Source organism: Glycine max, chromosome 9 (genome assembly GCF_000004515.6).
Source record: "Glycine max cultivar Williams 82 chromosome 9, Glycine_max_v4.0, whole genome shotgun sequence".
Lineage (NCBI taxonomy): Eukaryota > Viridiplantae > Streptophyta > Magnoliopsida > Fabales > Fabaceae > Glycine > Glycine max.
In genome coordinates, this window is record NC_038245.2 from 4,247,550 (window position 1) to 4,391,165 (window position 143,616).

A 143,616-nucleotide genomic window follows, 5' to 3' on the forward strand; every position below is an offset into this window, starting at 1 on the left:
TCGTTACCAAAGCTGGATTTGTTAGACATAATAAATGATCAATGAGAAACAGCAAAATGGGATTGCTGTTCAAGGTGGTACAAGCAAACAGCAGGCCGAAATTGCTGGATCATGAACACACGGAAGCAGCGCTGTGAACCGCAACACGTATTTGCTGGTTCTAGTTTTTTTTAAATGTTTATTTTTAATTTTTTATATACTTTATTGTTATTATAGAATTTACTTATTTATAATATGTGTATTGTTTAATATTTTATATTTTTTGTTATTATAGAACTTGAAGATGTGCAAATAAACTTTTTTTTTTTACATCAATTATAATTAGAACCAATACTGCATCAACTTTTACATCTATTGTAAAATATCTGATGTAAAAATCTGGCATAAAATGTTATTTTTGTAGTAGTGGAAATCCCACACTATATAAATAGAAATCATCCTAAGTAAGCTAAGTGTTGACCAATGATGCATCCCACAGTATTCCATGCCCTGCATTACGCCGACTTGCTATCCTTCCTACATTCCTATTCAATCTGCCAACTACAAACTTCAAAAATATGAATCCCCATGAATCAAAAATTAATTTTAGGGTGTGTACCTTCCATGATATGATCACCATATGAACTGCTTTAAGTTTCAAACGTGCTCTTAGCAGCTTTCGGGCACCTCCTTAAAGTTTTCGGCACGGTCCTAGTATTTTTCAACTACCTTCTTGAAGGTTAACTTTGGCGTCGCATAATGAACTTCTCTTACTTTCTTATGTTTATTCTCATGTCTTCCATTATGTTTATGTTTATTTTGACTGCACTAATTTGTTTATAAACCTCAAAGGGTGCGTTGTGAATGGCTAAGACCATGTGTGGTTGCGACTGAAACTACGCACACAAGCAGTGAACCATTGTTCCTACACTATACTGAAAACTCTCAATTAGCTTGGTAACATATGTTTCACTGGAGGCTTGCCACGCGGAGGAATTCAGATATATATATCATGTGAGATTCCCTTAACTCAGTACCATGCACGATTCAACTTAGTTATCATGTAACCCCTTAGTTAACTCGGTAACCTAGCTAGGTCCATACCCAATTTAGTACCATGGTCTGGCTCAAATTTAAGCCTCTTCGCTTTATTAAGCTTGAGGTTAAAAGATTGTGTACCTTTTTAACTTGGTATCTGAGGTTCATATTTGACCTTGGTATGAGGTTCATACTTTAACTTTGAGAGTTGCTTAAGTAGTTTTAAGGTTGCGTTAATGTACTAAGTCAAAGCATGAAAACTTGCTTGGATACCACCCTCACATTTGCGTTCGTTGAAATAGCCATCGAGAATTAATCCCTTTTAAAGATGTAATTTTTCACTTTTGGGATTTCACATTACTTATCACGCATCTCCCCCTAAATTGGGAGGAACCAGTACACACACAATTGGATAAAAATTACCTCCATAGAGTGTGGAAGGGGTTGAGAACACACCGTGGGCAATATAACGAAGGCAACACAACCATAAAAAATACTTTTAACATCGTTTGTCTTAAAAATGATGTAAAAAAAAAAAACACGATGACAAGTTAGTTTTTTAAAAATCGATACTGAAATTAGTTTTTCAACATCTTTTTATTGTAAAAGGGTTGTTGAGCTAGATTATAAACCTTTTCATTTTCTTCCTGTCTTTTGAATTTCTTGTGGTTCGGTCCATTTTGGAGTGACATTGCTCGCTAGGCTTAGATTCTCGTGTGGCATCACGAGAAACAATTTGAATCTCCATATTCTTCCTGTCTTTTGAATTTCTTATGGTTAGCGTGTTGTAAATGAAGAATTTTGAGGTGTCATGGAATGTGACTATCTTTGGGGAGAACGATCACGGTTTTTTCCTATACATAAATTCCAATGATCTAGAGGAAATAGGATACGGCAATTTTTTTTAATCGATGTTAAAGGAGTTTTTCTTTTAGAAGTACCAGAAACCTAAAAAGAGATTGATGGGCTTCTGTCACACCCTAAATCAGTCCCGAAGGAAAAGAGTAAAAAAAATTAACAAAAAGAAAAAAAACATAAACACAAAAAAAAGAAAAAAAAAAGAAACAAAAGAGAGAGAAAACGTGAAAAAAAACAAAAGAACAATATAAAGAAGAAGAAGAAGAAATATATTGTGTGATCTATTGGGCTCTTAAAGAGAACCCATTAGGTGAAGAGACAACAATGTGCATACAAATTAAAAAAAGGAAGGTCTTTGGAATTAAAGCACAAAGGAGCATAGATCTTGGGAAAAGAAAACGAATCAATCCGACGACGTCATTTGACAAGCTTTGTCATAGAAGAGAGAGTGATCATCAGTTAATCCATCATTTCCTCACTCTCTCATGCTTTCTTCTCACATTTCCTTTCTTCTTCTTCTACTATGTTTTCCTATTCTTTTGTTTCTTTTTTTACCAAATTTGAAAAATGTTTATATTCCAAAGAGAAAGGATAGACAAAATGTTTAGGACAAATACTAGATCTCTATGAAGAATTTGTGCGAAGATGGGACTCGAGCTTCTTGTTGCGGTTGTTAGTGAGTTGCATGATGCCATAGCTTGTGATGCCCGGAATGACGATGCATGCGGTGGCGAATGCAAGGAAGAAGGGTTTAGATTCCTGGGTCCTTCGCACGATCTGATTTTATCCCATTACCATCTTTCTCTTTCCCTTGCCACCCTTCACCTTCGCTGTTATTTACACCCTGTATTTTAATACATGCATCCCATTTTATGTTTTGGGCCTAGCCCATTTTTGTACAAATTTGAAAAAAAATTTGAAATTACTATTTACACTGTCTTTTCTTACAAATGCACTTTTTATTTTGGGCCTAGCCCATTTTAGTAAAGTGTGAAATAAAATGAACACCACTATTTACATCCTTTTTTCAACACATGCACTTTTTTCATTTTGGGCCCAACCCATTTTCTTTAAGTCCGAGATAAAATGAAACTAATGAATACACCCCTTCTCTATATATGCACCCCTGCCACTTAGGATGGTGGTTAGACCGGTATGTCAGCACTCCGTCAGTGTTGATTAAGTCAATGTCAACCTTTTGATTTTGAAAAAAATTAAAAAATAGATAAATAAAAACAATTTTGCATATTAGTGAATGACTCTTTATTTTATTGTATTTTTTTTATTGTCTTTATCGTTTATTCTTCAATGAGATTTTATTGTTATCATTGTCTAACTAATTAGTTTAATTAATAATGTATTGTAAATATCTCGTTATTCATCTTATTTCCCCCATGTTTTTATCCTGCATCCTTAATTATTAAGTGTACTTCACACTACTAGTCTATCTCTTTCTATTCCCATTCTATGTATCTGATTTCATGACACTATGTCAATTATTTATTTATTTTTATAAATCCACATTAACATTCTTTAGTACACCCTTACATTATGTGCACTCCATGCTAGATCTCCGACTTGCTTGGTGGTGTTTCAATAATGTGAGTAAATTTTTGAACATCATGTTGAGTCTCCAACTTGCATGAGTTCACAAAGGTTATCACAAACCTAAATTTTTTTTTGAAAAATATAAAATTCTCAAATAAATGATCACTCAATTCTCCTTTTTCATGTTCCTCGCATTTCATGTTGAATTTCCGACTTGCTTGACAGTGTTTCAATAAAGTGTGAGTAAATTTTGTGAATGTCATGATGGGTCTCTGACTTGTTTGACTTCACAAAGTTTACCACAAAATCAAAATCTTTAAGTAATAATAATAATAATAATAAAATCAATCCAACACACAAGCTATTTTTCTACAAAGAACTACATAAGTTTGATTTTCTCATTATACTTGAAGATAATAAGAGCAAGGACAAACACCTTGTCAACCTAAAAAAGTTAAAAAAAAAACATAAAATTTCTTCTTTTTTTCCAAAAAAATAAAAATAAAAATATTATTTTCTTTATTTTCTAAATAAACAAAAAAAATACAACAAATATAATGCATGTCTTCAAGGGAAAATAAATAATTAAGAACTCATTTTATTTTTAGCACACTCAATTAAAGACTATCGTTTTCATGACCGACGTGTGAGGTGTTAACATCTTTCCGGTGTGTAAATGACTCTCAATTTTTTTTTCTCAAATCGTAGACCATTCATTATTTTATTTTTATTTTCTAGATGTTTTTCTTAAATAAATGGTTGTGATGATTCCCTAAATAAGTTTTCCATTTTTTTTTTGGAAACATTTTGTTTATCTAATTTTTTATTTCGGTGTCACGTCGCGACCGGACAACTTCAATGTTTTGATGCTTAGTTATCTTAAGTATCGATCTAGAGGTGACTTATGACCGGAACATATTCTTTTTCTTGTTTGTAATTTTTTGTCAGGAAATGAATTAAGCAACAGAAAAAGAAAAATATGTTACTTTCAGTACTGTTTCCTTAAAAAGTTGAAATAAAAAACCAAATTGTCGATGACGTTATTTTAACTAAATATAAAAAAAAGAACTTCCTTTTGTTATAATTTTATATTTGTTAAAAAAATGTTTTGTGAAAAAAAAAAGATTCGGGAAATATAATAATTATATATGACAGTGCGGCGGAGTTTGATTATTTGAAGATTCAAATTAAGGATAAGGATAAAATTAGAGTAATATAATTTAATTATACTAAATTATTAATTATATGGTTAAATTATTTTATTATATAGTCTTATTTAATATTTAATACTAATTTTTTTATAATATAATAATACTGTAAAAAATTCTTATATTAATATTTATAGAATTTTATATTATTCAATTTATTATATAATTATAATTTATTAATTAAATTAATCAAAATAATTTTATATAAAATTGTTGATGATATAGAAGTTTAGTGTAAGTGTAAGTTATAATTTGTTATCTCTTTATGCCAAATACCCAGGAAAAGTATGAATACTTTCGAATTTCAATGCGATAGCTGTTCTTCTACTCCTTATTATTATTTATTTATTTATCTTTTTGACTGCATGATAAAGAAAATTATTATTTATTTTTAACTTTTGAGACACCACGAGTCTTTGACTTTGAATTTGAACCATTCACGACGAAAGAATACCCACCAATGTGTTAGGGGTTTGGTTTATTTATTGATTTATTTTGAATATAAAGTTACTTAAATTCAACATGATAAATATTATATACAATTAAGTTGAATTCAATTTTTAAAGTAGGAATCAATAATCAAATTTAATACTAATAACTTATTGATTCAAATAATATTGAACTTTTTTTTAAGTAAAGTTTAAAATTCGAGTATTATGAATAAAGAAAATATGATTAGGAGGGAGAACCCTACTTAAAATAATCAGGAAAATTTCAACAAAAATTAATCATCAGTAAAATCGGTAGATATTTCATACAAATAGCATAATTAAAAAAAAATCAAACTTAATTTATTACTTTTTATTTGTTTGAAAATTTAAAATAATTTAATTTGGTTTTGAAGACATTTCTCCCCAACTTTACTGAATGTGTGAGGAGAAAATTATAAGATAAAATAATAACTATACTAAAACAATAATATGACAGTATCATAAAAATATTAAAAATATATAAGTTATGATAATTAAAATAACATAGAGAAATAAAATTTTAATAAAAATATATATATAATTTAATAGTTATATTATGAATTTTAAATTATTATTCAACCATAAATCATCATTAATATTAATATGATGGGTTTTAATTTTAACGGCATATAAAAAAACATTTTTTTTGAACTATATAGTATCCACTTTGTGATTATTAGGCCTCATCAGAACTGTCTATTAATATTATCTGTCAAGACATGTTCTTGTATATATATAAAAATATAAGACCAGCTGATACTGTATAAGTATATTAATAGTCTAAGGGGGCTGCTAATAGTAGTACGACTGGACAAAAGTTGAGTAAATATTGACTGTTTGAGGCCACATGGTTGTCATTCATGAGTTTTTGTTAATTTAAAATTCCACCATACATTATGACAAAGTGTTATATAAAGGTCACTTCGCATGCTACATATTGCACCACTCAAATATCATAAACACTAATCACTAGTAATAGTGATTAATTTCCCAGTAAGTAATAACATCACATCACAGTATAGTCTTTGGTGCAACAATCAAGTACTCATCAGCATGGGAATGTTGTTGTTGTTGTTGTCTTACTCTCTCCTTTTCCTGGTTCTATTCCTTACACTGAAATCCCTTTTCCAAAGAAGAAAATTGAGAAACCTACCACCAGGTCCTCCTCCTCTTCCCATAATAGGTAACCTTAACCTCCTCGAACAACCTATTCACCGTTTCTTCCAACGCATGTCCAAAGAATATGGAAACATCGTTTCCCTTTGGTTCGGTTCACGTCTCGCCGTTGTCATTTCCTCACCAACAGCATACCAAGAATGCTTCACCAAACACGACGTTGCCTTGGCCAACCGGCTACCTTCTCTCTCGGGAAAATACATATTCTACAACAACACCACCGTAGGGTCCTGCTCCCACGGGGAGCACTGGCGGAACCTCCGCCGCATCACCGCCCTGGACGTCCTCTCCACGCAGCGAGTCCACTCTTTCTCCGGAATCCGAAGCGACGAGACGAAAAGGTTGGTACAGAGGTTGCTGGCCAAGAACTCCAAGGAGGGTTTTGCGCGCGTGGAGATAAGCTCCATGTTCAATGACTTGACCTACAACAACATCATGAGGATGATATCAGGGAAGAGGTTTTACGGAGAGGAGAGTGAGTTGAAGAACGTTGAGAAAGCGAGGGAGTTCAGAGAGACAGTGACAGAGATGCTAGAACTCATGGGGGTGGCTAATAAGGGAGATCACTTGCCATTCCTAAGGTGGTTCGATTTTCAGAATGTGGAGAAGAGGTTGAAGAGTATTAGTAAAAGGTATGATACCATCTTGAATGAGATCATTGATGAGAACCGTAGCAAGAAGGACCGTGAGAATTCCATGATTGATCATCTCCTCAAACTGCAAGAGACTCAGCCTGAGTACTACACTGACCAAATCATCAAAGGCCTTGCTTTGGTAATTATTTTATTTCATTATCATGAAAATTATTTTGTTAATTTGCTAGTAATTTCTTGTGTTATATATCTGATCACCTAGTGAAAAATTAAGAGAGAAAGCATGGCAAGGTGTTTTATAACATGTCTATATAAGAGCTTGATTGTTTTTTAAAATAAAATTGTACTGAATCAAATACAGGTATAGCTAGAATAGAAGCAATATATTCTTGCGGTTTTAATTATTGTTCAGCAGATAGGGACCACATTCTTGGTGACAACATTCAGTTGTATTCTTGGAGTTCGTTGAAGTCAAAACTATTTTCTAATTGTTGCTTTTCATGACTGGTGTTGCAATCTGTTATATTATATTAATATGCATGTGGTTGTTTTATTTGACTTCATGCATGACTGTATTTGGGTTAGATTTTTCCTTATAGTCCCTTTAATATTTTCTTTTGCGGCTAATATTAATAAAAATGAAGTATGATAAAAATCCATGAGAAATTAATGATTTGAAAGTATAATAATTTCAATAATTTTGATTTTTCCAACCTTAATATTTTAAATTCATAATAATTGATTTAGTACTTTTATCACTTTCCTCCTCTTCCCAACTTATTTATTTTTCTTCCAAAAGAGAGTGGTTTTATTTCATTGTAATTTAATTTAAAATGACATGATATGCTCTACCAATGTATTTTTTAACACTTCATATGGGATTTTGGATTGCAGGCCATGCTTTTTGGCGGAACTGACTCGTCAACTGGAACTTTAGAGTGGTCATTATCTAATTTATTGAATTATCCAGAGGTGTTGAAGAAAGCAAAAGACGAATTGGACACACAAGTAGGGCAAGACCGCTTGTTAAATGAGTCAGACCTGCCAAAACTTCCTTATCTTAGAAAGATCATCCTTGAGACACTTAGGTTGTATCCCCCAGCTCCAATTCTAATACCTCATGTTTCTTCAGAAGATATTACTATTGAAGGATTCAATGTCCCACGAGACACAATTGTGATCATTAATGGTTGGGGCATGCAGAGAGATCCTCAGTTATGGAATGATGCTACATGCTTTAAACCTGAGAGGTTTGATGTGGAGGGAGAGGAGAAAAAGTTGGTAGCATTTGGGATGGGAAGAAGGGCTTGTCCAGGAGAACCCATGGCTATGCAAAGCGTCAGCTTTACTTTAGGATTGTTGATTCAATGTTTTGACTGGAAAAGAGTTAGTGAGGAAAAACTTGATATGACAGAGAATAATTGGATCACCTTATCAAGGTTGATTCCGTTGGAGGCCATGTGCAAAGCTCGCCCACTTGCCACTAAAATTTGAAGTTTGTAATATATAGTATTTTTATTTGGTAAACTTGGGTGATCGAGAATCTAATTACTTATAGTTACAGTGTGTAAGTGATTGTCTTATACGTGTTAAAATTAAAAAATATTTATTGTATGTCGGCAAGGCCAATTGTAGAATTGGGTGTGCATTATATCAATATTGTATGCATCCATAATTTCTTGAATAAATTTCCTTACGTTTTATTCAATATGATGATTCATAGTACTTATGAAAAAGAGATTTTTCCTTTGCTTTCTCTCAGTATTGGTGTTGCTTGGATGAATTAAGAACCGATTATGATGTTAGCTATTAAAGAGTTGTCTAAGTTTGAACGAATAAGTCAAAGCCTCGCATATGGCAACAGATCATAGGATCGAAAAAAAATGAGTTTCTTGAGTTGCCTTTAAAGATGAGGATCTCCATTTCAAGAGCTTTTCCTGTATCAGTTTTAAAATTGCAATTTTTATGACTCGATTTCTTTTGTATCGAGTCAAGAGTTCCTTCATGAATTTGACATAGATAGACATTTGCTCCAATCTTATCTTTGCGGTTGTCATTTTTTTTTTCGCCTTAGATCACAAAGCCATCTTCAAAAGTGTTTTCCCTATTTCCAAACATTTAGCTAGAGGGACTAAATTAGCTCTTGCAGTCATTGTTTGATCAAGAGTTTATAGATATTGGAGTTTACTGACAAAATTGTCATAAGGTTTGATTACTTTTCTTATTTTTCAAACACAACTAAACTGTTAATCTACACAACATTTAATTTCAAAAGAGAGCAATGGTTCTAGAACGGGGAATGCGAATTGGAATTCAATTAGTTGTGGTAAAAGCTATTTGGGTTGAGTTGGTGGATTGAGTACGGGAACTTGCAGTGTTAGCCATAGTTGACATCAGTTTCGTTGGTCATAGTCCGAAACTATAACATTAGTTTAGCATTTGTTAAGTGGACGCTAAACATGGTGCCAATAGGTGGCATTTACCAAAAACATAGACACACTACTACTTAGCTTCTGGCTTTTAAGCATTGAATCAAAGGCAGATGTAAAGTGGATGCTAGTGTCTATTTAGTGTTTGTTTTTATGTGTTAACACAAGCTTTTAGCCAATAACAGAAAATCATTTTAAAAACTTGTCTATAAATACTAAAAAATCTAGTATTAACAATGTGCATGTTGTACATATTTTCTTAGTAAATTAATATATTTTTTAGTTATACCTATAAAACTAAAACAAGGTTTAAAGAAACAATTAATATTCCAAAACAGAGTCAGCAAGTGTGTATTTTTGTTCTACAATTTTGAATGTGTAAACCCTAGACAATAATGTAACAAATAAAAACCCATTGTGAAAAATATAAAGATAAACTTTAAATCTGAATAATAACTCTCTTTAATTAATTATCCTTTTTTCTAAATTAGAATTAAATAGACTATGTTTCATTGAGAATTGGACGTTTAATTAAATTAAGAATTGATACTTTTGTTGTTTTTGCTCTCATGTTATCAGAGAAAAAGAATACAAAAAATATAATATATTTACTGGTAATCTTAGATTTTTAGTTTTTAAGAAAAAACATAAAAAGAGAAAACTAACAAATTAAGCCTATAAAAAAAATAACAAATTAAAATTTTTAATCCACTAACTAATATTTTTTGGGAAAGATCTTCCAACTTATATAAGTTGACTTAATAATTAAGAAATGATGAAGAGAGAAGGAACGAGAGAAAAATTACGAATTCAAATTTTTAGTAAAATTAATAAATTACCATTATTGATAAAAAAAAACATAAAAAATGTTAAAATAATTCAAATCCATTGCAAAAACATATATCCAACATGGTCCAGTTTAAAATATCACTATATATGACTATGAACATCATCTACCAAGACTGAACCCTCTAGAGAGTCAATGATAACTGATAAGACTAATTAAATAACATCTAGAATGATGCCCTATCTTCCCTTTGAATATTGGTATACGATTTCCCTTTTGACCAATGGGATACCTTGTCCAAAGACCAAGAGTTTCGGGTTCAGCTTTCTGAGTAAAAAAGCGGCAACATGTTCATGTACTATACTTGATGCATTGAACATTATGGCCTTCTGCACGTACCCCAACCACCGCAGCCATATTTGTAAACATTTAACAACAATCACTTTCATAGAGAGAGAGTACATTCTGGGCTTCTTTGGTAAATATTTTAATTAAATAAATATTTATTACATAGGTCTTTATGTACGTACTACTATAAGTTATTTTTCTAACTGAATAAGCATTTTCATATATACATATATACAAATACTAATGTTATAAAATAAGTTCAAATAAATTGTAAATGAAGATTTTAAAACATAACTTTAGTACTTGATTTTAAATTTTTGTAATGGAATTAATCAAAAGAAAATAATTTTTTTTCTATTTTTACTCATTCCTCAAAAAGTTTAAATAAAAAAATAAAGCATGTTATTTGTGTAATTATGGTTGAAATTATTTTAACTGAAAATAAATAATAAAAAACGACTTCCTTTTGTAGTTAATTTATATTTCATAAAGTGAATTTTTGGATACCAAAACACAAGAGAAATATGAAAATTAATAACATCTAAAATTTTATAACTGTATATTTGAATTTAAATTTATTTGATAGACAAATATGTTATATTTATTGTGGTCTGTGGATAGTTTTGACTGATAATAAGCGATGAATTTGAATGGGATTCCCTTCCCAACTCTCCGATCCGAAGATAGTTTTGACTGATAAGCGATGAACTTGAACGGGATTCCCATCTCTGAATCGTACGTAGAACTAGAAATAATAATGGTGGCCCTTTCAGGATTATAGTCAATTTTTTTTCACTAAATAAAGTATAATTTAATTGTTTACGTAACGTAGAACAGCTCGGTGGCGTTTGATTATTTGAACATCAAAACATCAAAATTGACTCGAGATCTAAGTTAAGAAAAGTAAGATTTTGTTGAGGTATATATAAAAGAAATATCAATATATATAAAAATAATATGCTATTCAGTTTGCTTAATTTCTTGAATTTTCAGCCCTTATTTAATTTGCTTTTCATTTTTATTTATCGACATCAAAATTTAATACGGTTTCATCGTAATAATTGAAAACAAACCACATTAAAAAAAAGAGAGTATAAAAGTGCATGATAATTGATAATAAAAAAGGGCTGCTATTCTGCTAGACAAAAGTTGAGTAAAATAATCTAAATCTATACGAATATTATAAAAAAGGGCTGCTAAACATTAGAATGAGAAGTGGACAAAATTCAAGTCAAATATTGTACTAAAAAAACACTGCGGGTTTGACGGCACGTTATGCCTCAAGTATTATATAAAGCTCGTTCGCATGCAACATATTGCAATCCTCATAACTGCACTATCACACACATAGTTCTCTTATCTGGTGCAAGTGCAACAATCAAGTACTCATCAGCATGGGAATGTTGTTGTTGTTGTTGTCTTATTCTCTCCTTTTCCTGGTTCTATTCCTTACACTGAAATCCCTTTTCCAAAGCAGAAAATTGAGAAACCTACCACCAGGTCCTCCTCCTCTTCCCATAATAGGTAACCTTAACCTCCTCGAACAACCTATTCACCGTTTCTTCCAACGCATGTCCAAAGAATATGGAAACATCGTTTCCCTTTGGTTCGGTTCACGTCTCGCCGTTGTCATTTCCTCACCAACTGCATACCAAGAATGCTTCACCAAACACGACGTTGCCTTGGCCAACCGGCTACCTTCTCTCTCGGGAAAATACATATTCTACAACAACACCACCGTAGGGTCCTGCTCCCACGGCCAGCACTGGCGGAACCTCCGCCGAATCACCGCCCTGGACGTCCTCTCCACGCAGCGAGTCCACTCTTTCTCCGGAATCCGAAGCGACGAGACGAAAAGGTTGGTACAGAGGTTGCTGGCCAAGAACTCCAAGGAGGGTTTTGCTCGCGTGGAGATAAGCTCCATGTTCAATGACTTGACCTACAACAACATCATGAGGATGATATCAGGGAAGAGGTTTTACGGAGAGGAGAGTGAGTTGAAGAACGTTGAGAAAGCGAGGGAGTTCAGAGAGACAGTGACAGAGATGCTAGAACTCATGGGGGTGGCTAATAAGGGAGATCACTTACCTTTCCTAAGATGGTTCGATTTTCAGAATGTGGAGAAGCGTTTGAAGAGTATTAGTAAAAGGTATGATACCATCTTGAATGAGATCATTGATGAGAACCGTAGCAAGAAGGACCGCGAGAATTCCATGATTGATCATCTTCTCAAACTGCAAGAGACTCAGCCTGAGTACTACACTGACCAAATCATCAAAGGCCTTGCTTTGGTAATGATTTTAAATCCATCTTATGCATCTTTCCTTTTCTCATCACATGATTCATTAGTTTTGTCACTTTCTTCTTTTTTTAAAACAAATTTTAAAATCATATGTTACAGCGGGATTAGATTTTGTTGTTTTTGTAAAATTGCATGCTATGCTCTCCACAATATGCATGCTTTTCTCACTTCATATGGTGGATTTTGGATTGCAGGCCATGCTTTTTGGCGGAACTGACTCATCAACGGGAACCTTAGAGTGGTCGCTATCTAATTTATTGAATCACCCAGAGGTGTTGAAGAAAGCAAAAGAAGAATTGGACACTCAAGTAGGACAAGACCGCTTGTTAAATGAGTCAGACCTTCCAAAACTTCCTTATCTTAGAAAGATCATTCTTGAGACACTTAGGTTGTATCCTCCAGCTCCAATTCTAATACCTCATGTGTCTTCAGAAGATATCACTATTGAAGGATTCAATGTCCCACGAGACACAATTGTGATCATTAATGGTTGGGGCATGCAGAGAGATCCTCATTTGTGGAATGATGCCACATGCTTTAAACCTGAGAGGTTTGATGTGGAAGGAGAGGAGAAAAAGTTGGTAGCATTTGGAATGGGAAGAAGGGCTTGCCCAGGAGAACCCATGGCTATGCAAAGTGTCAGCTTTACTTTGGGATTATTGATTCAATGTTTTGACTGGAAACGAGTAAGTGAGGAAAAGCTTGATATGACAGAGAATAATTGGATTACCTTGTCAAGGTTAATTCCATTGGAAGCCATGTGCAAGGCTCGTCCACTCGCCACTAAAATTGGAGTTTAATTATTAATAGTTTTTTTATTTGGTAAAGTTGGGTCAACATCTAATACTTATAATTTCAGTGTGCATGTGGTGGTTATACATGTTAAACATAATAGTATTTGTTTGTATGTTTACAAGGCCAGTTGTAGAATTGGTGTGCATTAGGATATATTAATATTGTATGCATCCCCAACTTCTCAAATAAATTTTTTACTTTTTAATCATTATGATTCACAACATATACTTATGATAAATGATATTTTTTCTTTGCTCTCTTAATTATCATTATTGTTTTGCTTGGATGAATAAAACAAAACCATCATGTATATTAAGAATACCAACATGATTTTTGTGATTATTCGAGCAAAGTGTGGATAATTATGAATCTATTATGATGCTATAAAAGTGTTGTCTAAGTTTGAACGAATAAATCCATGCTTCGCCCTTGACAAGAAATAGAAATGTTATAAAAGTGTTGGGTTTGTCTTCCAAAAAAGAAGAGCTCCTTGAGTTGTTAATGTGTAAAGGCAGTGTTGCATAAGGACAAATGTACTATATGCAATAGTAATAATGGATTAAAAATTTAGATATTAAACCCAACAAACCAATTGTTCTCAAATAATTTGAGTTTTAACCAATTTGAGAAAGAGTTATGTTCTATAGAGCATCCTATGATTGTGACTTGCATCTATCATTTCCCCCAATTCCAATTGCAATAAAATTTCTCAAACAATTTCAATTGTCCATGCCTCTTAAATTTGCAGTTAACAATTGGCCATAGTTAACAACATTGTTTCCCATAATTTAATTCTCAATTTATTGTAGGTGAATTAATCTAGGGAAAATGATAATTGCAGACAGGTTGATTAAACTAATTTAACTCACTAAAAATACATATAAAAAGTTTGATCATGCAATTTGTATGAATTTAATCGCTTCTCATTTTAGTTAATTACAAGCAATGGAGTGTTATCAAGCACAAACTAAATTTAGAGTGATTGAGTCTAAAAGGCATTAGGAGCAAATAAGAAATTCAATTTACTAGATAACATCAAGGGATTACATTAAAATCAAAAGAGGGGTATAGAATACAACTACGTCATAATCCCCATACTAGGGTAGCTAGTTGTTGATGGTGATGATAAGATTAGAAATCTAAAATAGGAACATATATAGAAATTACAATAGGGAAAGAAACTTTACTAGAAGTGATCCATTGATGCTTCCTAAGTCCCTCTTCAGCTAAATATCTCCCACACAATCTTTTTCTCACTCAGAACCGTGAAAAACTTAAACAGAACAAAAGCTACCAAGTTTCTATCTAATCCCGCTATTTATATGGACTTAATTAAGTGACAAATGACGCGGCAGACCACGAGCAAGGTCCTTGAGCAGACTGCATTGTGGCAATGACCACAGTTGTCCCGAAACCCCCACGATCATGGTAAAGTTTGTAAGCGTTGATCCTAAATTTGTAGTCAACTAGCCATGGTCATTTTGACCACGATCGAGGTGGCCAGAATCGTGATTCCTCCTTCAGTGCTCCAATTGCTCCAAATTTACATGTTATTCAACCCTTTTTCCACATAGAAGCTCCAGAACACCTATCTATCACAAACTAGTACAAAATTGTGAGTTTTGCCAAGAAAAGCATGTCAAAATACATGATTATGACATGAAAAATCACTTTTAAACAACATCAAAGTTGGGTTTATTAGTTGCCTTTAAAGATGATGATCTCCATTTCAAGAGCTTTTGTTCTCTATCTTTATGCTTTGATAAAAAAAAATTAAGACTTAATGGTGTTTTTAATGGGTGCTTTTGACCTATTACTTTTTCTCTTTAAATATTTTATATCTTGATCTTTATAATTGTTAAAGTCACAATTTTTTTTTGTCATTTTTCCTTGTGTATAACATCTCAAATCTTTGTTTTTCCTTAAATAATTAGAGGTTTCAAAATATTTGAGAAAGAGAAAAGGAAATTTACCAATGATGGAAAAGTTTAAGGTAATTTTCTTAAGAGTGCAAAAAACCTAGGCATCTCAAAACAAAATGCCCAAACCTAAAGAAGGATAAAGGACGACATATAAAGTGTTGTATAGCATTATTAGGAAACAGTTGCATACAAAGAATTAGGTAAAATAAAAATAAAAACATATATATTGTTGCCAGCATATATAAAATTGTAGTCTATTTTATGTTTAGGCAACAATTTTCTAACTATATGTTGGTGTGTTTGACGTAGACTAAAGTGTAAAATGCTGCAAATAAGGATATATTGACTACATGGAAAGACTTTAAATATAGCTCATCTAACAATAATGAAGAAGTATATGATGTTGAACATATGATATCTATATATCTTAATTATGATAAATATATAGAACCAAAATTAGATTTAGGTGATGAATAAATTGAGATAATTTCAAAACTCACTAATTAAACTTTAAAAAAAAAAAGCACAAGCTACTTTTTGTTGTGTTTGACATCCTGATGTGTAAAACGCTCACCTGCAGACTTCTTTTGAATGATTTTAATGTTTTACGCAATGAAATCTTGTGGTTTAAGAAGAAGAATAAAGATATTCCACAAGATCTAGAGCTAACTAATGTGTAAAATGCTCACAGACTTCTTTTTGTTGTCTTTGTGGTTTTCTCAGGTGAGATTTTTTACTACGTACGTACCCTTCCTAATCCTTTACCTCCATGGTTTATGTCATTTTCGTTGCCAATTTTATTAAGGTTATATATGATTTATATGGAGATCACCAATTTATGAAGTTTGTGAGTTAATTCTCTATTAAATTGTACCCATAGATGTAAGCTAACTAATGCCTTTGTTTCACTTAAAATCAATGTTTCTATAACTCAAGATATGGTTATATTAGTAAAAATTTATACACAATAGACAGCCAAACTAGGTTTTGAGGTGAATATATAAGTTATAAATAATCTTCTTATTATGTGTACAGTGGAACATAATTATTAGTTAAGTCCATAGAATAGTTTATTTAATGTTTATCTTAAATGTCCATAGTGAAATATTATTGTCTAAATGAATATATTCCCTCCGTCTTAAAATAACGGTTGGCTTTAGGATATTTTATAATAAAAAAAATTAATAAAAAAATAATAATTTTATAAAATTAATCTTATATTATAATTAATTAATTTATAGATTTTTTTATCCATCATTAATATTAGAAGGAAGATATATGTGAAAAAAAATAATTAATATTATATTAAAAAATTAAAATAATAATTATCTTGAAACAATTTTTTTAACTTATAATGGGATGAAAAAAATAATAACGTCCAACGTATAACTCAAAAAACAAGTTTAAAAGTAATTAACACCCCAGACATCATAAACTCCCACTGCGAACATAAACATAATTAAAAGAAATAGAGTGGATATATAAAGAAAATAAAAGATTAAACCATTTTCTTTGTTTAATTTCCAAACAAGAACATAAATTCTAAAAGAGCCTTTACCAATTAATCTGTTCTAGAATTTCATACTACTCCATTTGGACTGCAATTACAAGCAATCACTTAACAATTGTACCTCAATCTTCCCAATACCTCGATCTCATTTATGGAAACATACGCTAGTTCATGATCAGCACAACCCTGTCTAAAACAATATATTCTCATACGCGCGCGCATATATATATAGAGAGAGTGAGACAAACACAGATTACAGTGCAGTGCAAAGAGAAGAAAAAGAAAAGAAGAAAGGAACGTTGAGTAGTTCTAAACAAATGCATGAGTGGGCTTTCTGCGGCGACATGGCCGTGTCTAGATACATCATTAGTGTGTAAGACAATTTCTAAAGAAAAATTAATGAAATATTAATTATTAATTTTTATATTAATCTTCTAATTTTTTAGCTATAAAATCATTTATCAATGTTTTATGATCAAGTAATTCTAATATTTTAGTTTCAATAGATAAAATATTTAACTCATTCAATCTATTTTGTAACATTATTGATCTTAAATAGGATTTAAACAATTTTAATTTTAAAAAACTTATTTTGCTGTGGCCATGTTATCAAACTCTCGAGTTAACTCGCTAATTCTTACGAATTTACGAATCCATTTATCCTCTGCGAGTTGACTCTTAAATAAACTCTTTTTTTAGTAGACTCTCGGTAAACTTTATAAACTATAAGTAAACTCGGTAGACTTTCGAGTTTACCACGAGTCAATGAGTTAGCAAGTTAAAAAAAATATACCAAAATGTAAGTCATTTTTTATTATTTTCTATATGTTTAGCATTCAACATACCTTCATTTAGCGTGTTATTCTCAAATACAAAATTATCACCTTTAATAATATCAAACTCTTGTTCTCTAATAACATCAAACCCTCAATGAGAATGATCTACCACTACTATAACCTTTACAAGTTATTGTCTAGTGATGATGTATTATTACTAGATTTGATTATTTAAATATTTTGAATTTTATGATTTATTATTTTGCTTTATTATATTGTTGAAATGTTTAATTAATATGTTATTTATAGACATTTTGCTATTATTTTTATATGAAGTAAACTTTTACGAGTCTACCAGTTGAATCTACAAGTCGAGTCTATGAAACTTTTACGAGTCTGTGTAAACTCTCGAGTTTGATAACCTTGACTGTGACCGATATTATTAATAATATTCTATAAGTAATGCATACATTTTTAAAAGAATCTAATCCTTTTATATAATTTAATACTTCTATTGGAGTGTAACTTCTTCTTTTAATATTTCTCTCAATACTTTTAATTCTAAAAATAAATTAAGACCATCAATAGTTGAATGTTCACCGATCTTAACTTTTTTTAAAGATTAGTACAATATTTTTTCAATTCATCGTTGCTTAAAATTTTAAATTTTTTCAATTCTACTCTCTTATTGAGTTGGAGATAATGATTTAATAGAAAATTTGTATACATTATCTTGCAAAATTTTCCATTGTTTAGTGGATGAAGCAAATAAAGAATAAATACATTGCAAAACTCCAAAAAGAAAAAAGAAATAGCTCTAGGAGATAAATTAGCCAAATCACATAAAACTAATTAAATTTAAATATGACATCCACATGACATATAAAATGTTCTAGAATTTATATCTAATAATATTTTTTTGCACTCCTTAATTTTTACCTTTATGTTAGATCTATTATCATAACACTGACCCCTTGTATCATTAATATCAAGCACATATTTTTTTTTCAAAACATTAATAAGCTCATCAAAAAAACTTTTTCCTGATGTATCATAAAATTTTAAAAATTTTATAAAGTACTTTTCTATTTTTATTGGAAAATTTAATGTATCAACGCATTTCAAAATAAGAGTCATTTGTTCTTGATGACACTGGGTGTATAATAAAAAATAACAGAAAAATATTTTGCATCTTTAACTTTCTTTATTTTGATTTTTTTATTAGGAAGGCTAGGAATTCTATAAGTTTGTTTTGTATAGTATTACTTAAGTAATGAGCATGAATTTCACTATTTTTTATGCGCCTAACATGTTCTTTCATAATTGGATCAAATTCTACAAACATTTCAATCAAACTCAAAAAGTTACCATTATTTATTTTCATATATCTTCTCATTTGTCCTACTAAAAGTAAGATTATTTTTAGAATGATATTTAACTATAGCTATAATCCTAAGTAAAACTTTTAATTTTCTCAATGTTCCTTTTCTTTATTAATTTGTTCTTGTAAATTTTTTATCTATAGTCTTTTTTTTTTCTTTTCAATATTTTTTCTAGTTCAATCCATATGGCCATATTACTAATATGTTCATGACTTGTCTCATGACTTTTGAGTTTTGAACTAAGACTTTTTTAATCTCTAGTCTCTTCATTTACTAAATGACTAATGCCAGTTAAACAAAATAATAAACAACACACTTTATCTAAATCTTTAGGATAAACTAGTCATTTTTTATCATATTTTTCTCCATTTGGATTTGGTGATATCCTTTGATAAAAAAGATGAATTAAAATGTCTATTATTTTTATCTTTGGGAAATTATAAATCGATATGTCTAATTGAACATTTTTTCTATTATTAAATCTCTAAATTTTTCATCAATAGTTTTCCAATTTCCTAGATCATACATATTTTCAAGAACTTCACTCGGGGTGTTACTATGTTCATTATTTTCTTCTAATAAAGTATTCATCTATAAATCTTTTTGTTCTTGATTGGAATTTAGACTATTAGTATTTTCAATGTTATCTATGGGTAATTGTTCTATAACTTTATCATCAATTGTACTTATTCCTATATCTTTTTTATGAACAATAACAAATTTATCAAGAGCATCATGTTGAGATTGACTTGAATTTTCAATTTTTTTTAATTTTTCAAAATCAGATTCATATTTCTTATTTTATATTATCACAATTCCAAGAAGAAAATAAAATGAAAAGACAACAATAGAATTTATAAATAGAAATTTTATAAAGTAAAAAAGAGAAAACGGTAAAACAATAAAACCTGAAAATTGAGAAAATCACACGTTAATATTTTCTACTACAACAATTTGATACCGGTTGTCTACTCCAACAATTCCCTTCAAGTCTTAGAAAAATAATAGAAAGATGAGAAAAAGAAGAAAAAAAATATTAAGAATGAAATAGTGAAGAGAATGATGTAAAAGTACTAATTCTTATAAAGTATATATAGAGATAAAAAAAATAATCATTAAGGTATAATATTGGAAATAGCTAATCATCAAAATGATTCTTCTTTTAATTAAAATCTTACTATTAATCACAAATTAATATTATTAAAACTTTACCTTTAAAAATCAATCTTTTCAATATATTATTAAAAAAGATAACTTGAAAAGTTTTGTGACCAATGATTAGATGAATATTGGAATTTGAAAAATTGATGATTGTATCTCATTGAATATTTTCAATTTACTGGTAATTTGCCCATCATTATAACTGTCATTGCCCCTCAAATATCTAAAATATTATTATAGCAAAAAAAATTATACTATTAGTAACTTTTCAATTTGTGGGTAAGGCACAAGCCTATTCAGCCTTACTGTCAACACGACACTGGTTGAAATGGAAAGTAGCCGCTTAAATTATACTGTATAAGGGTCAAGGTACCCCTTGACCTTAGTACAGTCATATACTTTTTTTTAGTTGACAAAAAAAACCATTAAATATAATTGAAAGATTAATAAAAAAAAAGCTATTATTTATGATCTTTCCACAAAATAATGCTTATTCAAAAAAAAAATTACCACTAAATTTTTTCTGACGGTTCGAAAAAAAAATCATAGCCATAGGTATGGTTTGAAATATGAGCTCCATATTTCTTAAATCTTTATAGTATATAATTTTTCTTTTGATAGAAAGATGACTTGACCATGGTCCAGTTCATTTGAACGGCTTGTTCTGTTTTAGTTTTTGACCATGTTTTACTGCTAATTTACAATATCGCAAAGTATTGAATCCCACACCATTCACTTGGGATAATGCTGACTATGGTTAATTGTTTATTGACATTTTCTTATATGAAGTAAATACAGAAATGGTGAACATTGCACAAATAGTTAACACGAGTAAAGAGTATATAGACCAGGAATCTCAGAATGGTTTAGAGAAAAATATAAATTCCACCCTCCATATATTATACCCAAAATCATTGACCCCAAATAATTATGATCACTATTCATGTAAAAATTATGAGGAACATTAATTATCTCTAATCTCCTTTTGTTAGATCAAATTCCCTCCCATCCAGCTTTTGAACATCTGAAGTGCAGCTTTTGGTTGATCCATAGGAACCAAGTGCCCAGCTTCATATACCTGTTGTATAGAATCACATTAAAAAAAGTTACCAAAAGTGAAATTAACAGTGTCACACTATCACACACTCAAAAAATTTCAACACTTAACACATACCTTAAGGAAAGAAAGAGGTCCATAGCTATTCAGAGACCCTGCTTCTGCACCATCAACAACAAATTTCACTGTAGGAGATGTTCCAAATGCCTTTTGGCCTGACCACTCCATGGCATAAACCCACCTTGAATTCCCTGCCAAAATGAAAACCACATCAAGAACTCAATCTAACATACACAGCTTTTCAACAGAGACAAATTGCGAAATGCCAACAATACACTCTCTAACACTCTTATACATACACTTTCAATTATTGTCTCACGCATTATTTTATAATTTTCAACAAATTTTAATTAGGAGACGATAATGTGTTAAAAGAAATGTGTTACTGGCACACATAAAACAAATTTATTCCAAATGATTGATGAGTCATTCTCACCAAGCCAATTGCATATGAGATCTTCTTCCCCTGCATACACAAGCAACTTGATTCCATCCTCAAGAAGAGAAGGAATCCCCACTTCCAAGTTTTTCATCCAATCTTGCCCCATAGCATTATACACTGTTGTACTGCATGAAACATACGTCAAATCTTCCGCCACACCTAAAGCACTCTTCACATTCTGCAGGTTTAACAACGTCTCCACGTCCTTCAAGTCATAGCACAATTCTCCTACACATTTCTTTCTGATGTCATAGTACTGCAATTTGAATATATCAGCACAATGCACTAATCAAACAGAACTGAGTAGTGAAAAAATAATAAAAGAAAAAAAAAACCATTGTTCTTTCATGATTACTTACATTAATGTCACCAGCAATGGTCATGATACTATTGAATATGCTATCACAAATATTAAATGCAGTCTCACAACTTTGCCCACCTTGAGTTTCTGAATAATCAAATCACAAACAATACCACAAAGTGAAACAATATAATTTAGTAAAAAAGGGTGTGCATTATGCATGAATAATAAAGAGAAAAGAATTCGAGTTTTGTACCGCAAGTTTTAGCAGCTTGTTCACAATCAGGGATCGACTGGCTGATTTGGTCGTGTTCAGCCTTTGTAATTATTCCGTTGTCTAATGCAAAATCTGGGTATGCTTGGTACTGAATTGCAGGATTTGTTAACCCATTACCAATTGCAAAACCCTGTTGTTTAATATCAAATGAATCAATACAAGAAAAACCAAGACAATATAACTAATTAATTAACCAATATAAATTATATTAGAAATAGAGTAAGACCTTGAGGTTGATATGAATTCCTTCATTTTCTTTATTTCCTTGGTTAACCCGGGATGCAAGAGCTGGAACATAGTGTCCAGCATATGATTCTCCGGTAATGTAAAAGTCATTCTTAACAAATTCAGGATGCGCCTTGAAAAACTCCTGTCATTATAGTAAAATTAATTTAGGGCATCTTATTAATATTTACACAAAACAAGATTATCTTGGATTCAGATTTCAGAAAAGACAATTTAAATACAGTTCTAATCAGAATTAAAATTTCACTTGGATAATCTGTACTCAATTTATTAAGAAGAAATTTCACTTCTAATAATAAAAAAAATCATTAAAATACCTATAAATTTGCATATAAGGTAATTTTATACATTCAAATAGATAACTAGGATGAAAAAGGGACTTTATATCTATTATTACCTGCAAGAAATCATATAAATCATTGCTAATGCCTACTTCATCATTACGAATGTCACTAGCATCAGAAGAGTAACTAAAACCTGTCCCGGTAGGTTGGTCAACAAATAAAATATTTGATGCCTGAAAATGAGAGGAAAAAAAACTTGTTGATGCGAGTGAGAAAAAATTTGGTGCAACAACTATATTCCCTAATTTAACCAATGGTATGACTATATGTGCTTTATAGTTGAACCACCGGTGAAAAATTATCTCCATATAAGAGAAAGGAAACTTGGAAATTGTTCATTACCTGGTCCCAACCGAAATCATTCCATACAAGGGACAAGTTGTTGGCGATGTGAAAAGGGCCATTTTCATAAAACAAGGCCAATTCACCTCCACACCCTGGTCCTCCAGTCAACCATATGACAACTGGATCATCCTTGTTGCTCCGTGATTCAAAGAAAAAGTAGAACATCCTGCATGTCATAGGAAAAACAATTATATATATATATATATATATATATATATATATATATATATATATATATATAAATTTATATCAGGATCACGTATTAGAGAGTAACTAATTAAATAGGACACAAAATTTAAAGTAACTAAATAATTAGAATGAAAATACAGCACTTGAAATAATTATAATTAAAATGATGAATGTGTGATAATAATTAAACTTGGAATCATCTAAATTCACACACACACATATATATTTATAATCCTACAAAACCTTATTAACCAATTTCAAACCAATAATGGATGTGTGGTCATAATTAGACTTAGAAATATCCAAATTCACGGATAATTACAATAATAAAGCCTTATCAAATGCAGTGATAGAATTATTTTTTTTGGGTCAATACTGTGATAGAATAATGATATTACGTGAATATGACGCGAAATTAGATTTTATCCACAAGCATATTGCTTGAAGGATAATTTAAAGATTCGCTAAGATCTTTAATCACTTTGAATCTATCACGATATGTCGAATAAATTAACAAGCCCAAAAAATAATGGTGTGTAAACCAATATATATAATAGTGGCAAATACATGGAAAAAGAAATAAAGCAGTGCAACAATTATTGACCTTAATCAATCATTACAAAGAAAAAATAGTTGTTTTTTTGTTGTTGTTGTTGCAAAGCACTTTGACTCGTCACATGGATTCACATCACATCTCATCGCACTTTGCCATTGCAAACATATCAAGAAATATAATTATTAATTATGTACATGATCGAAGGTACTATATAGTACTATTATTTACCTTGCAGCTTTGGAATTAGGAAGTGAATAGTAACCTGCATGATGACCAAGGTCTTCAATAGAAGGTCCAGAATCACCAAGAAACGAGAACTTCTTCTCCACGATATTCCCTGGGACAAAACCATTAGCAAGGTCATCACCTTTAACAATGTTTACTGGGTCCTTTGGAGATAGGTTAAGGCTTCTTATGAGCTTTTCTGCTCGTGATTTTGGTGGGTTATTGACACGGTCATGGGTGAGGCGAGAAGTTGCATAGGAAGAAGAAAGTGAAACAAAGAAGAGCAACACAAGGAACAAAGAAACTTTGGATAGGGTTAACGTTGATGATGGTGCCATGTTGTAATTTGAGTTTGTTGAAAAATGCGTATCAATGGCTGGCTGTGACTTATATAGCACTTGCAATGCGAAGGGGTTCCACCACTTTTCAGCGTTTAGTATCTCGGAATACTTTAATTATATATTTCATTTTGGAGTAATCATAGACCACTTGTCTATCGTAATTCATTGTTTTTTTTTTTAATTTTGTATGCACCATATAAAGTTTCCAGAAAATTAATTTTAAAAAATTAGAGGATTATATCATCAGCATATAATGTCATAATGATTTTCAGATTGAAAAATGAAAACGTTCAATATTTATTTTTAAAAAAAATGGAAACAGTGTGTGTAATTATTACCTAAGAATAATTGAAAAATATGCGGAATCAAAACAGGACCTTTAATTTACGGGAATAATTTTCCAAACTAAATGCTTGATTGATATCAAAGTGAACCTTCACACAATTTAAAGGAAATTTCCCCTATTCACCGCTCCCAATTTAAATCAAAATATTTCCGCTCATATAGAAATTTAATTACTCATATTATACCCGACTAGGGGAAGAGAGGCACAATTTTTTTAAATAATAAAATAAAACATAATGAAAATTTAAATACAGTTAATAAAAAAAATTAATTAACAATATAGAAGTAATGGAAAGTTACTGTAAGTTTGAAGGAAAATTTAAGAATTATTTTAAAAATAAAATTCTCCATTAAAATATCAACACTAAGTGAAAAATTTTCCTTAGATACAGTGAAAAAGATATAGGTCCCTAAATTCCTTGAAACGTATTATTTCTGCTCATAGAAAATTTAATCTAATATATATAATAGATATAACAACCATATAAATTGATATGATATTTTTTTTATTAAAGTAAAAGTATGAAAAAATATTCAATTACAAATATATTTTCAAATGTAGTGAATCAATACATATTTTATTTTTTATTTTATTTCTAATAGATTCTTAAATCAATTAATAGAAATATAATTTGGAATATTCATATTTATTCTATATTTTAATTTTATATAATAGATATAAGAACCTTATAAATTGATATGGTATATTTTTTGTTCATCAAAGTAAAAGTATAAAAAATACCAAATTATAGGTATATTTTAAAATATAGTAAAATATTATATATTATATATTATATATTATCTATCCATCTTTTTTATTGTCTTAAGTTAGAAATCATTGGTGTCCCAAATCAATCAGAAACTAAAACTAAATTTCTCTCGCGTGTGTGATTGTTGGTGACCTTAAGGAATTTTTCATAAGATAAAAAACGAACACAGATTCTTTTATAAAATGTATTGTTTTTCACTCATGTGAATGTAACATCAGGATCTTAGACTACAGGGGTCAAACCTTTTTATTCTTTTATATTATATTTATATAAAAAAATATTTTATATAATTGGAAGTTGCCACATGGCATCCTTTAACTCACTCTCAAAATAAATACAATTAAAGTAATTTTAATTAATTGCATAAATTAAATTAAATTAAATTAATCTATCTATGTATTATTTATCTATCATATATTTTATAAAACACAGATATTACCACATTTCCTAAAATGATAATGCATTTTCCATAAAGTATTAAATATTGAATTGATTTTTTTTTACAAGTCATATTATATTATGATATTCTTAATCAACAATTGTGATTTGGCTTAAAAAAATCATTTAATAATCACCTGTTTTTAACTAATTTTTGTTTCCAAAATATTTGTAGTCTAGTGTTTTAAATTTTCCTTTCAATCTTCCGTTAATTATTTTTTGTTTCTTATTTTAAATTCTTTTTAATTATAACGTGTAAACTAAATGTGGAGAAAATAAGAAATCCAATTTAATTTATGATTTTATACCCTTTATAATTAGACTTTTAATTAAGTTTAATTTCTTATTTTAGAGAAGTTTTAGCATCTTTATATTAGAGTGTGACTGATGAAAGTTATGTACTTGAAGGTTGTTATCAATCTATCTTCTCATACAAAAATGATTTATTCTTAATTTGTTGTCTTTGTAATATAATAATTTGAATCAATCTTATTTTTTGAATTTGTTTTCAGATTTCAGATAGTCTTCAACAATAGTACTTTGGCTCTATATATATCCAAAGGAAAGGGGTCGGGCTAACATGTGTGTTTTTTTAAAGGTATGAAAAAAAAATCCCTGTATATGTTATAGAAAATATATAAATGTATTTTCTTCAAAATTCTTATACTTTATAATTTGAAAATTTTCCTTCTCCCTTTTGTTGTCAATCCTTTGATATGTACAAATGTCTTTTATTGAGAATTAATATGGTATATTTTTTTTTATCAAAGTAAAAATATGAAAAATATATAATTACATATATATTTTAGAATATAATGAATTAATGCAGATTATTTTTGTACAAAGAGAGTATTAGTGATAATGATAATTTTGAAAAAAGTTATAAATTTTAAGATAATTTTATTATTATTAATTAAATTAATTATTTTTCTTAATTTTGATGAATTATATAATTAAGTATTATATATAAAAATGAAGAAAGTATATAATATCAATTATTCATCAATAGTAATAAAATTAGAAGAAGAAGAAAAGAAATTCAATCTAAGTATCTTATAGTGTTCTCTTTTTCTTTTTTTTTTTCTATTTTATATGATATTCAAAGGGGTGACTTCGGGTGTCAACATAGTTAATTGGAATGTTATTGTCTTTTCTTTAGTCTTCCCTCTAATTTAAAAAAAAAAAAAAATAAAGCCAACACTGCTGACAGATTGCTCAACTTTGACATTTGATAGACCCTCTTATGAACGAATGTGAATCATTTCCTGAACCTTGGTTTAAATTGCTTCATTGGATGGACAAGGAAGAACAGCATGCATGTTGCTAGTACGATTATGTGGGGAATATGGAGAAGCCGAAATGAGAGAGACTTTGGGATCAAATCATAAATTCCCCTAAAGCCACAATAATCCGCGCTAAGAAGATTCAAGAAATTAATAATTACAGTTTACATATCTCACTAAACACTAAAATGGAAGCTTTCATATATTACTTTCTCATTTCCCTTGTCTTCATATTTACATGGAAGATTTTGCTCCAAATTAACCCAATCGAGAAGGCTCAAAACACCTTCCACCGGGTCCTCCAACACTCCCCATCATTGGCAACCTCCACCACCTGAAGGCGTGAAGAAAAAAATAGACGCTATAATCAGGTTAATTATTCAACTCATTCAATGGACTGAACATTGAATTTTATTTTATTTTGTTCAATAATTTGATCATTAACTCAAATTACCCGGATTATACTAAGGGGTTTAGTTCAGCCAATTAAAAAAAGATATCTGAATTGCTATAATTATTTTGGTATCTGTATTCAAATCTTACGGATAAAAAAAATATCACCTAGATTATATCTTCTTCTTTTTATTAATACACTAGAATTTATTAAACTCAATGGGTCTTGTTAAATTAAATGCTATTTGATTTGTAGGCTATGCTTCTAGCTGGAACAGACATATCAGCTGTGACCATAGATAGAGTGGGGAATGACTAAATTACTAAACAACCCAGAAGTACTGAATAAGGCAAAGGAAGAAATAGACACTCGAATTGGAATTCAGGATCGTTTGGTAGATGAGCAAGATCTGCCAAAACTTTCATACCTTCAAAATATCATTAATGAGACACTTTGTTTCTATCCTCCTGCTCCATTACTATTGCCACACGAATCTTCAAAGGTTTGTACTATTGAAGGGTACCATATTCCACGAGACACTATAGTGTTAACCAATGTATGGCTCATTCATAGAGATCTACACTTTGGAGTGACCCCACAAGTTTTATGCCCGAGAGATTTGAAAAAGAAAGGGAGGTGAACAAGTTAATTGCATTCGGGCTAGGGAGAAAAGCTTGCCCTGGATCAGGCTTGGCCCAACGTACGGTGGGCCTCACAATGGCATTGTTGATCCAATGCTTTGAATGAACACGAGAAAGCGAGGAAAAACTAGACATGGTGGAGGACAACGGAGGGATCATCTTACCAAACCTAATTCCATTTCAGGCCATGTGCAAAGCACTACCTATCATCAATGATTTTCACAACAACAAAAAAAAAACTATCGTCAATGACATTATGAAGTAAGTAATTATTATCTTTGTAGTAATTCTAGTGTTGGGATGATAAAATAAATGTGCACTTGCAATGTTTAAGGCATTGGGGGTATTCTAGAGTCAAATACTATCTCTATTTTTACATTAAAAAAAATATAATTCATCAAAACTAATTAAATTGATTAATTTTAATTAAAAAAATTAATTATAAATTTTATTCAATAAATACCCATAAATTTACATAATTTAAGTGGTGGTGGTATTTAATAATACTATTTATATTTTTGGATTTTTTATTTTGGTTTATATATAAGGAATTTTGATTTTGTTTCCTATAAAATAGAGGGTTTTAATTTTAGTTTTTTTTAAAAGATTTTTTTTTTATCTCTGTTGTCAAATATTATAACAACGATGTTAAATTATATTGTCAATAGAGCTAAAGTAAAAAGATTTGTGCAACTTTAGAGTGCATTTAACATATTAAATAAATATATTTTTAGTTTATTTGATTAATTTTTATGTACTAAATTCATTGAAACAAAGGTATTTGATAAAGAAATTTCAGTGTCTTATCTTACAAAATAGTAACTTATATTTTTTTCTTCCACTTTTTTCTTTATTATATTATTTTTTTGTTAACTTGTTTCATTTTTTTGGCAGTGTTTATTTCTTTTACTACCATGTACAAAGTATTTGCAATTAATATTTTCTTGGAATGTCTTCTCCCAACCTATTTTTTTCATCTACAAGATGTAAATCAAGACTTTAGTTAAGATATTCAATTCAATTCCACTAAAATCAATTACGTGTTGGTGGTGGTAGTGCTTATATTAATACACTTTTTATTTTACTCTTTTCTTTTAATATATTTCTTTAATATTTAATTTATAATAAAATACTTGATCTCTAAAAAATTAATAAGGATTTAAAAATAATTAATTTTTAGGTAAAAAATAATAAAATTATATAAATATATTTTATATCATTTACATCTATTAATTTTTATTGAATACTTCCATTTCAATAAACCACCCTACAAGTTTTCTTTTACAACTAAAAACTTATGAGTTGTAAACTAACTTATAAACTTTCAGACAATTTATATTAGACTCTTTACCAAACATAACTCTAACTTTTTAAAAAAATAAAAGATAACTTTAAAATTTATTTGTTCAAATAAATAAATATATAAATAAAGAGATCCGTTGATTGACTTCAATGTTTACGAATTTTTTTCGGCCCCACTTTCGGTATGGCAATATTCTTCGTATGCACTTTGTGTAATTAAAATTATAAGACTTTCGATATGTTTTGATTTTTAATTTGAGCCCAGGCATTCTCATTACTATTTTAAATATACATACATGCCATTTGTTAATCCATGATTATTATATTAAATTATAGTTCATTTTCTTAACAATACTTAACTTTTAGTATAGTTTTTATTAAAGAATCAACTTGTCATTTTTTATTCTTAAAAAAAAAATCAAATTCTTTTAAATTAGTTAAGTATATCTTATCAATATTTTATTTTAAATTTATATTTTTTTCAGATTTTTCTTAAATGAACTATGCATAGTTCTTTTAAATATTTAATCATTTTAAAATATTTTCAATTTATATTTTTATATTTTACATGAATTTTAAAGCACACGTCATGTCGTATAAAGTAAACTTATTGGTTATAAATAATTTTCAAGATTGTAAGTTTTAGGTGATGAATAATATCATTAGCCCTTGAAACACTTAACGTGCCTTGTAAGGTGAGCTTTTCAGCATCTTCGTCTTCCATTGACTATCTGTTAGAAGACTGGAAAATGGACCCATAAAAACCAAAGAAAGGTTCCTCTGTTTTCTATTTTTCTTTTCATTGACTAGACTTGGCCTAAGCAACACTATTGGTGTCATGTTCCTCCCAATTTTATAACTGACAAAAGTAAAAAATTTCTCATTTTGTACTTTCTAGTATACTTTCTTCAGTCCAAGAAAGGGTACCCATTAAACTTTATGAGTCCTAATAAAAGAAAAAACACTTTGTGAGTGTTTGGGTAAAAGAGGTTAATTTTTATACACCCAATACAATTTTTTTTTACATTATTACTAATAAAAAATATAATTTTAAGATGATTAAACTAATTTATCATAACGATATAAAATTACAAAAGTAAAAAAAAATAAATATCGGATAGAAATGGACTACACGAAAAGAAAAAAAAAACAGAAAAGGTATGCTGCTTTAATTTTTTGTTCACGTTTTTCAGTCAGAAAATATATTTCCTTTTCGTAGTATTTATGGCAATAAACTGATATGCCCTCCTTGTCTAGTTAAAAGATTCCCTCAAATTGAAAAGACAATAAAATTAGAAAAACTAATGGGAATTTTCATTGGCATCTTCATTGAATTAGGTGGTAACATCCATGATACTTCATTGTCATGGTAGACTAAGTTAATTAAAAAAAAAATAGTTATCATCCGGAGACTTTTACCTTAGATCAATCTAGAAATATAGATTAATAAATTTATCACTAAATTCATCGATAGGAACTAATGCTACTTTGCTTTTAATATTCCATGAATTGAACTTAACGAGAAAAACTAAGTAAATGTTACATAGAAAATCCCAAAAATAAGTTAGGCATTATAGTAGGGGGAAATGAACCTTTTCACAAGTATATATAGATACCCTCCTAATGAACCTTTCTAACACTTTCTCCTAATTATTCATAAAAAAAACATCAAACATCTTTTAACTTTTAAAAAATTAAAATACTGTGGTTATTCATTCCCCCTAAATCACTCTACGTTTAAAATAATCAACATGCCCCAACTTACATGTGCAAACTCGCCATCCAATAATAGTACACTTCAAACTTCATACATGATTGCCCAAAACTTAAGAAACCAATTCCACAAGAACTTGCGAACTATGGGTAAAATATTAGAAATATTTCCAACAACTTGTTAAGTTTTTTTCTTTATTCATACTACGGTAAAATTCTATAAAAAAAAACTAACAATTCCTCAATTTTCTAAAACAATATTAAAAAAAATAGGAAGACATAATAAAGAGTAACATGATTTCCTATTCTTTTATTTATTAGAAAACACATTACCAATTTTATAAAAGCCAATCTTTTTCAAGTTAAGTAAGACTATATTTTGATAACTTCTTATTTTCAGGAATTATCACACGTACTTCACATGTATCATTTTATGCTTTAACAATCATATTATATTATTGAAAAATATTAGAAACACTCAATGTGATATCAAACCCTTAAAGACACTAAAAAAGAAAAAAAAAGATATAATAAGTTTATGATGTGATAAGAAAAAAAATGTTAGTAAAATATTTGAAATAAAATATAATTTAAATAAATTATTTTATGTTATTATTGACAAATATTAGTTAATATGCTAAGTAATAAACTCATTTTTTATGAAGACATGATTTTCAATTCCCGATGCATACATGAAGCTTTGTTGGTAGATAATATAGCAGTGATGTTGATACCTACCATGGCCAGATGATAAGATGGTCATGATATCTAATCCAGTTAAACTTTTAATTTATCAAACAAATCATATTATAGTATTATTAATTAATTATGAAAAAAAAGAAAGTTATGAGAAAAATTCTCTTCATTGAGTGAAAAGATATATATAAATAAAATGACAGAAGAACATAAAAACAAAAACAAACGACTCTGTCTCTGTTTATTATGTGGAAGTTAGCTCCCCTGACTCCGTCCACCACCACCACCACCACCACCACCTCCCCTCTTCCTTTCACCTGTCGTTTGTTTACCCTCCCTTTACGTCACCGTTTTGATTGCGAAACGCAACCCTCCACACCATAAACCAACACACAACAACACCCTCTAATATATATATATATATATATAAAACTTTCCACCGTTAAGACCAAGACAGTTACAAAGTCTTCCTTCACACGCATCCTCCTTCCCCTGTTTTTTCTTCTTCTCTGTTCTCTGTTCTCTTCCTCACAACACAAGCCATGAAAGCTTTCGTGGCTGTGGCTCTGTTTGCGTTGTTGTTGGTGTTTGTTGATGCGAGGTTTGTGGTGGAGAAGAGCAGTATAACTGTTCTGTCACCTCATAAGCTGAGGGCGAAGCGCGATGGCGCCATCGGAAACTTCGGTCTTCCGGACTACGGAGGATTCATCGTTGGCTCTGTGCTGTATCCCACCAAAGGCTCCCACGGGTGTCAGGTCTTCGAGGGCGATAAGCCCTTCAAAATTCACTCTTATCGTCCCACTATTGTTCTCCTTGATCGTGGAGGTATCTACCTTTCTCTTTCTTCGCTTTTGTCTTCGTTGACTTTGATTCATTCATTGTGCTTCATGCTTCATGTTTTATTTAATGTTTCTTTTCTCTGTTTTTTTTATGGTATGTTTTGAGATTAGTTATGTTCGTTGATACGTTATTCTATTATAGAATAGGTTCATCCCAGGATTGATTCTCTTCTTTTCTTTTTCTTCTTCTTTTTTTTCTCTTATTGCTTTTTCTATTTCTCTTGAATTTCTTATATTTTTTAAAGTGAAATATGTAGGGTACTATGACAATCCGCAAAACAAGGAAGATAAACAAAATCTTGTTATTTCCTCTTTTTTGGCTGTTAGTCCTCGTTTCTCTATAACCTTTGTGTTTTCTTTTTCCGTTTGGGGAAATAGCTTAATTCAAGCGCTTATTGAATAAGAACTTATCATGCAAGTACTTGTGTATAATTGAAGAAGAAATAAGGTTAAACTGTTTTCATTCAAGTTGTAACATGTTTGCATAAGCTATCTTGGAGAACTTGTTGAAATAAGCTGAAATTAACTTATGGACATATCATAAGGTATTTTTATTCACTCTTCTAAACGGTTACACAAGTATTTATGTCATAGATATAAGTTCAAATAAACAATAAATAACCTCTTCTACACGAGTTCTTTAAATGAATCCTAAAGGCTACAAAAAGGACTAGTCATAGAAGCATTTTTAATAGTAGCTTCAACCATTCCTTTCTATTATAATTCTACAAATCCAAGTTTTGTGATGCTTACTGGGAAAGTTATTTGCACTTGTAGAGTGTTACTTTGCCTTGAAGGTTTGGCATGCCGAACAGGCTGGTGCTGCGGCAGTTTTGGTGACTGACAGCATTGAGGAGTCTCTGATAACCATGGATTCTCCTGAGGAGAGCTCTGATGCAGATGGCTACATAGAGAAGATCACGATTCCATCGGCTCTGATAGAGAAATCCTTTGGTGATTCGTTGAAAGATGCTTTGAATAACAAGGATGAAGTTTTGCTAAGAATTGACTGGAGAGAGTCAGTACCTCACCCTGACAACAGGGTTGAGTATGAGCTCTGGACCAACAGCAATGATGAATGTGGAGCTCGTTGCGATGAACAGATGAATTTCGTGAAGAATTTTAAGGGTCATGCTCAGATTCTTGAGAGGGGCGGTTATACTTTGTTCACTCCACACTACATAACTTGGTTTTGTCCACCACCCTTCATTCTTAGCAGTCAGTGCAAGTCTCAATGTATAAACCATGGGAGATATTGTGCTCCAGATCCGGAGAAGGATTTTGGAGAGGGATATGAAGGGAAGGATGTGGTGTATGAAAATTTGAGGCAGCTTTGTGTTCATAGAGTTGCCAATGAGAGCAACCGTTCTTGGGTTTGGTGGGATTATGTGACAGATTTCCATGTCAGATGTTCTATGAAGGAGAAAAGATATAGCAAAGATTGTGCTGAGGAAGTCATGAAATCATTAGGTAAATACTACTCTTTTGATGCTGCTGTGAGTGAATTCTGTTGTTTCCTCTTCTTCTGTTAATGTTTAATCTTAATACTACAGATCTGCCTGTGGATAAAATTAAGAAATGCATGGGTGATCCTGAAGCGGATGTGGAGAATGAAGTGCTAAAGAATGAGCAACAAGTCCAGGTCATATATTTAATATTTATTGCTATGTCTTTAGAAAAATAAAGAATAAATTGTAAATTGTTATCAAACCATAAAGGCTACCATATAAAATGAAGCACCTGATTACGTAATTCAATAGTTTATATACTTGTGTTTCATTTGTGATATTCAGATTGGTAGAGGATCCCGCGGTGATGTCACCATCTTGCCAACATTGGTTATAAACAACGTACAGTATAGAGGTTAGTTACTTAAATACTTACTATTCAAGTGTGTTGAACACATAATGCTTTTACTGATCTTCAACAATGTATATGGGAGGCCTGTGCATTCTATTATTGAATTCGGCAATCAAAATCCAGTTATCATATTCGCTGAGTTGCGAGTTGAAGAGCCAAGAAAAAAGTGCTCTGACTCTAACTATTATGCCTTTTAGTTCTTCATGCTTCACTGGCTAGACAACTGAAAAGATCTGTGAATTTACTTTCAAGTTTCAACTATGTGATGCTTCTGGCTTATAACTAGAGCATCAATCATCATTTTATTTTATCCGCAAATGTTATTTGTTAATTGTTAATTTTCTGTTAGCGGGGGAATCAAACCCTCAACCTTTCTCTTCCTCCCTTCTCCTTTTACCACTCAACAAACCTTATAACTCCGAGCATCAACCATCATGTCACCTTCCCGACATGTAATGGGAGAACATTTTTCTGTTGATGTATAAGGACTTGTCTCATTGTCTGAAAGCTAATTAAGACTCACGGAAGTTTATAGTTTGATTATCGGGCCTCACCCTAATTCTTATTAATGAATTTAAGAACTTGTGGCAGATTGGTTTTTGCGCTTCTCTGTGATCCTCTTCCATTCCTTTAATCTATTGTCTGTAAACTATTGACTTTATTCTTTTTATTTCAGCTGATTGGTTAACTGAATTTCTGAATCTGTTATTGGTGTAATGAGTGGATATATATGTTACATGTCAAATTCAACTATCCTTTATTAGAACATATCTGGTCTATCAGAATTCTGATGATTTTCTTTAACTTTTCTAAAGGAAAATTGGAGAGAACTGCTGTACTCAAGGCTGTATGTTCCGGATTTAAGGAGACTACTGAACCTTCAGTTTGTTTAAGTGGAGGTTAGTGTGCTTGATATTGTATTATATGAAGTTCGCTGGCGATTGTTTCTTCTACTTCTAAAAATCCACTGTGTAATATTCTTACTATATATCCTGGTTTGAGTTTATCAGATGTCGAGACTAATGAGTGTCTTGAAAGAAATGGAGGATGTTGGCAAGACAAACATGCTAACATAACTGCTTGCAAGGTATAAAATAAGGAATTCTATTACCATCCCCTGCCCCCATAGTTAGAATCACTGGACATGATGCATCACGGTCCATGTGTGTCTGCTCATGATTGGCTGCAAATTAAGCCTTTATACTTTTGTTCAGGATACTTTCAGGGGAAGAGTTTGTGAGTGCCCTGTTGTGAACGGTGTCCAGTATAAGGGTGATGGTTATACTACATGTGAAGGTATGTATTTTCCAATTTAAAAAGTACCCTCTTGTTATTTTAGAATATCAAAATATTATTCTCTATTCTCATAAAACAAGTTGGCTATGGAAGCCAGAGATTAAAACATTTCCTCTATGATTTGGAAGTCATCCTATATGAGTGTTAAACGATTGAGAAAATTCATTTCATATGTAATTGAAATCCAAATACAAGTTTACTTTTACTAATAAATGTGGATGAAGATCAGTAGAGCCTCTCCCCCTAACCTTTCTTATTCGTGGTCTAGATTGATTTACTTTAGAAAAAAATGTAAGTGAAATATGAATACAAGTTGAGCATTGTATGAGAATTACTATTACTATATATTTGTTAATTATTATATGGTTAATTTTAACTTTATAAACACTGCCTTGATAATGAAAATATCTGTTATCAAGTTATAAGCAAGAGATCTATTCGTTCTGAGGATACTACTAATTTCTTGTAAATAATGACAATTCAGTATTGGGATGCTATGGGATAACTTAGAATCTTAGACAGAAAAAAAATTGAAAGATAGAAAAGCCCTATTTCAGCATTGCTAGAATTGAGTTATTCAAGCTATTGCTGTTTCTCCTTGAAAAGCCTTGTATGTCAGGATTACCTATTGCTACTCTGGAATAAATTATTGAAACATTCAAATTATAGATGGGTTAATGTATATTTAGATTGAACAAGCTATTGTAAAAGTCTTTGCATGGTCCACAATAAGAGGCAATTGTTTTAATTCAGTACTCAAAAGTGATATGTTCCTTTTCATGATGTTGCTCATGCTTATATAATTTTCCTTATTTGACAGCTTTTGGACCTGCAAGGTGTTCTATAAACAATGGTGGTTGTTGGTCAGAAACTAAAAAAGGACTAACTTTCTCAGCTTGCTCAGTTCAGTACTGCATATCCTAGCCTTCATTTTTTTCTTCTGGTTATTGCAAAAGATTTATGCTATCACTTTACTTGACATCCCTCAAGGCTAACTCAATTCCCTTCTGTATAAAGGACTCCAAGGTAAATGGCTGTCAGTGCCCAGTTGGGTTTCGTGGGGATGGTACTAATAAATGCGAAGGTAACATTTTTTTTTGCTGTGGCAATTAAAAACATTCTATTGTTTTCTATGTATGATCAATTTTGTATAAGTATAAATCTATTTAAAAACTTACCTTTTGATCTTATTCAGACGTTGATGAATGTAAGGAACGAAGTGCTTGTCAGTGTGATGGCTGCAGCTGCAAGAATACTTGGGGTAGTTACGATTGTAAATGCAAGGGGAACCTCCTATATATAAAGGAACAAGATGCTTGTATCGGTAAGATATTAAAGTCTATCTTTTGCTACTATTAGTACTATTGTCAATTCATGATCCCACCACCATAACAAGTTGCTTACATCCTAGATTGATAATAAGAGATTTTAAACTAGTCTTCTTGTGTCACTGCACTTTTTCTAGACAATTTAGCTTGTTCATGATTAAAATTTTGCTTTTTTATCATGCAGAAAGAAGTGAATCAAAATTTGGACGGTTCCTTGCCTTTGTGGTCATAGCAGTTGTTGTTGGTGCTGGTCTAGCTGGTTACGTGTTCTACAAATATAGGCTCCGGGTAAGCCTAATTCATTCTCAGCTACAGATAATGTTATACATCGTTCATATTAAATTGGAGATTACCATATTAAATTACCTTTGTCTGTGTTTTTGTAGTCATACATGGACTCTGAGATCATGGCTATCATGTCACAATACATGCCATTGGACCAGCAAAATAATGTAGTTCATGCTGAAACTCAACCTTTACGACAACAAGGCACCGTGTAAGGTATTCAACTATTCATATCTCTTCACCTTTTAAATAAAGACAAAACATAAAATTTATTCTTTCAAGTGTTTTTGGTATTGTTTTTCAATCAGAATTGGAGTTTCACTTTGGTGATTAGCGTAATAAAAAGGTTTGCATTAAAGATTAGAAGGTTTGCATTAAAGATTAGAATAAGTTGTTAAGGTGAAGCTCCAGTTCTGATTACAGAATAGTACCAAAAACGTCTTAGGAACTACATCCACATTTTGTGCTTCAACTAATCTGCTGCATTTGAGACAACTTTTATGGTGAAAGAATCTTCTTATTTTTCCATTATCTGTATTCTTCCTGCAGACATACATAATGAGCTGAAAATAGTCAAGGGAACCCGTTACACTGCATAATCCGCTTCAGAGACGGATTATAAACAGAACTGGCTATATGGATTTGAATCCATTTGACAGCGAAGGAAGATCAGTATTTTACTGTAGGATAATCATGTGAACATTGCAATATATAACAGAATTTTTCTGCATAGAATAATTTCCATTTTCCACAGTTTGTAAATAGAGCTTTTGAGAATTGAGATGTACATGTACACCTTAGATAGAGAATAAGGATCCGTGTGATGTTGGAGTACAATTTAAGGCAACATTGATACCAAAAGTTGGCAATACAAATACATCACTCTGGTTCTTCTCTGTGGCCTACAATATAATCTGCGGTTCACCAATCAAATCTGGTCGAAGTTATCTTGAATCTATCATGTGGTTTCAACGTATTATCTTTTAGTCCGTAATGCAACCAATAGATCAAGGTTTTATAAAATACATATTTGATAGTCTTATAAAACACTTGTTAATCTTACACTCAAGATTTTACACCTATACATCTGTTAAAAATCTGGTCATTATTGGTTATTATTGAAATAGGAATTGACCATTTGATAAGCTGAGAGTAGTTTCTTAAGTATTTTGATTATCAATTGATACGAAACATTAACTAATACCAACTAATAATTAATTGATTCCTACTAACAACAGTAGGATGTTAGTCTAGAAATATTTTCCTTTATAAAATGAAATTATAGTCACGCTCAATCACGGAAAATAAAAATGCTATAGGGAATTTCATTTTATACAGGAAAGGACAATATTTCTTCTACTAAGATTCCACTATCGTTAAGAATGAATCAATTAATTATTAGTTAATACTAATTAGTTGACATTTTTTTAATTGACAAGTAGTCGCTAGTGAGATTCAAATTTTCTTCTTCTTCCTTCAACCACCAAACTAACCTTATAAGTCCTATTAATTTTATAGTTGACATAAAATCACAATTTGACCAAAAAAGCTAATTGAAAGATCAAACACCAAATAAAATTAAACACCATATGCAGGCTCATCATATAATAAGCACAATCTCTAGTCGCAAATCAACTATTCTGTAACTAATCATACATTCTCTGCAATGAGTCTGCATAATGACAAAGAAAGTGAATCCAATAACTAACAATCACAAAAAACAACAAATAAACCCCATTGACCTTGCTGTCTCTTATAGCGAAAATGCCTCACCAAAAGACTAATCCTCAGACATTTTCAAAGAAGTCTTAATGTTTTGGAGTGCTGAGACGACAATTCTAACCACAGTTTTCCTGTTTTGATCTTGAATTGATGTGTTATTGTTGCTACAAATCAATAATTGGTAAGCCATTGTTAACACTGAGCCTCTTGGTCTATTAGATGATTCAGCAACTGTACCACTGTGATCTTCAGATATCAGAAATCCCGAAGGAAGAATTGAAACCATTGAATCTCCCCCATTCATAATCATGCTCATGTTTTTTTCAGAAATTGGAGCATAAACCATATACGATCCCATAGGATCAATATAACTATCTTGAAACATCAACACATCGCCCTCTATTCGGTTATAAGTCTGCTCCTCATGAAGATATATAAGAACAAATTTCATTTAGTTTATTTGATGCAATAACAAAAAATAAATAAAAGAATTTAATTAGAATGTAAATGTACTCGATAATCTAAAGTTATTTTTGCATAATGTTATCAAGATTGTCATGTATAATATAAGAATATTAGCTTTTGTAATTACTATTTTAAAAATCATATATATAGTGATTTTTAATTAATTAGCAGATCAGAAAAATCACATCAATAGATATATTTTTTTACTAGATATGGCATAGATTTTTTTTACATAAATAATACGTGAAAAGTAAATTTTAAAATAAAATCTTAGAAATTTTATTAGATATTGCATAATTATATTTGTTTTACTATTCATTTTAAAGCAATTAATTTTTTATGTTTCATGTTCCATATCACTCAATTTCAAGCTACATTTTGCTATCCTTTTTAGACTATATAAAGTGCACTACTTATCCATATTTCCTTATAACAAGTTTAATTAAATCTGTCCAAAAGAAAGTTTAATTAAATCTAGTAGTTAATTTGGATAGACAACAATGGGAACAGTGAAGATGAGTTTATACATGTACGAGTTAGGGAACGTGTGAAACTAGCGTATGTATATTATGCAATTAATAACTCTGAAGCATGTACTATATATCCAATATACTTACATATTTGACAATAAACACTAAATAATTTAAGTTCAAATATGTTCAAGATATTTAAGTTTGTGAAAGATGCTTCCTCTAATTTTTTTTCTTCTTATAGCACAGGTAGATTGAAACCATTTTTTTCTTTCATTTCAAACTAAATGTATGCTTCATCTGTGATTCAATGACAAAACTAATAAAATGGAAGAAAAAAAGATGATAAAATACCTTCAAAATTGAAATACAATTTCTTCCACCCATTGTGAAATGACTAAACTCATTTACTGCAAATCCACCGCTCAGAACATCCCACTGCAAGAGAAATAACAAGTATATTTATTATTCTATATAAATGCAAGGTTAAAACTAATTATTTGCAAATATATTCTAATGATCAAAATAAGGACTATTTAACTTGTTAACCTTATGAGATTGATATAAGATGGATTGGATGATTAAAGAAAAAAGGAGAAGAAGAAAAGTTACAGATTCGATTTTCTCTACTAATAAAATTAATATTCTGATAAACTAACATTTGTTAATAAAAAAAAATTATCAACCTTAGGACGATTTTTTGCTTCCATGAAGAAGGAACAAACATTCTGTTGAGGGACAGGGAGCCTGATGCAAGTGATGGCAGTGGCAATTATGCCTTCTGGCATGCCTGGTGTTGTGTTCTTCCGGAGAGAGATCTTAATCTCGGTGTTGTTTTCCTCTAAAGATTGTGCAAGGCCACCATCACGTAACTTATACAAAACACCAAAAAATCCTTGAACCATTCGATTAGAAAACCTCATGGCCCTCATCCTTGCATTGAATCCCTTCACCTCTGAACAAAATGGATCACATTGACTTAATTATAGCTAAAGTATAACACAATATTGACCAAGGAGGCTAATTAATTAAAATGAATAGATTATATATTGTAACCTTCTGGAGATGCTTGAGGGGGCATGTTGTTTATTGAAGTCCAAACAAACCTCTCACACATTCTATTAAGTGCCCAAAGCCACCTTTCAGCTCCATATGCAACATTGTCACGAGTAAAACCTCCTCGTGAGCATGTAGCAATCCTTTCATTCACTTCCACGTGCTCAGCCCAAATAACCTACAACATAGCATATAATATCATCACAAAAAGCTTACTATATAGTTAATTAGCATTATTAAATATATTGAGAAATGTAAATTTTTTATCAATAAATTTATCTTTTTCATAGTTAACTTTTACACATATTTTATTCTCTTTCTGATTATATTATTTATCACATCATTTTTTTTCCTTTCTTTATATATCTAAACCAACTTAAAATCATCTCTTTCATTTTTATTAAGTATAAACATTTTTCGTGTAGAACAGGTTTAGTGTATTTGACCTTTATACTTTTGATTAAATTCAGTTTTAGTTCCTATATACTTTTAGATTGATCAATTTAATCTTTATATTTTAAAAATAGATGGATTTAATTTTTATTTGGTCTTGTCCGTAAATGTCCAGTGATTAAATCCACCTTTTTATTAAAGTATAAAGACTAAATTAATCTATTTAAAATTTCAAGGACTAAAAACTAATTTTGACTAAAAAATACATTATATATATCCTTAACATTTTGACCTCATTAGTGACTTCTTTTCATACTGGTTTTAACAGCAAGATTTAAAATGGACGGTATATATACATCCATGAAGATAACAGTGTGCTAATTTTCACTAAATTTCTTTTCATAAATACCATGGAAAATTCTTCATTCATTTGATAAATAACGCAGCCAGATGGAAGCCTCCGAACTGGAGAATCAAGAACACGCCCTTCAATTGAATCAATCGACACATGAGCTATGGCCCATGTACCATCTGTAACTTGCTGACAATAACGAAGGAAGAATAATTCTCGAGACGACACTAGCGGTGAAATAGCCTGCATTTTTTCACACACCTGAAGAGAAAAGTAATCTTAATTTGTTATCAAATGAATCTAAAATTTACAAAACTTAGATAACAAAAAAGTTTGCATGAAATTATATAAATACCACTTGCAATGCTCCATTTCGATTCTCCAATGAACCCACATCAAGCACTTTGACTGTTTCTGATTTTGAAACTATTGTTGGGAAATGATTAACCCATTCCTCCTGGAACAAAGAGTTTCATACACACATCAATTTATTAATATTATAATATATATTAAAAAGAATAGATTATTTATGAAAATATAAAAAACTAATTTAGAAGGGGAGTGTATATAACAAGCATTATATGTAAGTGCTAACCGAATCCAAAAGCATCTCAACCAATTTCCTCGCTCTAATTCTCACTACTCTACAATATTTTGAAGATTCTTCACGAGTAGTGTGAGGAGGACTATTCAAGCTATCAACCCTAGGAAACATGCTTGCATATCTTTCACGAACGAGAACATATCCCGGCACACCATATGAAGACTTGGCCCATAAAGGCTCATTAATCCTCATAAGCTTAAGGAGTTCTGCCATAGCAAGATTAGCAACCTTTGCTATTCGTTTTGCTTCCATCTCTGAATCACTTGAAGCAAAATCATGAACAGGATCACTAATATCACACTCTTGCTTTACCAAAGAGGTTTCTGCTAAGGTAGAAGCCAGGGACGACTCAGGTTGAGACATCTGTAGTCCATGCATGTACCATAAAAGAACGTTAGAAATGTACTTACATATGCTCAACATAATTCATAAATAAATACACACAAATATATATATATATATATATATATATATATATAAAGTTGACTTAATAGTTAAGAAGCTTATAAGTATTCATGAAAAAAGAAAAAAGAAACCATGAATTCGATTCTTCTAAATAATATTTCTAACAAAAATTAATAAATTAACATTTGAGAGACAACTATTGTAACAAAAACAATAAAAAATATAATCCATTTTAGCAAAAAAAAAAAAAATCGATCAAGCTAGTTAACTACAAGCTTAATGTTCACGTAATAAGAATGTATTTGAAAAAATACTTTAATTAAACAATTATTAATAATTTATATTATTAAATAGAAGTTTATTTAAAAATTCAAACGTAATTTTTTTATAAAAAGAAAGAAATTTCATAAAGAGTTTTTTTAAAAGGAAATTTTATAAAGAATTTATAAATCACTTTAATGAAATTGAAATAAATGTTTTTCGAATATCATAAGTTCATTATTCCTGCCTTTCTTCCAAACTCAATTGATGGATAAATTTTCTCTCTAATGAAGATGCGTTCATTCTTTAGATGTCAATCCAAATTTTAATGTTTTATGCTCACAAAAATTGATTCTTAAGATATCAATATACGTAAAAAAATTATCAGCATTACTTAACTATGCTTGTAAAGAAAATTGTCATATGTCACATATATACCCCCCACACAAAAATAAAAACAAAAATCACCTTTGTCCTCTTATTTTGAAACCAATGCTTTATTTGTGTTGACTCAAGTCCAAGTTCCTTGGCTATTTGATCTCCTTGGGTTTCCTCTGGATGTGGGCAACGCTCGAAAAATCTTTATTTCAATAAAATAAAATAAAAATTACCAAATTGCTGTTATTGTATTCATATATAAGTTAAATAACAAATTAAAATGAATGAGTTATTTCAATCTAGCAAAGGTACTCGTACGCTTAAGAATGGGTAAATCGACTTAAAAATTATCCAAAACGAGCAAACCCTAGTGATTCATGACCATATGTTAACTTCAAAAAGGTTGTAATCAATAGAAGAAAATCTTCATAACCATTAAACTAAATTGTAAGCAAAGCAAAATCACCATCTCATCGAAGAGATCAAGAAAAAAACAATGAAAGTTAAGAGAGTTACTCTTCCTCAATTCACATAATAAACTTGATTAATTAGAAATCCCCAGGATAAATTTTAAATAACCTACACTACAATTCCCCCAAAGAGTATCAATGATCTCACTATGATCTACTCCTTGGTAGCATTTTCATACCTTTTACCCATAAATCAAGATTGATGGGTTCCTAAAACCAAACAAATAAAAATTTAAAAATAAGAAGATAGATCTTTAAAAACAAAAGGAGAATACTGTTAACAAGCAAAGGGAACTATACGTACACTTCAAGTTGAACTTGTTGATCTAAAGTGAGTTCGTAAGATAGCATTTTCTCATCACCACTTAAACCTCTAGAAACTTCCATTGAAAGATTCAAATTTCTTAACCTCGGAGAAAAGTCACTTCTAAAAGAATGAGGGTTATTTTCGTTTTATTCCTCTTTGTCTCTGTATGATATGATATGCGATCAATTTATAAGCTATTTTATATAAGCCCCTCATCCCTGAGAAATATTAGATGTAGAAAATATTAACTATTTCCCTAATTAATAAAATTTGTATTTAATTTTAAATGATAAAACACTTTTAACCATATAAGCTTCAACAGTTACATCATTGATAAGACAGAGCTAAAGAAGAAATTATGGAAAATATTGATATATAATGTGTAATGAATTTGGAAAAATGTTAATTGGAAATAAATGCATTGTATACAAGAGAAATGGAAGTTTACAAAGCATTCCATATATCAAAATAAAGATATCAGAAAATAGATATTAAAAACTGTAAAGGGTGAGTGCACACATAAAACAGAAAAAGAAAAGACTCAAATGTTAATGGCTGATAAACTTCCTACAATAATTTTGGTTCAAAATAAGCTTAAATATATTTTGGTTCATAATGAATTGTCGAATTTAATTTGTTTCTGGTTTCCAATAATTTTTTAACTTTATGATCCCTAACAGTTATTATTTTTTTGCTTTTAGTTCCTAAAGTCTTATTTAAATCACTTTATTTCACTTTTCAAAACATTATGTAAAGAAATTTACAGAAAAAAATATTACGGGCCAAAAAGTTAGAAAAATATTAGGATAAAATCCAAAAATTAATCAAGGATTAAAAATATTTTAATCCTTCAAAATATACAGTTAAAACTCTATAAATTAATAATGTCAAGACCGGAGAAATTTATTAATTTAGAGAGTTATTAATTTATCAATAAATTAATAATTATTAATTTAAAGAGTTTTTAAATAATTATATTGTACATACCAAACAAAAAGACAAATTAATCTATGCCTCTTAGAATTACGTTGCAGCGAACCTTGGGACTCAATGTAAATTAGTAACTACTATGTTCATATGCATTAAAAATCAATAATGACTTTTGAAATACAGTAAATGTAAACAAGAGGAACAAATGTGTTCAATGTATTATTAAGCAAGTTTGGCATATATAAATTACATGAATGTGTTAGAGTATTCAAACCATATCTCACAAGATGACTTCTCATCTAAAAGGTATTGCAAAATCAACTATGTCAGATCAAATACGTAAGGAGTTGTGTGAGTACAAGAGAGATAATCCGGCAAGCACACAAAAAGACTTGCAGAGATGGCTTGAGGGAAAATTTGAGTTGAAAGTTAGTCAAGAAACAATATCAAACACACTTAAGCGGTCAAATGACTATCTCTCTACTGAAATAGAAAAGGGAAGAGCAGAGATCAAAAGACACAAACCAGCAAAATATCTTGACATGGAGAAGGTTGTTTATGAGTGGTTTCTCCAACATTAAGAACGTGTGAATATCACAGGAGAATTAATTTTGCAGAAGGCAAGAGATACAATGAAACTCGTGTACCCTCATGATGATTCAGATTTTAACTTCTCTATAGGATGGCTTGGGAAATTCAAGCACCGACATGGCATAAAGTCATTTCGTCGTTTTGGCGAGAATGAGTCTGTTGATGTATAGAACATGGAGCAGAAATTGGTATCGATTCGGGAGAAAATTGATCAGTTCCCTATGAAAGATATTTTCAATATGGATGAAACTAGGTTCTTTTATAGGCTATAAACTGATCATTCATTGGCAACAAAACAACTTGAAGGAAGAAAACAAGATAAAGAAAGGCTTACGATAGTTATTTGTTGCGATGAAGATGACTCTGAAAAAATCCTTTTATGGATTATTGGGAAATATGCAAAGCCTCGTTGCTTCAAGAATGTCAACATGAATAGCTTGGATTATCAGTATCGAGCTAACAAAAAAGCATGGATGACTAGTGTGCTTTTTGATGAATATGTTCGTTCATTTGACCAAATGATGCATGGTAGAAGAGTTTTACTTGTGGTGGATAATTGTCCAGCACATCCAAGAAATATTGAAGGGCTAAGAAACGTTGAGTTGTTCTTCTTGCCACCCAACATGACATCAAAGATTCAACCTTGCGATGTTGGGATAATAAGAGCTTTCAAGATGCATTACCGTAGAAGGTTTTATCGCAAAATATTGGAAGGTTATGAGGTGGGACAATCTGATCCAGGGAAGATAAATGTCCTTGATGCTATCAATTTGGCAATCCCAACTTGGACGATAGATGTTCGAAAAGAAACAATAGCGAATTGCTTTCGACACTGTAAAATTCGTTCAGCTAGTGACGTTGCAAGAAATTTGGATGAATCCACTTTTGATGAAGAAACTCAAGACCTCAAGACTATGATCAATCAATGTGGCTATCGTAATAAGATGGATATCGACAATCTAATGAACTACCCAGGTGAAAATGAAGCATGTTCGGAGGTTCAGAGTTTAGAAGATATTGTGAGTACTATCATTGAGAACAATGCAGAGGATGATGGCGAAGATGATGATAAAATGTTTTTGGAGCCTGCTACGTGAAAGGAAACACTTATGGCGTCGAACACTCTTCACAACTTTATGATACAATACAAAAATACAACTCCTGAGCTATTGGATACAATAAGAAAAGTTAGAGATGAGCTCCAAATAGACTTGAACTTTAAAGGAAAACAGACAACTATTGAATCATATTTCAATAGAGTGTAATATATTTTTTTTCAGTTTCTATGAATTATTAATTTATGATTTTCTTGGGACCAAAAATTATAAAGGGATTTCACGAAAAATTACTATCTTATTATTTTATCGAGTTTTTCAATTTTTTACATTGGCCCAAGTCGGGACCGGATAAATTTATTATTTTAGAGAGTTTATTAATTTATCGAGTATTAATTTAAATATTTTCTACTGGACTATATAATCAAAGTTTTAATTTTTAAAATACTAAAAAATGAATTTATGTTGTATACATGGTATATATATCTATATATTTAGTATATCTGGGAAACTATATGAGACCGTCATTTTGACCATTTGTATCTTTAGCATATAAGAAAGTCATTTTATATTATATTAGCATGAGACAAATAAATATTGATTTAAATGATTAAAATTATCAACCTATTTGAGTAGAACTAGATTCAGATTTTTTAAGCAAGTCTCAAGTTTGACTTTGATTAATATCATAAAGACTAATTATTATTTTACACCAATATAACATAGTAAGCCAAATAATCAAAGTTAAAATATTTAAGTTACATGCTTAAAAAAGTCAATATGACTTTTTTCTTCTTCAAAATGTCATGAGTTTTTAAAGTGATCAGTTTTGTTTTTCTCATTATCATATAAAAAAATTCTCATTAGAAATGACCCATGTATATAGTTGTCTTTAATAATAATTATTTTATAAAAAGAATTAATTAATAATGGCATTAATATATTACTAGTGAAAATTAATTCAATTATTAATTATTTATAATAAATTAATGAAATTAATGAGGGTATTAATGAAATTAGAATTTTATTATTAAATACTAGGTAATTAAGATTAAAATAGAAAATGTTATTGTATAATAAAAAAAACAAAGTGAAAATAATATAGTCTTGTATTTTTGTATATGGTCCTGTGGAGATTGGTCTTGCTCTCAGAACCAAATTAATCTATGAAAAGCTCTACTTCTTTTTTGGTTAGGAAACATGTGCTCAAACTCTCGAACAATAGGGAACGTTGCAAGCACTAATTTATTCACTAGCCACTTTTGAAGAAATCTATAAAAGAAAATCTTAACACCCTTCCACTATGTCTTGGAAGACATTAGGAAAAAAAAATGACTTTGGTGTGAAGAAAACATAAAAAGAAGACTCTACAATTTGGTTAAAACAATTTAACATTACTTGGTTAACACAAAGTCAATCATTACCAAGGATACTATGAAATTCAATATTAAATTAACAAGAAACAACTTATCTTGAATCACAAGAAGACAGTCTATACAAACATATATTATTCTCGGTAAGAGTAGATATAGTCGACAAAAAGGTAAAGGTTTAACAAATAGTTATATACGATACATACAATCAAAAAGAAATAAAAGAATGGGTTACTCCTAAGTCATACAACACAACTAGGGTTCTTGATTTTGGAAAAACATACCTTGAATTAGATTGTCACCCCTTTGAAGACCCTCCCTTTAGCATGAGGTGTTGGGTTGGGTGCTCCTCCCTTTTTCAAGTTTGGACAGTCCTCGGTGAAGTTTAGCAATTAATATGCTAAAAAATCATTCAGTTTCAAAATGGGTGTTTATGGGTTGGATTAGACCAGATTTAGTTAACCCCATTTTTAAATAGATACAAATTTTTTTAGGTTGGATTGCGTTAAATTTGTGCAAATTTTTTACATATCTAATCCGATCATAAATGGATTGGATTAATCGGATCTCAATATTTAAAATAATTTTTTAATTTATTAAAAATTAAACTTTTTTAGAATAATAATTTATTTTTGCTTAAAACTTTATAAGTATGTAATGACTAAATACACTAAAAAAAGATTAAATTACATTATTTGATTAATAGAATTAATTATTTTAATGATAATATAATATTTTATTTTATATAAAAATAAAGTATTAAAAATAAAGTATTGTATTAGTATGAGAAAACATAAACAAAATTAAGATGAAAGATAAAAATAACAACTCAAAAAAGAAAAAAAAATCATGGATGATTTAATTTAATAAACTATGTGAACTAAAAATTAATGTGTTCTGAATTTAATAATTAATTTATATATAATAATAAATTTAATTATATGATTTGAGTTGAGTTAGGTTAAAAAAGAAATTACTCAACCCATATATGATCGGGTCTTAATTAGATTAGATTGAATTTGACCCAAACACTTAAAAATTCAACCCAATATAATTGTATTAAGTTGGATCACGGGTTGATTTGGATCCGTCAATACCCTTATCATTCTGACAAAGCATATTATCCTATATCCTTCATGCATTTAGTATATCCTTCAAGTTTGGGATTCACAATTGTCACATTCTTCTTACTATACAGTTTGTGCATTTTTGTGTTTGGATTTAGATTTGGATTTGGGGTATAACAATTTTTTACCATTTTTAGTTGCTAGAATTTATTTTAATACACCTAAACAATTTCTAAGGGTTTATAACTAGTAAATAATGAACTGTCACCAAAGAAGAATATAATTAATATCATGTTATCAATTAACAATGATATTTGATGGTTTGACTAAAAATATTGATGGACAAAAACATCAAGACTAAATTTGATAAAAAAAAATTTATTCAAATTCTAAAAGTGAAAAATTGAAAAGTTCAAGACTAAAAACACAATAACCCTAAATTAAATACTATTCAAAAAAAGAATTTGATTTTTCAATAATTTTTATTCAACTCAAATAAAATTATCTCTCATGATAAAAACATAGTTTTTATACTAAAATAAAAACAAAAACACATGGAGTGAATGAATTGCTACAAGTTATTCCAATTTAAGCAATTATTTAAAACTTAGTTGAATACTCAACGTAGATTTTTTTTTTGGTTTACCTTGAATAGTTCTACTATATCTTGAATTAAAGGAAAAAAAATCTCTCGAGTAAAATTGTGGGATAAGTAGCCTATTAAGTCCCTAGAGGGTTACAATTTAATTTATATATTTTTTAAATCACCAATTTAATTTACAAATGGGTAAATATTGCAATAAATTAGTTCAATACTTTATTATAAGTCTTGTATGTTTTGAGCTAATAATAAGTAATATATTTGTGGGATTATTTTGACATTAAGTGCATAGTTTGTTGTAATTTTTATACATTTATGAACTAAATTGCTCATTAAAAAAATGTAGGATTAAATTGTTAATAAATAATAATTCAACAACTAAATAAATTATTTATCCAATATTGATTTCTAGAAAGCATTTTGTTTATAAAAAAAGATAAATAACCAAATTATTCTTAAAAGTGTGAAACATTGATAAATTAATGCCACAAATTAGTCCTCATATTAAATTTGTGAGATTAATTTTGTTATTAACATTTAATTTTCAATAATTAATTTGATATTAAGTTATAAAGTTTAAGAATTAATTTATCATTAATTATTCACATAATTAATTTATCATACTTTTTTCATAAACTAAATTTCAATCTTTTCATCTTTCAAACAACTAATTTATCAATATCTTATACTTTCACGAACGAATTTAACTACTTATTCTAAAAAAAATAAAAAATTGTTAAGGGTAAAACGTAATTAATTTAATGCCAACCCAAATAGAAGTGAGCTGTGCACGGAGTCGCGTGACCTATGCTGCTGGGAACCGAAGACTGGATAACATTTTCTCTATACCATACAGAATTCCTCTGCTTAATCTACTCAGTCACTAGCATTTGCTGCATTACCATTCACTACTAGTTTTCCCACATGCTTTAACTAGCGCTTTTTTTTCTTTCTATTTTCATTATCCAATGGCTTCTTCTATTCCTCTTTATCAACCAACCAACACCTTATTCTCCAACACCCAGGTTCCAATTTCTTCTCTTTTTGTGTTTCTTCAATCTGAATCTCTTCCCAACCTTGTTTTCTTTCTGAACAGTTCAAAGGTTCGCGCCGTGGCTTCTTGTGGCGACCCAGTTACTCGTTTGGCTCTCGTGCTGAAAACAGAGCACGACCCATCAAAGCTTCGGTTGGTGCACCACCATTTCCCCTGTTTAAGCCTCCCCAAGTTGAAGAAACATCTTCCGAGGTAAATTTCATTTATTTTTTGTTCTTTTTTTCCTGTTTTGCCTCTGGCTTGTTTGCTAGTTGGTTGTTGTTTTTGATGGTTTGGTAGTAATTGACACCTAGGAGCAGTTAGAGTGAGTTATGTTTCCATAATTTGATGTGGTTTCATGTTGACAACACTTAGGCCATGTTTGGATGAGTTTCTTCATAAGTACTTAGAGGGAAAGAAAAATTGAATTCTTTTTCCATAAGCTCAAATCAACTTACGTGGAGATATAAGGTTCACCTAGTGGTTGGGGAAGGGTGAAGGGAAAAGGTGTAACATCTCAGAAGGGAGGGGAGAGGTCGCGGGTTTGAATCCCCTCAACTGACATATCTAACAAAACTAACAAACTAACATTTGCAGTTTAAAAAAAATCAATTTATGTACTTAACTTTTATTGAAACTTTCTAATCTATCTTATCCGGGAGCTAAGGTGTATAAGTTGACTAGTACTTCTGTGCTTGTCTTTATGCATTTGACAAAATAGCTAGTAAATATACAGTAACAATGTATGTGCCAAATCCATCCATATAGTTCATGACTGTTATATACTAAGAAGTTGATATAGATACATGGGCATATTGAGATTAAGAAAAGTAGAAATAAGTGGGAACATGATAGGGTCTAAAGTGAGAAGTAGAAAAGAGAGCTTATAGTGAGAAGCAGAAAAAAATGAGGGAAAATAAGGTTTACACCAAAAGCAGGAGAACTCTAAAAGAGATGCTGGGAAGATATGTAACTCAGAGGAAAGAAGTTAGGAATGGAGAGACTACAGATAGCTACAACGATCGGAAGTCTTAATTAATTAATTGATAATAATAATTTTATTAACAACAACAACAAAGTAGGGGGCATGGGAGGGAAACAAAGGTGGTAGGGAGCTGACACATGTCTAGCTAGAGCATTGTTTAATATATAGTAAGCAAATAGATTTGATGTATTTTTATGTTCATAACATTAACAGTTAAGAGTTATAAGGTTGATTTGGTGGTTGAAGGGAGAAGGGGGAGGGAGAGGTCACGAGTTCGAATCCCTCTCACTAACATTTTAACAAAAACTAACAATTAACATTTGCTGAAACAATTGGAGGTGGGATTTCAAATGGAGGAGGAATTTGTTTGATCATGAAAGTGATCTAGCTGTGAATTTTATGGAGGAGATCACTTCCATAACTATTCAGAGGCATGTTAAGGATATCATGATATGGAAAGCTGATCCTAGTGGTGTTTATTCCACTAAGTCTGCCTATAAACTATTGATAACCCCCTCTACCCCAGCCTCTGATGTGAGAACCTCAACATTACCATGGAAGATGAAAATTCCCCCAAAAGCTGCAGCTTTCACTTGGAGGCTTCTTAAAGATAGACTCCCCACTAGAGCCAATCTCATAAGAAGAAGTGTGATTATCTAGAACTCTGATTGTCCTCTCTGTGGCCAAGAGCAAGAGGAGGTGGGGCATTTATTTTTCAATTGTAAGAGGATAGTAGGTTTATGGTGGGAGTCCATGAGTTGGATACAGGTTATGGGACCTCTCCCAGCTTCTCTAGTTGACCATTTTCTTCAATTTTGTGATGGGTTTGGAGCAGAGATAAATCATAGTTCATGGTGTGGATGGTGGGTTGCTCTGACCAGTACCATATGGCAGCATAGGAACCTCCTGATTTTTCAGGACAAACCTTTTGATTCCCTGAAAGTCATGGAAGATGCTTTGTTCTTAGCCTGGTCTTGGTTAAAAGCTAGAGGAAAAGGTTTCAACACTAGTTTTAACCACTGGTCTTCCAATATCTCGGAATCCTTTGGTTAATCTGTGTGGGATAACCTTTTCAGTTGGGTTAGCTTGGGTTTTTTTGGAGGGCAGCACCAGAGGTGCTTTGTATTTCCTTTATCCAGTACCCCTTGTACTGTTTTTGCTTATAATAATATATATAATTTTGCCTTCCCAAAAAAAAAAACATTTGCTGATAAAATAAAATAAAAAAGTGAATGTTATTTCTGTAATTTGACGTGTTTTTATGGTTATAACACATAATGTGGTAGAGTGAGTGTTGTTTCAAATTTGATCTGCTTTTATGCTCATAATTCTTGATATTAAGATTCAGTACGTTCTTTCTTGAACGACCCACATTTGGATGAATTCTTCAAGGGGTTTCTGTTTAAATGAGATGTTTGTTGTGATTTTTCTTTATTTTCTATTTTGTTAATTTATTTGTTCCTCTAGTTGGAGCCTGCAGATCCTGATTTCTACAAGATTGGTTATGTCCGAAGCATGCGAGCTTATGGAGTTCATTTTAAAGAAGGGCCAGATGGTTTTGGTGTGTATGCTTCCAAAGATGTAGAGCCTCTTCGCCGAGCAAGGGTGAGTAGCTTCATTTAATATTGCTAGTTGCTACAAGTGATGTTACTCTACTTACGTTCTACCAGAGATATATCCTTTCCAATTGCTAGTGGTGGCACAAGTGTAAATGATGGCACATGAAGTCAACTTTCATCATTTTTGCACAATTAGTTATTTGTATAATATGTTTTAGGCTTAATTTCACTTTTTACCCCCAACAAATTAAATTGACACATTTTACCCTCAATTTTTTTAAAAACTTGCAAATTTTACCTTCCGTTGTTGAGCTGATGTGACATGCAAAATAAGCATAAAAATTGGGGGTAAAATTCACCAAAAAGTAAAAAGTTAGGGATAAAATTCGTCTAAAAGTGAAAAAGTTGGGGGTAAAAGTTCAATTATTTTAGCATGGCATGTTAGTTCAATGTCAAAAGGTAAAATTTGCTAGTTTTTTAAAAAGTTGAGGGTAAAATGCACCAAATTAATTTGTTGGGGTAAAATTCGCCAAAATGTAAAAAGTTGGGGGTATAAAGTGCAATGAAGCCTATGTTTTATGATTATATTCTTAATTCTTAATAGCTGTCCATGGATGATTTGCCTAATGTTGTACTTGGGCAGGTTGTAATGGAAATTCCTCTTGAATTGATGTTAACCATAAGCAAGAAGCTCCCATGGATGTTTTTCCCTGATATAATTCCCTTGGATCATCCAATATTTGATATTATCAACTCAACAAATCCAGAGGTAATTACAATCTCTTCTAAGTTCATTTCATAATAAGATATAACCAATTTGCTTGGTTGTTTTCACTTTTCATGATAAATACATACATTACCAATGTATCACCCTTTGTTTTAACTATTGTACCTGCTACAAAAGTAAAAAATGTTCTGGTTATCTGCTTAATGTAATTGTGCAAATCTTTGTGGCAGACAGATTGGGACCTAAGGTTAGCATGCCTTCTCTTATACGCATTTGATTGCGAAGGCAACTTTTGGCAATTGTATGGCGACTTCTTACCGAGTGCAGATGAGTGCACTAGCTTACTTCTGGCTTCAGAGGTGTGCATAAAACAAACTGGTTTTGCATCATTGAACCATGGTTTGATTGTGGTATTCCCTTTTCGAAATTATTACTGATCAATTCTTGATATCAAAGGGAGATCATGTACGTAGTAGATGTTTCAATTCCCACTTAATCTGCTGTTTCAAGGTTTTTTCCTTGAAAGCATTTTGATGTGCAGTTTCTGTGTTGAAGTTGGATCATATTATAAGACTAGGAAAAGTAATTATTCTTAATAATATATGAGCTAGTTGTTTAGTTTCTTTCTGGTTTTCTGCTTAGATTTTAGAGACACTTTGCCTAGTTCTTATCTTAAGATATTTGTAACTTGTAACTCAAGCCATTTTAGGTTTTTATATTTTGTATTTCTTATGGAAACCTCAAAGATAACTCATTTTTGTTGAGCCACAAGATACATATCAACTCTCTTGAGTTGGTCTGGATTAATCCTTTGTAATTTTAAGATTTTGTTGTATACACTCACATGCATTTGAGAATGGCTATATTTTGAAACTTACAATACAGTTTTAGTAGTAGTTTTATATCATATATTGATCTGTATCACCAGGAGGAACTTTTGGAGCTGCAGGATTCCGATCTTGCTTCCACTATTAGAAAACAGCAACAACGAGCCTTAGAATTCTGGGAGAGTAACTGGGTAAGGAGAATTTTTTTTGTCAAATTTGTTAGTCTCCCATTGTGCATAAAACTTACGATGCATTAACAAATTGTGTTAATCTCATTTAGCACAGTGCTGCACCCCTTAAAATAAAGCGTCTTGCACATGATCCTCAAAGGTTCGCTTGGGCAGTAGGTATTGCACAGTCACGATGTATTAACATGCAAACGAGAATTGGTGCTCTAAATCAAGAAGCAAATATGCTGATTCCTTATGCTGGTGAGCTCAGTTCTTCTTAGTTTGTGTGACTAAATATGATACTTTTTATGTACTCTTATAATCAAACAAGTCCCTTATCTTCAAATTTCACTTTAGTTTTATTTTCTTAATGAGTTTATTTATTGTGATGTCACTTACCTGTTTCAGGAGAAAATTTAGAAATTTAGAGAAAAAAATTAAACTGGAGAAAAGAAACATACAAAACCAAGTGTTATTATTATTATTATAAATTTATAATAGGAGTATGTACTACTACAGGAGGATTTAAAAACCTTCCCTATTTTAGATGTTCATTAATATTTAAAGTTGATGAACCAGTGGCATAAATTTGTTCATGGGACGGATTTTTTTCTCTGCCTGGCAGAACAAAGCATCAAACTCTTTGAGAAGGGAACAAGTGTGTAAAATGTGTACTTACTTTCTCTTGGGGGAATTTCTTTCTTTCCTTTTAATAATCTGATGTCTGAACTGTAGATATCAATAGAAATGAAGTTTGTAGAGTGATTGGAATTAATATTATGGGTTGTGAGATAGCTATGAGCCTTTTCATTTTCTCATTGACTTTTTTTTGTATTAAATTTGATTTGATTTCCAGTTCTAAAAAAAAATCTTTATCCATTCATTGTCATTGCTTAACTTGTTTATCGTCTTGTTAGAATTATAACAGTTTTCACATTTTTTTCCAACAAATTAGAATACAAGTAAACTAACACTACTAGGCAGTCCTTGGAATTATCTGTTTTCCTTAAGATGACCTTTGTAATGAGAAGAAAAAAAAACAAAAAACGACATGGTTGAGGGAAAGAAGCAGGCAAAAATGTGTAAAAGTTGATTTATATATATTACAGGTGGTGGAAGTGCTTCTTACTTTTCCTACTTACGATGTTTTTTCAACTAAGGTCATTGACTAATTTGGTCTTACTTTTCAGATATGCTGAACCATTCATTTGAGCCAAATTGTTTTTTCCATTGGCGTTTTAAGGACAGGATGCTTGAGGTTCTTATAAATGCTGGACAGCGCATTAGAAAGGGAGATGAGGTAAACCATTTGATTTTTCTGTGAAAAATATGTTCAGTTAATTACCCTTGTATTATTCACTGTGAGACATGGACATCCTGATTATGCTGTAAAAAATTGTAACAGATGACAGTTAATTACATGAGTACGCAGAAGAACGACATGTTCATGCAAAGATATGGATTTTCATCACCTGTGGTAACTTTCTTGATGAATGGAATATTCTATATCTTTTTTGTTCTTTATCCTGAATATTTGTGGGCAGAGACCTATGGAAATACACATTAAATTAAAAGAGAGTGGGGGTGGTGAAGAAAACTCACGGTCTAACTCAATTGGTTGAACAAGGTGCATGAGTTGTTGAAAAACCCCTGACATTGTCTTCGATTCTCACGGATAAAAAGAATCTCACGTACTGAAAGCCCATTATAGGTGCCACTGTCAACCATGCTCAAGTGTTGGCTGTGGAACCACCATGTCAGTTTTCCTCTTTTCTTTTAAGCGACATCAGCAAAGTCTAGCTTTTCCTTCATTGTATTTCTAACTCCTCTCACCATGGTTATGTTGCTGCATTTTAAGCATTCATTCAATACTCTTAACTGCATCTTTTCACTCTAACTTTAACCTTGGACTCTCAATGTTAACGAAGAGTTAGTAGTTTTCCTTGCTCTAGGAAAATCGTATTAAATTATTTTAGTTTGATATAAGTTTATAACCATTTGATATGTACTTCCATTTGCAACAAGCTACTTTGTGTGCCTTTTCTAAATCCACCATAGATCCAACCCAATTCACATAAGAAACTCTGTATTATGCTGTAAGACTTGTCCATGGTCACTATAAAGTATGTCATATGCATTGAAGTATTTATATCATGATTTTGTTATTTGATTGTTCTTGTAATGAACAATACATGTAAACTACCTGTTTGGTTTTTAGATCTACTGAATTTTGAAATGTAGTTCTCAGAGTTGCTTAAAATTGCAGAATCCTTGGGACGAGATCAAATTCTCAGGCAATGCACGTATTCATTTGGATTCCTTCGTGTCAATCTTCCATATATCTGGCCTTCCTGAAGAGTATTACCATAATAGTATGGGCAATATGAATTTTCTTTCTGGAATCTGCTGTTACAGTTTTGTCTATTCAAATTGGCATTATTTAGGATATCGATATGAAATTTATGGCAGATTGTCTGTCAAATGCTGGGGATAGTTTTGTTGATGGAGCAGTCATAGCTGCAGCACGAACACTGCCAAGTTGGTCAGATGGGGATGTGCCTCCAATCCCTAGCGTGGAAAGAAAGGCTGCCAAGGAGTTGCAAGATGAATGTCAAAAGATGCTCGCAGCATTTGCTACAACCTCTAAGCAAGACCAGAAATTGCTAGGTAAATTTGGCATTCATATCCTTACACTAAAAGGTAGATTCACATAACTGATTGTCATAATAAATTTATTATGCAGTATGATTGCTTTCAGAGAATATGTATACATAAACCTGTTGACTTTTCTTTTATGTCAGTAATACACATGGGCTAGAAAAATGTTTTGGGGGATATTCTGGTTGACCTTGAGTCAGTCTATCAACATTGCCAAAACAAGTTACATTCTGAGTTCAGGCTACAACTCTACATGATTACAATTATATCTTCTGCATAAGCTTCATCGGTTCTATGGAGAGCTGGATCCATTGAGCCCCCATTGACACCTGCAAGTTCACTAAGTAGTACTTTTGTCTAGTATTTTAGTCAATTTACACAAATCCAATTGGGCAAAAGGCTCAACCACTTGTGTAGTGGAGCTCTTCGAACTATCACCTAAGGTTTATAAAATAGACATGTGATCAATCCTCAAGGGTTGACTCAATCTTGTGAAATTATAAGATCAAAATTTACTGAAAGCTCCAAAATTGTGTGACTTACTGACTCTAACTGAGATTTCATAATAAAAGCTAATTCTTAGCTTACACATCATGCTTGCAGGTTCCATGACAGATGCTACGAGGACACTTGAAGCTGCAATAAAGTATGCCATACTTACATCATCTAGCAGTTTCACTAGTTTTTAAAATTTTATTTTCAGCGACATCTTAAACCCTAAACCCTGTAATTATAGTTTCGCTTTGAATGCCACATATGCAGGTATAGATTGCACAGGAAATTGTTCATGGAGAAAGTTATCCAAGCATTGGAGATGTATCAAGAGCAAATACTGTTCTGATCCCAATCTACTAACAGGAGAATAGTCAGTAAGATTTTGTAGCACTGTAGTGTCGTGTATACCTGTAATCCTGTGTCACTTAAAACAATGCTCTTTATCCATTAATTGTAGGTTCTTCATTCTGTTGTGCCTTACCATTTCTTTGTGCCGTTCCTTGATCTAGTGTTAAGCAAATTAAAAAAAGAAAAAAAAAGTGTAAAATTATAGTTATATTTATGTAAAATTTCAAAAATACTTTTTTTTAATTTATTAATATATTACATTTTTTAATAGTAAATATTTTTTATTTATAAAAAATATACAGATTAAATAATTCGTATGAGTTATATCAAAATTAATTGTCACAAAATTTATTATTTAAATTTACATGCGCATTAAATATACATTAGAAATTTTAGTGTTGTGTATAACAATATTATTTATTTTAAAATATAATTGGTCTATTAGCTCGGTTGATTAAAGTGTTGTGCTAATGAATTATACAGATTACATTATTTGTGTAAGTCATCAATAATAAATGAAGGTATTGAGGTTCTCAAACATAGATTTATTCAGCTAAGGCCTAAATTCATTCAAGGTAAGCTCTAACACCAAATAAACAGAATTCAAACATGCGTGAAATTAGGAAATCTAAAATTGCATTTTAGACCAATACATGCCAGAGCAATCATAATTGCTCAAGAATGATTTCTATTGGTGGCCAGATCGTCTTCTCTAACTCAAGAAATTAGTAGCGGCTTTCAAAAAAATTATATACCTAACGCGTTGATGTACTGCATAAGCTGCGTCAAAAATGTGGAGTAATGGATGCAAGCAAGATGGTTATAGATTATTTCAAATATAACCAGTAGTAATATCATATGGAAAATTGAGCATTAGTAATAAAGAATGGGAGATTCTGCAGTCATTGCGTTATACGAAGAAAATATCAAGGAGTCAGAATATACAGGAATTTCTATTCAGATTGTTAGTTATCCAAATTATGTAACTATGCATTTAAAATAATACATGATCTCAACTGAACTTCTTGCACATGAAAGAGGGAAAAAGTTAAGATGAATAAATTAAAAAAAAAAGTAATATTTTACTATTCACTTTCTTTTACCAATAATCGAGCAGGTTCCATCTTTGAAATGATGGAACCTTCTAACATCTCTAAGGATGATTTCCCTGTCCATAATCTTTGATATGATTTTAGTGGCAACATGACAGTCATTGCAAACTCAAAGGAAAATGATGGTATTTTTCATGATATATATTAATTAAACAACGTACAAATACGTGAATATATATCTAAACTTGGGATTTACATGCCCAATCAAAAAAAGTTAAAGAACCAACTAAGGAAGAGTTGATAACAAAACACAACTCTCCCTTAAAATAAATTTTAATGTTATCACGTCGACTTGACGGTTCTAAGAAAACACTTCCCTCCAAGTCACCTATTGTTCTTCATTTGCTCCCATGAACAAAAGTTTGAGATCATCATAGACACCAATCACACGGTACAAAAATTGTAAGGGTGAGTTTAATATAAAAGATCAACAAACACAAATGACAATGATTAACAAGAAAACAATAACAATAACCACAATCATTCTCAATAATCCATCAGTTCAATGTACACTTAACAAACTAGTCATCAACTTTTCCATAATTCAAATCAATTATGCTTAGAATGATACATGTACATGACTCAACTCTAAAATGTAATGTGGTACCATTTATCAGGAAATAGCCTAAGCGTGTCCACATGACACTCTCACTTAGGAAAACTAGGCAGTAAGTGTCGATGTCACCTTGTCGTGCACAAGCAACTCCCTCTCCCCCCATGGTGATCAACCTGAGTCTCAAGGAAGTTCCAAACCAAGTGACATGTCTTCAAGTACAAGTATTTTTTCTCATGAAAAAATACAAGTATTTACTGACAAAGTTTATACTATTTTCATGTAATATGAAGTATGAAACATAAGAATCATCAATGCACTGACCATGAATAGTTAAAGATTCTAAGTCATCCCCCTTCTTTCTCTAGGGATGCTTAAAACTCTGTAAACATTCTATTTCCCCCCTCTAGAGATATCTAACATGGTCACTGCACCTGCCATGTACATACACAACATACATCATCACAATGGCATCATCAACATCAACATCATCTCATCACAATGGCATCATCAACATCAACATCATCTCATCTCAATGTCATTATTAACATCAACATCATCTCATCTCAATGTCATTATTAACATCAACATCATATCATCTCAATATCATTATTAACATCAACATTAATATCATCTCATCTCAACATCATCATTAACATTACAAGCAATCACATTCCACATACATACATATAAATTCATGTCTGGGATTCACATTCCCTAGGTCTTCAGCAACATAAACCTCATACAACAACAATCCATAATATCACAAGATTGATATTTTAAGGAAAATTCCAAATTAAAGAGGAGAACTATGGTATTCAAAACAAACTTTTATGCCCATTTAAACTTTAATGAATAAGTAAATAGAAGAACAAATATAAAATTTTGGGCAAAGTCTCCTCTGTAATTAAGATTTTTCCTAAAAATTACAATTATTACAACACAACATCATTAACAATTTCAATCATCAATAACAAATATATCACATCCTATTAGTTAAAAACACAGTTTTTCTTAAAACCAGCATGCACAGGGACGAACATACATCCTTATAATTGGGTTCTCTGATCCCAACTATGGTATCAAAAGTTGTAAACAAACAATAAACTCCTCTCACCTATCTATATCTCTTTTATTAGTTCCTTGTTGTGTTGTTCTAAGATCTCTTAGATTCATGTCCGTTCGTCCAAACGCAAAGCTCTATATACCAAATCAAAGATAATTTAGTATAGATTTCAAAGACAAAGTTAATATCAACTTTCGGGGTCTAACACTCATTCAATTTAAAAAAGGAGTTAAAGGGATGTTTTGAGATCCACATCAAAGAAACATCATTTTGAAATTCTAATCACACCACTATGACCAGGGTTCAACGAATGTTTCGAAAACGAAGTTTATTTTATAAAAAGGAAACTTTTATAACGTCTCATTTTCAAGGGTTTTTCAAAGTAATGTAAAAACATTCAATAATGGTACCCAAGTCACAAGAGATGCAACGATAGGCTCAAACTAACTAGGAGAAGGCTTAGAAATCACAGTTACCTCGAAGAAACCGCGAAGGGAGGATTGGAGGCTACATTCTCTATTGAATCCTTGAGTTGAGTTTTGAATATTCTGCTCCGATTAAAGTATTTCTTTTCGTGCAGTGGTCTTGCGGCAAGCAACGGTAGCTCGTGGCGGTCACCTGTGGTCGATGGCGGTAGGAGAGGAGGTTAAGGGTGTTGGATGAGGGTTTGGAGAAGAATATGGAAGCAAAATGGTTGTTTTATGCTCCTAGACGTATTTGTAGTTTGCAAGACTCGCCCAAGCAAAATTCTGCTCCAACAAATTTTACTGCTTCGATGAAAATATCATATCTCATACTTTACATATTATTTTGAAAATATCAACGGTCAAAAGGTGCAGACTTGGGTTACAAGCCTACAGTCCAAATTTGAAGGCAGTCCAACGGTTAACGAATCCAGGATCACAGTTTTATCAGAATAGCTTTAGGTCAAACTTGAAATCTCATAATTTCAACCTAAATCAATAAAACTCCACATAACTCAACATCCATATCAAACAAATAACACATGGCTAATTCACACAATATCTCAACTCATCCAATTTAATCAAAATCAAATAACACAAGAAAAACATCAAACATTTATTTTCGGTTATCAAAATTTCAGGGCGTTACACGTGACCCTCCCCTTCCCTTTTCCCCTCCACGTGACCCCTTCCCCCCCCCCCCCCCACATCCCCTCCGTTGTGACCCCCCATTCCCCCTTCCCCTTCGCCGCAACCCCCCTTCCCCTTTGTATGTATTATTTTTTGTTTGTTTTTTCTTCTTCATCATCCCCTTCTGTTGAGCCATGAAAATTATTCTTCCTCTTGCGTTTTGTTACAGTCACATTTGATAAATTTTGTTTTTTGAAAACTTTCTAGATCTGCACAGTTCTTTCCCAAGAACTGGATCTACACAATGAAAATCTTGAGGAGTGCTTTATTGTTGGAGATGGGAAACATCAGGTCTTTAGCTTAAGATCTATCTCCAAGATCTAGCATTAAAGATGCTCTAAAGGGTGCAGGGCTTGCAAGATAAACAAACCCACGGGTCTAGAATGAGCTAACACAGCAAACGAGTCTACAACCATATTACTTTCTCTAAACACATGCTTCAACTTGACAAAGCTAGTCTTAGCCACCATCATCTGAAAATGATGCGCCAGACTACTATAAGGGTGAGAAGGAGGACATCCTTTGTTAATGAGTTCCACAACTACTTTGGAATCACAATCAATCAAAATAAACATGTGCTCATACACCCAGGAAATTTTTAAGGTTGACAAAATATCCCATAACTCAGCTGTTAACACATAAAAAATTTCCACATTTCTAAGGAATTCTGATATTTTTTACGTAAAGAATGCAAGAAAAAAATATTAGTAAACTTTATAGAATATTTTATATATAATTAGTAGTAATACAATTTGGAGAATTGAGCATTAATAATAAATAACAAGGAGAGACATGGTAGTTAATATGTTATTATATGAAAACAAAAACAATACATCAGTTTGTTTAAACTTAAAAACCAATTATTTTTAAAAAAACGTATTTTTAAAAAGTAAATAGAATTTACTTCTTTAAAAAACAATTTAAACAATCACATTAAAAGAAAAAAATGTTTATTTTATTAAAAAAATATTTATTTTTTAAAAAAATAAGTTTAAACAGATGGTCCAATATCAAGAATTCAATTAATAAAACATGAATTTTTATTTAGATCGTTAGTGATCCAACTTATGTAGATATGCAGTTGCAATGATACCATATCTCAATTGAACTTCTCACCAATGAAAAAGAAGGAAAAAGGGAGTTAAGGGAAGAAAAATAAAAGGATTGAGAGAACGTGACTTCAATGTATCAATTAGAAAGAATTAAAATCAATACTACTCTATCTAGTCCATTCCTTCCCACTTTACCATCTATCATCAATTCAAACACAATCTTAAAAAAAGTTTAGGAATCATTTGTTTCAAGATATCAAGAAGAAAGATTCTTGGACATGTGAACTTAATCGGGAATATCATATTTTCATGTTTGACATAAGTTTTGTAAGAATATTCCTAGAAATGATGATGTTCAAAAGATGTTTATATTTGAATTACTTACTATTTGTATGGAGATAGGTGGATATCTTGCATTCTCATGAAAATTAGGGATAACAAAATAAGTCAACTTTCAATTTATCATTGACTTGACAAATATGAGTCCTCACCTTCCCTTGCATAAGAAAAGTGACTTAAAAATTTAAACATGTTTGTTATATTTGAATTGGCATGTTGACTAGCCAAAACCAAAAAATTAAAAACATAAAATAAATATATTTTTAATTGATTTTAATTAATTTTATCTTTTAAATTTTTAAAATAACAAATACTTATTAAAAATTAAATGTATTATATTAAATTGTGGATAGTAATTTATTTATACAAAAATAAAGGAAATAAATATTAATAATAAATGAATAAAATATAAAAATATAATAAATTTAATTTTTTTAAAAAAAGTGAGTTGATGGGTTACACATCCCAACCATCCCTCAACCCATTGTTTGACTAGTCAAAACAAGTTATGAGAGTAAAAATCTCAATCTATCTCAAACAAATGGACCAAAATGAGTTGATTCGATCAGTTTAACCCATTTTGTCATCTTAATAAAAATGAAAGTTATTTTTTTTTATTTCTATCATAACTACCTCTCCCTATTTCATTCTTCCACCTTCTTCTTTCATTTTTTTATAAAGATTTTAGATGAAATATTTTCTTTTAATTTACTAATGACAATCAAACATGTTCATTGAATAATATTTCCAAACATAATATTTCTAGGAATATAATCGGATAAAATATAATTTTGTGACTTGAAACAAACTTTTTCTTATACTATTTTATGGTAATTAAAAATTAAATGATATTAACCAACTTTTTTAATCAGCATAATTTGTAGTAATTAACCAATTGATTGGACATTTAACAAAAAAAATTCAATTGATTCAACATAAATACTTAATGTGTTGAAATTATGATATTATTAAAGTTTAATCTTTAATAAAAATAATTTTTAATAAGACTTTATTTATCTTTTATTCAAACTTTGGATTAATCAGAATTTATTTTCTTTTGTAAATAAGAGGGTTAAGACGAATAAAAAAATAATATGCATTAATTAATTTCGTTATATTCATATGCAGACAGAGTATTTATTAATTAACTAAACTAGTCAAATGTGATAACGTTTTCATTTGTGATATATATGCAGAGAGAGTATTTATTAATTAGTATCATTAAACAAATTAGTCAAATGTGATGTGTTTTCATTTGTGATATGTATCCCGACAGAGTATTTATTAATTAACAGCTCAGACAGAAGAAGATTGCCGAGAAATGGGGTCTGCAGTATTATCACAAACAATACCAGCAGTCAAAGTTTCAAGGCTCTTCATATACCCTATCAAGTCATGCCGTGGAATTTCTGTTTCCTATGCCCCCCTCACTCCTGCTGGTAATCTTTCTCTCTTTGTTTTGTTTTATCGGAAAATGTTAATTGTTAGTTTGGTATTTTTGTTAGGGAAGGGAATCAAATTTGCGACCTTTTCTCCTCTTTTAACCATCCAACCCACCTTATATCTCGGATTACTATTGTTATTGATTTTTATTATATTGTGTGACAGGACTTCGATGGGATCGAGAATGGGTGGTGGTGAATTCCCAAGGGAGGGCATGCACTCAAAGAGTTGATCCAAAGCTTGCTTTGGTTGAGGTTGAATTGCCAAATGATGCACTTGTTGAAGACTTTGAACCTACAAGCGATTCTTACATGGGTAAGATTACCTTTTCTTAATCCATAATAAGCTCCTCACAGCATATGATAATTTTCTCTCTATTTATTTACTATTCGATGGATTGGCAATTTGACATGTCACTTATGTTTATTTTTTAAAGAAAAATAAAATTGTGAATGATGAAGGATGGAAATTAAGACTAAGGGAGAGGATGAGATACCTTCAAGGTAGTGAGGCTGTGGCTGTCTACTGAACTTGTCTCTTTGCCCTATCAAAAACAGAAATTGGAAACTCCCTTGAAACAAGGATTAGCAGTTTTTGGCATTGTGTGCCAGTATTATGGAGTGGATCCTTGTAGAAAGGGATTGCTTTGGGGTTTGGAGCACAAGGTCAGACTGGAACCAAGGTTTTAAAACGGTTGTAGTTTCGTGGCAGTAATTGCGATCTCAGCACGTCTAAAAGCCTTGATCTTGTGGCCGAACTTTCTGTCTCGGATCGGTTTTTAAAACCATGGCTGGGACATTAGAGATGCCAGCCAACCCAATACATCCAATGATGGCATAAACTGCGTGCTATGAAAAACTTCAACTTCCTTGTTCATACTTTTTACCAAAAACTTCATTAAGAATCATCAAATTTAAATCTGTTACAAAGCAAAATGATTCACTCGGTTCTTAGGAAGAAGCCCAAAAATATTGTTTGTTCCATAGGAAAGTAGCCATCTTTTAATTCAGGCATAACTGCATAATTGGTCTATTGTTTATTAGCTTGATGTCCACAATAGAGCCAGATCAAGAGATAAAATGGTAAGGCACTAAGGCTGATGGACCTATAGCTAGTCATTTGTATCAATTCTGTTACATGTCGTGGTTGAAACAAACTTGACCTTATAGGTAACCCACTTGCAGTTGCTTGAATTAAAGGTGGAGTACCTCTTATAGGTTTGAGACTCAAATGTTGATTATGTTGGATCCCAAGTTTTTTTTGGCACCTAACTGAAACCTGATTTGGGAATGGAAAATATAAATCGAAGCATCTTGGGGATTCACTCAACCCCTAACATAATATAAAGGAGAACAGATTGGGCTTAACTCAACCCCTAGAAGCTCGCTTCTCAAGGGTGGAGTATGCTTCTAAATTGCGTTCGCAATCACAATTGTAGCCACAATATTGCTATTGCAGTGCTGGCCACAACTGCAACAGCCCGCAATTGCGGTGTGAATCTCAATCACACGAAATGCCGCTACGCATCCGTAATAGCCTCAATGGAACAACATTAGAGCCACAATGGAACCTTAGCACCTTTCTGCTCCAACTTTTTTTGTAAAAAAAAAACAATGATTCAGATTTCCATCTTCTATTCTAACACTTCTAAGTGTCAATATCTGAATGGATGTAGCCGTATGGAGTGTTGCAGGATACCAAATCTTAAAAAATGAATGATAAGTTATGCTATCTTATAAATGAAGATATATACCAATAATTAAAATACTTGTAAAGTTCTTTTTTACATTCGGTGCAAACATATAATAGAATTTGGGATATGTCTTTGTTTGATCACTTTTTCTCCCTCATTTGTTATTATGGAGTTTGGACAAGAATTGTTATATTTTCAGTTTCTGTGATTTGTTTTGAATATGGTATTTAAAGTTTAAACTTCATTTTAGGGGACTTTCTTTGTTAGATCTTCATGGAGATTGGCATGATTTGTTGCATGGTTCGTAATTTTTTTTTTTTTTTGGCCTTTTCAGTTTAGTCTTTATCTTCTTGTCTTTTGTCACTTGATAATTTCTTTTCATTTACTTTGGAATCTTTCTCTTCTTTCTGTATGACTGTTGACTTCATAGCATCAATTTGTTGGATTGCTGTCTTGTGACCTTCCAAACTGTAGTACATGTTAACAGACATTTCTTTTGATTCAATTTTTTTTTAAAAGTGTGTAACTATAGGACAAATTGTGGCATTCTTGAATGGTTTGGAGGCAGCAATCAAACTATGCCATCAACCCTCCTATGCTTTGTTAATAAATTCACTGTTTTTTTTTGTTTTTTTTTTAAAGAAAACTTCATTCCTCATTTGACAGATGTTTTCCTTGTGTTCTGTATGTTGAAAAAAAATAAATTACAGTAGTTGAAATACTGATGGACTTTTGCTTTTGCTCATTCTTCATGATGAAGATTGTTTTTCTAATGTTTTATTAAATATATATGAAGTGTCACTACCTTCATATTACAGTGTTGAAAGCACCTGGGATGAAACCTCTCAATATTTGTTTGAGTAAACAACATGAAGTAACAGATGCTGTCACAGTCTGGGAATGGACTGGGTCTGCGTGGGATGAAGGAGCTGAAGCATCTCAGTGGTTCTCAGATTTTTTAGGAAAGCCCTGTCAACTAGTCCGCTTCAATTCTGGTAGGTCTTTGAAACTTTGGAACCTTAAAAGATTAAGATTTGAGAATAACAAAATTGTCAAGAAAGATATCTAACCTAAGATAGGTAATGAAATAGTAAAGAACTATAACTGTTTTAAGAATACACAAACATTGCTCTGATTAACTTGGGCCATTGCATATCAACTTGTGTTGATTCATTAAGATGCACACATATTAAATTGTCTGGAACTCTTGTAGTTGTCAAGAATGGCTCACAGAAAAAGAAAAAATAAACCATTATGATGAACCTCTTTAATGTTTCCAAATGAAGCTTCAGAAGTTAGACAAGTGGATCCTGATTATGTTCGAGGACAGCATCGGACCTATTTCTCTGACGGTTATCCATTCTTACTTTTATCTCAGGTCAGTCCAGTATGGAAATGAAGTATAATTTTACTTATAGTCTGATTCTCTAATCAGTATTTCTTATACTCAGGAATCATTGGATGCACTAAACGAGCTTCTAAAGGAACGCATACCTATTAATCGTTTCAGACCCAAGTAATGATTTTTTCAATTTCTTTTGTTCTACTCCTGGAATTGTATTGTCTCATAATATTTGTTAGAAAAAAAATGCATTTTTGATCTCCCTAGTTGTCTCCAATTTCGATTTTAGTCCCCCTTTAAATTTATTCATGAATTTAGTCCCCCAATTATGTCAAATCTTGTAAATGTGGTCCCCAAGCCCAGATTTAATAAAACATGTCACGTTTCTTTGTGACAGTCAACGTTCAAATCTGGGCTTGGGGACCACATTTATAGGATTTGACATAACTGGGGGACTAAATTCGTGCATAAATTTAAAGGGGACTAAAATCGAAATTGGAGACAACTAGGGGGACCAAAAATACAATTTTGCGTATTTGTTACTAATTTAGACCTGAAGGTACTGAATTGATCTAAATGGATTATTATATCACATAATTGAGTTTTGGATGCTTCATGGTGTAGTATCCTTGTTGAAGGTTGTGATCCATATTCTGAGGACTTGTGGACAGAGATCAAGATAAGCAGGTTTTCATTTCTTGGTGTCAAACTGTGCTCCCGTTGTAAGGTGAAGAGTTTTACTTTATAATTTCCTGCCTGTCTTGTACTCCATTGGGACATGTACCTGGTGACTTGTGATAGCAGTTTTAGTTTCTTAACATGTACCAGTATAGTACACATAGATTAACTCACCTGGTGAGCAAAGCTTGGATAATGTTGTGAGCCTTTAATTAGATAAGAAACAAGGAATGGATATCACTTTTAATTAGGGTTCACTGGTGGCTGTCATCATCATCATTATAGCATCTAGACCAGACATAACTTTATGAGACTTCAAAATTGTTGGATATGAATTAAGACATATGTACAACTTTTGTAAGTTTAGGATGAGATACAAGGATACTGATGCTCTTGCAAAATGGGTTTATGTGGCTAGGGATATTATTGCCTGCCTAAGATTTTTTTTTATCGGTAAATATAAGTTGTTAGTTTGTTAGCTTTTATTAATAGGATATTCAAGCCCACGACTTATTGCCTGCCTTAGATAAGTCTACATATATCTACTATTTCTTAGTTTAGTTGTGTCCAACTTGCATGATTGGTTATGGTCAGGTACCTACAATCAATCAAGAGACTGGGATAGCTGGATCTGAGCCAACTGAGACTCTTATGAAAACTAGGTCTGGCAAAGTCATAAGACCAAATGCGAAAAATAAAAACAAGGTGAGACACTTGGTCACCAAGATTTCAATGAAAAATGCCTTAGTTTCAATGACACATGTAAATTGCTTCTGCAGGTCTACTTTGGTCAGAATTTGGTATGGAACTGGATGGATTCTTCTGTTAAAGGGAGTGGCAAAACCATTAAAGTTGGAGATCCTGTTTATATTCTTGGAAACGTCTCTTCTGCAGAAGAAGCTGCTGCTTGAACTGTGTGTGTAGAATATGCAGGATTCAATACCAGCAATCCAAATGGTTCAATCGCAAACTTTATTAAACATTCTCTTAAAATAATAATATATTAAAACTGTCTGTTTCTTTTTCCCTTCTAATTTTATTTGTTTACATGTTTGATTTCATCACTGTGGAAATTAAATTCTGCAACAATGAAAAACTCCTGAATTTAAAAATTTAAATACTGAAAAAAAAAATTGTTCCAGAAAACGTAAGCTTCCAATGGACATTTACACCTTGAGTTCCTGATAGATGATCCATAAAATTGGTTAGATCTAGTGATGGATGCTATGGTAGATCACCTCTATAGGTGGTTTATCGTGGACCAATATTTACAGCCGTTAGATTTGTAGGTGACATGAAGGGAATGGCGGTGATGGGTGGTGATGGAATTGCCGGAGGCAATGGAGAGGCCTACGGAGATAGGTCAAATCAGAAGGTGATGGAGGCAAGTCTACAATAAGCATTTTTGTATAAATTAATCTAATGATGGTAAATAATGTTCTATGGTAGATCACCTATGAAGATAGTCCACCGTTGCATTTGTTGAAAACATAAGATGAAAATTCAACACCTTTTACTAGTGTGGAACGCCAAGAGCACTCCATTTGATAGGGTACTACTCCCTACATGAATCTAAAGCAATTTTTTTGAGAACTCATAGAAGTGTTCTTCTAATTCAAATTTTAGGAATTTTTTTAATAAAAAAATGTTATTATTCAAATGTTAAAACTTGGATCAAAATTTACAATGAAGTTATATATAGAAGTAAAACCAATAAAATATTCTATTTTAAATATAATAATAGGAGTATTTCCATTTATAAAAAAATAGTACAAATATTTAATCATAATCTTTCTTTCATATATTATAAGTTTATTAACTTTTATAATAATTATTTTAATAGCCTAATAAATATATCAACTTTCACGAAAAATGTACGTATATTATTAAAAAAAAATTATGTATGTGAGTATTATAAATTCTTTGATATTTTGTTTAATTTCTAGGATAAAAAAATATAGATTTCACAATTAATAATGGAAAAAAATAAATTTAATAATTTTATATTTCTTATGAATAGGACAAAACAAATGTATCTTTTATTTCATATATAAAGGATTAGAGTAGTAACACATTATTTCCTTTGTTCCAATTTATAACACTCAAATTAAAAGCAATACTTTTCTTTTCAATTCATAATATCCCTTGTGTTAATTATTTTTAGATTAAAATATTTTTAATTATTGAGATCGACATTAGAAGAGAGGGCTGACTATTAATAACAAGGGTAGTTTAAAAAATAATAAATTTAAGGTTATTATTATCAACTAAATTAAATATTTTTTTAATATTGATGAATTAGATAATTGTCATTTTTCTATTGCGAGTGCATTAACAACAAACATCATAAATTTTGAAGAAAAAAAATCAATGAACTCCTTTGTTGTAGTAAATATAATTTAAGGATATTTTAGTAAATTCAAAAATTCATTTTTCTCTCCTCCCTCGTCACGTTAAATTTTCAAATTCTCATTTGCTTTGGTGTTTACTTTTTTGTAAAGCATAAAAAATAACTATGGTGAGAGATATTGGAAATTTAATCCTAAGAGGAGAGAGAATTTGGAAATTTAACACTAATGAGAAAGGAGATGTTTTTTTTTTTAATTTAATATATATATATATATATATATATATATATATATATATATATATATATATATATATATATATAAAATGAATAATCAAATTACTAAGTTTAAAAGAGTTATTATTTTTTATCTTAATTGTTGATTTTTTAAAATTTAATGGTTAAGATTAGTTATCTATTACCATCATTATATTTTAAGAAAATAAATAATAAAGATAAAGATTAACTGTAAGAGTAAGTTGAGCGTCCTCCTCTTTTTATATATAACTTGATTAAAATTCCACATGATTAATTTTAGTAGTCTGAACTATAATTTCCAAAAAGTATCAATGATCTCAATGAGAATATATAATCTAGTACTCCTTAGTAAGTTTATAGTTTATACAACTTAAGTTTTTATCCTCATAGACTTTACCTATAAATCAAGATTGATGGGATCTAAAACAAAACAAATAATAATTCAAAAAAAAAATATCAATAAATACTAAAGGAAAGTTAACAAGCAAGGAAATTACATTCGCTTCAAGTTGAACTCCTTGGACCGAAGTGATGTTATTTGATTGCTTTTTCAGTTTGAATATTTTAGTGTGTTATTTACCATTAAAATCTCTCTAGTCTTTCATCGAATTGTAATTTTCTTAACTTTAAAAGAAAAAAGACACCAACAAAAAAAAATGAAGGATTATTTTTTATTCCCTTTATACTTATTTTTTGTTGGTGTCATTCTTGTTTTGAAGTTAAGAAAATTAAATCTTTCAATAAAAAAAGTTTTAGTGGTAAACAAAATACTCAAAAATTCAAATAGAGAACCAATCTAATAATATCACTTCAAACCAACAAGTTCAACTCTGTGTATGTAGTTTCTTGCTTGTTAACTCTCCTTTATATGTATTGATATTTCTTTTTGAATTTTAAATGTTTGGTTTTAGAACTCATCAATCTTGATTTATAAGTAAAGTCTATGAAAATGCTAGCTTAATTTGTATCATCTTACTAATGAGCACTGGATCATATTGATATTTTTTTTTTTGCTACTCGTTGGAAATTGTAGTGCAGACTATTCAAATTAATCACGTGAACTATTAATCAAGTTCTATATAGTTCTGTTAATTAAGGAAGAATAACTCTCTAGCTTTTGTTTATTCAATATATATTAATGTCATTTTTTTCAACTAAATTTATGATATATTAATTGTTTTCACGTGGATTGTTATCCAATTAGAATTAACATTATCATAAATTTAAACTTTATTTAAAAAATAATCACAAAATTAATTGATTAAGTGTTGGCTAGATATATTGACACTCTTCATAATAATTGAAGGAATAATTTTTAATGAGTTACTTAACTTTAGTTAGAAATGAGTGATATTTCGTTATTAGATTTCACGATAAAATAAAGGGGAGTGTATTTAGAAAAAAATGAGAATGAATATAGTATTTGCGAATTTTTTTTTATTTTAAATTTGAGAACTATATTGGGTCTTTTTTTTTATTTTAAAGGTTGAACTTTAATTGTTTTAATATTAATATTCTTTTTTCGAGTTATTTTAATTTGATTTATCTAACCTTTTAGTGCATGTTTAGATTAAAATTAAATGAGCCTAAAGTTACATTTAATCTCAAAATAATTTTTTCCCTTTATTTGGTGCATTGAAAATTCAGTATTGTGCAGTCAAATTTGACAAATAATTTTTCAAAATTTAATTCAAAGGTAACCACTATTGAAAATAAAATCTAAATGTGACCACTCACTGCCATCCAGTACAGCGTAGCAGCCTTTCCCACTATTCCATTTTTAACAGCATTTTTTAAATTTAAAATAATGTTAAGTATATTATGTGATATTATGATTTTAGTGTTTAGTGTTTTAATAAGTTATAAGATTTAAGTTATTATTATTTTAGGATTTAATTTTTTAATAAATTATAAGTGTTAAGTTAATATTATTTTAAGGTTTTACAAATTTAAATAATTTATTAGATAATAATATCTTAGGGTTTAGTGTTTTAATAAGCTATAAGATTTAAGTTATTATTATATTAGGGTTTAGTTTTTAATAAATTATAAGTGTTAAGTTAATTTTATTTTAGGATTTTATAAATTTAAATAATTCATTACATAATAATATCGTAGGGTTTAGTCTTTTAATAAATTATAAGTATTACATTAATTTTATTTTACGGTTTTAAAAATTTAAATAAGTTATTAGATAATAATATATTTTAAATAAAAATTATAAAAATATATAAAATATTAAATAAAATTAATAACAAATAAAATTAAAATGATTTGTTTAATAATTAAATAAATAAATATTTTAGAATTTTAAAAAAAATTTAAAGAAAAATAAAATAAAATAAAATTGCATAAAAAAAATTAATTACAAACTAAAAAAATAAATTAATTATGAAAGTCCTGATACTTAAAAAAGAATTTTTATGACTTTAAAGTCGTAAAAAAAAAATAAAACTTTGAAGTCATAGAAAAATAAAAATTTTACTAAAAAAATTAAAATCATAACACGTATTATGATTTACTTCCTATTCAAAAATAATTTAAAAAGTACCATCATTTGAAAAAAAAAGATAAAAATATACTTCACTTGGTAAAAAAAGCCATAGTCGTATGAATTAAGGAGAACCAATCACAGTAAGTTTTTTTTTTTTTTTTGAAAGAACCAATCACAGCAATTACTAGATTACAATTTGGATACGTTTATGTGGCTCAAAGCCCTGGTCTATTTTAATTCAATCCACTTTTCTTGAGGGAAAAACACTATAAAAGTAGTAAATTGAAGATGGTGAATTACAAGGCTTAGGGAAAATGGGGGTTGGAGCATCAGCACAAACAACACCTTCAGCCAAAGTAATAGGCATCTTCATATACCCAATCAAGTCATGCCGTGGAATTTCTCCTTCTAACGCTCCCATCGCTCCTAATGGTAATGGATTTTGTTTGGATAATTTTTTTTTCTGTAAATAATTATTATAAAAAATAGAATAGAAGAAAAAATGAAATAAGATTTGTCACAAACTCAATTAGCTTGAGAAATATTAGCAACACACTTAATGATATACTCTTTTAAATACACTCTCTTTTATTAATAGTACTTTATTATAAATTACAAAATTTCTTAGGTTCTACATCTTATTGATTTTTTTCTCTTGATTTTATATTTTTAATATATTTTAATCAATAAAAGAGTGTGTAGGAGGAATGTGTTATATTAAACCTCCTCAAATTAGCTTACACATAAATCATTTTAGAAAAGCTAATATATGTACACTTTGCATAAACTAATTTTAGTTTGTGGAAAAGTTCATATCATTTTTTCTTGTTTTAATTTATTCTTTTAAAATATTTATAGAGAAATTTATTCAAACTAGTCTTTTTTTTTTACATCAACAATTTAATTTGTTTGTTTATATTTATACTGCAATGTATACACAGCTTTACTAATACTTTTATATTTTGTGATAGGGTTTCGAAGGGAGGATGTGCACTCAAAGAAATGAACCAAAGCTTGCTTTGGTTGAGGTTGAACTGCCACCTGAGGCATCTATTTCTTAAAAAAGAAAAAATAATTAATTATTCATTTAATTTTTGTATGTAGTTAAAAAAAAATTCTTTTTAGTCACTGTCCTTAAAAACATCTTTTAGTCTCTACAAACTTAAAACTGACCGAAACTCAATAATTTTCGTAACTGCTAACACTTTAAAAAAAAAACAACGTTTGTCCGTTAAGCATCTGAATTTGAATTTTAAATTCAAAATAATCTAAAAGTACTACAAAGTAATTTTTTTTGCAAGGTCCATCATTGCATGCGCGAAAAAATCTACCGATTTGCACTACAACATGCTTACAAGACCCAAACTCATGCACGTGAACCTTCCACTTTCTGCTAGTCAATTAAAAGTTAAAACACAAGTTGGATATATATATATATATATATATATATATATATATATATATATATATATATATATATATATATAAACCAATAGATAGAACAAAAAATTATTCTAGTAAAATTATAGTTGATAAAACTAACTCAAAAACTAGTTAAAAAATTTAAAAGTTGAAAATTTGATCATTAAATTATAAATTTATTTACCAAACACATAAATAGATTTTTCAGTTAAATAGAAAAAATTAAAAATTAATTATTATCAAACATAACCTAAATATTATATCCTTGCCCCTTTTGGAATACCTTCAAAATACAACATTAGGAAAACTAAATAATTAGGAAAGTGGGAGGTATTACCAGAGTACTTTAATACTTACCAATATGGGATATCTTTTCATGATCATTTTTCATTGCCCTCATTTGAAATATTTATGGAGTTTGTACATGATTTGCAGTTTCAATTTGTGTGTGTGTTTTTTTCTTCAGAATATCGTGTTTAAATTTTGTCAATCTGGAATGTCTTCGCTTGATTAGTTTCTTTTTTGCTCTCATTGGATATCTCATGGAGTTTGCAAATGATGATTTGCAGTTTCAGTTTCTGCATTTCTTCTTCTTCTGAATATGTTTACTTCATTTCTCATTCAATAAATGTTTTTCTTGTGTCTTTAATAAATGATTGTTTTATTCCTTAGCTTGTTTAATTAATTAATGAATAAAAATTTTCACTTCATATTACAGTGGTGAAACCACCTGGTATGCAACCCCTCAAAGTTTGTTAGAGCAAACAAGGACAGCAAATATCAGAACATGCCTCAGTATGGGAATGAAGTGGGACTGCCTGGGATGAGGGACGAAGCATCAAAGTGGTTCTCAGATTATTTAGGAAAACCCTATCAACTGGTCCGCTTCAATACTGCTGGCAGTTATTTAAAATCATGATTCTTAATAATGACTAAAATTGGATAAATTTGATATAAATATTTCTTATAATATGTACACACATAGGTTGTGTTTAACAAAATTTACTTAAAATTAAAAAGTTAACTGAAAGTTAAAAAATTAGTTGGTAATTGAAAATTAAAAAATTAACTTATTAAATTAAAAAAATTTAACTTAAAAGTGTAAAATGAAAGATAATAAAAAAATTTGATAAATATATTAAAGATAAAAATAAAGAAAACCTAAAAAATTAGAGACTAATGTTCTAAGTATCCATTTAAAAAAACGTTAAAAATAACTTAAGAAGTTTTGTTTATCAATGTAAATAGTCATAATTCAATGTGTCTATTCTTGAGATTAAGAAATTAACCTCTTTCATGTTTCCAAATGCAGATTTTGAAGTTAGAAAGAAGGATCCTGATTTTGTCAAGGGACATCATCAGACCTTCTTCAATGATGGTTATCCATTCTTACTCACGTCTCAGATCATCACTCCAGCTGAAAATGAAATCCAATTTTATTCTTTTGGTGAATCTTCACTCAGTATTTGTATTTCTGACTTTCAGGAATCACTGGTTGAACTAAACAACCATACAAAGGAGCCAATACCCATGAATCGTTTCAGACCCAGGTATTGAATTTTCAACGTGTTTTGATCTACTGCAATTATCTTATTTCATAATATTTTTTATTTATCATTTTGTCTAGACCAGTATTGAGATTTGGGTGCTTCATTGTGCAGTATCCTGGTTGAAGGTTGTGAACCATTTTCTGAGGACTTATGGACTGAGATCAAGATAAGCAAATTTACATTTTTTGGTGTTAGACTGTGCTACCGTTGTAAGGTGAAGAGTTTTAATTTATAGTAATTTCCTTCCCTTGGAACATGTACCAGATTACTTGTCCTAATATTTTTTATCTATCACTCATCTATCAATCTTTTCTTTTATATACTCGCTACACAGGATTGTCTCCTCTAAAGTGAGCAAGTATGTAAAGCTGATAAAGAAAGAGTACATTTGAGTATCTAGTAAACTTAATTAACTTCAAATCGATTGTAGGTACACCCTTATTTTTTCACTTTAAATACTTGTTCACTTTAAAGAAATTAGATTCCAGTATGCACAAGCCAATCAACTTTTTCCTGTAATTTTTAGAGTATGTTTGGAAATCTGGTAGAAAAGACAAAAGTAATTTTGCAAAAGGATCAGAATTCTTGGTTTTGCTTTCATTTTGTTTTTATTCGTTGGATCTATATTGGAACATGCAGTGCAATGATTTCAACTGTCAATCAAACATGCACTTAGTCTTGTTTATCCAATTGGCTAGCTTGATTAATTCTACTTGTATGATCAGATACCTACAATCAATCAAGAGATCGACTGCAGTAGGTGGAGCTGAACCAAATGCAACTCTATTGAAAACTAGGTCTGGCCAAGTCTTAAGACCAAATGACCAAATGAATCGAACAAAGGCAGGGTGAGACATTGAGTCATCCAGCTCCCAATGAGCATTACATTACTTTAGTTTAATGATGTGAAATGACATGTGAACTGCTTCTGCAGATCTACTTTGGTCAGAATATGGTCTGGAACTGGATGGCGTTTTCTGCAAAAGGGTGTGGTAAAATCTTGAAGTGGGAGATTCTGTTTATGTTATCAGGAAGGTCTCTTCTGTTGCTAAAGCAACGGCTTGAACTATGTAGGATGGAGGTGCAACCAACCCGTCTAATGATCCTTTACATGGGATTGAAATTCCTATGACAAGGTTCAAGACTAAAAGAATGAAATAAGTTTTGCAAGGACTAATTCTAAAGATCAAAGAGAAAGAAGACCAATGTAAATTAAGGTTATACCTAAGTGGGTCACTCTCCTACAAGTTGATGAAGATGCTTTGAGGCCAACTTAAAAATCTCTTTGGAAAGCCTAATTTACAAGACAAGAAGCATCCTGAGTTGATCAATCTTGGTGAAATATTAATATTCGACTGATTAGATAATAATTAAGCCCAGCATGTTCATACATTTTAGTTAACTTTTAGAATAAGATTTATTTTAACTTTTTAATTGTATTTTAAGCCTATTTTCGGACTTGTAATGGAATGTCACTACCTTTTATTGTTATTGTTATTTTAACGTCTTTTAACTATTAAATTAGTTAATGGGTCTTGGATCAAAATCAGAGTTATTAATAGAAGTATAAATAGACTCCTTCTTAGAGGAATTTAAAGATTAATAAATCTGAAAGTTTGTTCTAGAGCTTTTTCATTATTCTTGGATTAAAAACTGACACTATTGATTCTACCGTCGCAGTTAGGATTACAATAGATCAAGTTCATTCCCTTTTATATTTGTTTTCAAAACGATTTTAATGTTCTCTTATCAATATATCAATGCTACAATCACATAAATTTGATCAAACTTTGTGTCAAAGTTTGCTTTGTGTAGTTTGTAGCATGTAATGCAAATAATTACAAGTTGGGGCCTGTGATTATAGGGACTAAAATAAGGCTTGTGCAAAAAGTAATTAAAGGCGTGTTAATTTTCTATTTGAATATTGATAAATGACGCACAAGGTAGTTGTATGGAAACTGCATGAACAAGATAGTTGAAATGTGATGGTTATTTGGTTACATTTTAGTTCATGAGTCTACACGTGTATTCTATCAGAGAGCAATGTGAATATTAAGAAAAATACAGCTAAGATTGTCACCAGAATTTTTGGCATTGTGAGTAGTTTGTATCGTTTAGCTCATGCTCATCTATCAATCAAGTTTCGAAAACGTTCAATTTTGCTTTGTTTTTTTTATTTTACCATGTTTAGTAGTATAGTTGTCACTTGTCAGATTAAGTTTTAAAAAATTTAAACTAAAATCAGTTTTCACTTTTATAATTTATGATTTCAAATTAAATTTTGGTAGTTTTCAGATTTTAATACTATAGACAAATTCTTTCTCACTTTTTAATTCAAGCTTGTTAAATTGGGCTTGTAGCAATGAAAGGGGCGACAACAACCAGAAACAAGTTACAGCAACAATAACGTGACACTAATGGTGATGACTATAATTAAAAAAGTTTTATATTTGAATAATTAAAAGATATTTTTAAAAATTTATGTTATTTAAATTATAATAAAATTCATTAATTAATTATTTTCATATATAAATAAATATTTCAATTTTATAATTTCCTACTATTTTTAAATATTAAATTATAAAAAAGTACAATATTTCTATAATTAAATAAAATAATTAGTGAAAATAAGATTTAATTAAGAAATAATGTAATGGTTTTAATTTTGTTTAAATTATTAAAGTTTATCACTTTGATAAATTTGCTAAAATATTTAAGTCGTTTTTTTTTTTAAAAAAAAACTTTAACTTTAACAAAGTTGTTTTTCCTGTCAAAGTGATATTGTCTAATGTGACGTGTCTTCGTATGGTTTCACTTAACATCATGTGATTTTTAGATTTTTTTTTTTTATGGAAATGAGTTTTAGAAGTCATGTATGAAGTGAGATGTAACAAAAATTTTATGACGTGTCTTCGTATAGTTTTCACATTCGAATTTTAACGAGTTTTCAAACACGCTATTAGATATTTAAATTGGTTGAAAGTCATGTATGAAGTGAGATGTAATAAAATTTTAATATGTCTTAGTTTCTAAATTGATTAAATTAAAATGATATATCATAAAGATTCTATTTTATTTCATTTCAAAGCTCATTTTCTATTCTCTTTCGATTTACAAAATATTTAATGGAATAAAAATAAGTTTTTATATATTATATTTTATTAAAATAATTCCACACTATTTTGGTTTTATTCACTTTCCTAATAATCTTACTTTACCTACAGGCTAAAATATTATTTTTCTAATAAATATTAAAATGTTTTTAGTATGTTTTTTCATTTTCATACTATATTCTTTAACCTAGACATAAGTTTAATGTAAATCTGAATCTATAATAATAATTTTTTATATATAATATATGATGTAATATTTTTTATATCAGAAGTTTTGATGTTCAAACCTTGCTTCATCAGACAAAAAAAATCACACATTTTAATTTTATGAATACGTATTGAAAATTTTACGAGAATAAATTTCAAGAAAAAACATATTTTAATTTTATTATATTCAATCGTAATGAGTTTGGACTTTGCATTATGTTACATGAAGAATGCAGTAAAAGTAACTCATTCATTGAGTGTGGTCACTTACAGAGCAGAGGAAGAATGGCAGATGGATCATCAACACCAGCAACACCTTCTGCCAAAGTTTCAGCCATCTTCATATACCCTATTAAATCATGCCGTGCAATTTCTGTTTCTCGTGCTCCTCTCACTCCTACTGGTACTGTGATATCTTTTCTTTTTTGTTTGTTTGTTTTTAGTGGTCAGGAGTGTATACACAGTTTTACTAATTATTTTGTATCATGTAACAGGATTTCGATGGGATAGACAATGGATGGTGGTGAATTCCCAAGGGAGGATGTACACTCAAAGAGTTGAACCAAGGCTTGCTTTGGTTGAGGTTGAATTGCCATCTGAGGCATTTCTTGAAAACTGGGAACCTACACAAGACTCCTACATGGGTATATTGCATTTTCTTAATCCATAACAACAACCTCACACAATATGTTAATTACTTTTTTTTAGTTCATTATATGGATTGGCACCAATATCTTTTTCAAGAAAAAAAAAATTGTGTTAGGTAGAAAAGATGTGTTAATTAGGCATTCTTCATGATCATGGACTCATGGTTGTTGTTTTTTTTCCTTGTTTAGTAAATGAATATTAAGTGCTACTTGATATTACAGTGGTGAATGCACCTGGGATGCAACCTCTCAAAATATGTTTGAGCCAACAAGGGAAGGAGGTAGCAAATGCTGTCTCAGTATGGGAATGGACTGGATCTGCCTTGGATGAGGGAGCTGAAGCATCACAGTGGTTCTCAGATTATTTAGGAAAACCATGTCAACTGGTCCGCTTCAATTCAGGTAGGAATTCGAAATTATGAAACCTTAGAGAATAAGATCATGAGAACAACAAAATTGCTTATGAGGATGCGTAACTTTAGGGATGTAATGAATTGTTGAAGGACTGAAACTGTTTTGGGAACACATGAACATTGATTTGATTAACTTGCAACACTGAATATCGACATGCATTGAATCATCAGTCATTACTCATAGTTGTCATGCATGATCCATGGAAACAAAATCCATTATGTTCTTAGAGTATGGCTTTTGCCAAGCTTGTTGCAACCACTGTGACTCATATTCAGTAAAGGAACTCTGTTGGTATGTTTTTACTTTCAGAATCTTCACTGACAGAGCAAAACTTAACTACTGAATTTGTAGTCCCTAATTCCCATGAGAGTTATAGTAAGACTAATAGTTCTGACTCCTTACTCCTAATTCCTGAACTCTTCCAATCTTGAGCTTTTTATGGTGTAAAATTGTTTAATGCTGTGCTTTGTGTTTAATATATTTAGAACTTTAGATGATTCTTAGAGTCAATAAGAGATTGATTTATGTTATATGGAGGAGTGAAGTATCTATTATAAAATATGTAACATGAACAAAACTACAAAGTTACCCTGTGCATGCAATGGACAACGGTCCCATGACCCCCCATAGCCACATCAGTCCTTTGAGTTGCAGAAATAATTATGATAACCCTACAGTGTTGTATTTCTAAACTGTAACTAATAATTCTTAATAGGCCTTGGAAAGTTGAAGTAGCAAGAAGCAGACTTAGACCTACATTATGCCTGAATTAGCTTGTGCAGCAAAGTTGGTTTAAAACCCAGATTATTTCCAGTAATACATACAGAGTTCAATGTGTTCACTCTTGAGATTAACAATCCCCTTTAATGTTTCCAAATGCAGCTTCTGAAGTTCGACCAGTGGATCCTGATTACGTCAAGGGACAACATCAGACCACATTTACTGATGGTTATCCATTCTTACTCGCGTCTCAGGTCACTCTAGATGGGAAATGAAGTCTATTTTTTTACTTATTTGCTGAATCTTTACTCCGTATTTGTCATTTACAACTTTCAGGAATCATTGGATGAACTAAACGAGCATCTAAAGGAGCCCGTTTCTATTAACCGATTTAGACCCAAGTATTGATTTTTCAATATATTTTGGTTTACTCCTGTAATTGTATTGTTTCATACTTTCATTAAATTTGATATTTATTTAGACCAGGAAGGTGCTGAATTGATCTAAAGAGATTATCAACTCACATAGTTGAGATTTGGTTGCTTCATTGTGCAGTATCCTCGTTGAAGGTTGTGAACCATATTCTGAGGACTTATGGACTGACATCAAGATAAGCAAGTTTTTATTTTCTGGTGTCAAACTGTGCTACCGTTGTAAGGTGAAGAGTTTTACTATATAATTTCCTACCCATCATTATTCTTCATAAGAATATGTACCAGATGACTTTGTCTAACACTGTCTATCTATCAATCTTTCTTTTATCTACTCACTACTCTGTAATTGCCTTTATACCTTAGATATCTATCTATCGCATGGATAATATATACATTTCAGCATGCATGGTTTTGGATTTTGATTCTTCTGAGTTGAGCAAGCATGTAAATTAAAAAATAAAAAGGGTACAAGCACTGATGATTTGAATTAAAGTGCCTTGTTAACTAAAAATCAACGACAGATACACCCTTATTTTTTTCCCTTTTACTTACATGTTCACTTTAGAGAAGCTAAATTTTAGTTTACACATGCCAGTCTACATTTTCATGTAATTTCTTAGTCGTCTTGTTTATCCAACTGGCTTGAATGATTCTATTTGTATGATCAGATACCTACAATCAATCAAGAGACTGCAATTGCTGCACCTGAACCAAATGAAACTCTCATGAAAACTAGGTCTGGAGAACTCATAAGACCAAATGATAAAAATAAAAAAAGGGTGAGACATTGAGTCTCCAAGCTTTGAATGAACACTATTTTGGTTTAATGATGTAAATGACATGTGAACTGCTTCTGCAGATCTACTTTGGTCAGAATATGACCTGGAACTGGATGGGATTTTCTGCTGAAGGGAGTGGTAAAATCATCAAAGTGGGAGATTCTGTTTATGTGCTTCAGAAGGTCTCTTCAACTGCTGAAGCAGCTGCTTGAACTGTGTATGTGGAATCTATGTCGATGCTATATCAGAAATAAAAGGCTACTATGCCATAAACTTTCTCAAACATAGTACCCAGGCCTATGAAGTTTGCTTTGTGCAAGTTATGGCTTGTGATAATAAGGCTTTTGCAATTAAGAAAAAGGTTTTATTTTTCTATTTCAATCATGGTAAATGGTACAAAAGATGGCTGCATGCACAAACTAGTTGAAATGTGACTGGTTACTTTTTAGTTTCATGTATCAAAGAGCAATGCCATTAAGAAAAAACAGCTAAGATTGTCACCAGAAATTTTCACAGAATGGGTTGGCATTGGTGTTGATTAATTGATGAATGAGTGGATTCTGTCGTTTAACTCATCTAACAATCAAGTTTTCAAAAGGCTATATCTGGTATGAAAGGCTGCATAATAAATAAGTGTTATTTCCAATGCATTATAGGATTAAGCAAGTTCTTTCCTTGCAGTGAATGTGAAATGTTGTTTGGAGCCAATGTTAATACATACAAGTACTAAGGACTTGTCTGTTTTAAAGTTGGGTAAAATTTATTTTAAGCTCTGAAATATAATTAAGAAGTGTGTTTAAATTAATCTCAGCAACATATGATACATGTCAGATATGGAATTTTCCTTATCCTAATTTCATTTTTTCTGCTTGGAAGTATAGTACTATCACTTACCTCTGTAGTTGTTTAAACCTTTTGCAAAATATCAATATTTTGCAACTTACAATGGTGAACGTAGTCCTAAAAGGGCTAAGTGTTCAACTATCCAACCAAGGCAGGGTTTCTTAGTCTATACTATGACTATGATGGTGTTGACTTGAGCAAACTGACAAGGAAGTTACATGCTGCATGGGACAGATTGAAGACTGTATGATAAGAATTTTCAAATTAGATGGCCACAAATGGACATCACTAACATTGACATCATCTACAGTACTCTCATTAACCTGGGGTCGTGCATCTGGCACACCAATTAGTCTGCGTTAATGCACTGTTTAATCTGAAGATAAGCAGCGGTTAGTTCTTAATTTGGACAAAAATTGTGACAAATCATGGAATCTTCCCCTTAGTAGGCATAATGTGAAAACTTCAATTGTTTTTCTAAAGACATGCGTGCCTTGACTGCTAATTTGATAACGTGATGAAAATGACGACTTAGCTTTAGTATGCTGAAGCTTTCACACTTAATACGACTATATGTGGATAAAAAAATTTCATAGACATTTATAAAAGAAAAATAGAAGGTAGAATGATTTAAATTTCTTTAGTAAGTTAAAATCAACTTGTGCACATTAGATGACAGTTTTAAAATAATAATAACAAAAAATAAATAATTTTTCAATTATATAAAAATTATTGATTGAATGACATGATAATATCTTTTACAAGCTCTTATATATCATGTAATGATGCCCTTCTACTGAATGCACACTAGAGGACAGTGGAAGAGTAGTGAAATTTCCACACCGACTGACAAAATAATTTAAGACACTTGGAAGGACTCAATTCCATACTTCAAAGATATCTGTTTATGCTTGTTTTCCTCTTGAGTCTTCCACTCTCAAAGAGCTTCAGAAAAGAAGCAATATTTTGAATGGCTTCCACAAGAGACAAAGATGAGGCTGAACATCAGAGAGGCTATTGGAGATGGAGCAAACAAGATTTCTTGCCTGAGGAGTCCTTCCAAAGCTGGAGCAACTACGTTTCCGCCCTTTCTCAAACACGGCTAAGGTTCAAGGACCGTCTCTTAGCAAGATCAGATGATGCCACTGAGACAGAGGAACTCAAGAAACAAAGTGAGCATGACATGAAACGTTGCCTCAACTGGTGGGACCTCATATGGTTCGGTTTTGGCGCAGTGATAGGAGCAGGAATCTTTGTGCTCACTGGACAAGAGGCTCATGACCATGCTGGACCAGCCATTGTCTTATCCTATGTTGCCTCAGGCTTCTCAGCAATGCTTTCTGTTTTCTGCTACACAGAGTTTGCTGTGGAAGTTCCTTCTGCAGGAGGCTCATTTGCTTATATGAGAGTTGAATTAGGAGACTTTGTTGCTTTCATAACTGCCGGCAACATTCTTCTTGAAAGTGTTATTGGAAGTGCAGCAGTGGCAAGATCATGGACTTCATACTTTACAAGCCTTTTGAACCGTCCCAAGGATTCGCTGCGCATTAAAACAAGTCTCAAAGAGGGTTACAACTTGCTGGACCCTATAGCTTCTGTGGTTCTGGTGATTGCTTCAGTAATCACAATCATCAGCACAAGAAAAACTTCAGTTCTCAATTGGCTAGCATCCGCCATCAACACTGCTGTTATTATATTTGTGATTGTTGCAGGGTTTCTTCATGCTGACACATCAAATTTGACACCCTTTTTACCTTATGGGGCTAAAGGGGTGTTTCAAGCTGCAGCAATTATTTATTTTGCATATGGAGGGTTTGATCATATTGCAACCATGGCTGAAGAAACCAAGAATCCTTCAAGGGACATACCAATAGGATTGGTGGGGTCAATGTCCATGATCACAGTGATTTACTGCTTGATGGCACTCTCACTGAGCATGATGCAGAAGTACACAGAGATAGACACTGGTGCTGCTTTCTCAGTTGCATTTCAGAATGTGGGAATGAGGTGGGCAAAATATGTGGTAGCTTTTGGTGCACTAAAAGGGATGACCACAGTGCTTCTTGTGGGTAGATTGGCACAGGCACGTTATATTACTCACATTGCACGTTGTCACATGATCCCACCATGGTTTGCTCTTGTGCACTCTAAGACAGGAACCCCTATAAATGCTACACTCTTGATTACCATTGCAAGTGCCACCATAGCTTTTTTCACAGGCTTGAAAGTGTTGTCAAGCCTGATATCAGTGAGCACACTCTTTGTGTTCATGATGATATCAGTTGCCCTTCTGGTGAGGAGGTACTATGTGAGAGGGGTCACACCAAGAGAGAACTTGTTGAAGCTAGTTATCTTCTTGGTTCTCATTATTGCTTCCTCAATTGGAATTTCAGCTTATTGGGGGCTGAGGCCTAATGGTTGGTTTGGATACAGTGTGACTGTTCCTATTTGGTTCATGGCAACACTAGGGATGTCACTGTTTTTGACTCAGCAAAGGGTGCCAAGAGTTTGGGGTGTTCCACTTGTGCCATGGTTGCCATCTTTGTCAATTGCAACAAATGTATTCCTCATGGGGTCTTTGGAATATGAAGCCTTCATAAGATTTGGAGTGTGCACTGTGGTAATGCTGATCTACTACCTTCTTTTTGGGCTTCATGCAACTTATGATATGGCTCACCAACAAGAGAAGCTGCCATCCAAAGTAGAACACACACAGACAGTTAAGAATGAAGTGTCTTAGATAAGTGTACTCTCATTTGTTTGTATTTTGAATCAGATTTCCGTTCTTCAAACAAGTTCCACAAAGTTACATGAAAAATTCTACACCATACTAATCCTTGAATAGATGAATCCCACAACGAGAGTCATATCTATTTATCTATAATATTTATAGTATATAAATTTTGAGCTACGAAATAATACATTGAAGGGTATGTTTGGAAACCCGTTCAAATCTCCTTGAACAGAAAAATCACACGTTTCAATGCAAAAATCCAAAAGTCATGTGAGGATTACTTTTGTTTGAACGTGAGTTACGTTTAACTTAACTAGCATCCAAACACACCGAGTATGTTTGGTTTGTCGTTCCTTTTTCTTCAGCACGCGTTCCTAGTCATCAAACGGCTCAATGGAGAAGTAATGGGTGTGTTGCATTAGCTAAACTATGTTTGGGGCTCCCCACTGCATTCCCAAACATGCACATTGTCATGTCAATATGGTATTTATTCTTACATCATACTGTTTTGCTCATTTGTCATTAACTCCCCTATTCTCCTCTACAATTACTTACATAAAAATGGTGATTTCATTTCAAACGAAAATCAGAGGTATTTGTAACCTCCTATTTATACATTTAAAAAGAAAGTGAAAAAGATTTCATTATAATTAATGGTGGAATTAATGGTCGAAATCGATTGTGCAATTAAAACAATACATCAAAAGATTTAGAGGATCTTCTTGTTATATTTTTTGGAATTAAGATGTCAGCAAAGTGTTAAAGCAAATATAGTTTGATTTAATTGATAATTAGTAAAATAGGTAAGTAATTAATTAAGATTTGAGACCAATTAGACCATTCTAAATGAGTTTTTCTAGTTTTAGTTTCTCAAACATTTTAATTTCACATGGAAATAATATTAATCTTGGTTAAGTTCAATATTATTTTTGTTTCTCCTAAGGATGTGTAATTATAGAAGAAATGATGGAATACTAATGATTATATACAAGAAAAAGTTGGTGTAGTAACAAATGAGGAAAAAATGACAAAAATTTATTAAAGTGGTTTGGTCATATACAAAGATCACAAGAGATGTTGGTTAAATGAATAGATTGCATGATTATTAGTTCGGTAAACATAAGGAAAGGAAACAAAAAGGGCATTAGAGGAAATTCTTAAGGAAAATCTCAAGCTAAATAATGTTCTAGAAAATTAAATTTTTAACCGTGACGAATGTTTGTCATATGATCCATATAATCAATCTCACCTAGTGGGATAATGTTTTATTGTTGTTGTAAGTTTAATATTAATATAAACCTTAGTGCTAAGCCACTATTTGAGCATGACAATCTTCAACATGTTTTAATTTTTTTTCAAATGGATAAATGATATTGAAAGCAGAAACCAAGAACAGCTATTGCATGCAACATATCAGAGGTTTTGTGATAGAATTGAACTACTATACAATCAATTTTACTCTGCTATAGGAATATTAGATTTGAGGAAATTTTGTCAACTTAAAAAGTTCAATTAATTTACTTAGGAGGTGCAAAGTTCAGATTGCATATGACTCTGTAGTCTGTAGTCTACAATAGAATCAACTGGTTGCCAACGTGTAAAAAGGGGTTTACAAGTCAGTGTTCTCAATGGACCAATTTGGGAGTTAGTGGCTCCTGAATTTTCATTGACCAAGCATATTTACGTCGTTTCGTTTGTTGTCCTATTTTCTGCCCTTCACATGTAAGTATGTAAGATGTGGTGTAGCAAATCTAAAGACTTGTAACTTCTTATTTCAATTTGAAATTTGTCAAAAAGTAACCTTAACGGAAATTTCAGTACTAATACAAGAAATTGACACACAAGTACATGATGCCTTAAAAAACAAGATTCCTAAATCAATTTCATCTTGTCGGAACTTTTTCCTAAAGAGTATGTTATAAGCTGATATTGACTCAAGTTTTATAGGACCCATTACGCATTAGCTAAAATATTTTTTTTTTAAATTCTTAATTAATCATAAATATAATTCATCTAAATATATTATTATTGTTGTTGTTCTATCATGTGTAATTTAAAGTCAATGAGTTCATTGAACTAGGATGTAGGATCTAATTTTCAAACTATAAAACGTAATTGAGAATTCCAAAAAATGCCATCATATGCAAGTTAGTTTATACAATCTTATATTGTCCTTTCTATTAGTGGGCAAACTGTTAATGTTTTGTACGTTAATTGTATTCATCCATATTCGACTAAAATTGTTTGATTGATGTAACTAGAGACAAATCCGCGCGCTGGACGAATTTATAAATAATTAAAAAGATATTTAAATTAATTAATTGTTTGATAAATTAAAATTTAAAAATATAATGCTCAATGATATTTTATATCATTTTTTGTTAAAGGAGATAAAAAATTACGTATAAATTAAGATATTTTTTATTTATCAATATATTTATAAAAAAATATTTTAAAATTGGAGACTGACCACTTAACTAAAGTTGACTAACATGAAGATAAAAATAAGTGTTATGTATAAATTTTATAAGATAAATATAAGAATAAAATGAAATTGACATAATAAAATAGTCAAAAAAATATATTTAATGAAAGAAAAATAGTCAACCATAATGGTAAAAAACATAAAAATGATGTGAATAAAACACTAAAAATTATTCATTTAGAAAGACTTTTTGTATTTATTTCTTTTTGCTGGTAACCTGTAGTTGAATTTTATTTTCTTTGATGTGCTCTTTTTAAAGTAAGATTGACTATTCATTAGAGGACGTCAAAACAGTTTGTTTATTTGTTTTTCTCCTTAATGGATTTTCTGAGATTGAATAAACTTCATTTGATGATGAAGATGCATTTTTTGACTTATTGGATGCTTGTAGCTTTGAGCTTTTATCCATGAATTTTTTTTTACACACTTTTCTTTAATGGACTTTCTTCTTCTTTGATGATGAAGATGCATCTTTTGATTTCTTGGATAGTTATAGCTTTGGACTTTGATATAGGTTTTGTTATGTTGTGAGTAACATTGAAGAAGAAGGGAAAGAGATGTGACAAATACAAAAGGAGAATGCTCTTCTTTCTCCAAATCATCATTGCTAACGTGACAACGTAATAGTGAGGAGTTCAGCTTTAATATATTATCCTTTAATATGCATCATTTGTTGAGATCATTCTTAAATTATGATTGGTGTATAAGTTCCCCTCTTGTAAAATATCATTGAATTTTGATATCATATTCTCTCATATCGCTACATGTAATGGAGTTTCCTGTTGCAATGTATTTAAAAATACAAATCGGATTAAAATTAAAATTATTAAATAAATTTAATCAATATAAAATTTATTTAAAGTAATTTAATGTAAAAACAATTTGCATTTTGTGATATGTAATATTGAAGATAATAAATAAAATGATATTTGTAATAGTTAAAGTTGATGTCAAATATATTTTTTACAAACTAATGTGAAAAATAAATAAATTTAAACTTTGTTTAACCAACATATTTTTTTATAGATTAGCTTGAAAACTAATTTTAGATCATGACTTTGTTGATGTGAAATATTTATTTATATTTATATAGCAGAAAATATATTAAAATTTAGAAATTATTAATATGAAAAAAATTGAATGATATATAAAATGTAAAAGAAAATGATTATAGAATGAAATATAGAACATTAAAGAATGAAGGTCGTGAACATAAGAAGCATTTGGAGATCAGGAAGATTGAATTGAAATGTTTTGATATAGATTTTGTTATGTTGTGAGTAATATTGAAGAAGGAAAAGAAAAATGATAAATACAAAAAGAAAATGATCTTCTTCAAATCATCAATTTTAGTGACATGACAGTGTAATAGTGAGTAATTCAGTTTTTATATATTATAAATAGATTCTTAACGTGAATAAAATGTTTATTTGATTATAAGGTATATATTTATCTGAAATAATGGACTTATATTCTTGTTATGTGAATGATCTACAATATTGTCAATTGTTTATTGACTTGACCTTGGATATGTATTGATTATTGACTCGACCACAACAGAATGAGCTTCTTTTCTGATCCCACACAATTTAGTTTACCAGACTCAATACAAAGCTATCTAAGTATCACCATCTTCATCCTGCAGCTCCTCATCAAAATGAAGTGTTTTTCTCTCTTGTTATTTGCATTTTGGTCTATATATATCCACCTGTTTTCTCTCTTTTCATTGAACTCACTATGGTTTATCTCAAACATAACTGTTTTTGCATCAGGAAATGAGATTGATCATTTGGCACTGATAAATTTCAAGAAATTCATATCTACTGATCCATATGGAATCTTGTTCTCTTGGAATACTTCTACTCATTTTTGTAATTGGCATGGAATCACATGCAATCTCATGCTCCAAAGAGTTACAGAGTTAAACTTGCAAGGATACAAGTTGAAGGGATCCATATCTCCGCACGTAGGCAATCTCTCTTACATGACAAACTTCAACCTTGAAGGCAACAACTTCTACGAGAAAATCCCAAAAGAATTGGGACGGTTGTCACGATTACAGAAACTCTCTATCGAAAACAACTCATTGGGAGGGGAAATTCCTACAAACTTGACAGGTTGTACTCATCTCAAACTCTTGAACTTAGGTGGGAACAATTTGACTGGCAAAATACCGATCGAAATTGGCTCACTTCAGAAGCTTACATATTTGAGCCTTTATATGAATCAATTAACTGGAGGAATCCCATCATTCATAGGGAATCTTTCATCCTTAATTGTTTTCTCAGTGGATACTAACAACTTAGAGGGAGATATTCCGCAGGAAATATGCCATCTCAAAAACTTGACAGAGGTAGAATTGGGTATCAACAAACTGAGTGGGACATTGCCTTCATGTCTTTATAATATGTCATCTCTCACTACAATCTCAGCTTCAGTAAATCAACTTAGAGGCTCTCTTCCACCCAACATGTTCCACACCCTTCCCAATCTCCAAGAACTTTATATTGGTGGCAATCATATCTCAGGGCCAATCCCACCTTCCATCACAAATGCATCTGCCCTCTTAGTACTTGACATCAATTCAAACAATTTCATAGGACAAGTTCCAAGTCTGAGGAAGCTACAAGATCTTCAACGTCTATCTTTGCCTGTGAACAATCTAGGTAACAATTCAACTAATGGTTTGGAGTTCATAAAATCATTGGCAAATTGTAGTAAGTTGCAAATGTTAGCTATATCCTACAATGATTTTGGAGGTCATTTGCCAAATTCCTTGGGCAATTTATCCACCCAGCTTAGTCAACTATATCTCGGAGGTAATTGGATATCAGGAGAAATCCCTGCATCAATAGGAAATCTAATTGGCTTAACTCTCTTGGGGATAGAAGATAACCTCATTGATGGGATTATCCCAATAACTTTTGGGAAGCTTCAGAAGATGCAAAAGTTAGACTTAGGCACAAACAAGCTGTCAGGAGAGATAGGAACCTTTTTAAGAAACCTTAGTCAATTGTTTTATTTGGGTTTGGGAGATAATATGTTAGAAGGAAATATTCCTCCAAGCATAGGAAATTGCCAAAAGTTACAATATCTAGGTCTTTGGCAAAACAACCTTAAAGGAACCATACCCTTAGAAATTTTTAATCTTTCCTCTCTAACAAATGTGTTGGATTTGTCACAGAACTCATTGAGTGGGATTATACCGGAAGAAGTGGGCATCCTTAAACATGTAGATTTGCTAAATTTGTCTGAAAATCATTTGTCTGGTCGCATTCCTGAAACTATCGGAGAATGCATAATGTTAGAGTACCTATATTTGCAAGGGAATTCCTTATATGGAATCATACCATCCTCTTTGGCTTCACTGATTGGTCTAATAGAATTAGACCTCTCAAAAAATCGCTTGTCTGGAACAATTCCTGATGTTCTGCAAAATATTTCTGTTTTGGAATTGTTGAATGTATCTTTTAACATGTTGGATGGTGAGGTACCAACTGAAGGTGTCTTTCAAAATGCAAGTGGGTTAGGGGTGATCGGAAATAGTAAACTTTGTGGAGGCATTTCAGAACTGCATCTACCACCATGCCGTATCAAAGGTAAAAAACTTGCAAAACACCACAAGTTCAGGATGATAGCAATTTTAGTTAGTGTGGTTGCTTTTCTTGTCATACTTTCAATTATTCTAACTATCTACTGGATGAGAAAGAGGAGTAACAAACCATCTATGGATTCTCCAACAATTGACCAGCTGGCTAAAGTTTCATACCAAATCCTACACAATGGAACTAATGGATTCTCGACTACACAATTGATAGGGTCTGGAAATTTTAGCTCTGTCTACAAAGGAACACTTGAGTTAGAAGACAAAGTTGTTGCCATTAAGGTCCTAAACCTTCAAAAGAAAGGAGCTCACAAGAGTTTCATTGTTGAATGCAATGCACTTAAAAATATTAAGCATCGAAATCTAGTTCAGATTTTAACATGTTGTTCCAGCACAGATTATAAAGGTCAAGAATTTAAAGCTCTAATTTTTGAGTACATGAAAAATGGAAGCTTAGACCAATGGTTGCATCCAAGGACTCTAAGTGCAGAGCATCCAAGAACATTAAACCTTGATCAAAGATTAAATATCATGATTGATGTTGCTTTTGCAATACATTATCTTCATTATGAATGTGAGCAATCGATCATTCATTGTGATTTAAAGCCAAGCAATGTCCTTCTTGATGATGACATGATTGCTCATGTAAGTGATTTTGGCATAGCAAGACTTCTTTCAACCATTAATGGTACCACTTCTAAGGAAACAAGTACAATTGGAATAAGGGGGACTGTTGGCTATGCTCCTCCAGGTATGCTTTAAATTCTTGAATCAGTGTTTCTTTGAATTCCTCTATCTTTCCATGAAAACTTGATATTTATTTAGCAACTACAAAGTACTGACAACTTTTGCTATTATTTTAGAGTATGGAGTGAGTTCTGAGGTGTCTATGAATGGTGACATGTACAGTTTAGGGATTCTTATTTTGGAGATGCTCACCGGAAGAAGACCCACAGATGAAATCTTTGAAGATGGTAAAAATTTGCATAACTTTGTGGAAAATTCATTTCCTGATAATCTTTTACAAATTTTGGACCCATCACTTGTACCTAAACATGAAGAAGCAACAATAGAAGAAGAAAACATTCAGAATCTTACTCCAACTGTTGAGAAGTGCTTAGTTTCACTCTTTAAAATTGGACTTGCTTGTTCAGTGCAATCACCAAGAGAAAGAATGAATATGGTTTATGTCACTAGAGAGCTAAGCAAAATCAGAAAATTCTTTCTCGCTGGTAAGATAAATGGAGAATGACTAAATTATCTGCATATTACTGGAGAATAACTGTAGATGTGTCAGATTGCTTCTGCCAAATTTTAACAGCAGTTTTATTTGTCCTTTGTTTTTTATTTTATTTTTTTAAATTATTTCATACGTATTAGTTTTCCTTTTCAAACTTAATATAATAAAATTGAGATTTCTAGATGCTTAATTGCATATGTTGTTGGCTTCGTCTCTTACCTGATTAATTGCCTATTTACTATTTAGTTACAATTTCATTATCTGCCATTTTGCCATGTATTTAAAATTTCAAAACTACAATGGTAACCGAATTCTTCTCGAATTTCAGGTCTGAGATCAAATGCCACAGCTATTTCAGTCAGAAACTGATGTGTATGTTGCATGGTGTACTCTAGTAGAGTTAAATCCCGGGTGTGAAACTGTTTAATAATTTTGCCTCAGTTATGCACTCGTATGATTGCATCCGTCCATTCTTCAAGTAACATATATATCGTATACTAAATGGATGTAATACTCTATTTAAGTAGTGAACTTGTTTTTTTTTTTTCACGGAAAAGTAATGAACTTGTAGTTCCTTTATTTTTATTTCCCATAAGTTCCCAAATTTTAATGCAGAGCATCAAAATGTTTTCAAACTAAATCCATATTCACTGTACCAAATTTTTATTTTATTTTATATTGTTGGGATACATAAACTTCTCTTTAATATTTAGGGGCTAAATAGCAGAGTCTTCTTTCTAAATTTGGTTTATGTCTTTATGTGACATGAAATTCATAAAGGTGAAAATATAAAAAAAAAACTTTCAAAATGAAGTATACAATTTAATGTTTAAAAACACACAAAGTACACGAGCCATAATAAAAAGTGGATTGAAACAGTATAAGTTGATGCAGAGACTGGATATTGCTTCATATAGAGAATTTCAACCGATCTCTCAAGTTATGGATTTTCACATTTCTGAGTCCAAGTCTTTGTAAAATCATGTTGCAGATTCAATGTTTTTTTTTTTGGTGAATTATTCAATGTTTAAATATTAAGACAACAAAGGAGAAAAAAATACATTTCAATCTATTCAAGAGCTACTACTTGTAATTTGTGAAAGAAGTAAATGAATTTAGCAACAACTTTTCTAGGAGACATACTAAGATCAAACAATTTAATCTAGTGTTTCTCTGTCAGTTTGAGACAGCAAGTGTGGCCCAAAAATATAGTATATGATACATTGCAGAGCTCAAATTCCACTTTCAACTTTTTCTTCACATTTTTAAATGTGTCTGTCATTGGAATACTTCCTAATAAAAAAATTGGTAGTAAATGCTGATATAGAAGTAGACAACCATACAGAAGATGTAAACTGCACAAGAACTTATTTTTTTACAGTAACATATCTCTTATTAAATATAAATATAAATTTAACCCACTGTTTTAAAAGACCCGTGGATTGCACAAGTAAAAATACTAGTCACTCAATAAAAACAGAATAAATGAATTAGTATAGCAGAATGATGTTTTTATGGTACATTGGAGAAAGTCAAAAGCAGAACAAAAAAAATTAAATGTGTACAGATAAGTCACATTGGAGTGCATTCATAAGCTCCAAAGGAGGCAGAGTAAAATTGTACTGCTGCAGCACTTGTCCCCTGCTAAAATGTGCAAGTTGATCTGCGACAGTATCAAACAGCTCAGCTAATCTGTGTATTAACATTCCTAACACAGAAAGGAACGCTGGAAATAAAAAATAGTATGCTGAAACATTCTACAAACAAACATTATCGTCCAAGCATTGTCAGAGAAGATCATATTATTTCACCACTTCCAGTCCCACCATAAAAATTGCCAGCTACTGATGTATATTTTTGGGGGAAAAATTCGTGAAAAGCCAATCCTACAAGATAGAACAGGTGAGTAACCTGTGTGTGAGGCAACATTCATCCGCATCCATAACTCCTTTCTGTGGGGAGAATCATGCAAACATCCTCCCTGTGAGATGAGCATCAAGTACACGCTGAATGCATTCCCAAGTGCCACGCATGTTTTTTACAGTTGGTTGGGAGAGCCTCATCAAAAGCCTGCAAAGGAAAAAACAAACAAACAAACAAACAAACTTTTTCAGGAACATTAAGCCTCCAAATTTTCTTCCAGAGAGGATGGGAAACTGTTGGATGTTTAAGAAACAAGGTATATGCTGAAGAAGCTGTATACACTCTGCTCATTACCTAGCCAGACCACAATGCCATTTTCTGTAACCCATAATGCTAAATTCTCTGGAAGTGGAGCGCGCAGCTTTGCCAAATTCCTTTGTACATTCTCCCTAACTTCAGATATAGTCAAGTGGGCATCTTCAATATGCACAAAATTCACATCTAGACAAATAGGCCAAGAACCTAACCAATTGGAGAACCAGAAGGATCAAGGACTGCCCCACACCTAAACAAGGACCAAAACCATCCCGAAGCTTGTCAACAGATTTCACAATGCTACACCAGACATAAGAAGCACCTCTCACACTGGTAGTCCTAAGAAGCAGAATGATGTTTTAATTAATTTATACTTGCACTTTTTTTTCAGACCGCATAGATGATATCCTATGCAAGGTGCTACAATCAGCAATAAACAATTCTACAGAAATAACTGAAAATAGATTTAGGTTTTTAATGAAAAGGGTTACTAAATCAATATTCAGCATTTCAGCTTCAAGCCTGGTTAACATCGCTAAGAAATGTCGTTCCTGCATGATAAACAAATTGCTAGCAATTGATACCAGATATGTCACAGCCCTCAACTACTGTTAGCACTTTAACAAATAACTGTATATACTGACTCGGAAAGAATGCTTTAATAACAAATACTAATTCTCTCAATAATTTTGCATACACCATGTACCAAATTCACTAATCACTATACCAAGTACTGCATACAGAGTTCTCTTTAGAGGAAGTCTTGTAATAATAATGTAAAAAGTGACAAACCATGTAGCTATATGAACAGTGTACCCATATCCCGTACTTTATAACTATGTTCAATAGTATTTAAATAACGTGTATTTAAACCTGCGGGAAACATAAATATGTCCTAGATACAAATACAGTACCGTACACACTACACAGGAATATGACAAATTTTAAAAAATTATAAGTAATGTCACGGTTAAAATATAATATATAGAATGAATCTAAAGTTAACATAAAACAAAACAAAAAATCACAGAAAATTTATGTTTTAAAAATGAACAGGTTATTATAAAATAATAAAATATGCATGCCACATCCAGTATTAATCTGATATTGCGATATTTAATTAATATTGATATAAAAAATTTAAAAAACAAAAGTATAAACTTATTAAAATGTAATTGAAGTAAATATGCATGCCACATCCAGTATTAATACATGTCTAACATTATTACAATACAAAATGACTACTATCTAAAGTTTAAATAGTGCATTGTTGACAATGTAAAAAGATTTTACAATGTCTTTCACTCACAAACAACTATGTATAATAAATTTGTTGACTTTTACAATAAGTCCATATGTACCTTAAAAGTCACATCTACCATAATTTCGAATTAGTTAACATTGTAAAAACTTTTATTTAAAACTAGTTAATGTAAAGCTAGGTTCAAGACTGAAAAATTAACAGCAATTGAAGAACAAGAATCTAACAATAAGAGCATATTTCTGACAGAGTACATTGTACTAAGCAAAAAAACAAAAAGCTATAATCTGGTACCAAAGTTCTTAGAAATCAAGAATGAAATATCAAAACAAATGTTAATTATTTCTGATTATACAACTAGAATAGAGTAAGTTTAAGAAACTCAACATGCAGATGAAATGACTGGATAAACAACAATTGCTGACACTTTGTGACTATTGGTTTCATTCGTCATAGCCCCACAATTTTTCCCACTCAATCTGTATCTACAACTGTTATAGTTAAGACAAAGTTAACTATGTATAGACCCAGCATCCCATATCAATTTAAAAAAGGAAAAGAGCAAGGAAAACATGTAGCTTACATGGAAGGATGAATAATTCTAGGTCTGATGGATAACTATTATCAGAAAATGAGCCTTTCATTCTCTTCCTTTTCATTTAGGATAAAGCCATGTATGGACTCTGCAGTCTGTGCATGCCCAAATAAGAAAATTGCACTTCTGCTCATTGGCATCTAGCAGCAAATCAGTTCACTAGTTGATCATATCATTGACTATCATTTTCCTTCCACAAATGCAATCTGCAATATAATTGCAAATTGTATAAAAAGTATTTACTGGCCAAATTTACTGATAGCATTTTAAGATGCTATAACATGTTTACACAACCTATAATTTTGACTGAGCCCTGTACAAATACACTGGTTTAAATATGGTGAATTTACAAATAGATCAAAGTCTATGGAATAGATGAACATTTTATTTTATCCTTTTAGGATTATGATCACCACTGTAACTTGTAAGTTGCAAAACATTAATAGTTTGAATGGACAAAGGCAAGAGGTTTGAACAACTGAAGTTGTTAAGTGGTACCATACTCACTTGTCACCTGTTTGGCTCACTTGTCACCTGAACAACACATCTTACAAGACATCAGCAACTTAGCCTGCTCCAACATTCACTGATGGCCTTTCGAACATTCTTTGGTTTGCAGACCTGTTGAACAACCATGGCCCAAGTAGAAGCTTTTGGCAGCAAAAATTTATGCATCATCACTTCTATAATTTTGGAAGCACCTATTGTTCTCTGTCGCTTAACTAACCGGACTACAAGCTCATCTAGAAACTCCCTCCCATCTTGAGGTGGGTTCATATTTTCTCTTAAAGTTTTCAAGAAAATGTCGCACGTAATAAAATCAGGATCACAACCTTGATCTAGCATAATATTTAGAATATCAATGGCACGAAAGATGCTCTTCTGTATGCAAAAAGCATTTAAAAGTATGTTATATGTGATCACATCCGGTTGTACCACTGGCCCTTGACAAAGCATCTGATTGAAAAGTTTCAGTCCCTGTTCTACTAAGTTTGCATTACAGAAGCCATGAATCATTGAACTGTAAGCCACAACATCTAATTTAATTCCTCTACTCAGCATTTGCTTCCACACCATTAAGGCCTCCATAAACTTCCCATCCTTGCACAAGCCATTAATGAGTATACTGTAACAAACCTCATTATGAATACAATTATTGTTTGCCATCTCTTTCCAAACAAGAATAGCTTTATGGCTATCACCTGCTTCAAAATAACCCCTCATTAGGGAGCTGTAAGTGAAAGAATTGGGCAAGTAACCTTTATTCTTCATTTCAGATAAGAACCCCCTTGCTTCATCCAGCTTCCCTTCTCGGCAAAGACCATCTATAAGAGCACTATAAACTATGGTATTTGGTCCACATCCTTTTCCAACCATTTCCTTCCACAACTCCATTGCCTGATTGAATTTTCCCTCCTTGCACAGGCCGCTAATAAGGGATGAGTATACATACTCATTCCCCCGATGACCTCTTGCCTCTAAGGAAACCAACACACGAGTTCCATCAGATGCTCTACCTTGCATAACAAACCCATTAATAAGTGTTCCAAAAGTAACATCATTAGGCACACACTTATTTGACACCATCTGATTCAACAGACTCACCGCCTTCTCCAACTTCCCCTTGAGGCACAACCCATGAACAAGGGCATTGTACGTAACTTCATTCGGGACACAACCCTTCAGAAACATATTATCAACCAGCTTGGCAGCGCGCCCCAAGTCACCCTTCTTGCACAACGCACTGATCAACACATTAAACGCAACCAGGTTCGGGAAGGTCCCCTCAACCTGCATTTCGTCCAACAACGAAACCGCCTCATCAATTCTCTCTTCCTTGCACAACCCATGCATCAATGTCGAATAGGTATAATTATCCGGAGCACAATTCCTGAGTGGAATCTCTCTAAAAACCTCAATTGCTTTATCAACCAAACCAAGCCTACACATGGCCTTAATGACCAAATTAAAAGTGAGTGCATTAGGGTGAATGTTCAAACTCTTGGATGCAACAACATGATTGTAAAACTCCAATGCACGATTGAAAAGACCCTCTTGAACAATCACATTGAGAACAGAATTGAATGATTTCACGGTTTGTTTGCACTGAAACTCACCCCACATTCTGTGAAACAAGTCCACAGCTTTCTCAGGCAAATGGGCCTTCCCATAAGCTTTGAACATAACAATGAAATTCTTCTCTAAAAATACCCTCCTTTCGCGCTTCATTTGATGAAGCACCTCTTCCAGGGACCGAAAATCGAGGGAAGAGGCGTGGCTTTCAATGAGGGAATAGAAAGACAAATCGCCCAATTTGTAAGAACCCATTTGGGTACCTGATTTGAAGATTTCAGATGAAGGGTGGGGTTTGTGGGAAGAGGAAGAATAAGAGGGGAGTGTAATTAGGGTTTGGGAGAAATAGCGATGGAGAGTTGTTCGAAGAAGGTTTGTGGGAAATGATGAGTGCTTTGGCATGACATGGATCATTCGGGAAAAAAAAAAAGTGGGGTTTTGAGGTAATGGGCAGTGTCACTGACTCAGTGAGTTGAGTTTATAGTTTTGAGAATGTTAATGTTGTCTTGTCGGAGATGGAGGCGATTGTCTTCTCAAGTTGTTGCATTTTCATGGAGACGATGACTGTGAGTGACGGGGTCTAACACTAACGTTTGTTGTTTACATGTTTTTTGTGGTAAATTTTTCTTTTTTATTCTTTGTAAATTGGTTTCGGAAGTTTTCCACACCTTCAACCCTAATTACTAATTAGATGTATTTTTAATTATTTTTTTATTTTATAAATTAGAATAAAGAAGGGAGTTTTTACTCTCTTTATTTTTTTTTAAAAAATATGTATATTTAATTTTCTTATCATATTTCAATTTTAAATTATTTTTATGCGACAATTTAAATAATTATAAATTTAAAATATTATTATGTAAATGCATTTAGATAAATTATGAGGTGTTTTTTTAACTCTTAGTTCATTAGGAAAATAAAAAAAAATTTGACTGATGTATAATTTGATCGAGAGATAAATAAAGTTTATTAAAAATTATTTTTATCAATCTTAATTTTAATATATTAATTATTTGTGCTCAATCATTTGATTATTTTTTTAAGTAGGGTTCAAACTATAAAAAAATTTAAAATTATATGCACATGTTTAAGGAATAGAGATAGAAAAAAGAAATTGAGTATATAGTGAAAGTATAAAATAATTTTATACTTTTATCCGATATGCTACCACTTGCTAACCAATACTGGTGAATAAATAAAGACTTCTTTGCAACAGTTTCGATTCTGTTGTTTTTTTATTAAAAAAAATCGAAAGATGGGGTTAAAAAACTACTGGGATTTCTAATTTTATTGCAAGATTGTCACGGACAACAACAAAATAATAATAATAATAATAATAAATAAATAAAACATAATGAATTTTGAAAAGCATATTGTATCTGTATCCTATTTATTCTTCCTACGTTGTAAATACTTGCTGTTTAAATATTATTCAATATAGTTTCGAGATACGTGATATTGAGAGAATTATGTAACTATGCTATTGAAGCATTCTTTCTTAATAAAGTCATTTGTTAAAGCGCTAACACTAGTTGCAGGCTGTGACGTATTTGGTATCAAATGTTAGCAATCTGTTTATGATGCAGAAACAACATTTCTTAGCGATTTTAGACAAATGGTATAGTAATCCTTTTCATTAAAAACCTTAATCTATTTTCAGTTATTTCTGCAGAATTGTTTATTGCTGATTATAGCACCCTGCAAAATATATATTTTATGCACCCTAGAAAAAACAACTGTGCAACTATAAATGAATTAAAACATCAGTCTGCTTATATTAATTCACTTCTTCTATTTTAATCAAGTAATATGACCCTCATTTTGGGATTCAAGGCTTACTATGGTGTAGAATTTCATTTAACTAGTGGAATTGTGGAAGGGAAATCTAAATTCAAAATACAAACAGATAGAGTACACATATCTAAGGCCCTTCATTTTTTATGTTCTGTGTATTCAACTTTGGATGGCAGCTTCTCTTGTGGGTGAGCCATATCATAAGTTGCATGGAGGCCAAAGAAAAAGTAATAGATCAGCATTACCACAGTGCACACCCCAAATCTTATGAAGGCATCATACTCCAAAGACCCCATGAGGAATACATTTGTTGCAATTGACAAAGATGGCACCCATGGAACAAGTGGAACACCCCAAACTCTTGGCACCCTTTGCTGAGTCAAAAAAAGTTGCATCCCTAGTGTTGCCAAGAACCAGATAGGAACAGTCACAGTGTATCCAATCCAACCATTAGGCCTAAGTCCCCAATAAGCTGAAATTCCAATTGAGGAAGCAATAATGAGCACCAAAAAGATAACTAGCTTTATCAAATTCTCTCTTGGTGTGACCCCTCTCACATAGTACCTCCTCACCAAAAGGGCAGCAGAGATCATCATGAACACGAAGAGCGCGCTCACCGATATCAAGCTTGACAACACATCCAAGCCTGTGAAAAAGGCTATGGTGGCACTTGCAATGGTAATCAAGAGTGTAGCATTTATAGGAGTTCCTGTCTTAGGGTGCACAAGAGCAAACCACGGAGGGATCATGTGGCAACGCGCAATGTGAGTAATGTATCGTGCCTGCGACAATCTTGCCACAAGAAGCACTGTGGTCATCCCTTTAAGTGCACCAAAAGCTACCACATATTTAGCCCACTTCATTCCTACATTCTGAAATGCAACTGAGAAAGCAGCACCAGTGTCAATTTCTGTGTATTTCTGCATCATGCTCAGTGAGAGTGCCATCAAGCAATAAATCACTGTGATCATGGACATTGACCCAACCAATCCTATTGGTATGTCCCTTGATGGATTCTTGGTTTCTTCAGCCATGGTTGCAATACTATCAAACCCTCCATATGCAAAGTAAAGAATTGCAGCAGCCTTAAACACCCCTTTAGCCCCATAAGGTAAAAACGGAGTCAAATTTGATGTGTCAGCATGAAGAAACCCTGCAACAATCACAAATATAATAACAGCAGTGTTGATGGCAGATGCTATCCAATTGAGAACTGAAGTTTTTCTTGTGCTGATGATTGTGATTGCTGAAGCAATCACCAGAACCACAGAAGCTATAGGGTCCAGCAAGTTGTAACCCTCTTTGAGATTTGTTTTAATGCACAGCGAATTCTTTGGACGGTTCAAAAGGCTTGTGAAGTATGAAGTCCATGATCTTGCCACTGCTGCACTTCCAATAACACTCTCAAGAAGAATGTTGCCGGCAGTTATGAAAGCAACAAAGTCTCCTAATTCAACTCTCAAGTAAGCAAATGAGCCTCCTGCAGAAGGAACTTCCACAGCAAACTCTGTGTAGCAGAAAACAGAAAGCATTGCTGAGAAGCCTGAGGCAACATAGGATAAGACAATGGCTGGTCCAGCACTGTCATGAGCCTGTTGACCAGTGAGCACAAAGATTCCTGCTCCGATCACCGCGCCAAAACCGAACCATATGAGGTCCCACCAGTTGAGGCAACGTTTCATGTCATGCTCACTTTGTTTCTTGAGTTCCTCTGTCTCAGTGGCATCATCTGATCTTGCTAAGAGACGGTCCTTGAACCTTAGCCGTGTTTGAGAAAGGGCGGAAACGTAGTTGTTCCAGCTTTGGAAGGACTCCTCAGGCAAGAAATCTTGTTTGCTCCATCTCCAATAGCCTCTTTGAGGTTCAGCCTCATCTTTGTCTCTTGTGGAAGCCATTCAGAATTTTGCTTCTTTTCTGAAGCTACCAATTAGATTTTGAGTGGAAGCCTGAGGAGGAAAACAAGTATAAGCAGATATCTTTGAAGTATGGAATTGAGTCCTTCCAAGTGTCATAAAATCATAAATTCTTTTGTCAGTTGGTGTGGAATTTCCACTCTTCATCAACTGTCCTTTAGTGTGCATTCAATAGAAGGGCCTCATTACATATAAGAGGGTGTTACTCTGCCCTTAGAAGATATTATCATGCTGAATTTTACTTATTACTTTCAGACAAAAATTTATTTACATATATTAAATCCGATCCACCAAAAAAAATATATTAAATCCAACTTATATAAAACAAGCTACTCATTGGAGAAGGCAAAGAAAGTAATTTCAGTAGTTGATGAAATATAAGCAAGTTGTTTTTGGAAAAAGCTTACATTTATATATATATATATATATATATATATATATATATATATATATATATATATATATATATATATATATATATATATTATACTTAAAAGGACATTTCAGAACCACAGAAGTTCATAATCTTGAGCTTTGTTTGTATCGTAAAATTATATTTGGTGTATCAGATAATTGGATTTTGGAACGAGTGTTTGATATGGGAACAGCATGTACTAAGTGTGAAAGAGTCAGCATACTAAAGCCAAGTTGGGATTCTCGCCACGTTGTTATCAAATTAGCAGTCAAGGCACGATGTCTTTGGAAAAACAATTGAAGCTGTCACATTATGCCAACTAAGGTGAAGATCCAAGATTTATCACAAAAATATCCTAATTAAGGACTAACTGTTGTTTATCTTCAAATTAACAGTGCATTAATGTAGACTAATCAGTGTGCCAGATATAATGTAGATACTGTCAAAGTAAGTGTGGTCCATTTGTGGCCATCTGATTTGAAAATTCTATTGATTCTTATCATTGAATCTTCAATCCCTGCCCATGTAGCTTACTAGTTATAAGCTTGCTCAAGTCAACACCATCAAAAGATAACCCTATCCCTAGAGGGTTTGCATTATCATATGTGCATTCTTGGATATATTGTGTCATCTATTTGTTCACATTTGATATATGAAAATAATGTGATTTTGTCGAGAAATCATGTTTAGTTGTTTTTAAGCAGTTTCGGCTATAAAAGCACTTCTGACTAAAAGTAAAATATTGTAGTTTATGGTTGGATTGAAATTTTCACTTCATATTTTCTAAATAAGAGTTTTTAAGCACAAACTACTTCATTTTAAATTTAATTTTAATCAAAATTAGAAGCAAAATTACTCAAAATCAAGTTTGCAAACCAAACACATTATGAATTGTGTTGTATGTTGGTTCATTAACAACCATTAGTTAGTTCTTTTGCTCTTTACCAACTTGTATTTTTTTGTTTTCTGTTATTCTGTTATAATATGTAACAGTTAATTAGTTTTAAGTTGGTTGGGTTAGTTAGGCTTGAAATAGTGTTTCTATTTCTTCTTCTTGTATAGCCTAATTTTGTAGAGAGTTTTGTACTTAGAAAATTCTACAGAGATTGAATAAAGTGGCTGTTGTGAGCATAGTGTTCATCCTTTTTCCTGCATTTTGCTTATTCTTGTTCATACAAGAAACTCATTCTTTTGTGAATTAAAATATGATCTTGGCACAACAAATTGGTGCGGTGAGCGTGGAGCGATTTTGAGTTCGATGGGCTCGGCCAAATATAAGGTTGAAAAATTCACAGGGCAAAATGATTTTGGGTTATGGCGATTGAAGATGAGAGCTCTTCTTGTTCAGCAGGGCCTGGTGGAAGCACTTGATGGAGAAGCCAAACTTGAAAAGATGATGGCTGATGGGGATATGAAAGCACTACTGCAGAAGGCACACAGTGCAATTATTCTCAATCTTGGAGACAAGGTGTTGAGGCAAGTCTCTAAGGAAACAACTGCTGCTGGGGTTTGGTCAAAGCTTGAAGGTTTGTACATGACCAAATCTTTAGTTAATCGTCTTTACCTAAAACAGTCTTTGTGTTCGTTTAAAATGCATGAAGATAGATCAGTAGGAGAACAATTGGATTTGTTTAATAAACTGATTCTAGATCTTGAAAATATTGATGTCACTATTGATGATGAGGATCAAGCTTTGTTATTGTTGTGCTCTTTGCCTAAGAGTTACTCTCATTTCAAAGAGACTTTATTGTTTGGAAGAGATTATGTTTCTCTTGATGAAGTGCAGGCTGCTCTGAATTCAAAGGAATTGAATGAAAGAAAGGAAAAGAAGTCCTCAACAAGTGGTGAAGGGCTGACAGCAAGAGGCAAGACCTTCAAGAAAGATAGTAAATTTGATAAGAAGAAGCAAAAGCCAGAAAATCAGAAGAATGGTGAAGGAAACATCTTCAAAATCAGATGTTATCATTGTAAAAAGGAGGGTCATACAAGGAAAGTTTGTCCTGAAAGGCAGAAAAATGGTGGCAGTAACAATAGGAAGAAGGACTCAGGAAATGCTGCAATTGTTCAAGATGATGGCTATGAATCTGCAGAGGCATTGATGGTGTCTAAAAAGAATCCAGAAACTAAATGGATAATGGATTCAGGGTGTTCATGGCATATGACACCAAACAGATCATGGTTTAAACAATTTTCTGATCAAGCAGATGGGTTAGTACTCCTTGGAGATAACAAGCCTTGCAAAATTGAAAGAATTGGGTCTATAAGGTTCAAGTTTCATGATGGGGCTGAAAGAATTCTCACAGAGGTCAGATATGTACCTGAGTTGAAGAGAAATTTAATCTCTCTTGGTGAATTTGATAAAAGAGGGTATGTGTTCAAGGGTGAAAAAGGAATACTGAATGTAGTTAAAGACTCCATGGTTGTCATGAGGGGAATTATAGAGAATGGCCTCTATTCTGTAGATGGTGAAGTTGTAATTGGTTCTGCAGCCGCTGCAACCGGAAGAGCTTTATCAAAAACTAAGTTATGGCACATGAGGTTAGGCCATGTAAGTGAGAAGGGGTTGATTGAATTGGCAAAACAGGAGCTGTTATGTGGGGACAGAATGGAAAGATTAAAGTTCTGTGAACATAGTGTCTATGGCAAAGCATGAAGAGCCAAATTCAATGCTGGACAACAGAGAACAAAAGGTACCCTTGATTATGTTCATGCTGATCTTTGGGGTCCAACCAAGACTCCCTCTCATTCTAGAGCAAGGTATTTCTTGAGCATTGTGGATGACTACTCAAGGAAGTTGTGGATCTACATTCAGAAAACAAAAGATGAGGCTTTTGATAACTTCAAAAGCTAGAAAACACTTGTGGAAAACCAAACAGGCAGAAATATCAAGAGGCTCCGTACTGATAATGGTCTTGAGTTCTATTCTGAACCTTTCAATGATTTCTGTAAAGAGAATGGCATTGCAAGGCACAGGGCAGTTGCGAGCACCCCTCAACAAAATGGTTTAGCTGAAAGATTCAACAGGACCATTTTGGAGAGAGTGAGATGTATGTTGCTGAGTGCAGGATTATCCAAGATTTTTTGGGTTGAAGCAACAATGACTGTTGTATATCTCATCAACAAGTGTCCTTCAACAGCTCTGAATTTCAAAACCCCTGAGGAGATTTGGTCTGGCCATCCACCAAATCTAGAACAACTAAAGGTATTTGGCTGTGTTGCCTATGCTCACATCAAGCAAGACAAATTGGAACCTAGAGCTGTCAAGTGCATTTTTCTAGGATATCCTGAAGGAGTGAAAGGGTATAAGCTGTGGTGTTTGGAGGCTGGTTTTAAGAGGTGTTTAGTGAGTCATGATGTTGTCTTCAATGAAGCTGAGATGGCCTACAAGACCAAGCCCAGCATGGTTCAATCCAACACTGATCAGAGTAAGGAAACTGATTCTGAAAAATTAAATTTTGAGGTGGAGACTGAGGATAAACATGCTGAAACACAAGCTGTTAATTGGTCTCTTGATGAAGAAAAATCTGAAGAAGAGGAACAAGAAGAAACTGACTATGTGCTGGCTCGAGATAGAATCAGAAGGGAAATCAAACAACCTAAGAGGTATGGATATACTAATCTAATAGCATTTGCTCTGGTAGCTGCTAGTGAAGTTTTGGAGGAAGATCCCAAAACTGTTAAAGCTATCTTAGCTAGTAAGGAGAAAGAAAAATGGCTAAGTGCCATGAATGAAGAGATTAAGTCTCTCCATGACAACCATACATGGGAATTGATTAAAAAACCACCTGGTTCTAGAGTGGTCAGCTGCAAATGGATCTTCAAGAAGAAAGAAGGCATCCAAGGAGTTGAACCAGACAGATTTAAAGCTAGACTAGTTGCTCGAGGATTCACTCAAAAGGAGGGAATTGATTTCAATGAAGTTTTCTCTCCTGTAGTAAAACACAGGTCAATCAGAATTCTTATGGCTATGGTGGCAGAATTTGATCTTGTGTTAGAGCAAATGGATGTGAAGACAACATTTTTGTATGAGAAGCTTGATGAGGTGATATTGATGAAACAACCCGAGGGGTTTGAAGTCAAAGGTAAAGAGGATTATGTTTGCAAATTAAACAAATCCTTATATGGTCTAAAGCAGTCCCCCAGACAATGGAATAGGAGATTTGATGAATTTATGGCTGACATACAATTTCATAGAAGTCACTATGATAACTGTGTTTACTTCAAATTTCCTTCTAAAGCTGAGTTTGTGATATTGCTATTATATGTTGATGATATTTTGATAGCAAGTAACAGCAAGAGTGAGGTTGAAAAATTGAAATCTGAGTTGAGCAGGGAATTTGAAATGAAGGATTTGGGAGCAGCCAAGAGAATATTGGGAATAGAAATCAAACGGGACAGAAAAAGGAAATTTTTGTTTTTGTCCCAGGAGTTATATCTCAGAAAAGTTCTTGAAAGGTTTGGAATGTCAAATTCTAAACCTGTAACTACTCCTATGTCACAACAGTTTAAGCTTAGTACAAGTCAAGCACCTAAGACACATGATGATATAATTTACATGGAAGGTATTCCATATGCTAATGTTGTAGGGTCACTAATGTATGCCATGATATGTACTCGCCCTGACATAGCTCATGCAGTGAGCTTAGTAAGTAGGTTCATGGAAAATCCAGGCAAAGCACATTGGCAAGCCCTGAAATGGATACTCAGATATATCAGAGGATCACTTGGAAGAGTTCTGGTTTATGGTGGAGCTAGGAATAGCAGAAGAATAGTTGTTATTGAAGGTTTTGTAGATTCTGATTATGTTGGCTGTTTAGATTCAAGGAAATCCCTCACAGGATTTGTGTTCACTGCTTTTGGCACTGCAATTAGTTGGAAAGCTAGCCTTCAAAAGGTAGTGGCTTTATCAATCACTGAAGCTAAGTATATTGCTCTTACAGAAGTTGTGAAAGAATCTATGTGGCTTGAAGGCATTGCAAAGGAGCTGAAGATACAAAATGAAGTGATCAAAGTACACTGTGACAGCCAAAGTGCCATTGATTTATCCAAAAATTCTGTGCATCATAAGAGAACAAAACACATTGATATTAAGCTGCATTTTGTCAGAGAAGTTATTGGTCAAGGATCAGTTATAGTCAAGAAGATTTCAACTGATTACAATCCTTCTGATATGATCACAAAGGCTCTTCCAAGTAACAAGTTTTTCCATTGTTTGAACTTAATTCAGCTGAAGGGTGATTAAATCCCATTTCTGCAACAGTCACTGGTTTTGTTAATGTTTTGTTATTGAACCAAGGTGGAGAATTGTTGTATGTTGGTTCATTAACAACCATTAGTTAGTTCTCTTGCTCTTTACCAACTTGTATTTTTTTTCTTTTCTGTTATTCTGTTATAACATGTAACAGTTAATTAGTTTTAAGTTGGTTGGGTTAGTTAGGCTTGAAATAGTACTTCTATTTCTTCTTCTTGTATAGCCTAATTTTGTAGAGAGTTTTGTACTTAGAAAATTCTGCAGAGATTGAATAAAGTGGCTGTTGTGAGCACAGTGCAGTTTTTCTGTTCATCCTTTTTCCTGCATTTTGGTTATTCTTGTTCATACAAGAAACTCATTCTTTTGTGAATTAAAATCTGATCTTGGCACAACAAATTGCTTACTCGAGGTTGGGCTATCAGTGTGGAAGAATATTATGTGGTGGGTTATGGTATTCAGCACTTTCCTTAGATGAATAGTACTGGTAAAATTGAAACATTGATTCATAGTTTCTCACAAGAGATATTCAGCAAAACAAAATACTAACGTTTCTATGAATTATTGAATTGGCAGGGTCACAATCAACATGATTGAACGATGCCATGACCATGAATGGCATCAAGTCATCTTATGGATAAATGCGTGTGGTGAGTTATTATAAATATCTTAATATTTGAGATTGATTTTTATGGATAAAAAAAATATAACACAACTTGTTTATCAATTATCATTGTCTGTGGTGAGTTGAGTGAGGACATACAAACTCAAGTGGGTGTTGAAGTTTCTTTTCGTACTTTGAAGCGTGCGCAAACCTTAGCCTCAAGAAAGAAAGGGAAAAAAATGGTGCATACACCCTATCTCTAAGCCAAGTTAGGATTTAGGAGTCGTCACTCTAAATATAACTTTGCCTTCAAGCATTGTCGTTTTACAGGAGGCGTCACTGTAGAATAAAACACCACATGTTAGGAACCAAGAATTGAAATGGGAAAAAAAAAAGATTTTATTGACTAGTAAGAAAAGAATAGAAAACGGGAGAGAAAACTCTCCTCCAAGGGTTTCTCCTTCACAAAGGATTTCTCCTTTCACAAAGAGTTAATGTTCAATCTACAAATGATAAAATCTTCCCTCTTTCCTATCCTTCTTCCTCTATTTATATCTAATAAACCCCTCTAACTAACTAACTAACTAACTCATTAGTAGTCTAACTATATTAACTAACTCTTCCTTCTCCTTATATCCTAACAATACACCCCTCCTAAAAATTAACCTTGTCCTCAAGGTTGGAATCTGAAAACTGAAATTTCACACTGAAATTTTCTAAAGTTTTGTCTGATTACTGGAAGACAACTGCACCTCTTGTAGCTTAACTAGGAACGACCTACTATCCCTGCATGCAAATTGAGGTTTGGTGGCTTCGGTGGTGGGAGGGATAATGGTGGACTCCATATAACTTTAATCAGCTTGACTGGCTCATTACATTCCTTTTGCCTTAGCTCCATGGCTAAGTTATCAGCCATAGATGCAACAAAATTTAATGCTAAAGGCTCACCCAACAAGTTGACATTCCAAGATTCCAACACCATTGTTGTTCCAACCACCTTCATAAATGATTTTTGTTTCACCATAACAATTCCAGCACCATTGTTGTTTCAACCACCTTCATAAATGATTTTTGTTTCACCATAACAATCTTTTTATGGAAATCTAAATCTTGAAAACAATGTGGCTTGGTTGAATCACCAGCCTCAACTTCCTTCTTGATCAAATCTATAATTGGGTTATCAAGAAAATCGTTTTCACAACCCACATTCGTCACTCTGTTTTCCTTGTGCTTCTCCCTAGTTATCGATGGATCAACTTCTTCCTCCATAACCTTTTTAATCTTTTTTTCTCTTGCTAACTTTGCTTCATCATTTTTGGTTTTTTCTCCACCACAAAGGGTGTGGTTCTTGATTACTGAACCTTCTTTACTTCTGTTTTCTGATTTCAAGAACTACAATGGGTCACTGTCACACTCAAACCTGCTACCCTTCAAATCAGTTCCCCCTTCTATGTTTCTATCAAAGCTAGGTAGTTCCACCTTTCTTGCCCAAGAACTAGCCTTTACTTCACTAAATTCTGACCAACTTCCCTCCATGCTATTTTTGTCTTGTTGAGAGGCATGGGAATCAACTTCTTTAGTCAATATCTTGTGCAACATGTGTTTTCACTTTGAAATGTTGGTCCTTCCTTTCAAAAACTCTATGGAAGTCTCCCATTTTTTGGTGTGGGTTTTTGTCTCAGTTGGCTTTTCTTGCTTCAAGATACTTAATCTTTCAAAGATGTGGTTATCATGGCGATCTCCGAATCTTTTGATCAAAGTTGTGGAAAATGACTCCCAATCTGAATCTGGGTTGTTTTGGCTCCAAATGTAGAACCAATGTGTTGCAGCAGCCTCCATGCTCATAAATGCATATTCCAGCTTATGGAACGAAGGAATTTCTTGTACCTCAAAGAATTTTTCAGCCCTAGCAATCCAACCAATTAGGTATGTCCCCATGAACGTTGGCAGCTCCACCTTCTTAGCCCAAATTTGAGCTTCCTCCATCTCTATCATTGGCTTCCCCTCGAAGATATGGCAGGTCAGACCAATTTTTAGGAACCAAGAATTGAAATGAGAAAGAAAATAAAAGATTTTATTGACTAGTAAGAAAAGAACAGAAAATAGGAGAGAAAACTCTCCTCCAAGGGTTTCCCCTTCACAAAGGATTTCTCCTTTCACAAAGAGCTAATGCTCAATCTACAAATGATAAGATCCCTCCATCTTCTATCCTTCTTCCTCTATTTATATCTACTAAACCTCTCTAACTAACTAACTAACTCATTAGTAGTCTAACTATATTAACTAACTCTTCCTTCTCCTTATATCCTAACATCACCTCATGTGTGGTGTTAGTAAAAGAGGTGTCATTCAAGTAATTTCCTACATGAGATGCCATCCAAAGCATTTCCTCCTTTGCATTGTCATTTTCAAGGCACAGTGTAGGAGGCACCACTCAAAGCTTTTCCTCCTATGCATTCTCCTTTCCAAGGCATTCAATGACTTGTTTCCAAGCTAATAGGATATCTTGTGCAGAAGTTGCAAATTGATTGCACATTCACAAGGCAAGCACATGAAGTAGGCGCCAGGATGGAGATGCATTTTTGTGCTAGTGAGCCTACATTTGGAGGTGGTGTGGTGTGGTTGTTGCTTTCATCTTACAAGGTAATTCCTCTTATTTTTGTATATATTTATAATTTGTTAACTTTATTTTATTACTAGTGAAATTTAATGAGTTCTTTAATTTTTCTTATGGATGATGAAATTAGTTCATTATTAGAATAAAAATGTTGGTGTTATTTTGTGTTTTATTTAATTTTTAGTTCATATTTCCAATAGAAATATATTAGGAAATAAGTTGTCATTTTTTACTTTAGTAGGAAAATATATTAGGAAACAAGATCGCATTTTACGATCCAGGCAAGCCTAACGTCAACAAGGTCAAGTCCAACATGAACAACAACATGAGCCAATAGTGGTTCTGGTGGAAATCAAAGTATTATTGGATCAAGCTAGTTTTCTTGATGTTACACAAATTCCATTTTTCCTATCTGATAATAAGTTGATATTTGCACATATTGAACGTTGGAGGCCCAGGACCCACATGTTTCACATGTCAGTTGGAGAGTGCATAATCGCACTCCAAGATGTTACAATTTTGTTGGGTTTACTCATTGACGGTGAACCTGTGACTGGCGTTGAATGTAATGATTGGGCTCAATTATGTCAAGATTGTGGGGAGTTACTCCAAATGGTACTAATTTGAGAGGGAGTGAAATGAAATTAAAATGGCTTAAGCATCATTTTAACAACATCTCTAACCATGTACATGATCACTTGCATACTCATGCATTTATTTTACGTTTGTCTTGAGGGTGGTTTGTTGTTGATCATTCTAATGTATATGCACCATTTAGGTATCTTTCGATGCTTGCAGACCTTCAACAATGTGGAAGGTATAGTTAAGGATAAGTCGTGCTTGGTTTTTTGTATCATGAATTGCATAAGACAACTAATTATGAAGCCAAAGAAAATTCGGAAGCGTGTTTGTTGGTACAATTGTGAGCATGGAAAAGGTGCACAAAGGGAACATCTTGAACCACCGACTAAGAAAACTTTTCCCATGCCCACAATTGTACCAACAAACATGTTCCTCCAATTTCTTTGGCTTCATAATTAGTTGTCTTGCATAGTTCACGATATAGAAAACCAAGCACAGACGATCCCTAACTATACCTTTCACATTGTTGAAGGTCTACATGCATCAGAAGATACATGAGTGGTGCATATACGTCAGTGTGCATGCAAAAGGATGTTAAAATGTTGTTTAAGTCATTTCAATTTCACCATACTCCCTCTCAAATCGGTACCAAGTGGAGTAAATCACAATAAATCTTGACATAATTGAGTAAATCATTACAATCACACCAGTCACAAGTTCACTATCAACTTATTATCATACACGAAAGATGAAATTTATGGTTCATCTTATTGTTCATGTTGACCTTGACCTTGTTGACATTGGGCTCACCTAGATCGTAAAATATGATCTAGTGTAATGTTCCAAACATGTTCTAACACATGCATAAGTTACTACCGTAACAATGAACCAGTGAGTCATCACGTAGATCGAGATGCACAACTGGAACTTTCCCCGTAATAAAAAATTATGGAGAATCCTAAAATTTAATCAACAAAAATTGATGATTAATATTTTATTATCTATTTAACTATACAAAATAAAATTAACACTATAAACAACAATCAACCTAAATAATTGCTATACAACTTAACGATCAGTATCTTAGTAAAAAAAATGTATCAAAAATTTTTATTTAATAAATAAATTATGGCAACAAAAGATTTCTATTAATTTTTTTTCTACAAAGTAAAAAAATGGAAACAATAATTTTCTATTATATCTTTTTCTACAACTATAGTTTTTTATGAAAAGTAAAAAAATGCTACAAATATTTTCTATTATATTATAAAATACAAAGTAAGAAAATAGCAACATAAATTTTCTATTAATTTTTTTTCATATTTTTTCTACAAAGTCAAAAAATGTCAATAGATCTTTTTCACTATATTTTCTACATGTATCATACTATATTTTATTCTACATAGTGAAAAAAATGGAATCAAATATTTCCTACTATATTTTCGTACTAAAGCCAAAAAATGGCAACATATTTCTTAATATATTTCTACTGAACTATGAACTAAAAAATTAAATAAAACACAAAATAACACCAACATTTTTATTCTAATAAGGAGTTAATTTCACGATCCATAACAAAAATTAAAGAACTCATTAAATTTCAACAGCAATAAAATAAATTAAACAAATTATTAATATATACAAAAAATAAGAGGACTTACCTTATAAGATGAGAGCAACAATCTCAAAGATGAATGTAACAATCTCATCACCGGTTACATGTCAGAAACTTTTTTAGTATGTTGAGTATTAGTCCTACCACCCAACATTTTTCAAAATTCACTCACTTTCATCCGCAATTTTTGTAATTTTTCTTTTAAAAAATATCTTTGTACACGTGAATGGATTTAATTTCTAGTATGTATGCTTTGGAATTTATGTTCCAAACTGAAAAATGTAATTGATAAAATAATTTGAATTCATCTCTCCAAAATGTATAACAACTTTCCTGAAATTAATTTCTAGAAATGACAAATAACTAGATAGAAATTTAACTAAACTCCACTCACCAGAACATTGCGAAGGAGAGAGTTGCAACCAGGCCCGTTCAAGTTCATGGTTCGATTTAGCACAGAAAATTGAATCTAACTGGAAAACAGTCTGCCTGAATTAAATTGTTTCTTTGGTTCGTACATTGTATTCTAAAATTCGAGCTGATTTGGTTTAGAAGTACTTTGAACTGAACTGTTCCTACGCTCTAAACCCTGGGAATGGAAAAAGGTCACTAGAAGAAAACCTCATTACCTTTGAGGAGAAAACCTAACTGAAACAAACTGAAAAATTGAACTGAACTGGTCCATTTCTTTGGTTCGATGCACTATTAAAAATGGTTTAGTTTTTTAGTCTTGTTTCAGTTTGATTCATGCTTCAATTTAATTCACTAAAACTTTTTAAACATTCCTAGTTGCAACAACTCCAAGAGTAAAGGAAGACAACAAGAGGATGTTGGAAAAAGCTTTGGAGTAGCAACACTGCAACAACAACGTTGTAATACGGGAACCATTTTTATCTTATGTGTCCAGGGGAAATTTTCTCACACGAAAAAGAAGAATCTATGGTTTTATAAAGAAAAGACAACGTCCCTTTCTCATTTCTGGATCAAACTGATCTAATATTTCTTAACGTTGGAAAACAAAAAATTTGATCCGTTACATAAAGCAACGTTCACATGATATTAACTAAAACCAATTTCATAATAGTTTTGAAAGGCACATCGAAACTGTTTTTAAATTTGTAAAATAGAGTCATAACAATAATGAAGAAATTAATATTACTATAATTTTTTATGAGCAAAATAAAAAAAAATTTAAAAAAAATTCAAGTACTTTAAAAGAAAATTGATGCAAAGTCTTGAAGAAAAAAACTTTGAAGAAAAAGTTGAGGAAGGGACAATTCACTTAGCGCACAAGCAAGGCTGCGCACACCCTCACTTAGCATGCAAGCTGAGGCTTAGCGCGAAGAAGCCCAAAGGTGCGCTTAGCAAGAAATTCAGCGCTAAGTGTGTGACCGTCTCGCTAAACCCAGATGTGTCGCGCTCAGCGTGTGATCACCCGCTAAGTCCAGAAAAGGGCGCGCTTAGTGCGAAGTCAACTGTAAGCTACCTTACAAAAGGAGTAGGAAGCAGACACAAAAAAACACATCGAGACTCGGAGTTCTCTATTAAATACATCCAAAGTATGAGCATCTTTCATAGTAGAAACTCTCTCTCTTTGGTCATTCTTCCATTTTCCTTTATCTATCACTTTTCTTCTGTCATCCACATTAGCCCCTACAATGTAAAGCCATGAAAGGCTAACTTCCATTTGTTGGGAGCCTAGCAGCCAACACCCCTTGTAACATAACTTCCTTTAATATCTATTAATGCAATTTCCGTTTCTATTATCTTTTTTCTACTTTTCATTTTTATTGTTCTTCCCTTATAGTTTTAAACTTTTTCTTTCTTCTCTCTATTTTAATTTTTTATCTCTTGTTTAAAATTGAATATTCACCAATTAATGTATAAACAAAATTTATGTGAATTTAACATTAGAACTTGGTCAGAATATTTGGACTCAAATAACTTCACTAATAGCTCCACTCAAATTTCTTAAATAACAAAAACAATTTCTACAAAATAATTTAAATCAATAGGACAAGAGTGAGGTTGCAATCATGGATGATTGCACGTGAGCCAATTCCCTCCCAAGCCATTTTATAAAGTCTAAGTAACAAAATTATTTATAAAACCATTAGTTAAAGTATAAATATAAACTTTTGAAATATCTCCCATGTTATTTATACAACAGAGGAAAGTTTAAAACAAATCAAAAGATTGTCATTTTTTCAATAATGAGAAATGAGTTGATGACAGTGAAGTTTAAACTCATTAAGTATTCAAATCTATCCCAGTGATTTAAAACATTTTTTGTTCTTTAATTGAAAGCATTAATACAATAACAGTACAATTTTTATCTTTTCTTGAAAGTTTAATGTTGTAATGGGAAAAAAAATTACTCTAGTTACTAGTAGTATTTTACTTCTATAGCGTATTAATGATAAGGCATCCCTGAAAAAAGAAAAAAGGGCCACGCCAGTAGTCAGACTTGAAAAACGTTGTCATTATGTTTGGCAGTACATCAGAAACCGTACATGATATCACTAACTTTCATGTCTTAAAAACCTTTTTATTATCTATCGCTATTAATAATAAAAACTATCTTAGCATATATATTTTTAGATAATTTTACTCTTCATTAAATTTTTTTTAACAACTGTTCCACTATTTTTTAGTTAATTACTTTTTTTATTTTTTATTTTAACTTCTAAACCTTTCTTCTTTTTTATTTTATTTTTATTTAAAATATATAGAGAAGCCCTTATTTTATTTTTAGTTAAAATATATAGAGAAGGACGGGAGTACCTCTCTTCCTCTCTCCCTCTGGTTCCCTAAAAAATAACTAGTAGAGGAAAAAAAAAGGGTTAAGATTATCTTCATTCACTGAAATTCTATGATAGGAGAGATATAGACACAATGAGCTTGTGGGTCCCATGTAAATCCAGTAAATGGAAAGGAGTTTTTTCCAAAAAAAATAAATAGAAAATTCTAATAATAAAAATACTAATTTTTAAAAAAATATTAAAATAAGGGAAAATGAAAGGAACTGAGTCAAATTTTGAGCTAGGTGCTACCAAGTAACCCAGCACCTACAACCCCATTATGAAAACATCCAAATTTGATATGCTAGTAACCGGGCAAAACCACAGAACCCTAATGTAAAAAAGAGAGATACTTTCGAATATATTTGTATTGCCAAATTAAGTTTGAGCTACATCTAACTCTTAGCCATCAGATTCTCAAGTATGGCTCTAGAGAGAAATATTCAGCCACATATGTAATGGTAGAATGTCACAAGCCTCAGTAATATCATTTGAGGGGTGAAGATGATACATAAATACTACTTGAGCAAAGATAGAGCCATTCTCTAATCTCTAGCAATTTGACTTATCTGAAGAGAGCCATTCTTTTGCTGCCAATAAATCAGGAAGAACAACTGCACCAGATTTCCTCCATTCCACAGCATCTGGGGTCTTAAACCTATCCAACAATAGTGCATGCATCCCTATGCTCTTAGCTGGCTCATAGTCTTTGCGCATGCTGTCCCCGATGTGCAAAGCTTCTTCAGGTGCAATATTTCCGGCCCTCTCAAGTGCAATCTCATAAATTTTCGGGTTTGGTTTCTCGACGCCTTCAAGGCCGGAAAACACACCAAAGTCCCACTCAGATCCCTGCATCGTCAAACATCATACATAACAATCAGATATTCTTGTCTCTGGGGTAAGTGTAGAGTCATGAGTCATGACTCAATATAATCACGTCATAAGTGTAGTAAAAAAGAACAAAAACACTTGTAGTGATTAGTAAAGTTCTAGAACTGAATAGACAGCAGTTCAATATAATTGAGTTTAAATCTTCAATGATCGCGTTGCATTTCATAATGGAAGTGTGCGGACCTCTATTAACATTTCCAATAGGTGCACCGAGATGTTTAAGAATGTGATACTATGTCAATCCATGGTTAAGTACTTAGGTATTCTTTGAAACAATGTAAGTAAACTTTTAGAAAAAACAAAGGAAATTTACCTCGTTTAAACCCAAAGCTGGAAGAATCACATCTTGATATCGATACTCGGCATTGCTCACAATACCAACTTTGAGACCCTCTCCACGAAGCCATCTAAGAAATGGTTGGGAGTCTGGAAATACAGTATATGGAGCAGATGAACCAAAGGACGCATATATACGTCTGAAGATTTTCTCAAATGTCTCTTCATCGTATTCATATCCAGCCTGCCAGAAGAACAAAATTTCTCAATGATTTTAACAGGTGAGATTGCAAATATCATGAACTTGTAATTCAATGCTCAATTTTGGTAGCTTATAATGCAGCTGAACACATCAATAAAGGTGGGAGTTAAACCTGTTAGTTCAGTGCATTCATTGTTGCTGAAGACAAATTTAGAACCAAAATAAATATGCTACCTTTCATTGTGTGCCCATGTAAATACAAAAACTTGGCTATCATGACATGTAAATGTAATACATTATACAACCACAGTAATGACTTTACATATAGCTTACCCTGACAAAAGAATCTCGCACACAGGTTTTCCACCACACAATGTTTGGCATTTTGGCTGCATGTCCAAAACATGGATAATTCTTTGCCATTTCCTTATATGCAAGCTTAAAACCCTCGTGCATACGTTTGTAGTCTGGGCAAGGTTTGCCTGCAGCTTTGGCTGCCATGCAATAATAGTCACCGAGCTCCCCTTTGTAAGCCATTAGGGTACCAGTAACATCTATGGTGACACAGCGTAGTTTAGCCAATAATGACATGGTTGATTAAAGAGATTGTTCAGAAGAATTTCTGATACAGCAATACCAATACAAATTTCAGGGAACCAACTAATAGGGTAAAGTATTGAACTCCTTCAAAATTGATAAACCTGCATATGTGATTCAAAATTAGCTAGTTAAATTCAAAAGAAAATTCACTTATGAAGGAGCTTACATGATGATATGGCTTTGTAAAAGGGAGAGAGAAAGAGCAAGAGGAAAAATTGGTGCTGTAAATGATATTATAGCACAAATAGAAAATTTTAAATAACTATTAAACATGTGAAGTTGTTGGTCATGGGTTCGAATCCGGAAACAGCCTCTTTGCATATGCAAGGGTAAGGCTGCGTACAACATCCCTCCCCCATACCTTCGCATAGCGAAGAGCCTCTGGGCAATGGGGTACGAAGTTTTTTATTAAACATGTGATCTACTAGATAAAACCTGGGTCTGATATTAAATATGATCATAGCCATGACATTGCAACCAGAAAACATAAAGTAATGTATTCAGTAGGCTACAAGTGATTATAATAGTGCACATAGCGATATGCACTTGCTCAGAAAGGAAAAAACAATTTAAATTACACTGAGCATTTTGAATAAATATGAAAGTTTCAAAGTTACACCATACTGTCCTTGAAAGATGCTGTGTTTATGAAGCCAGATGAAATTATGTCCATATCTAAGCTACAAAGACATACATATGACAAAAATGTAAGGAAATCACTAAACCAGATGTAAGGAAATCAGAATGAACTTATAGATTCAGGGATATTAAAAAGATCTTGAATTGAAATCTTTTTGTAGGTGGAAAAGATTTAGGACAACTAATAATTTGCTAATGTGGTAAAACCATAACTGAATTTACACTTAGATAGTTAAATATCATATTGCCTCGATGTTCGACAGTCAAGCAACAACCACAAGTACCAAACTAACCAAGATCTCCGGATTAGACATTCCTAGCAGTGACCTACATTTGGTCATAATTTTATGCCAACTGATAGTAATACACTGATACGTTAAACTTCTGAAAAATCGCAATCAAACACAGTTTTTAGGAAGTTAACTGGTTCATTTTTATGATCATTTCAGGAAATTATTCGGCAAATCTTATTATGAACTTTATTATGGTTGGTCATCTAAGAACAGTCACATTTTGACACACAACTCCCATGATGAAGATAATCATTACTCAGCTTCACAAAACCACATTGTCTGCTAAAACTCTCTTATTACAATTTATAATCATCCATCCCAAGTCAAAAAATAAATCATTATTTAACCTAAGCACATCAAGAACGTCTCATACAAACCATGACTAGTTCCTCCCTAGCAGACCGACTAATTACCAAAGATCCATAACCAGGTAAAGTCAAAAACGTAACAATGCATATACAAGATTGCCATAGCAAATTAACAATTACCAATTACTAGAGATATAAGGTTGATCCGGTGGTTGAGAAAGGGTGAAGACAGAAGGGAGAGGGGAGAGGTGACGGGTTAAAATCCCCCAATTAGTATTTCTAATAAAACTAACAAACTAAAAACAATTGCCAATTACTAAACAAAAAAGTACAAAAAGGAAAAGCAGGAGCAACTATTTCCAAGATGTAGTATATTTTATAATATCATGACTACAGTCCTGAATCTGAAATCAACATAGCCAGCCTCTGACTCACTGACTGATTAAAAAACGCACATACACACCACAAAGATGTCCACTTTTGAATCTAAAGCCATGGATACAATAAAAACACACATTCTTAATTCCAGTTCCAGGCCTGCTTTTCAAAAGTAAAAGTAAAATCATAACTGACATTGAGTCAAATTGAACTTGGGCTAAACAATGTGGCTAAACCAGCTCAGAAACCAGAACAAGAAATGAGTATTCACAAGTCACAACTATTAGATTTTTCATTTGTGAAAATGCCCAATAAGACATGGGATTCAAAACACAACGCTTCAGAGCAACAATATAGGCAAGATCGATTCAACAAACATCCATCATTAAAATAAGATTCCCAGAAAGCACACGCACACATGCACAAGCACAACTAAAGTGTGGTTAGGTCAACACCCACAAAACATATCACAAAAAATATTGTATTTTTACTATTATCATACACAAAAGAGTAGATTCAAATTCTGAGGATCACACAAGGAAACGAATCCAGCTCTTACCAGAAGCTCAGAGAACTGAAAAGTTTGAAACTTTTTTTGTGTCCAAATCACCAATGCTGCAGCAGAAGCAGCTTCAGCTACACTATCATCATGAGAAGCACAGAGTATATTTTTTTCACCTAGTTTTATTTATGGGGGATAAATGGAAGAGAGAGAAGCTTTGGCCGGTTATGATGCTTCCTTCTTCTCCAACCCAAGAATGGTTTTGTGTGTATAAATGGAAATCATCGAACCCCAAGATTTATTATTTAATAAAATTTATTTTCTTTCCCCTCTTTTGGTACTTTTACTTGACTACTTTGTGCAAAACGTAAGAGAAAATATTTGTATATTTTCTATAACTGTTAAATGAATTTAATAGTTGCTGGTAAAGAATTTATATATTGTCATCAATAAGTCAAGAATCATTCATGATTCATGACACAACTTATAAAGTATTTATAATTAAATTAATAAACTCACTATATATAAATTTATATATATTAAAATTTACAATTACTTGCCAATGCATTTATATGGTGAATATATTATTATGCATTCATATTAAATCAGTGTAATTTTAGAAGAAAAAATTATAAAACATTTATTAAATAAATAAATAAATATAAAATTCTTACACGACAACATGAAACTTTAATGTAAGAATCCATTCGCGGTGGTGGGTGTGTTTTCATGTTATTTTGTCTGCAGGAGGCCACGTATTTAGTTTCTACTCCTCGCACTTGAAGCAATTTGCGTCAATGACCCTCTTCTTATTAGATACCGATATTGATAAAGAAATTTATTTAATGAGATTTTATGTTTTGAGCAAAATTTTAATTTTTTTTCTTAATGAAGACATTGATGTTATTATTTTTGTGGTAAAAAATGTAATTATTTTGATTAATTTGGTTTAAACTTTCCATTTTACCATTTATTTTCTAAAAAGAAATAACTTATTCATTCCCGTATTATTTTCATATATTTTTCCTTATATTAAAATTAATTTATAAAATTTTAATTTTATTCTTTGTATAAAATGAAGTTTTAATTTAATTTATCTATGTAAAACCACTTTCACCGCCATTCTTATCATTCCCTCAAAAATAAAATCGTTCTTATTATTTGTACATATAATACTATAAAATATATAAAGTTATTGGCAATAACTTATTGCAAAGAAAATGGAAAAAATAATTAAAATATAATAATTTGTTCAGAATACTTATTAGTGATATAATTCCTATATTAATTTATATTATGACTCAAATATACAGTTAACAACAAAAAAGGATAAGGAAGAATAAAAAATGATTATAATATTAAAATAAAATAAATTTTAATAATATTGAAATAAAATATAAATATTAAATATAAGGACAAAAATATATTTCGATATACTGATTTTTCATTTACTACAGTTTGTTAATGGTTGGGCTTATAACATTATAAAATTATTGTGAAGTATAAGGAAAAATTACAAATAATTAAAATATTTCAGTTGAAAAGAACAAAGGATAATGACAAATTAAAGTTATTACAAATATTAAAAGAAAATATTTTTATAATGAAAAATATATCAGGATAAAAATACTTTTTAATATATTTAACTTTTGTTTATTACTATTACTGTTAAAGTTACACATTCATAAAGAGTTTTGGTTTTCTAAAAGAATTGTTCGATTTTTTTTTTCAATTTAGTTTATTTTGGAACGGTTTAATTTGGTTCATTTTTTTTACACATCCTTAGGTTAAAGCAATTCACAACATTCATTAGCACAAGGCCAAGTGAGTTGGTATCATGCTTTGCAAAGAGAGTAATCAAGTTGCAAATGTTTTGACCTAGGATGGTTTAGGCCTTGAAGTTCCAAAATGTAAGTTTCATGTAGTTCCTGATCTTATTTGAAAGGTCAAACGTTGCTTGTATTAAGTTTCCTAGAAATTTCTAAGCCTTGCATGCAATAAAAAAAATATAAAAACTATATTGTTAATGTAAAAAAAAAAAAAATAGGCATTCAAACACAAATTTTTATGTATAACATAAATTTACTAACTTTATAATTATTATTATCTTGAAAATTATACAAAATATAATTTCTAATCTAATTATTTTGGTGAAATTTCTAATCTAATTAATAGACAATATAAAAACTTTTACACCAATAATTTATACCTATTATTATACTCAGAAATAAAGCAGATTCCTTTTGCTTTCCTTTTTTTTTTCTCCTTATTTATTTACTATTTACCGTGTGGGGTTTCTTTAACGGTTGTTAGGCAAGTTAGGTAGCAATAAAGTAATGAAAATAGTGAGAAAACGGTTATTATTTGGGTAAATAGCAGAAAGAAGGATAAAATAAGGAAAAAAATGAAAAGCTGATGAGGGTAAGATGAAAGAAAACCGTGGTCGCGTTGTCCTGCGGTATTCACTGAAAAGCAATGTGAGGATGAATGACTGAAAATGAAATACCGTTTGCTAAGAGCCCAAACCATGGCCTGCAACTTCAACTTCAACTGCCCACACGTGTTACCATCAGCAGGGAGTGGGACCCTATGCATGGAAATCACGTTTTCATTGCTCCAATTCATTCTCAATTTTTATATTATTTTTTATGGATTTCATAAATAAAATGTAAGAATTTTTTTTTGTTTTTTTTAATGATAATATTCCATTTAGATTCTTGAGAATATTTTTTCTTTTCCATGTCAAACCCTAAAAAACATCACATAATTTTTCCTTTGTCTTCTTATTTCTCTTCTCACGCCCTATGTTTTTCTCCTATTTCTCTCAGACCTTCTTCTTCTCTTCTCTTTTTTCTCTCGTCGTCACCGAAGGTCGTCATGTTTGAAGCCGTTGCGCTTCCCTCCTCGTTTTTTATATGTTGTTCTTTGATTTGATGGATTTTATCTAGTTTTTTTTTTTTTTTGAATCTGTTGTGTTGATATGGCTTGTGGTTTTTCTGTTCTTCCTTCTCACTCTCTTCTATTTTTTAGTTGATTTCCTCATAGATTAATTAGGAAGAGAAACATTAAAAAATATTTTTTGAGAAAAAAAGTTCTTAAAATACAATATTTAACATGGAGAACTCAATAAAAGGGATAGATATAGTGAACAAGACTTCTTAAGCTGAAGGAATTCTTATTAAAGATGTTCCCCGGTTCTTGGATTTGCTTTTCAAACACCTCTTGTTCTCTTTTTATCTATCTTTTAGCTTGGGTTTGATAAATGAGATGAGAGAAAAAAATAGGCCTGGGTGTTACATCTTCTACCCTCTATCTTAATTTAAATATTATATTTTTTTAAACCAAACACGTGTAGAAACTAAAAAATGTAATAATTTTTTTATTCTAATAAAATAGTTATACCATTTTCTTTTTTTTCATTTTACAATAAAAATAAATACATGTGTGAATTATTTATAAAGATTAAAAGATAATTGAAAGTATAATTGATAAAAGGATAATTAATGTGATTTTTAACTTAACCGATGACAAATACATAAATAGAAATAATTTTTTCAGAAATTCAACAATTAAAAAGGAATGGAGAGAGTATTAAACCAATACACTATTAGCAGTTGCACAATTATTTATTTAAGAAATAAATAAGTAATTAATCAAACCTTATAAAAATAGTTATATTAATTAATCTTAATTAATAATATCATAAATTAAAATTTTATTTTAAAAATATTCATAAACTTACATAATTTAAGTAATGGTTATATTAATTGATACTATTCATATTTAAAAAAAAAAATCAATTATTTATATTGTTAATAAATCAATGAATGAATTCACTTGTATAACTAATGAATGAGACAGATTTTACAATAAATTAAAAATATAGATGCACTCATAAAAACACACGTAACAATGTTGTGTTTAATTTTTGTCATGATTGAGGCAAACTAATTAATGATAATCTCGTCGTTAGAAGAGTTAGTTGATATATGGCTCTACTTAAAGCAAGTTTGTCATGGTTTAATCAATGGATTGCACGGTTGACACAAGGAAGTCATGGATAAGCCCAAAGGTAGTTTGGTTCACCTAAGATCTCGTCATTAGATCTCACTAGCATAACATATAACTTAATATGCCAAAAAAAAAAAAGAACATATATACTACATCTTCGTTGTCACGAAGTTCTAGGGATTCATGTTCAAGACTATCCTTCCCTATGTATACAAGATGTCGATAAATAATATCAGCCACCTGTTTGGTATCTCCAACTCTAACCTTTTCATGAATTTTTTTTCCTTTAGGCACCAAATGTGATGTCTTGATTTATCCTAACAATTTTGGGGCATCATATATATTCAAACGTGACCCCTTTAAAAGTTCTTATAATCTGACCATTGTAATACATTAAAATGAGCATAGAATGAGAGATGTGGATTAAAAATGATTAAATGAAGTGAACGTACGGTGGGTGTGGTGCTTAAAAACACTTGCATTTACTAAATAGGCAAACAAAATGAAAATCATTTTTTGTACTTGTACGTAGCTTGAGAACTGCTTCACCCAATGTTGGCTTGAGAAATTGAATTGGTTGTATTTATACACTGACGTAGCTAGAGGCACCACAAGCAAAGGTTAGTGCATGTTCAAAGATCATGCAAATGCTCCAAGTATGCATCCAGCTCTTATCGGAAAATATTATGCAGCCCAACAAATGATGGTCATCTCCCTATTAGTAAATGGAAGGAGCTAGTCTTTAGGTGCCACTACTCCATAAATGTTGACACCTTAATGTTACTTTTGCAATGGGGTATTTTGTCTCTGAGTGAGACAAGTCTTGAACTGTCTATCAATTCCCTAACGGGCAACACTTAGACTTATTAGGATAAGTTTCTTTAAAAATACTTTTTAAGAGAGAAAAATTAAAAAAAATGAAATAAATTTTTTCATAAGTTAAAATGAATTTTCATTAGTTAATTAATCATATTATATTAATTAAATTGTAGATATCTCCCATCTTTTAAAAAAAATTATATGAGAGTCATTTTACAAATTAATTAATGAAAAGCTCATCTTAATTTATGTAAAAACTCATATCATTTTTTTTTCTTTTTTTCTTAGAATTATTTCTAAAAAAAACTTACCCAGAGATATATATATATATATATATATATATATATCTCAATGCAATGTGGTTTGTAAAGAGGTCCATCCTCTACAGTATGATCTGCAAGAACCTTAGGAGTCTCAGTAGGAACCTTAACATCATCCTTAAAAATAACAACCTATGCATCATCCTGAATAGGTTGAATAACATCAACAGCAACAACATCAGCAAGCTTTACTGTCACTCTCTCTTTGCCTGACTTTGTACACAAAAGCAATGATGGGGGTACCCGCCCTGCAACATCAACATACACGCGTTCACCATCAATAATCTATGTGGATCATCCATACCTGAAATAAAAACAAATTATAATATTAAAATATCACAAAAAAATGTAATATATGGTAAAAGAAATATAAAAAGACAGTAACATTATAAAAAATTACAATATTAAGAAAACTTTGTAATACCACAAAAATAAAAGCAAATAAAAAGACAAAAAAAAACAGCATTATATAACAAATTATTATATTACCAAAAATTATAATATGACACAATATATATGAACCAAATTGTAAGGTATACAAAATAATCACAGAAATATTATTACAAAATAATTAATAATATCAAAATAAAATTGGAATTTGTAAATTTTCAAAACAGGTATACATTTTTGTTTTGGAGTTTTTCAAAAATGAAAACGAAAATGTATTAATAGTGAACAAAAAGGACAAAGGAGGTCAAAGGAGCTTACCATTGATCATGTTACCAAAATAGAAATGCATTTTGGTTGCATCATTTAATATAGTGAAGAAAAAGGACAAAGGAACTTACCTCTGATTTGGCTAGCAGAGAATACCACGATGGTGGGTTGCTCAGTGCAGTGGTTGGCTCAATGATGGCGAGCATAGCGATGGGTGGCCGGAGAGAAGAAAGAGTAGGGGATGGGAGAGGAGTTAGAAAGAGAAAGGGGGGGAGGTGAGGGTGAGATAAGTGAAGACAAAATAATGAGGGTGGTGGGAGAGGAAGGGGAGGGGGATAAAAGAGTAGTTTCAAACTTTTTTTAAAATGAGGGTGCATTTTGTAAAAAACAATGTGCTAATAACAATCACCCTCTATACACCAAGTCACTTGGCCCAATCTTGATACACTTCAACACCTTTACTTTGGAAGCTATCAATGTAACATAGGAAGCATGTGGCTTACATTTTCTAGTGAGTTGTATATAAAGAAAATTTAATTTCGCGTTTTTTTTTTCTAAATTCGAACCTTGGGATTTGAGAGTGATTTTAATGTTAGATGGTTGGTTGTCTTATTACTTGTACTACAATGGGAACATAAAAAATAAAACTCGTATTTAATTTATTAATAGCTATAGATTAGATGATCTCTTTCCCATTGGTATTGATTTAATTGGTCCCCCCTGTTTTTTGTTTTTTCTTTTTGGATTGTAATAAACTTAAGATGTGGCGCAGATGATTGATAGGGTTGTTGTTCAGTCAAAAAAATAAAGATTGACCGGTTGGAGTTGCCTATATAATTGGGATCTTCATCTCCATGGTGGTGCGTCCCTTTCAATAAAAAAATATATTAAATAGAGAAATAAGTGTCGGTATATTTTTTAAAACAGTATTTTTTTTCAGCATTTCAATTACGTTTTGAAAGGTTTTTCTACTAAATTATTCGTGAATCTTGATGAATTATGATACGAATCCTAAGAACAATTCAAGAAGTATTATTTTTTTTGTTATGTTGCGATTACAGTTATAAGCAGAAGTTTTCTTAATGTACCCACGCTTCTCTTTACAGTTACACCCGATGATAGCTAGAGCCTAGTGAATAGTCATGATGTCAAGTCATACAGCATCTCCAAATCAAAAAGCTCTTGTGCTGCAGAAACTAAGGTATATGAGATGAACTTTTACTATCATTGAGTGTAAAAAGATTGTTATTAACAATTAACATACTGTTAATATATATATATATATATATATATATATATATATTCTTATTGAATTTCTTAAATTTAATAAGGTTAAAAAAGGATGACAAGACGAGGGTACCAAGCTTGCTATTAATCATTTCATGCAATCATCTCTTTATTTAAGACCACAAGAAAAACCTTCAAACTCTAAAATATTTTAAGTAATACTTCAAAAAGATAATGAGTATCCGTTCGAACCTACGACTTATCAAGATAAAGAGATTCTATCTTAATCCACTCATTTCATAAAATCATATATTTTTTAAGACATGAAAAGCTTCAAACTCAAGCATTTTAAGAACTAACATATGTCTATCTTCAAAGAGATGAGTGCAAGTTCGAACCTACGAGTCCACAACTTATGCGATAGAGATTTTGTCTTACTCCACTCAACCAACTCGTTGGTCTTTCATGCAACCATGCATCTCTACTTTAATCCACCTCTCAGATCGGACAAAAATTGGCTTCAGTTCTTAGGCACTAGTGCAGTCCATGAATGCAGTCTTCTGACTCAGCCTCACTTACCTATTCCAACTTGCAAGTTAACAGTATCTCCATGGCAACAATCAATAATGTTAAAAGTGGAATGGATTTGAATTAACATGATGACAAAATAGTTTATGAGTGATTCAAACAACCATGGTGAATTCTTATTTAATAAAATTGTCTTTCTCTCTTGAACATATCCTGTATCATGCTCCTAAACAACATTTTTTTTTACTTTAAACATATTATTGATTGGAAAAATGTTTGATGAACCCATTGTGTTATGAGACAACTAGGGAAAGAGAAAAAAAAATATAGGTATAATAAAATTTATGATATGATAAGAAAAATAAAAAAATAAAAGATGTTGATAGGTTTTTAAAATAAAAGAATATATGTGTATCATTATTCAATTGATTATTGTCATGGAAATACTGTTAACTTTCAACATTTTGTTCAATAATACTTTTAACATTATTCATGGACTGCATTCATGGATATGCTCCTAAACAACATGAGAGGATATCCAAAGTTTATACGATTTACTTTTAGGCTTTGGCAAATGCGAATCCGAATATGATTCCATTCATGTTCCCTTCTTTATTTTGACAGTTACATTTAAAACTTTGACCACCAATGCCAAGTCATATTCCTTTCTTTATGTTCAATCGTCTAACATCTGATTGGACATACTACAATGGTGAAAATTATTCGGCAAGAATTTGTATTTAAGTAGGATTCCCACATAGGGTCAAAGTGGGAAGAACTATCACTTCTAATTATTGTTTTAGTTTACGCGCTCCATGCATTGCAGTTGCAGCAACTCTACGTCCCAATACTCTATAAAATACTCAAACTGTTACTTTAAGTATGGAATCAAATACGTACTCCTCTCTTGCTGTCTCTTTCCATGTCCTTCTAATTAAAGAATCATTCACTAAAATGAATTGTTAAGAATATATTATCCTTCAAAAGAGATTTTTAGTTAGAAAGACAGCAAAATATAATTGCAACAAATTTGAATCCATAAAGCAGCAAGTATTAGGTAATCTTTTTTCCAACATCCAATATTGAGAGCTAAGCATTTGAGTGAGAATAATACATGCATGCATCGATATTTTATACTATAGTTCAATCTAAGTTGTCATGTAAGACAAATTTATTAAATTTTATAATAATTACCTTATAAGTCATCATACTAATAATGACTTTTAACATTCTAAAATGACTTGATGACATTTAAACTAACATTATATACCTATTAAATTCAAAAATAAAATCAGTCATAAGTTTTAATTTGACAGTGGCAAAGAACATGATAAACAACTTGGAGCCGTTTCCTGATAACAGGATAACTAAAACCAAAAATTCAATTACACAACTATAAGACACAAGCAACTAAAAGAAAAAGAGTTAACTCATGAATTAACTCAATAAATTAACCTATAATTACAAGCTATAATATCTATTTATTGCTTTACACAGTTACCATATCACTTATGATAGGTTTTCCAGAAATGACAAGGTTGCTAAACTGGCCGCCCAGACATCATTGTCTAGCACATGCTCTTGTGGAGAATGACTTATTCCTCCGCGACAACGCACAAACAGCATTCCCACCTGTTCAAATCCTCATTCATTGTCAGATTCTGCAGAGTAAATTACATCTCAAAAACTACAAACAGAATACAAAGATATGTCACCTTTGTTAAGTGAGATATTGCCATTGCATCATGCCCTGCTCCACTCATTAACGTTGGCACTTCATCTTGAATGTCACCCTCCATCTTCTTGAGTGCAGAATAAGCTGCAGACTTGAGCTGTGAACTCAGATCAGAATCACAAATCACAGCACCTGCATCATGCTGAAGTGAACACAACAAAGTCATAGATTGTAAGTACAATACACAAAACTTAAAAAACCAAAAGGTCAAACATACCATGTTGAATAATACAGGAAACTGCAAACCAAAAGAAGGCCAATCATACCTTGTGTTCAATAATACAGGAAACCGAACGCTTGTCACATATTTGGTAAATTTGTTTAGATAAATCATAGATAACAGCCTCGCGTCCAAGGTCATCAATTGCTCGTATATCCACGGTATATGTAACCTACAACAAGTCAAGACACTGTCAACATGGGCATAAACTAGCAAAAATAAGAAATGATGAAGCATGGCCACTTTGACATTCCAGGGTCAGTAGCATTTTAGAAATTCATCGCTTGCCTGGCCTGGAATGACATTACTGGCACTTGGCCATGTTGATATCTCTCCAACAGTACAAACAAGTGAGGTTGACAGTGATTTCACTGTTGAATCACTGCAATGACCATCATAAGAAAGGTATTCTTCAGGGTGTTTACAGAGGCTTTCCAAGACTACAATTTGTTCTGCTGCAGCAGCCATAGGATCCTGGCGCATCGACATTGGAACAGTTCCAGCATGACCTTGTGACCCTCTGACTGTAACCTGCATGGTTTTTTATGTATGAATTACAAACCAACATATACACAAGCAAGCACACATACACGTATAGCAAGAAATACAAGTAAACTGATCAAGAGCAGTGCGTAGATAGTTCTGTTGTTAAAAGTATCTTTTACAAACACTGATGTTGAAAATTTTATTTAGATACACCAGTCACCAAATCACAAAAGGTAGTTTGTGACGGATTTGGCTCCTCTGAAGTGAGTAAGGATTAAAGTAATAATCTTAGTCATTGACAAGAACATCAACAGTTGACATTCCAACACATTCATGATTTGTTATGCATGTGCATATAATATCGACCATTGTTTTTCTCATTGACAACTGAGACAACTTACTTTACCCTCTAAAGTGGGTTATTTTAAAGGAGACAGATCCTTTGGTGACAAGTTCACATCATATGTTTCACATGCATGAAAAGACTAAAGTCTTTTTGTTTGCAAGACCATTTGAATAGTAAGTTGTATCTTGTTCACATCATAGGGAACAACCATAACTGAAACAAGCAACAATGAGTATTAGAACAAACCATAGCAAATCTTATTTGTATACCTTCAATCGTGTCTGCCCAGCTATGCCTTTAACCACACCAAGTGGGAAACCAACTTGTTCTAGCACAGGACCCTGCTCAATGTGAACCTACAGCAAGTAATAAACACACAAGCAAATTTTAATGAGCTTAATGGTGAAATTGTTGAGCAAAACAGGATTATAGATGAAGAATGCAAACGTTTATTATACCTCAACATAGCCCCAAACAGACTTTGGGTCATACTTGAGCTTTAAAAGACTTTCTTCTGTAATGTCTATTGAGTTCTCCTTAAGAAAATCTTTAATCATCACCTCCCTGAAAGAGGTCTATGAATAAATATATTGACCATAAATAATTTTACCATAAAATGTAACCAGAAAGTTGCTAGGTGAAACCTCTTATCAGATATCTCCAATGTTGTGCCAGGCAAAATACCAGCTATAGCACCACTGCCCAAGAAAGTAGTTTGAAATCTAACACCCTCTTCATCACTAAATGCAATCACCTGCAGCATTAGAAAGATAAAATGTCATCAACAAAACAGTAGCATAGTTTCAACATTTCCATGTACATCTTTTAGACAATCTTTTTTCTCAGTGAGCACAAACCAGTACTCTTTTATTGCGAAATTATATCAGTTACTTGACTAACCTCAACGGGGCGCTTTAGCTTTTGTAGCTTTCCATTGACATGCATAGCCTTCAAGGCAGATATTGCAGAGACAATTCCTAGTGATCCATCAAACATCCCAGCATCAACAACAGTGTCCTAGTATCCATCATTAAAATGGATCATCACTATTGTCAAGGAAAGCTTCAATTTTGTTTTTACATAAATTGCAGGAATAAATGCCTCACCATGTGAGATCCAATCAATAAAGCTTCAGCATTTGCATTAGCACCATCAACGCGACCATGTACATTTCCCATTTGGTCCACCCAACTGCAAATAACAACAAAAGCATCAGTCATGTCCTCAGAAAAATTATTCAGAGTTGAACAAGTTAGAAGGCTAACGTTCTCAAACCAGCATCCTCCATCCATTTACGAATAAGATTGATTGCCCTCATGGATGCAGGACTCAAGAATGTCCTCTCCAAATAACCGCTAGCATCACTCACCTGTATTATATCCAAAAAGCAACATTAACTTCCAAGAACAATAAACAATTCATGGTCCACCAGCCACTGAATGAGAATAATCAGCACAGTGAATTTTGACTATGAAGTTATGTGCATTTTCCTGTAAGGATCTGGATCATTGAGGTCAAGAACAGAGATTCATACGCACTATTTTGACTATGAATAGAAATATTATTATAAATGAAAAATTATCAGACAAAGTAAAGCTGAGTTTAGATTAAGTACCTTCCCAAGCTCATAAAGCCTTGCCACTGCCTCGTCTCTTAGAATCTGTGGAAACAAATCATCTCTTTTTTCTAAATCTCCTGTCTCAATACCTAATCATTTCATTTCAAAATAGGTACTTAGCCCATTCACGCAATCAATCACATCCATCAACAAGAACTAACAAAGCTAACTTGTGCTTCCCGTTTTCTTTTCCCCTTTTTTTAAATACTTTAATCAAGCCATACACACAATTTCTCATTACAAATTAAGAAGAAGAAAAAAACATTTGTCACCATCAAAAAACAAGATACTTAATTACTTACATCATCCTCATTCTCTTTTGCTAACTAATTTAATTTCAAAATCTGGCCCCCATAAAGCAGTAGCATACCCATTCCAAAAAACTCAGATGTCCCAGTCAGAGTATTAAATTATTATTATTATTATTATTAATCATCTTGTCAAACAAGCATCTCCAGTGAACTAACAAGTGTCATGAATTGACCCATTAGAACCACTTTATATATATATATATAAGAACCACACAAAAAACACAATTTTTTTCTGATCTCTCTCTTCTAAGTCCTCACGCAAAACACAATCTCCATTTGAAACATGTGTCAACTCATCAACAGGCCCAACACAAGCCCAGAAAGGCACACCCAGAGAGAGGGGTCAAAGGAAAAGAATCACAATCCAAGGACCCACATGAATATTTTATAAAAAAAAAGAAGTTTTTTTTTTTGCGCTTGGTGGTGACTCAGAGAGATTCAAGGTGACGCCATAAACGGGAGAATCTCAACCGTCACCACGCTTAGATGGCGTTTTGTTTCTGTTAAGTGTGCCTTCTCTGGGCTCTGTTGAGGTGCTGTTGCATCGAAATCTGAGAGAGAGAGAGAGAGAGAGAGGAAAAAAAGAGATCTTGTGCTAACATCATGAAAACGGAATCTGAATCCTTAAAAGGGTGTCTTTGCACTCCACCCAGAAACTCAAAAACCTTTGCTTTTTCTGAGATAACAATAAAAGACAACAAAAAAAGAAGAAAAACAATAAAAACAAAAATAAGAAGAAGAGAAAAGAATTACCAGAGAACATGGAAACACAGGAAGGAGCCGAGAGGAGACAGAAGAGGAGGAAACAAGAGTGAAGGAAGAAAGTGTTGGAGGCAGTGGCAGAAGACATGGTTGTGGTTGTGGTGGAAAAAGCAAAAGAAGCAGAAGAAGCTGAAGCTAAAACAAACTGAAAGAGTTTAGTTTTAGCTTAGCTTAGCTAGCCACCAATGCTTCCCAATCTCAAGGGACCGAATGAAGGCACAGCAGGGAATAATATGAAAAAATTTGTGGTGGCGGCTCACCAACGAGGCCCGTGACATGCACGAGCGATGTTGCATTGTGGTGGGACCCACCCCACACCCTTCCCTCCCTCCCTTATATAAGTGTTTTAGTATTGCTTTTGCTTTTCCATTTCCATGTTTTCGCAGCTGCAATTCTCCTCACGTAACTCCCTTTTTCGACCCCTATTCACCTTTAAGCTAATTACCACATTATATTAAAAATATCAATTACTACTTTCTACACAAGTACTACACCTCTCATACATTTTTCTACTTTAATTCAAATTTGTTCAAAATTATAATGATACATTTTAACACGTTTTCTACTTAAAATTTATTAAAATATATTTTTCATTCATATATCAGTCATTTTTGTTTCTAGTCTTGTTCCACAATAGGGTTTCCCGATTAGGGTTACTGGTCTTTTACTCTTCTACCCTTGCTCTTGGATGAGGTATGAATTATATAATGTTTTTTAATTATATGTGGTAAGATCTTAATGAACCTTATATCCATGATTTTTGGAAATAATATATAATCAGGTAAAATATGATTGGACTGTAAGAAAAATGATTAGATATGATTAAAATATAGTTATGATATGATTGATATATAACCTAAAATATTATTAGATTTTTTAAGATTATAAATATAAAATAGTGAGTTGATTAACCGGTGTAATTGAATTCTATATGTTTGGATTGGGTTAATCGTCACACGACCAATCGAATTAGGTCATCTGATTCGTTCCTCCTGGCTCGGCCAATTGGATACGGAAGGGTACATAACCTCAAGTATGTTAGTATGAAGAGTCAAAAGCATGAAGTCATTGACTATTGGACTCGGCCTAGTAAAGACTAGAGGATACTAGTCTCTAAACAATAATTTCATCCATCTTAGTCTTTATATATATTTTTCCTCTCTTCTATTTTTTTATTTTTCATCTCTTATATTAAGTATCATTATTAAGTGATGACGTGGCAGCTATGTGTCAAATTCCAAGGTAAATTTTGTTTTTAGTCACTTGTCTTTTTACAAAAATTACTTTTAGTCCTACAATCTTTTACAATATTTATTTTTAGTCCCTCGATATTTTTTTTACTAGTCTTAGTCTTTCAATAGTTTTTCATCATTATTAGTCCCTCAACAAATTTTTTGACAAATTTTAGTCCTCATCAATTATCATTATTAAGCAATGATAGTGGCTCAAGACAATTTTTTTATGATTCTATGGTGCTACAATTTTTATTTTTTTTTTACAATGTAAAATTACTAGAAAAAATAGTTATTGTTATGTGACTAATCTCTAAGGAAGTAGAGTACCAACTAGTGGGGTCAAGGATTGGGTCCTAAAGGGTTTGAAAAATTTTATAAGTTGCATTTCTTATTTATTTTTTAATTTCACTCCCATGAATCATGTTTTAGCAATTTTACACCATTAGACAAATTGTAGCGCCTTAGAACTATTAGAAAATGTCTTGAATTGTCAATATTGTATCATGTAACTATTACATCATATTAGTAGTATAATAATGTTTGACAAAAATGGTAATGACTTGTGTTTCTTAATCAAGTGGTCGAGAATTTGAATCATGGTTGGTCATTGGATACAAAATAAATCATGTTGGGAGAAGAATACTCACCTTGCATGCGCTCATTGTTCCCAACGAAGATTAGTTACCGTTTTTGACGGGAGCTACTTGATACCAGTACCATGATACTTGATGAAAAGGACTTGAGGGATTAAGACCAATAAAAAAATTATTGAGAGACTAAGATTGATTGAAGCAATTGTTGACACAGTAGAAGTGAATTTTGTAACCTGAATGCCTAAAAACATAATTTATCTCAAACATGTAGTTGTCAAATTAAATTAGTAAGCCAAATAACAAGTTACACGATTGTCATATCATCACTTAATAGTAATACTTGATAATAGAGACTAGAAACATAACGAAATATATATATATATATATATATATATATATATATATAGGAATTAAGATGGATCAAAATTTTGTTTTGAGATTAAAAACAAAAATCACAAAAATTTGAAAAAACGAAAAAGTATTTTATGCTAAAAAAGATAGAATCATACATTTTAACACAGTTTCTACTTTAGTTAAATTTTATTTAAAAAATTATAAAATCATATATGTGAGTAGGATCAATTCAACATATTCTCAAGTTTAAAGTGACTTTTGAGGTGTGACTTTCTAAAAATTAATACAAGTAACAAAAACTTTAAGGGTCTTATAGAAAATAATAATAGTCTAAGACAAAGATTTGAGATGTCTTATATATGAGTCAACATGAGTGAAACTCATTAAATAAGAAATGAATTTTTTAAAAATTTTAATCAATAATAAATAATATATTCAAAAGAATATATTGATAGTTTTTTATTTTTTATTATTTACTAACTCATTTTTTTTACACATTTTTTCTTATAAGTTAAATTTATGTGAATTCCACTAAAAATAATAAAAATAATATGATAAGTCTCATTCTCAAATTAATAGGACCAATATGAATATCGCTTCATGATAGATTCACGGAGTGTGTGTTACACATAATATTAGAAAGTGTGTGATCTGTTGAAAAAAAAGAGTGTTAATAGAATCTTTCCCTAATTTTATTATTAAAATTTAATTTAAATACATAGGAACTGTAAATTTTTATATGTTGTGAATAAATTATAAATTTTCACTTATAATAAAAATTATTAATTTTTATTGAATACTTTAGCTAACAGTCACGTGTAAAATATTTTTTAATTGATTGAAATTGTAATAACATTTATATTTGTTGTACATAAAAAATTAAACTGCTATTATTATTATTATTATTATTATTATTATTATTATTATTATTATTATTATTATTATTATTATTATTATTATTATTAAGATTTAGTGACCTCACAAAAATATTGTTTAATAAATACATTAATAGTTTTAAATACAATTTTTTATAATTTTTTAGTTTTAGTATTAGGAATAATTTATCTTAATTATACAATTTTTAACATATTTCAGTAAATTTATTGTTCTAACTCATTAAAAAAATTAAATAATTATTTATAAAAATTTCGTAGTCACAATTTATGTTTATGATATATATTCTTATATTACTCAAATTATTTCCTCACATGCATTCTTATAATTAGTGTCTGGAAAATACTAGTGATTAGTGGAGTAATTCTCTTTGTATTATTTTCCTGCTCCGGGTTGAAAAAGATGTCTCTAGTCGCGTCTTTTTAATTATTTCTGGTGTAATAATTAGTGTCTTTTACTGAGTGCTAAGTCTATAATTTACTGGATCAAAAAGTCTATGATTTAGATTTTTTATTATTATAATTTTTTAATTTAAAAAATATTAAATAATTTTGTACATAAATATTTAAAAATGCATATTAAACATATTAAACTCATAAAAATAACTATTTTTTTATAAATAATTTATGTAATTCTATTCTATATATTTATGTAATTCTATTCTATATATTTTATCTTCATTCATATAAACAAGTTAAAAATGTTATTTTTATAAATACATTTGTATTTAATTTATGATAGTTTATTAGTGAAGTTTGAGCAGAAAAGTGTGTTTTTAACATGCTCGTAGATATTTTTTAGGTGAGAAAATTTACTCAATTTAAGTAGGGTTATTAACTTATTATTAACAATACAAATTTCTTTTTAAGTATTTAACATAATTATATATCTATTTTATATCTAAAATTTTAATTTGAGATTATTGATTAAACTTAAATAATTTTGGGTTAGTTAATCCACACATTTTGTTGTTGAAATGAAAAATTAAAAAAAATATCAAAATTTTATTCAAAATTATTCAAGACAAAAATGAAAATTTAAGGGACTATTTGGTTCAAAGACAGATAGAGAGGAGGGAGAGATTTTAATGAAAGTGAGGGAAAAAGAAGACAGGGGAAGAGAGAAATTTTAATTAGACATTATATGTTTGGTTAAGAAGACAGGGGAAGAGACAAAACATATTACAATAATGTTGAAAACTGAGTGCCTAGTGGCTATTGCATCAGCAAAAATATGAACTTAAGGCGACTCATTTACACTCTTACCGGAAAAAAAAAAAAAAACCCAGAAATGTAATTAAGCCACTTGAATTTTCTGCAGTGAAACAATAAGTACAGAGAGGGCAGTTTTATATTTCATCACACTTCTCATTATTAATTAAATAAAATATTAATAAAAATAAAACAAAGAAAAGTATGTGATATAAAATTTAACTGCACTCTTTCTCTTTCTGTAGTTATTTTTTACTGCTGGAGATCCAGGATCCGTAAACCCCAAGAAGAAACATTAATATGACAACGCCAGCAATGGCGCCCTGACATTGAATTCTCTCTCAACCTCTACTCCTTATTTTCCAACTCCATTGTCCCAAACTCATCAGCGTTTGCAGTAAATTCGTTCAAGATAGTTTGCGGTCTCTCAAATATCTTCCTTTAAAAAGAAAATCTATACGGTGTGTTTGGATGAAGCAATTTAATAATAAAATTTATTTTTTAAAAAAATTTAAAATGATTCATGATAAAATAACTTGTATGAATAAAATATTTGAAATGAGATTTAATTTTTGATCTTTTTATGAATCATTTTGATTGACTAAAATAGTAAGATTTCAAATTCTCTCAAAAAGTATGAAATTTGAAATTTTTTTTGAAGATGCTCACTCTAACTTACGTTTTTGCTCGCGACTCTTTCTCGCTCAACACTCACATCTACGGGTGATCAAAGTTTTTACGGTCGATACCGACATAAGTTGTTTTTCACTGATATTGGCCGAGGTTTTTTCGGTCATAATTTTTTTGTATGATGTCAACCAAAGCTATTTTTTGCCGATATCGGTTAAGATTTTTTTTAGATGATGCCTGTTAGGGTTATTTTCTCACTGACATCAGTCGTGGAAAAATTTTGCTAACGTCGACCAAGGATTTTTTGGGTCGTTGTCATCCAGGTTTTTTCAGTTGATGTTGATTAATGATTTTTTTTGTCGACGTTGGCTAGATTTTTTCTACTGACATCGATCATGAATAACTTTTGAGTAGACATCTGTTAGAATTTTTCAGCTGACGTCAACTAGATTTTTCCAGCCAACATCAGCAAAAATTATTTTTTAGCCAATATCGGCTAGGGTTATTTTTTAGCCGATGTTAGCTAGGGTGTTTTGACTTATGTCAACTAGATTTTCTTAGCTAATGTCGGTTAGGATTTTTTTGCTGACATCGACTATGGTTTTCTGGCTGACATCAGCTAGAGCTATTTCTTAACCACATTAGTTAGGTTTTTTGGTTGATGTTGGTTAGGGTTTTTTTTGCTAACATCAGCTAAGTATTTTTTATCAACATCGGGCATGACTATTTTTAGTTGACATCGGCTAGGTTCTTATAGTTGACATCCACTAGATTTTTTTTCGATCGACATTGGTCAAAGTTATTTTTTAGCCAACATCAGCCAAGGATATTTTATAGCCGATGTTGGGTAGGGTTTTTTGTTCGACATTGGTCAGGGCTATTTTTTAGCCAACTTCGACTAGGGATTTTTCGGCCAACGTTGACCAATGATGTTTTTTAGCCAACATCGGGTAGGTTTTATTGGTCACCATCGACCAAGCTATTTTTTAGCCAATATTAGGTAGAATTTTTTTGTCAATGCCTGCTAGGATTTTTTAGGCTGACATTGGCTAAAAATAGTCTTAGTTAATGTCGTTCGAAAAGACCCTAGCCGATGTCGGCCAAACAAATCCTAATCGACATTGGTAAATTATTAATATTTTGTATTTATAAATTATTAAAAATTGAAAATATTTTTTAATTAATATTTCAAAATTAGATTGTGTTTACTTTCTATAAAGTTTAATATTAAAATTTCATCTATTTAAAATATAAAATTGAAATTTTGCATATGGAGAAAATTGAATTGTCCTATCCAAACAAATAATTTAAAATGGAAGAAATTTGAATTGATTTATCCAAACAAAACATTTGAAAAATGAAAGAAATTAAAATTAAAGCAATTCAAATTCTAGACATTTTAAATTCCTTAAAATTTTGAAATTCTTTATCCAAACACAAGGTTAATGTCTAATTTATCCCATCGTCATCTCCTTTCATCCGCATTTCAAAATCACATCTCATCTTCTTTTTTCATAAAAAAAAGTCACCACCCTACTATTATAGCTAATTAATGCAAACCCAAATAAGCAAACCAAGTTCTCTACATGGTATAAATTCTTCTAATTCATACGAAATTTAATTCTTTCTAACAAAACCTAGTGACAAACAAGCAATCAATTATAATGCTTGGATGAATTTTCTATTAAGTAATTGTAAGACAAGAAAATAAGAAAGTATAAAATAAGTTAAGCATTTCTCATAAGTTAAAATCAATTAATCTATTTCAACTTTTGCAAATGTCTTTTCATTCAACTTCCTAAAAATGTGATTTTACTTTATACATAAGTTAATTTTAATTTATAAAAATTAATTCACACTACTAAATAAAAAGGTTTTTCACATCGCAACATCAACGACGATTTTATCAAAACCGTCTTAAAAAAATTCATGGTAACATTTTTGTAATTAAAATCACTCATTAACGACGGTTTATGAAAAACCCGACATTATGTTTGGTGAGTTAAGGATTATTTTTAAAGCAACCGTTGTAGTTATTTTGTATCCTATAATTAAAAGTTTTAATTTCTCTCAATCATTGAACTATTAACTCAATTTCAATCTCGTGTCCAACCCTGAAACCCTGCAGTCTCGCGCCCAACCCTTGGCGCCCTGAAATTCCTAAGTCTCGCACCGTCGTCGTTTCACCTTTGTGCTGGCACATTGCGCCACCATTGCTCTTGCGTTGTCGTCAACATTGAAGTTGTGAACCCTCACTCTCACTTTCGCCTCTACCATGCCAAATCAGAGGGGTCCAAAACGCCGCTTTGATTCGGTCTCCATGGGTCAAGAACGACATAGTTGGTTTTGACCTTCTTCAATCTATAATCTCTCTCAACTCTAACTCTCTTCTTTGCATTGCAATTTCAGCTTTTAATCCTTTTGCGTTTTCCTCACATACTCTTTCTGGCTGCTTTATCCGATTTCACCTACTAGTTATTTCCCCTTTGTAATTAGGGTTTCATTTAAAATAAAATCCTTTGATTGAAAATAATCTAAATTCTTAACGTTTCAAACATATTTATAAGTTCAGTTTGTTGTAACTCTACCCTGTATTTTTTTTCCTTGTATTTGTGATTTTTAGACAAGGAGAACAGATGAAGCAATTAAGAGGCAAATCCTGTCTAGGTATGACAATTTGGATTGAAATACTTTGTTGTAGATTGTAGTCTAGTTGCTTATAGAATGTTTCGAAAGTTAAAGCTATTTCAATGATAATATTACATGGAGCCTTCTGTTTCATTAGTGGTGAGTGGTTAGTTAACTTTGTATAGTTGGTTTTTAGGCGCAAATCATATACATCACCATATGCGTGGCATGAGATTGGACACCGATTTACTAATGTATACTAAAAATTTGCTTGTTAAACTATGAATATGTAAATGAGATTTTGATTAGTGGTTAACAAACAATTCAATGTTGGTTAGCTCATATGGTTAGGTTGGCAGAACATGG

At 31.6% G+C, this 143,616-nt stretch overlaps 14 protein-coding genes and 3 pseudogenes across 20 annotated transcripts; 11 read left to right on the top strand and 6 right to left on the bottom strand.

The window, feature by feature from the left end:
* The first annotated feature begins 6,040 nt into the window (after positions 1 to 6,040).
* LOC100807819 (isoflavone 2'-hydroxylase) lies at positions 6,041 to 8,578 on the top strand. Its single transcript, XM_003533526.5, has 2 exons — positions 6,041 to 7,051; positions 7,765 to 8,578. The coding sequence occupies exons 1-2, from the start codon at positions 6,155 to 6,157 to the stop codon at positions 8,362 to 8,364; spliced, it is 1,497 nt and encodes a 498-aa protein (XP_003533574.1). The 5' UTR covers positions 6,041 to 6,154; the 3' UTR covers positions 8,365 to 8,578.
* Positions 8,579 to 11,745: 3,167 nt separating this feature from the next.
* On the top strand, positions 11,746 to 13,739 carry I2'H (isoflavone 2'-hydroxylase). The gene is made up of 2 exons (XM_003533533.4): positions 11,746 to 12,725; positions 12,931 to 13,739. The coding sequence occupies exons 1-2, from the start codon at positions 11,829 to 11,831 to the stop codon at positions 13,534 to 13,536; spliced, it is 1,503 nt and encodes a 500-aa protein (XP_003533581.1). The 5' UTR covers positions 11,746 to 11,828; the 3' UTR covers positions 13,537 to 13,739.
* A 7,362-nt stretch (positions 13,740 to 21,101) lies between these two features.
* LOC100798795 (serine carboxypeptidase-like) lies at positions 21,102 to 24,727 on the bottom strand. The gene is made up of 9 exons (XM_003534812.5): positions 24,328 to 24,727; positions 23,352 to 23,520; positions 23,063 to 23,182; positions 22,646 to 22,789; positions 22,399 to 22,549; positions 22,201 to 22,289; positions 21,836 to 22,097; positions 21,457 to 21,590; positions 21,102 to 21,360 (listed from the first exon to the last, which is right to left on the bottom strand). Exons 1-9 carry the CDS (start codon positions 24,660 to 24,662, stop codon positions 21,271 to 21,273), a joined length of 1,494 nt encoding a protein of 497 aa, XP_003534860.3. The 5' UTR covers positions 24,663 to 24,727; the 3' UTR covers positions 21,102 to 21,270.
* A 3,405-nt stretch (positions 24,728 to 28,132) lies between these two features.
* Positions 28,133 to 28,801, top strand: LOC106794324 (isoflavone 3'-hydroxylase-like; annotated as a pseudogene).
* Positions 28,802 to 32,403: 3,602 nt separating this feature from the next.
* LOC100800382 (vacuolar-sorting receptor 6) lies at positions 32,404 to 38,749 on the top strand. Its single transcript, XM_003534814.5, has 13 exons — positions 32,404 to 33,072; positions 33,864 to 34,556; positions 34,640 to 34,728; positions 34,880 to 34,949; positions 35,762 to 35,845; positions 35,957 to 36,033; positions 36,161 to 36,242; positions 37,063 to 37,145; positions 37,260 to 37,326; positions 37,438 to 37,566; positions 37,755 to 37,858; positions 37,957 to 38,071; positions 38,405 to 38,749. Exons 1-12 carry the CDS (start codon positions 32,790 to 32,792, stop codon positions 38,068 to 38,070), a joined length of 1,875 nt encoding a protein of 624 aa, XP_003534862.1. The 5' UTR covers positions 32,404 to 32,789; the 3' UTR covers position 38,071; positions 38,405 to 38,749.
* Positions 38,750 to 39,635: 886 nt separating this feature from the next.
* LOC102667038 (homeobox-leucine zipper protein ROC2-like) lies at positions 39,636 to 43,280 on the bottom strand. Its single transcript, XM_041005257.1, has 7 exons — positions 42,909 to 43,280; positions 42,669 to 42,770; positions 42,371 to 42,574; positions 41,569 to 41,746; positions 41,238 to 41,467; positions 40,867 to 40,950; positions 39,636 to 39,992 (listed from the first exon to the last, which is right to left on the bottom strand). Exons 1-7 carry the CDS (start codon positions 43,278 to 43,280, stop codon positions 39,636 to 39,638), a joined length of 1,527 nt encoding a protein of 508 aa, XP_040861191.1.
* A 2,669-nt stretch (positions 43,281 to 45,949) lies between these two features.
* Positions 45,950 to 47,524, top strand: LOC100782708 (CENP-B homolog protein 2-like; annotated as a pseudogene).
* Positions 47,525 to 51,139: 3,615 nt separating this feature from the next.
* Positions 51,140 to 59,289, top strand: LOC100786962 (protein PLASTID TRANSCRIPTIONALLY ACTIVE 14). The gene is made up of 13 exons (XM_014761910.3): positions 51,140 to 51,380; positions 51,452 to 51,601; positions 53,841 to 53,978; positions 54,576 to 54,701; positions 54,890 to 55,018; positions 55,588 to 55,677; positions 55,767 to 55,917; positions 56,847 to 56,956; positions 57,062 to 57,133; positions 57,923 to 58,028; positions 58,126 to 58,323; positions 58,918 to 58,960; positions 59,077 to 59,289. The coding sequence occupies exons 1-13, from the start codon at positions 51,324 to 51,326 to the stop codon at positions 59,153 to 59,155; spliced, it is 1,449 nt and encodes a 482-aa protein (XP_014617396.1). The 5' UTR covers positions 51,140 to 51,323; the 3' UTR covers positions 59,156 to 59,289.
* Positions 59,290 to 65,598: 6,309 nt separating this feature from the next.
* LOC100800923 (mitochondrial amidoxime-reducing component 1) lies at positions 65,599 to 70,623 on the top strand. Its single transcript, XM_041005366.1, has 8 exons — positions 65,599 to 65,872; positions 66,042 to 66,191; positions 68,388 to 68,564; positions 68,856 to 68,947; positions 69,021 to 69,085; positions 69,536 to 69,638; positions 70,184 to 70,294; positions 70,369 to 70,623. Exons 1-8 carry the CDS (start codon positions 65,755 to 65,757, stop codon positions 70,498 to 70,500), a joined length of 948 nt encoding a protein of 315 aa, XP_040861300.1. The 5' UTR covers positions 65,599 to 65,754; the 3' UTR covers positions 70,501 to 70,623.
* Positions 70,624 to 74,614: 3,991 nt separating this feature from the next.
* Positions 74,615 to 78,725, top strand: LOC102667158 (mitochondrial amidoxime reducing component 2-like; annotated as a pseudogene).
* A 2,443-nt stretch (positions 78,726 to 81,168) lies between these two features.
* On the top strand, positions 81,169 to 84,355 carry LOC100794892 (mitochondrial amidoxime-reducing component 1). The gene is made up of 8 exons (XM_003533578.4): positions 81,169 to 81,383; positions 81,475 to 81,624; positions 81,850 to 82,029; positions 82,924 to 83,015; positions 83,098 to 83,162; positions 83,317 to 83,419; positions 83,864 to 83,974; positions 84,055 to 84,355. Exons 1-8 carry the CDS (start codon positions 81,197 to 81,199, stop codon positions 84,184 to 84,186), a joined length of 1,020 nt encoding a protein of 339 aa, XP_003533626.2. The 5' UTR covers positions 81,169 to 81,196; the 3' UTR covers positions 84,187 to 84,355.
* Positions 84,356 to 84,539: 184 nt separating this feature from the next.
* LOC100797541 (cationic amino acid transporter 5) lies at positions 84,540 to 87,609 on the top strand. Its single transcript, XM_003533583.4, has one exon. The coding sequence runs from the start codon at positions 85,788 to 85,790 to the stop codon at positions 87,555 to 87,557; it is 1,770 nt and encodes a 589-aa protein (XP_003533631.1). The 5' UTR covers positions 84,540 to 85,787; the 3' UTR covers positions 87,558 to 87,609.
* A 3,991-nt stretch (positions 87,610 to 91,600) lies between these two features.
* Positions 91,601 to 95,587, top strand: LOC100801459 (probable LRR receptor-like serine/threonine-protein kinase At3g47570). Of its 2 annotated transcripts, none has more exons than XM_006586878.3 (3): positions 91,601 to 94,391; positions 94,504 to 94,872; positions 95,209 to 95,587. In XM_006586878.3, exons 1-3 carry the CDS (start codon positions 91,694 to 91,696, stop codon positions 95,247 to 95,249), a joined length of 3,108 nt encoding a protein of 1,035 aa, XP_006586941.3. In that variant the 5' UTR covers positions 91,601 to 91,693; the 3' UTR covers positions 95,250 to 95,587. The 2 variants fall into 2 exon arrangements, with proteins under 2 accessions (XP_006586941.3, XP_006586942.3); XM_006586879.3 differs by having other exon boundaries at positions 94,504 to 94,614.
* A 764-nt stretch (positions 95,588 to 96,351) lies between these two features.
* LOC100801994 (pentatricopeptide repeat-containing protein At4g20090) lies at positions 96,352 to 101,598 on the bottom strand. Of its 5 annotated transcripts, none has more exons than XM_041005368.1 (5): positions 99,422 to 101,598; positions 98,903 to 99,120; positions 97,098 to 97,308; positions 96,792 to 96,950; positions 96,352 to 96,543 (listed from the first exon to the last, which is right to left on the bottom strand). In XM_041005368.1, the coding sequence occupies exon 1, from the start codon at positions 101,399 to 101,401 to the stop codon at positions 99,473 to 99,475; it is 1,929 nt and encodes a 642-aa protein (XP_040861302.1). In that variant the 5' UTR covers positions 101,402 to 101,598; the 3' UTR covers positions 96,352 to 96,543; positions 96,792 to 96,950; positions 97,098 to 97,308; positions 98,903 to 99,120; positions 99,422 to 99,472. The 5 variants fall into 5 exon arrangements, with proteins under 5 accessions (XP_040861302.1, XP_040861301.1, XP_006586946.1 ...); XM_041005367.1 differs by having other exon boundaries at positions 97,098 to 97,397; XM_006586883.3 differs by having other exon boundaries at positions 96,352 to 96,950.
* Positions 101,599 to 102,756: 1,158 nt separating this feature from the next.
* On the bottom strand, positions 102,757 to 104,865 carry LOC100802519 (cationic amino acid transporter 5). Its single transcript, XM_003534817.5, has one exon. It carries the CDS (start codon positions 104,674 to 104,676, stop codon positions 102,919 to 102,921), a length of 1,758 nt encoding a protein of 585 aa, XP_003534865.1. The 5' UTR covers positions 104,677 to 104,865; the 3' UTR covers positions 102,757 to 102,918.
* A 14,049-nt stretch (positions 104,866 to 118,914) lies between these two features.
* LOC100815659 (haloacid dehalogenase-like hydrolase domain-containing protein) lies at positions 118,915 to 122,912 on the bottom strand. Its single transcript, NM_001255111.3, has 4 exons — positions 122,723 to 122,912; positions 120,279 to 120,646; positions 119,781 to 119,987; positions 118,915 to 119,425 (listed from the first exon to the last, which is right to left on the bottom strand). The coding sequence occupies exons 2-4, from the start codon at positions 120,534 to 120,536 to the stop codon at positions 119,129 to 119,131; spliced, it is 762 nt and encodes a 253-aa protein (NP_001242040.2). The 5' UTR covers positions 120,537 to 120,646; positions 122,723 to 122,912; the 3' UTR covers positions 118,915 to 119,128.
* Positions 122,913 to 131,403: 8,491 nt separating this feature from the next.
* On the bottom strand, positions 131,404 to 135,910 carry AAH2 (allantoate deiminase 2). Of its 2 annotated transcripts, none has more exons than NM_001360355.1 (12): positions 135,697 to 135,910; positions 134,630 to 134,721; positions 134,280 to 134,383; positions 134,121 to 134,205; positions 133,915 to 134,031; positions 133,659 to 133,768; positions 133,473 to 133,578; positions 133,284 to 133,370; positions 132,471 to 132,713; positions 132,229 to 132,354; positions 131,943 to 132,104; positions 131,404 to 131,859 (listed from the first exon to the last, which is right to left on the bottom strand). In NM_001360355.1, the coding sequence occupies exons 1-12, from the start codon at positions 135,791 to 135,793 to the stop codon at positions 131,737 to 131,739; spliced, it is 1,452 nt and encodes a 483-aa protein (NP_001347284.1). In that variant the 5' UTR covers positions 135,794 to 135,910; the 3' UTR covers positions 131,404 to 131,736. The 2 variants fall into 2 exon arrangements, with proteins under 2 accessions (NP_001347284.1, XP_006586949.1); XM_006586886.3 differs by having other exon boundaries at positions 131,556 to 131,859; positions 134,630 to 134,674; positions 135,697 to 135,840.
* Positions 135,911 to 143,616: the final 7,706 nt, after the last annotated feature.

Coding starts and splice junctions, on each gene's coding strand:
- LOC100807819 (XM_003533526.5), top strand. CDS start 6,155: ATGGGAATGTTGTTGTTGTTGTTGTCTTACTCTCTCCTTTTCCTGGTT. Junction 7,052..7,764: donor TCATCAAAGGCCTTGCTTTG/GTAATTATTTTA, acceptor TTTGGATTGCAG/GCCATGCTTTTTGGCGGAAC.
- I2'H (XM_003533533.4), top strand. CDS start 11,829: ATGGGAATGTTGTTGTTGTTGTTGTCTTATTCTCTCCTTTTCCTGGTT. Junction 12,726..12,930: donor TCATCAAAGGCCTTGCTTTG/GTAATGATTTTA, acceptor TTTGGATTGCAG/GCCATGCTTTTTGGCGGAAC.
- LOC100798795 (XM_003534812.5), bottom strand. CDS start 24,662: ATGGCACCATCATCAACGTTAACCCTATCCAAAGTTTCTTTGTTCCTT. Junction 22,790..23,062: donor ATTTATATGATTTCTTGCAG/GTAATAATAGAT, acceptor CTATAATGACAG/GAGTTTTTCAAGGCGCATCC. Junction 22,098..22,200: donor CCATTGCTGGTGACATTAAT/GTAAGTAATCAT, acceptor TTCAAATTGCAG/TACTATGACATCAGAAAGAA.
- LOC100800382 (XM_003534814.5), top strand. CDS start 32,790: ATGAAAGCTTTCGTGGCTGTGGCTCTGTTTGCGTTGTTGTTGGTGTTT. Junction 34,950..35,761: donor AAACAACGTACAGTATAGAG/GTTAGTTACTTA, acceptor ACTTTTCTAAAG/GAAAATTGGAGAGAACTGCT. Junction 36,034..36,160: donor CTAACATAACTGCTTGCAAG/GTATAAAATAAG, acceptor ACTTTTGTTCAG/GATACTTTCAGGGGAAGAGT.
- LOC102667038 (XM_041005257.1), bottom strand. CDS start 43,280: ATGTCTCAACCTGAGTCGTCCCTGGCTTCTACCTTAGCAGAAACCTCT. Junction 41,747..42,370: donor TGAATGAAGAATTTTCCATG/GTATTTATGAAA, acceptor GCTATGTTGTAG/GTTATTTGGGCTGAGCACGT. Junction 39,993..40,866: donor ATTGTATTTCAATTTTGAAG/GTATTTTATCAT, acceptor CATGAGGAGCAG/ACTTATAACCGAATAGAGGG.
- LOC100786962 (XM_014761910.3), top strand. CDS start 51,324: ATGGCTTCTTCTATTCCTCTTTATCAACCAACCAACACCTTATTCTCC. Junction 55,678..55,766: donor AATTCTGGGAGAGTAACTGG/GTAAGGAGAATT, acceptor AATCTCATTTAG/CACAGTGCTGCACCCCTTAA. Junction 58,961..59,076: donor ACACTTGAAGCTGCAATAAA/GTATGCCATACT, acceptor CCACATATGCAG/GTATAGATTGCACAGGAAAT.
- LOC100800923 (XM_041005366.1), top strand. CDS start 65,755: ATGGGGTCTGCAGTATTATCACAAACAATACCAGCAGTCAAAGTTTCA. Junction 65,873..66,041: donor TGCCCCCCTCACTCCTGCTG/GTAATCTTTCTC, acceptor ATTGTGTGACAG/GACTTCGATGGGATCGAGAA. Junction 70,295..70,368: donor ATGCGAAAAATAAAAACAAG/GTGAGACACTTG, acceptor TTGCTTCTGCAG/GTCTACTTTGGTCAGAATTT.
- LOC100794892 (XM_003533578.4), top strand. CDS start 81,197: ATGTTACATGAAGAATGCAGTAAAAGTAACTCATTCATTGAGTGTGGT. Junction 83,016..83,097: donor CATTCTTACTCGCGTCTCAG/GTCACTCTAGAT, acceptor TACAACTTTCAG/GAATCATTGGATGAACTAAA. Junction 83,975..84,054: donor ATGATAAAAATAAAAAAAGG/GTGAGACATTGA, acceptor CTGCTTCTGCAG/ATCTACTTTGGTCAGAATAT.
- LOC100797541 (XM_003533583.4), top strand. CDS start 85,788: ATGGCTTCCACAAGAGACAAAGATGAGGCTGAACATCAGAGAGGCTAT.
- LOC100801459 (XM_006586878.3), top strand. CDS start 91,694: ATGAAGTGTTTTTCTCTCTTGTTATTTGCATTTTGGTCTATATATATC. Junction 94,392..94,503: donor TGTTGGCTATGCTCCTCCAG/GTATGCTTTAAA, acceptor CTATTATTTTAG/AGTATGGAGTGAGTTCTGAG. Junction 94,873..95,208: donor CAGAAAATTCTTTCTCGCTG/GTAAGATAAATG, acceptor CTCGAATTTCAG/GTCTGAGATCAAATGCCACA.
- LOC100801994 (XM_041005368.1), bottom strand. CDS start 101,401: ATGATCCATGTCATGCCAAAGCACTCATCATTTCCCACAAACCTTCTT.
- LOC100802519 (XM_003534817.5), bottom strand. CDS start 104,676: ATGGCTTCCACAAGAGACAAAGATGAGGCTGAACCTCAAAGAGGCTAT.
- LOC100815659 (NM_001255111.3), bottom strand. CDS start 120,536: ATGTCATTATTGGCTAAACTACGCTGTGTCACCATAGATGTTACTGGT. Junction 119,988..120,278: donor TGCGAGATTCTTTTGTCAGG/GTAAGCTATATG, acceptor TTCTTCTGGCAG/GCTGGATATGAATACGATGA. Junction 119,426..119,780: donor CAGCTTTGGGTTTAAACGAG/GTAAATTTCCTT, acceptor TTGACGATGCAG/GGATCTGAGTGGGACTTTGG.
- AAH2 (NM_001360355.1), bottom strand. CDS start 135,793: ATGTCTTCTGCCACTGCCTCCAACACTTTCTTCCTTCACTCTTGTTTC. Junction 134,384..134,629: donor GGCTTTATGAGCTTGGGAAG/GTACTTAATCTA, acceptor GATATAATACAG/GTGAGTGATGCTAGCGGTTA. Junction 131,860..131,942: donor CAATATCTCACTTAACAAAG/GTGACATATCTT, acceptor GGATTTGAACAG/GTGGGAATGCTGTTTGTGCG.